Source organism: Schistocerca americana, chromosome 1 (genome assembly GCF_021461395.2).
Source record: "Schistocerca americana isolate TAMUIC-IGC-003095 chromosome 1, iqSchAmer2.1, whole genome shotgun sequence".
NCBI lineage: Eukaryota > Metazoa > Arthropoda > Insecta > Orthoptera > Acrididae > Schistocerca > Schistocerca americana.
Window position 1 is genome coordinate 559586066 of NC_060119.1, and position 141812 is coordinate 559727877.

Below are 141812 nucleotides of genomic sequence, written 5' to 3' on the forward strand. Positions count from 1 at the left end.
ATGTGTTTCCAACAATCGCAACAGGTGTCGTTATTTCTGGTCAAACACACACACACACATTTTTACTGTTCATGAGTAAGCAACTGATACTTAAGCTATATTCGTGGATGCACGGTAGGTGTGCAGTTCGATTGTCGCTTAGGCACAAAAGTATGTATCCTTATTTTAGATTCAGACACCTAGCGGCTCGTAAGAAAAACCGATACGTAACATTTGATTTTTCTTAGTTAACAATCGGATTACGTGTTGGGTTCGTATCTCCATCACAGAACTTCACATCATGCACTTCATCTTTAAATGCATGCACACTTTGTTACTTCAGAATGGAGGTATATCATCTTTCGTGGTTAGATAACAGGGACGAAAGGGTCTTGATAGGAGTCACGGTTTATTACAAAAATTGTCGTCTTTTATTTTCAAGTTTAGATTTGGTTACTGGTATTGGCCAAAATTTCGGTAATTCATGACTCTTCAGGGCTAATCATCAATATGATGTGATTAGATTAGATTAGATTAACTCTTGTTCCATAGATCATGATTACGACATTTCGTAATGATGTGGAATGTGTCATTTTAATGAAAGATTTCTTTAAACACCATGATTCAATTTCTTTACAACAATTGTTTACACTCTCTCTCATTGCTTTTTATTTACCTCTCTCTCTCTCTCTCTCTCTCTCTCTCTCTCTCTCTCTCTCTCTCTCACACACACACACACACACACACACACACACACACACACACACACACACACACACACACACGCGCGCACACACACACACACGCACGCACGCACGCACGCACACACACACATTCTTTTTTATTTTTATTTGTATGTTGTGCTCGACTATCGGCGAGGCACGAAAACGCCTGTGAATGACTTAGTTTTGAGTACACTTACGAAAGAAATATAAAAACAACAATGAGAGTTACTGATTTATGATGCTCAGTTTGCAGTCAGTTCTGAGTATTATTAGTAACTTCGCTCCAGTCCCTAAACCTAGTTACAGAAAGCGAATCAGACGCATTACGTATTCCAGGCCGTAGCAGCCGCGACTTGGAGACACCAGCTATGGTCACTTCCCAGACCGCTGTAGAATCACATCGGTTCGTCTTCTTCCTGCTGGTACTGTAACTGAGATTTGGCAACAAGGCAACGTATGTTTGGCAACTCTGTGATCGACGAGTTACTTCCTGGTGTGCACGGAATTAAGCCTCAAAGTTCACTTGATTTTACCTGTCATTTCCATTGAATAATCTGAGTTATTATCGCTTGAAGGGTAACAAAAGATTGAAAACTTACGGTTTTCAGCCCAGGAAAGTCGTTGCAGGTGGAAACCGCAACTAATCTCGACCTTCAAATAGCGGTTTACGAGTTCGAGTTACTATTGCCCTCGTAATAGGAAGCTAAGACCCATACCTCCTCGCCAGCTCTGTGGTAATGTGCTGACCTGTGAAAAAGCGTCTGTTACGGTTCGCAGTTCCAGTCTCACTGACTGTAACGTTTTTATCCCTTCTGTGAAAGAGCAACAAGCAGTCAGATCAAACATCAATAAGGAAATCGCAAGAAAATGCTTTCAGCTCATAGTGCAATTTTGAAAAACTTACAATGCTGCACAACAGGTAAGGCCTCTTTCCGCTGCTGCCAAGCGAATTTTGGGTTTCTAGGAATACGTAACTATATTTATGAAATGCCACATCTGCATACCTCTTGAGTATGACACAGCATACCAATTAAACACAGACCCAATCAAAATCTAAGTGAGTAGTATTTTACTAATTCGTGTCGATAGAGGCATGCTTGTGTACAGATACTTTCGTCGTTATGTTATCATGGTTAGTTTTATTTCATTTCTTATAATACAGTGCACAATTTTCGTAAGGTTTCCTTTAGTGTTGTTAAAACAATAGTAAACATGAGAGAGAAATTAATCATCAACGATATATGCGAATTCTCTGATGTTACCTATGACAGTCTGAAAATGCACATTCAGTTTATTGATTACATGCATGTAGAAAACTTGTTCCGAGTTAAAGCTGTCAAACAAAGTTTGAAGAAGAATAAAATATCACTACCACACGACGGCTAATGTAGAAAATACTTTTCTGACATATTATGGCACGATGCGCTCTCCCTGCACATCTTCGAGATGCATCTGCTGTCTATTAAATGTGAATAGAACAAAATGTCACAGTAGTTAGCCCTTTTTCCACATGCAACTACTTTGGGTTGGGAAGTGAAGGGAATTATGTTCAAAGTTCCATTAGATTGATACCTTCAGCAGAGAGCAGAATTGCGTTTTAAAAAATGTAGCACTGAATGTATTCGAACTCGCAACATCTTATCTATGCTACAAGCTGACACGTAGCTACAGCAGCTCCAGAGCTCGGCAACTATTCCTCCAGAACTTTTGGATTCCACAGCACTGTGAGATTATGCATATGGCCAGGTCTTGACTTCTGAGAGACAAACGGTTACAGCTTTTCTTTTGGACTGAACGACGTTTTCTAGTAACAGATAGCGCAATAGAATAGCTCAAGTGGAAAGGAACACTTCCTATTTAAACTTATGCATCCTACACTGTTGGCAGTTGTGTGTAGGTAGCAGTTACGTGATTTTATTTCTGTGATTACAAAATAGTCGAATGTATGCACTGGGTAGCCGAGGCAGCTAGTTCATGGTGATTCGGTCAACCAAGTAAATGAATTTACTGAACATGCTGCAAATTACTACAGGGAGCCTGTGTGTCAGAATTCTCATCCAGTGTGGTGCAACTGCGTTACGATAGAAAAATGACTCGCAGAGAAGAGGATTTCGTGGTTTGTTGGACGGATGGTAGGTTGTTATACCTATGGTCTGGGTTCGATTCCCACTTCCGTCAATGATTTTAGATAGGGAGAGACAGATTCCATTCTCTCCTGGCTACACCAAGTGAAGGAGATATAATGGCTGCGTGGTCTGAAAATTCACATTAAAGATGATATTCCTTCTTTACCAAGTAGACGGTAGGTTGAACCACAATAAAGTCTGGAGTGGCGACATGTAGAAACTCTATCACCAGTAACCTTTCTTATACTAGTTATTTATTTCAAGTGACGATACAAACGCTATGTACGGTCACAGGACACTTATTCCATCTTTTATTTGAGCTTCTGTATGTCGATAAAATTGGTTCTAAACTGGGAATGCAACTCAGACCGCCCTTAACGCGGAATTTGATCCCTTCGTGGCAATACAGCTCGGCTACAATTTGTTGTTTGTTCAAAACTGCAGATTCCTCAACACCTTCGCATATTACGCGTGAATGGGATCGAATCCTGTCCCGGCACTAAAGATTTAATTATGTATTATCAAGCTCTATCATGAGAACACCTATCTGCTGGTGGATAATTTTGATTTTTAATGAATTTTCATTCGTTGTCAACACTAACGATATCTGACGTTTTTAACTCCCAGTGAGACACAGAACTATTTGCGAGATGACTAAGTTCAAGATGCTATTCTGAGCAGCTGGTGGAGAAAAATTCGGTAGCTGACGTCTCTTTGTGTGTAGTCAACAACGATATGTGTGGGGCTCTATTCCCAGTGAGCGCTGAACTCTTCGTCATATTATTTCAGTTCGTCGTGTCATTTAATGTTCATACATATTCTCAACTAGCTGCTCGTGAATAACTTTAATTTTTAATGTCATTTTGTGTTAAATAGTTCAAATGGCTCTGAGCACTATGGGACTTAACTTCTAAGGTCATCAGTCCCCTAGAACTTAGAACTACTTAAACCTAACTAACCTAAGGACATCACTCACATCCATGCCCGAGGCAGGATTCGAACCTGCGACCGTAGCGGTCACGCGGTTCCAGACTGAAGCGCCTAGAACCGCACGGCCACACCGGCCGGCCCCCACCATCTGGTATCAATGCATTACCCTATCATCCATTATATATAATCATTTTCATAGTACACTTGATATTATAGATGAGTAGGACACAAGACAGGACATAGATAATGTCCGTTTGACGTCAACAGCGTGTAACATTTTACTTTTTTTGAATAGGACAATGTTCCTCTCCAATAATTTTTAGATTAGTTACAATAAGCTTACGCTGCAAGAGAATTCGCTTGTATTTTTCAATATGTGGTCTGTTGTCGGTTTGAAGGCCTTCCATAACATCGGCAACGTAGTGCAACTCCACCGAGGGCTGTCTGGAGTAGGGTGGAGATAGCAATGTGAAAGATGCGATTAGGACATCGTATACTCTTGACGACGTTTAGCACCTGTGCAGTCAGTCACCCAATTTCAGAATTCATTTTGAGTAATCCTGCTAAATTCTCAAAACATTGTCTTTTTATATTGATGATTAATATGGATAGTCGTCACGTTCATGTGCCGTCTACAACGCAAATTTAATGTTACTATCCTAGGAACTAACCTGCAACACGTTTCGTATTTCATAATCGGAACTATCTGCATTAACCGTCATCAGAGCAATGTCAGGGAACAGAATGCAGCAGTGGCTTGCTACCTACTTGAGGACCTGCTTGAGTCGTGTTCTAAAGAAAGGGTAGTTGCTGGTTCACATTATATTACACTAGCGAGAAGTACCGACTTTTCCTTTTCTCTGCAAACATCCAGAACTAAATTCAGTAACTAAATGCTAAGAATATATTTGCATTGTGCCAACTCAAAGATCAATAGATATGGATATAGACATAGATACAGATTTTTATATTTAAAGCCATTCTCGTTCTGCGTTGGAATAAACATCATTCATTATTTGCTTGTTCTTGTTACGATTGTTATTGTCATTCTCTCACCCGCAAGAGGTTTCGCATTCCTATTTGGTATCGATGCACATGAAGAGTGGCTATGAAAGAAGGGAATACTGAATGTTACATCATGCAGAATACACTCATTTACTTCGGCTCCTCGTGATCTACACTACAGGAGAAGTGAGATACATAAAGTTGACAGTGTGAGGACAGACCTGGTAGCACAACTGTGCAACTACACAGTGTTACCAGATAAAATGGTGCTGCGGAATCGATAGTGTAGTACGGACTTTGTCACAGTAGCAGACAGCTGGTAATTTAGGACCATGACTGTGGATTACACTTTGGTCAGTGCTGGTTAGAGTGCTGCAACTGTAAATGGAAGGCTTTGTTTGATAGTCTTATGCAGATGCTGTCTGAATAAATTATGCCATTGGATACAAAGCGGTTTAGTTTTGAGACCTAACCCACGAGGGGGGAAGGCGCAGTGGTCTGCTTCAGGAATTCCAAGCAATAAAACACAAAAAACAACCGAGGAAGGGAGACATACATTTGGAATCTGTTCATCGTTACGGGGTCAAACAAGAGGGTAACATTACTGAAACAATGATCGGGCTACTTAGTATATAATAGAGCATACAGATTTCAAGGAGGAAACGTATGAAGACGCAGACTTCCTCGTTATCAATATGTGCGGCATATCTTTCGTGTTAACGAATGTAAATTCCCGCTTTACCTCTTCTTACGTATCAAATGAAATGAATGCCATGAGGAATAGAATATTTGTTGACTGCGTCTCTTCTTGCTTCCATCCTTACCAACATATTTCTTCATTCTCGTGGTAACCGTGACATTCTATGTGTATGCTGCAAAAGATTGCAAGTGGACAAATTCGACATCGAGGTGCAAAGCGTCATATTCAATTCGATTAAGCTTTATGTTGCTTTATGTTGAATGAGAAACATTGAATGATCCGTTTTGCTTTCCCTACGTTGAAATGATATAATGTCGGTGTCAACAGCCTTCTTCCACGCCGGAAGCTGAAACTTGTATGATTCTGGATTAATGATAATTGGATGTCTCATATGTATACATAGCCCACAAGGCGACGTCAGGAACCATCAGGGGAGAACGCCGCATAAAAACCAAACGTGCGCGCGCGTCTCCACTCTGAAGAACCGTATCGGAGAATCACGGCAAGCATTTCGCTGAAGAGCTGCCTCGTCAGAGAGCCTAGAAATGGCAGCGTCGTAGCGAGTATTTGTCAACATCCAAACATTGACCAAAAGTTGCACAAATAATTGAGTTTGAAAGGAAAAGAAACGAGGTATGAAGCATTTATAAATTCATCGAATGTAGTGAGGTGGTTTAATTTCGTCCCAGTCTATAAAATTAATTTCGGGCCATACTCAGCTCTTGCCGATTAATGTAATGTAATACCCGCCTACTAATCAGGGCGTCTGTCTCCGTTGCTTTTGAGCGTGAATGGAAATTGTAGAAATTTTCTGTGGAGCAACATTTAATAATAAAGCGTTTTAAATCATCAAAAGCGATGAGCGGTAGCAGGCGCTTTCGATAAAGAACGGGGGAGTGCAGCGCCGCTGCTGTCGCCACGGCCGCTGCCAGTAGCCAGCAAATGGATCCCGGAGCTTTGCTGCATACGGCGTCCAGAGGAGGATAGTCTGCAGGAAATCTGCTGCAAAATCGTTACTGGATAAAATTTTGATATCGGTGTGTCAAATAGATTGAATCTGTGCTACCATTACATTCACGTCTTCAGCATTCAGACAGAAGAGGCTATAAAAATATTTTATGCCAGCTGCTCTCGATCCACTGACATTATGAACAGAAACAACGCACGCTACCACTAGACCACAGGCGTAATCAGCCTAGAGTTTCTCTATCATGGGACAAGTTTTCCTCCAGGAAGTGCCGCAGTCTACAGTGTTGCCAGATTGTGCAGATAACCGGACTTAGAGAATTAGCGAGTTGGCCAGTTTTTTTGTCCCATGTCGCGATCGGCGCGGACTTAGCCTCTGAAGCGGCCGGCCGCCGGTCAAGTTTTATGTCAAAGAGTGTACCTAATTTATAAAGACTTTTTACAAGTGGCACTGACATGAAAAAGTTGTCCACGAAGATATGATATCCCTTGTTCAAATAATTGCCCAAATGCAGTAACTTCTGGACAACACAGTAACCTAAGCCATGTCTTGCAATCTCAGCCTTATCTTCTTGGCTTATGGCACCTCTGTAAGTATAAAACCCAAGACAGCAGTGTGTTAGTGTCACACAGCATCCAGAATTTGATTCCCCATTGGTGGTGGTGGTTGTATGGAAGTGTGACATATAGTGCCAACTAGACTCTCATCAATACTAAGTTGTTCATGAGGTGTATAATGATGTCTAAATATATTAGTAGCATGATCTACCAATGGCTGGTATTTGATACATGGGTCATAATCAGGATGGCCTGGTGCTGGACATTTCTTGCTATCCACAAGATGAAAGAATTTCATAAGACGCTTAAATCGGTGAGCAGAAAACATTTTACCAAACCATGGAAATGCCTGTGACGGTTTTGTGCTCCAGTATGAGAGCATTGTGGGCCTTTTATTGAGTTCCATATTCAGTAAGCATGCAATAACACCTCTTACCTCGGTACTTGTCACATTCTTCCATTTCTTAGACAGTTTGGACAATGTAGTATGTTTAGTTATAAACTGTTTAGCTGAGCAATTTGTTTCAGTTACAATAAGCTGCAGCATCGTTGTAGTAAAGAATAGATTGAAATATTCTATCAAAGGAGATCCTGCTGGCGGCATATGTTTTGGTCCTGGCAGCTCTTGAAATGGATGTGGTAATGGCTGTAGTGTTTCAGGTGTAATTACTTCAGAGTATTGTACATCTTCCATTTCGTCTTCACTTTCGTTCACAATATCGTCAAGTACATCATTGTCACTTTCTGAACTGTTGCTACTTTTGCTGAAACACTCTGTATCACTAGTATATTCTAAAAGTTCACAAATTTCTTCACCAGTAAGTCCTCTGCTGTGGCCTGGTGTAGGTCGCACTTTTCACAAAAATGGAGAAAATAAACTGTAAACTCTTAACATGAAGAAAAAAACACAGAAACAATGATAAGTAACAGTACTGCGCAACAACAAGAACGTAGAATGCAATAACAGAATATAAACATGTACTGCGAAACACAACGTCAATAAACAAACTATGCAAAAGCGGAATAATCGAACGCTAATATTTCACTGAAACAATTCTCAATTGTCGATAGCTATCAACCTACAAGTAGTTCAAGGCAAAGAGCATCTGTAATCAGCAGGCCAACACCACCTGACACCCAATTCTGTAAGCTAAACAAGACGAATCAGAGTACCGACAAATCGGCACCCTGATAGTACTGGCGTCAGTAGGGGGTGACTATAGATTGTTACCTTGACATTCAAAGGGTTAAGCATGTGTTGACATCGATGAAAGCCTAGAATAGGGCCAGCAGCATATAGCATATTTAAGCGCTTTATGCAGGAATGCTGTCGGCACTTGCTGTGAGGTATGATGGGATGAAATAGGGTGTGTCTACTGTTCGTTCTATGCAGATGAGGTGGCAGCAAGCAAATGTGTTTCAAAGCCATGAAGAAATATCACATATCAGATGAATGTACCACAATGATACATTAGGCAGATTGAAAGATTGCTGTGAATGACAATTATAAATTTAATTGCTCCGTATTTGACTAACAGCTATTCAAACTGTGCTAGTGTGTCCTGACTTAAGAGTAACCTTGTAATCCATATGTTCAAAATGAACATAGAAACATTTTTTTTATAATCAAGAGTTTCAACTTCATTTCTGCTTGTGTTGCTCACACCAATTTAAATGGTGCTTTTAGCTCCAGTCCTAACCACAACCACATAATCAGTATCTCTCAAAAAAAGCAATGACATACTTGTCAAAATGATGATTATTAATGTAATTCCTGCTTGTTTCACATACAATCATTTGCTGTTTGTTGTCTTGGTCTTCAGTCCAAAGACTGGTCTGATACAGCTCTCTATGCTACTTTATCCTGTGTAAGCCTCATCTCCAAATAACTACTGCCAACTTACATCCTTCTGAAACTGGTTACAGTTTTCTTTTCTTGGTCTCCTGCTACAATTTTAACCCCCCCCCCCCCCCCCCCCCCCACACACACACACACACACACTAAATGGGTGATCCCTTGATGTCTAAGAATGTGTGGTCAACCCTTCCTTTCTCCTACTAAGGTTGTGTGTCAAATTTCTTTTCTCAATTCTATTCAGTACCTCCTAATTAGTCACATGGTGTACCCATCTAATCTTTGGCATTCTTTTACAGCACCACATTTTGAAAGCTTCTGTTCTCTTCTTATCTAAACTATTTTGTATTGATGATTCACTTCCACACATGGCAACACTGCATTCAACTACTTTCTGAAAAGGCTTCCCAACACTTAAATCTGTATTTGATGTTAAATTTCTGTTCTTCAGAAATGCTTTTCTAGCCATTATCAGTCTTTATTTTCTATCCCCTCTACTTCAGCCATCAGTTATTTTGCTGGCCAAGTAACAAAATTCACCTGCTACTTTCAGCACCTCATTTCCTAATCCGATTCCCTTCAGCATCATCTGACTTAATTTAACTATATATCCTTGTTTTGCTTTTGTTGAAGTCCATCTTATATCCTACTCACACATTGTCCATTGCTACTGCTCTTCGAAGTCCTTTGCTGTCTGACAATTACAATGTCAGCATCAGACCAAGTTCTCTCTCTCTCTCTCTCTCTCTCTCTCTCTCTCTCTGTCTGTGTGTGTGTGTGTGTGTGTGTGTGTGTGTGTGTGTGTGTGTGTGTGTGTGTGTGTGTGTTTTCTACTCCAAATTTTTCTTTGTTTTTCTTTAATACTTAACGTACACGTTGAATAACATTGGGGATAGGCTACAACTCTGTCTCACACCATTATGAACTGCTGCTTACCTTTCATGTCCCTCAACTAAAAAACACTGTCTGGCTTCTGTACAACTGGTAAATAGCCTTTCGGTCCCTGTATTTTACACTTGCTATGATCAGAATTTCAAACAGAGTATTTCAGTCAACATTGTCAAAAGCTTTCTCTAAGTCTACAAATGCCACAAACAAAGGTTTGAGTTAACTTAACCTAACTTTAAGACAAGTTATACTGTCAGTACTGCCTTGCATGTTGCTACATTTCTCTGGAATCCATACTGATCTTTCCTGAGGTCATCTTCTACCAGTTTTCCCATTATTCTGCTAAAGAATTCTTGCTAGCATTTTGAAAGCATATATTGGTAATATTCGCACCTGTAAGCAACTGCTTTCTTTGGATTTGGAATTATTATGTTCTACTATAAGTCTGAGTGTTTTCGCTTTTAAGGCGCAAAACTGCTATGGTCATTAGCGCCTGGTCCGTGACTTAGGAAACAGTAAAAAACCGAAAATGGAAACCAGCAGCAACGGGAACGAAACTCAAAAAATTGGAGAAACTAAAAGCAGAAGGAAGGCTAAAAATCCACTACAAAAAGGGGTTGGTTGTCCCCAAAAAAAGCTTCAAATGACTGACATCATATCACTGGCACTAATAAACTCTAGAATGCAATCGGCCGAGCGCGTGTCATCTGCTAAAATTGACGATATATCAGGCGACAGCTGTAGACGGGCGCGTAACAGAATAAAATAGGGACACTCAATTAAAAGGTGTCTTACCGCCCACAGCTGAGAGCAGTGGGGACAGAGTGGGGGAGGATCGTTGCTTAAGAGATGTTGATGGCTAAAAAGACAGTGCCCTATCCGGAGTCTAGTTAAAATTACCTTCTCCCGACAACGCGTTCGGGAGGAAGAGGTCCAAGCACAAGGAAGAGCTTTCACGTCCCGCAATTTATTATGGGGAAGTGTCGACCAATGTGCGGGCCATAAAAGAACAACACGACAACATAAAACGCTCCGTAGATCGGCGAAGGGAATCGATTGAATAGCTGGCCGAACAAGAGAGACTGCAGCCTTGGCCGCTATATCAGCCGCCTCATTTCCACAAATACCAACGTGTCCTGGGAGCCAGAGGAACGCCACCGAGACGCCCCCCAGGTGGAGCAAGCACAGACAGTCCTGAATCCGGTGGACCAGAGGGTGGACAGGGTAAAGAGCTTGGAGACTGAGGAGAGAGCTGAGAGAATCTGAACAGATAACATACAGTATCCGCTGATGGCGGCGGATGTAGTGGACAGCCTGGAGAACAGCGTAAAGCTCCGCAGTATAAACCGAACACTGGTCAGGAAGCCAAAATTGATTTGGGGTGTCGCCAACAATATAGGCACTCCCTACACCAAACGATGTTTTTGAGGCATCAGTGTAAATAAATGTGGCTTCCTTCATTCGTGCACACAGGGCAGAAAATGCCCGGCGATGAACAAGTGAAGGGATACCATCCTTGGGAAACTGACAAAGGTCACGGAGCAGACAGATCCGGGGACGGAGCCAAGGCAGTGCTGTACTCCAGGTTTTAGGAAAGCGGAAGGAAAGAGAATGGAGCAGTTGACGGAAGCGGACTCCCGGGGGTTGTAGGGAGGAGGAGCGGCCTGCATACCCTACATCAAAGGAGGCATCGAAAAAAATGTCATGGGCTGGATTAGCAGGCATGGAAGACAGATGGGTAGAGTAACGACTCAGAAGGACTGCTCGCCGATTGGACAGCGGAGGTTCAGCACTCTCGGCATAAAGGCTTTCCACAGAGCTGGTGTAAAAAGCTCCAGACACTAAACGTAATCCACGGTGGTGGATAGAGTCGAGACTCCGAAGAATAGACAGCCGAGCAGAGGATAGGCTATGCTTTCATAGCCAATTTCGAGCGCACTAAGCCGCGATAGAGGCGGAGAAGGACCACTCGGTCCGCTCCCCAGGAGGTACCATTCAGGACACGGAGGGTGTTAAGGGATCGCAGACAGCGAGCCGAAAGATAGGAAACGTGGGAGGACCAGCACAGTTTTCTGTCAAACGTAAGACCCAAGAATTTAGCGACGTCCGAAAACGGAAGGTTGACAGGTCCTAGATGTACGGAGGGTGGAAGAAACTCCTTACATCGCCAAAAATTAACACAAACGGTCTTACTGGGAGAAAAACGGAAGCTGGTTTCGATGCTCCAAGAGTGGAGGCGATTGAGACATCCTTGAAGACGTCGTTCAAGAAGGCTGGTCCGTTGAGAGCTGTAGTAGATCTCAAAATCATCCACAAAGAGGGAGCCCGAGACATCAGGAAGGAGACAATCCATAATTGGATTTATGGCAATGGCAAACAGTACAACACTCAGCATGGAGCCCTGGGGTACCCCGTTTTCTTGGGAGAAAGTACGGGAGAGAGTAGCGTTCACCCGCACTCTAAATGTGCTCTCTGCCATAAATTCGCGAAGAAAAAGGGGCAGCCGACCTCGAACGCCCCAAGAGAACAGTGTGCGGAGGATGCCTGTCCTCCAACAAGTATCGTATGCTCTCTCCAGATCAAAAAATATTGCTACTGTTTGGCGTTTCCGGAGAAAATTGTTCATGATATAAGTGGAGAGAGCAACAAGATGGTCAACTGCAGAATGATGCTTTCGGAATCCGCATTGGGCAGGTGTTAAAAGACTGAAGTGAAGTACGCATCAATTTTTGTGCCTGGAGGGCACTGACTGTTTCTAACAACAAGGTGCCACTCCGTAATCTGGAACAAGACTTTACAGGACCTGCAATTGCGTCGACACCTTTCTGAATAATGAAAGAGTTGACCGTGGAGAAGTCGTGACCTTCGTCAGACCGAGAAACAACAAGGAACTGTGGCAACGATGGAAGAACTGTCCGTGGCTGAGACTCAGTGAACTTGTGCTTCATCTACATCTACATTTATACTCCGCAAGCCAACCAACGGTGTGTGGCGGAGGGCACTTTACGTGCCACTGTCATTACCTCCCTTTCCTGTTCCAGTCGCGTATGGTTCACGGGAAGAACGACTGTCTGAAAGCCTCCGTGCGTGCTCTAATCTCTCCAATTTTACACTCGTGATCTCCTCGGGAGGTATAAGTAGGGGGAAGCAATATATTCGATACCTCATCCAGAAACGCACCCTCTCGAAACCTGGCAAGCAAGCTACACCGCGATGCAGAGCGCCTCTCTTGGAGAGTCGCGCCACTTGAGTTTGTTAAACATCTGCGTAACGCTATCACGGTTACCAAATAACCCTGTGACGAAACGCGCCGCTCTTCTTTGGATCTTCTCTATCTCCTCCGTCAACACGATCTGGTACGGATCCCACACTGATGAGCACTACTCAAGTATAGGTCGAACGAGTGTTTTGTAAGCCACCTCCTTTGTTGATGGACTACATTTTCTAAGGACTCTCCCAATGAATCTCAACCTGGTACCCGCCTTACCAACAATTAATTTTATATGATCATTCCACTTCAAATCGTTCCGCACGCATACTCCCAGATATTTTACAGAAGTAACTGCTACCAGTGTTTGTTCCGCTATCATATAATCATACAATAAAGGATCCTTCTTTCTATGTATTCGCAATACATTACATTTGTCTATGTTACAGGTCAGTTGCCACTCCCTGCACCAGGTGCCTATCCACTGCAGATCTTCCTGCATTTCGCTACAATTTTCTAATGCTGCAACTTCTATGTATACTACAGCATCATCCGCGAAAAGCCGCATGGGACTTCCAACACTATCTACTAGGTCATTTATATATATTGTGAAAAGCAATGGTCCCATAACACTCCCCTGTGGCACGCCAGAGGTTACTTTGACGTCTGTAGACGTCTCTCCATTGATAACAACATGCTGTGTTCTGTTTGCTAAAAACTCTTTAATCCAGCCACACAGCTGGTCTGATATTCCATAGGCTCTTACTTTGTTTATCAGGCGACAGTGCGGAACTGTATCGAATGCCTTCCGGAAGTCAAGAAAAATACCATCTACCTGGGAGCCTGTATCTAATATTTTCTGGTTCTCATGAACAAATAAAGCGAGTTGGGTCTCACACAATCGCTGTTTCCGGAATCCATGTTGATTCCTACATAGTAGATTCTGGGTTTCCAAGAACGACATGATACTCTAGCTAAAAACATGTTCTAAAATTCTACAACAGATCAACGTCAGAGATATAGGTCTATAGTTTTGCGAATCTGCTCGACGACCCTTCCTGAAGACTGGGGCTACCTATGCTCTTTTCCAATCATTTGGAACCTTCCGTTCCTCTAGAGACTTGCGGTACACGGCTGTTAGAAGGGGGGCAAGTTCTTTTGCGTACTCTGTGTAGAATCGAATTGGTATCCCGTCAGGTCCTGTGGACTTTCCTCTGTTGAGTGATTCCAGTTGCTTTTCTATTCTGCTTGTGAGCAGACATAGTGGAAGGTGAGGAAACCATTGCGGAAGAATCCCCCATGATTACCGGCATCTCCGATGGCACGCTCCTCCCTTGTGGGGGCCCTCTCTGAGGGCACTCCCGCCTTAGGTGATTGTTCACACCTCAGGTCACACCTCCCGAAAAACGGATGGAGGGACCAATCGGCACTTTTGGAAGGTATCAGCTCGGGTAATCACCCCTCCCTGGGCCTGGCCGTTAACAGGGGGTACGTACGTGTCCTACCTGTCCACCTGGGGCGGGGAATTAAGCATTACCCCGTCACCGGCTACGCACAAAAATGCGTGGGTCGGCCTTCAGACACGCACAGGGAGGAAGAAAGAGAAAAGGAAAAACAAAGAAAGGGAAAGGAAAGAAGAGAGGTCTCAAACGCCACAGCAGAGAAAAGGATAAACAGAAGAGGTAAGGAAAAGAGAAGGACAAAGGAAGGGTGAAGACATACAAGCAGAGAAGGCGAAGAATGCGTTACATTTACGAGCGTCCGTCTCTGGACGTAGGCACAAACCATACTCCCAGAGGGGGAGAAAGGGAAGGAAAGAGCCAGAGGTGAGGGGAGGAGGGGCGAAGATGGCGGATAGGGAAGGATGCGGAAAGGGAAGGTATGCAGCCCGGAAAGGAAGGAAGGCCACATTAGCTCGGGGTCCCGTGCTCGCTACGCACGTATCCACAAAAGAGTTGTGGACCCCCTGGGGGGGGGGGGGGGGAGGGGGGGGTCGCTTCTGTTGTGCATCTTGCACATCAGATTGGAAGAATTTTGTCATGGCTGGCTTTCCCAAAGTTATCAGTAGTTCTGACTAAATGGAGTCTAATCCCGCAGCCTTGGTTCAACTTAGGCCTTTCATTGCTCTGTCAAATTGTTTTCATAGTATCATACTTCCATCTCACCTCCATCTACATCCTCCTCCATTTCTAGTATTGCCTTCAAGTTCATCTCCCTTGCATAGAGCCTCTATATACTACTACACCTTTCAGCTTTTTGTTTTTTGGTTAGGACTGGTTTTCCACCTAAGCGCTAAATATTCATATAGCTCATGATTCTTCAATTTCTCCCAGTGTACTTCATGACAAGAGCTCATGGGTGAACAGCCGGGTGTTAGTGTCCAACGGACACAATATTTTGGCAAGTGACCACGTTGCCATTGTCAGGTACATTGGCGAACTGACCACAGAGGCACCGGCACTGGGCTTTTATCTCCTGCCGGTTTTCAGGTGTTCTGCATGCAGTCTGCACCAAGGCACAGAGCATCCAGCATCTGTTCCATTCACAGTCCATGGCCAGAATACGGTTGTGAAAGAATACGTTTTACTCACTGGTGCCTAGACTCGACTAACAGAGAACTTCTCAAACTACGTCTACAGCTGGCCAACCAGGTCAACTCCTGGACGTGGGAATGGATTGATGGTGTCACATGGGCCACAATTGACTCTGCACAAAGAAAGGCCACTGGATGCCAGACATCAAAATTCGAGTGTGCATCAGAATAACAACCTTCTAAGGCTCACTGCAAGACTATCATCAATCTCACAGCCAGGCAACTGGATGAGGCTGCACTCTCAGTTCTAAAGAGGACTCAACTTTGCACCAACTCCTAAACCCATACCTATCACAAATATCATCAGTGCAGTTGAACAGGCAGTTGCACAACTTCCATCTGATCTCTAGCAGGGAGAGGGTGGCCGTACAGAAGCTACGAGAAGATCAACATAGCCTGGTCTTATCAGGAGACAAAGGCAAAGCAACTGATCTTATCTCATCAGGGGTACACTGAAAAATGTGGGACTTACTAGAAGACAGCACATATCCAGGGCTGCCACAAGTCTCAGGTGAAATTCTCTGATATTTTCCCTAATTTCCAGACAAGTTTTAGCATTTTTCCACGACAAATTTTGAGATCTCTAGAGTGAGTAAAGGTATAAGTTGACAAAAAGTAAAAACTTCTGTATTTCTAAACATGTGAGCAAAAATCTTAAGTACTTACTTCAACATCTTTTGTAATGAACTGTGTTTAGACAGAGAAAACAAGCCAAATGGTATGCACGTTTCATTAAGACTACTGATATTTTATTTCAATAAAACAAAACATTCTGTGACAAAAACACACATTTCCTAGGAGTCGCAAGACAGATTTAACATACCTTCACTGATTCCAGGAATAACCTCAGAGAAAAATAGGCCTCTTGAAAGAAGTGTATAAGGCAGAGAAGAGTTGTGTAAACCAACACTATAGGTGACTGCCAATAAAATGTTGGTTCTACTATGTTCAATATTATCAGTTATGCCTGTGTTGATTTGTGGTATAAAGGGACCAAACTACAGGGTCATCAGTCCCTTTTTCCTGACAAACAAGGCTCAATGTACAAAAACACCCAAAACCACACCTAAAAAGAAAAATGGAACAAAAAATGGGGAAAACATACACTACAAGGAAAAGTAGAAGATGAAGGAAAAGATGACCACCAAGACAAACAAATGCAAAGAAAGTGTGACAGAATTAAAATCGAGGAAGGGTAGCACCCTCAGAAGGCTACATGCCCCACCGTTAGATGGTACAATAACCCCCCCCCCCCCACACACACACAAAACGTAAAACTAAATCTGCTGTTGAGGCATTGTTGCCCAACACCGAAGGTACAGTGCTGGGAAGGTTAAAGTCTTCCGCAGAGTGGCTAAAAGTGGGCAGTCCAGCAAGATGTAGACAACAGCCATGTGAGTCACAGTGACACCTAGATGGGTCCTCGCAATGGAGGAGGTAGCCACATGTTAGCCACGTATGGCCAATGCAGAGCCGGCAGAGAACCATGGAGTCCCTGAGAGAGGCCCTCATCTAGAACTTCCACACATTCGTCATCTCCTTAAATGGGCTGCAGTTTGTTTTGTGTATTGAGATTTTGCCATTCCATCTCCCAAAGCCGAAAAACCTTGCGGCATAATAACGAACGCAGGTCAGTTGCGGGGATGCCGATCTCCAGAAGTGGTTTCCATGTAGCCTGTTTGGCAAGTTCATTTCCTGGGATTCTGACATGACAAGGGGTCCAGATGAACAACACTGAACAACTGGACCATTCCAGGGCATAGCCTGGATGGACGTTACCAAAAGATGACGAGGGTAGCACTGGTCGATAGCTTTCAGGCTATTCAAGGAGTCAGTATATAAAAGAAAAGACTCCCAGGACATGAATGGATGTACTGAAGTGCATGAGATATGGCCACCAGCTCTGCAGTGAATACATTGCAGCCACAGGTAAGGAATGCTGATCAATATTGCTGCCAAGAACATAGGCGAAGCCAATGCGACCATCAGCCATCGAGCCACTTCAGAGCCCCAGAACATGTCGAAAATCGAGTGGAAGTGATAGAGGAGAGCCGCAGGGTTAATGGAGTCCTTAGGGCCACGTGAAAGGTCCAGGCCAAGCTTCAGCCTAGGGCTACACGATGGAGGTATATGTGAATTGATCTCAAGGAGAGGTGGTAAAGGCAAGGACTCCAGTTCAGACAGAAGCGATCGCACACAAACCGCAATCTTTAGCCCTGACCTGGGCCTCCGATGCAGGAGATGAACTGCCATGGATGGAAAAAGGAGACGGTAATTTGGATGCTCAGGAGATCTATAAATGGGTGCAACGTAACTGGTGAGCAGCTGTGCACACCTAACCTTCAATGGTGGGACTCCTGCCTCCACCAGGACACTGGTCACCGGTCTCTTCCTAAAAGCTCCTGTTGCCAGTCTAACGCCACAGTGGTGCACTATGACGAGTAAATGCAATGCTGAGGGCGCTGCCAAACCATAAACCAGACTCCCATAGTCAAGGCGGGATTGAACATGGGTTCTGTACAGCTGTAGCAGCAAAGAGAGATCTGCACCCCAGTTGGTGTTGCTCAGGCAGCGGAGGGCATTGAGGTGCTGCATGTACTTCCACTGACAAAGATGAGGAAGCCACATCAATAGGACGTCGAAAAGCAGTCCTAAGAACCAATATATCTCCATTACAGTGAGTGGGTTGTCATTAAGATGAAGTTCTGGTTCCGGATGAACGGTACAACGCTGACAGAAGTGCATGACATGACTTTTGTGGCTGAAAACTGGAAGCCGTGGGCTAGAGCCCATGACTGCGCCTTGTGGATGGCTCCCTGTATGTAGGCGCCGCTCGGCAACACCAGTACTGGAGGAGCAGTACAAAATGCAGAAGTCGTCTGCGTACAGAGAAGGTGAGACCAACGGCCTGACAGCTGCTGCTAGACTGTTAATTGCCACTAAAAATAAAGATACACTCAATACAGAGCCCTGTGGGACCCCATTCTTCTGGATATGAGGGGTACTATGGGAGGCACCAACTTGAACACAGAAAGTATGGAGCAACAGGAAATTTTGGAGAAATCTGGAGTGGGGCCCGGAGACCCCACTCTCATAATGTGTCAAGGATATGATATCGCCAGGTCACATCTTAAGGTTTTTGTACATAAAAAAGAAACAGGAACCAGGTGTTGGTGTCTGGAAAAGGCTGATTGGATGGCAGACTCAAGGGAAACTATATTATCAATGGTAGAATGACCCTAGCGGAAACCACCCTGGCATGGAAGAGTACAGCTTCGAGGTGGTTTACGAACAGATTAAAGTTTCCCCCTAGGTATTTGATATACACTTAATATTATGAAGGATTTTTGTGAAATTCTACTTCTGTTGGACATGCTTCCATATGCTGTTGTTCTAGGCAAAATTTATGAATGTCTACGTTCTTAAATTTACGACAGTTCCTAATGAATGTGGCAACTCCTCCTTTCTCCATTTCTGATCTACAAAAGTGAGATGCTAAGCTAAACCCTGTAACACTTAAAAGTTCTATACCAGTTGTCACATGATGTTCAGAGAGGCAGATTATGTCAGCTGGGTTTGAAGACTAATTCATCTATGCAGATAGTTAATTCATTAATTTAATTTCTCAGTCCTTGAACATTTTGATGCAATAAAGATAGCTGACATTTCACATTGAGTTCAAATTAAAATATCTACTGACTGTTGAAAATTCTTAACCAATAGTTGTTTATGCTGATGTAATAAGCTAGAATTATGTTTTTTGGTTTCTTTCTCAAACTGAAGATTTGTCTCAGGTCTAACTTCTCTTAAAATTTGGTTTCTTTCTGTCCTCCCTACCCTAAAAAAGGGTCTTTTCTGAACCCTATAACCGCTGGTATTTTACCACTCATGACAGTGCCTCCCCTTTAACTTTCCTGCTATTTTCCCAGCCAATTTACCCTTCTCCCTTCCTGTTGAGGTGAAGGCCATGCCTAGTATAATCCCACCTACTGAGAGAATCAACAGGAACCACACCAATGTGTGACCCTGCACACGACATAAGCAGCTGTTCCAGCTCCAAATTAACTCTCTTGACAGAAGAGTTCAAATGAGGTTGGTCATGGTGCCTAAGAACAGATACAAACTCAACACTAGTATGCTTCAATGCTGATGCAATCTTTGCCAAGTCACACTCTATACTGTACCCAGGATCTCTCAATACTGTTATCTGCCCCACCCACTATCACCACAGTGTCTTCCTTAGTGAAATCTTTGCAAAGTGATTCTAAATCCTCTGTCACCTGCTCCAGACGAGCACTAGGTTTAAAAAAATTGGTGACCTGGTATTCTGATCCTAGTTCATCCTGCAAAAGTTGGCCAACACCTCTTCCACGGGAACTACCTGACAACAACACTTTCTCTTTACTGATTTCCCTACATTCTTACTTTTCAATTTGCTGCTGAAAGTTTGTTGTGCCCTGTCTACACCTGCAACTGCTTGAGGCACACCAGCTTCTAACTGAAGCAACAGGCCAAATCTATTTTCCACATTCACCACGAAGCTGTGACAGTTCTAGACCTGTTCCTCCTGTTGCCACTTGCCACCTCTCTTTACTCTTCTCCCTCCTTAACCTGTCAAGATCTCCCCTGGCCTTGTCTAACTCAGCCTGAAGGTCTCATTTACTTGCCCTATTCCCACACCACTACAGTCGCCCACATGGAAACAAACTACAGCACCCATCACACCAAAGCTCCGACCTAACAATCCTACAGCAAGTCAAGCACTTTTCACTCATGATAAACAAGTCAGTTAAATTACAGATAAACATGAAAATACGGTTCCACAAATTTGGCCTACACTCAATTGTGTGTAAACAAAAAACAACAGTACAAAGTTTCTGAAACAACAACTTAAACTTTACACTACTTTCCAGAAAATGCTAGTTAAATACGTTCTCAGCTGCACCCAGCCAGCAACGACGCACGAAATCTGAGTAAACAAACCATTTTATCTATTAAAGACAAAAACTAGGTATCGCAGTGGTTTTTTTTTTTCCTTTTCTTCTTCTTTCCAAATTTCCCTGACCTTTGCAATTCTCCGATTTCCAGAATTTGTGGCAACCCTGATATCAGAAGATTAACACTAATTCCACCTGGAGAGTGGAGAGAAATACGATGTCTTCTCAAAGAATCCAGCTTACTAGACAATGGTGTGAAAAAGCTATGACAGAGCACGTGTTCCGCCGAGACTTTACGGTCTCCCGAAGGTACACAAAGGAGTGTCTTTACACCCAATTCTCAGCAGCCAGACATACTCACACGCAAAATTCCTGAAGGATATGCTTGCCCCTTACGTCAGAAAATGTGCACACCAGTAACTCAGTGGATTTTGTTAGGCATCTTGACAAGTTCAGACTTTGTGATTCAGACAGCCTTGCGAGTTTCGATGTCTCTCTGTTCACAATGGTGCCTTTGCAGGAATCCTTTGAAGTTATTGGCCAGAAATTTGACAGAGACCAACCTTTTTGGCATAGCCTGATGTCGACATACTTTCTCTTCTACAGTGGATACTACAATCAGACGGAAGGAGTAGCCATGGGGAGACCATATTCACCAGTTGTTGGCAACTTGTACACAGAACATTTCGAGGAAGCAGCCCTGGATTCAGCACAGTGGAAACCTACCTGTTTCTTCCACTATGTTGACGACACCTTTGTCTTATGGCCACATGGTAGAGAGAAGCTGAACGGTATCCTCATACATCTCGATTCCATACACCAGAACATCAAGTTTACCATGGAAGTCAAAGTGGATGGAGTACTCCAGTTTCTAGATGCCCTGGCTAAAAGAGCAGACGGTACATTGGGCCACAGCATGTACCCTAAGAAGGCACTGATCTTTACTTACTTACAAACAGTTGCCACCACCTAGCACAGAGGAACGGCGTCCTCAAAACATTCGTTGATAGAGTCCGTACCCTGTCACACAATGTGAACCTTAACCGAGAACTTTAACATCTGAGGTCGGTTTTCTGGAAAAACAGCTACACAAAGAAGCAAATTTGGAAAGCTCTACATACCACACCGACTGTACAACTGGAGGAAGCAGAAGAGGAACCTAATCAGGATGGGGCATAGCATTTATTCCATTCTGTACCATTTTATCATTAAAGACAGACCGAATTCTTCAAAAACTTCATGTGAAGACTGTCTTTCCCCATCAATTAATATACAGGCACTGATTTGTAATGTCACAGTTGATCTAGGACTACAGAAATCTGGAGTCTACTAGATCCCCTGCAAATGTGACATGACAATGTAGGTCAAACATTGCACACTATCAAAGATAGTTGCCAAGAACATCAACGCACACTGGACTGCAGCAGCCTAATAAGTAAGCAATTGCTGAACTCTGCCTCTCAGAATTACACAGAATGAATGACAACCAGACCAGGGTTCTGACACAGATGTCCAAACAACGGGACTCTGTCATTAAAGAATCTATCAAGATTAGAGTATGGGAACTGCTGATCAATCAAGATAGCAGTTACATCCTTAGTAAGGCCCGGGAACCTGCTTTGAATCTGATTAAAGGGAGAAAGAAGACTTCCCACCATGAACTGACTGAGAACAGGCAGAGAGATTAAGACGATGCCAGCAAGCGCCCGTAACGTGGAACACAAATGGAACAGATGCTGAACGTTCCGCAACTGGGTACAGACCGCATTCAGAACACCTGGAGGGGGGAGGAGATAAAAGCCTGGCACCAGTGCCTTGGCAGTCAGTTCATCAGCCCACCTGATGGCGACGTAGTCACTTGCCGAAATATTGTGCCCATTTGACAATAACACCCGCCTGTTCATCCATGAACACTTTCTTCCTTGATATAGCTGCTTATCCTATCCCCAAAGGCCTCTAATTTTCTTGTTGGTGGTATCTACCTTTCCCCTAATGAAATAAGCTTTTAAATCCTTACATTTGCCCTCTAGCCATTTCTGCTTAGCCATTTTCCCTGTCAAATTATTGTTTAGATGTTTGTATTCCCTTTCTCCTGCTTCATTTGCTGCATTTTTATATTTTCTCCTTTCATCAAATTCAGTGTCTCCTGAGTTATCCTAGGTGGTGTCTTTTTACCCATTTCATACTCTGCTGCCTTCACTATTACATCTTTATCTCCAAAGCCGAGTGGTCAGTACAGATGAATGCCATGTGAGGGGCCGAGGTTTGATTCCAGGCCAGGTCAGAGATTTTCTCTGCTTGGGGACTGGGTGTTAAGTTGTCTAGATCATAATTTCATCCCCACTGATACCCAAGTCACCAATGTGGTGTCAACTCTAAAGACAGCTGGACTTATCACAGGTCGTGCTCCTAGCCTAGCTACTGAATCATTTCTCTTCTCAAAGCTATCTGTTCATCTTCTACTGTATTCCCTTTCCCTGTTCTAATCAATTGCTGCCTAATGCTTCCTCTGAAACTCTCAAAAACCTATGGTTCTTTTAACTTAGCCAGATCCCATCTGCTAAATTTCACATCTTTTAGCAATTTCTTAAGTTTTAATCTGCAGTTCATAAACAAATTGTGGTCAGAGTCCACTTCTGCCTCTGGAAATGTCTTGCAATTCAAAACCTGGTTCCAAAATATCTATTTTACCATTACATAATTAATCTGAAACCTTACAGTGCCTCCATGCCGAATTACATATACTACCTTCTTCCATTATTCTTAAACCAATTGTTAGAAATGATTAAATTATGGTCCGTGCAAAATTCTACCATGCAGCTTCCTCTTTCAATCCTTCCCCAAACACACATTCACCTATTTTTCCTTCTTTTACTTTTCCTAATACCTAACTCCAGCCACCCTTACAAATTATCCTCTCCCGTAACTGGTGTAAATTCTTACATCTCATCAAATTTCTACAACCTCTTCTGTGAATTTATTTCGCACCAACTTTTACTACTGTGGTGGTAGTGGGATTTGTCTATCTTTGCTACTATAATGTAGTCACTACGCTGTTTATAGTAGCTTACCCACACTCCTATTTTCTTATTATTAAACCTACTCCTGCATTATCCCTATCTGATTTTGTATTTATAACCCTGTACTCACCTGATCAAAAGACCTGTTAGTTCTACCACTAAACTTCAGTGAGTCCTATCTACTTCAACATGCATATTTCCCTCTTTAAATTTTCTAAGCTGCCCGCTTGATTAAGGGATCGAACATTCCACACTGATCCACAGAACACCCATTTTGCTTCTCCAGATGACATCCTTAGTAGCCCCACCTGGCGATCCGAATGAGGGACTATTTTACCTCCAGAATATTTTACTCAAGAGGATGCAATCATTTAACTGTACAGTAGAGCTACAGCTGTAAGTTTTCCTGGTTATGTGGACTGTCATACTATTGGCTACATAAAACTGACGTATTGCCAACCTATGAGAAGCACAGAAACGACAAGACTGCCGCTGGTCCTGATTTACACTTCAACTTATAGTTTCTAACATTATGCCACACCACGCAGTGCACTTCAGAGGATGCAGTTCACACCCATTCGCTGCATGCATGTTTTTACTGCCCCAAAACTGACAATTTTGTCTGTTAAGTCATTAAGTGTAAAATGCACTTTGTCGTTCAACAACTTGCAGACAAAATTTATTTCTGTAGCCAACTCTTGTGTTCAGAATTCATATGCATGTCTGACGGTAAACTGTGCTAATAGTTGCCCCAGTTGAATTTTGTAAAAGTACAGGTGCAGAGTTTCAGTCTTCACCAGAGCCACGTCCTTCGTAACTAGTTTCCAAGAACATCTTTGTACTGAAGTTTCCACACACTCATAAACAATCTTGCACTCTTTGGATGTCATCCTCTGCACAGGTTGCCCTTTACCTCCCACACCAAGGTAAAGGTAAACCTCACAATTAACCCTCTTGCTGGGTTGGGTTGATCTGGGGGAGAAGACCAAACAGCGAGGTCATCTGTCTCATCGTATTAGGGAGGAATGGGGTACGAAGTCTGCCATGCCCTGTCAAAGGAACCATCTGGCATTTGCCTGAAGTGATTTAGGGAAACCACAAAAACCTAAATCAGGATGGCTGTAACCCTCTTGTCTGCAGCACTTAAGAATCAAGCATCAGATCATGGTTCCAATGGTTCAGCCCTGATGTTGAAATAGTGGCAATATCCTTTTTGTGTGTGCGCGCGTGTGGGCAGGGGGGGGGGGGGGTGCACTTGTGTGTATGTGCGCACACACACACACACACACACACACACACACACACACACACACACACACACACACACACACACACACACAACTGATCTCTGGTTTCTACAGTAAAGCTTCATAATTTTGATTTGTTAGGCAGTGCTGAATTTTTTCCATATTCGATCTCCTGCACTTCCGTTGTCAGAATCTGAAACAAAAGAAAAGTGAAAAAGAATAAAGTTATTCACAGCTTTAACAGCATTGTGACTTTTGCGCCCCCCCCCCCCCCCCCCCATATGTTGCACACATTCACCATGAACAGAAGTTAACATCTTTTTTTGGTCCAATTCAAAAGTCATTCAAGCCTGCCAACATCAGAGTGGCAAAATATAATGGCATCAAAAGAATGCTTACATTCAAAAATATCCTGAGGCATGTCTTACAAGTAACGCATTTGGATATTCAAAATATGCTTTCACTTCTGTCTGACAAAGCAATAAATTTGTCACTATGTGAGTAAACTGTTGCAATTTTGGTGCTACCAGTATCATGCAGAGCTGCTGCAGCCACTTCTGTTTCACTGCAATATAGAGTACATAATATGTGCCACACGGCTACTGAAAAAATAAACAGTTGGTCCATACTTCTGTAATAGTAGCTGACAAAAAAATACTTAAAATATAGTTCATGTGAATCCTAACTTCAATACATTTTAAGTCTGCCCAACTGGACACAAAATGACTATTTTTTAGTGGAATTTGGGGCAATATCACCAGTAACTCTGTATCATCACTTAAAAGAAAGAAGTCAATCAACTATATAAATAAAGTAATAATTAATTCTAAAGTTCTACTGCAGGATTAAATGAGGTTCTGATTGTCAGCAAGAATATACATGTGTAGTTATCACTACTAACTACACACACCTGTTTTGCTGTCTTACTATTGGCCAGATACAAAACTGCATTATAACTAAACAGAATGAACTTCTGCCCAGTTACAATTCTGGCCACACTTAAGAATTTTGTAAACAGTACCAAATTAAAAACACAAACTATAGCTAAAATCTATACTTTAAATATCAGTGAGTTATTTTGGGTTTAGAAGACTAATTTGACAATCTCTCTTTTACATACACCTGTTAAATACACGTTAAGAAGCTTTAAGTAATTAGTTCTTATCTTAATTATTATTCAAACACTTTTTCTGCAAAAAACTGTATTACTGAGCTGCATAAGGATACCACTAAAAAAATTTGAAGCGGAATTACGGAGAAAAAACTGCTACAGCTACATCTACATTTTTACACACATGAACACCAGTATCTCAAGTGAATGGCAACCTACTGAAAATAACGGGAAACGCCCTAATTGCACACTAAAAGATAGCGAGTGCAAAACTGAAACCATCTTGCAGATATAACCATTCTTGATGGTGCCATTTGGCAATCACGAAGTCATTAATCTTTAGTCTAATGTGGGAATACTGAATGTTGCGATTTTGTAGTGCAGCTCTTCCTCATCCCTAAAACAAACGGCCCCGATAACCTTAGGTATTCACTGCAACCCCCTGCTGAATAATCATTAAACTATACACACTGATTTATCCTTAAATACTGAAAACCCCAACTACACAAATCTCTATCTGAAGAAAAACAACTAGGTAGCACAACCTGCACAACATACGCCTCTATTAAGCCAACCAAAAACTGCTCAGTATGTCTTCCCCGTGCTAAAATTATCCTAGTACCCACACCCATAAACAGTAGCCCACTCCCTTGAGCCATGTTCCCACAGGAAGTAACTCCTCCCATTCTTAGCCTGATTCATCAATTTCCACAACCACACCCATCTCCCAAAAAGCCATTATACAGGAACCACTCCTAATGGACCTCCCAACCTTGTTAAGACATCACCAAATGTACAGGTCTGTGATTTGAGAAGTACGAACAATTAGATCCACACCAAGAAACAAATGGCAAGCAAAATTAAATTCAACAAACAAACATTTTATTCAAATTGGTAGACCGTGTCCCACATAAAAGTAACTCACTGGCAAGCCAACAACTTACAAAAAACAAGTACTGTACAGCTAAAACTCCATTTCAAGATACCATCACTCACGATCTAATGAGAAAAATGTCCCACACCAGAGTGAGTCATTGCCATCCTCTATCAGGCCCTCTGCATATAAAACCCATTGGGACTAAATGTCTTCACCAAAGTTATGTCACAGGCACAACGGTAACAATAAGGAGAGCCCTCATGACATCAAAAACTAAACAGACATCCATCATCTTAGTTGCCCCAAAACACTTTCATTTATTTTGCTTGTTTCAAGTTTAAAAAGTTGTTAGATCAAAAATACCAGCTTTTGTCACAAGTTTACTATTTGTTCTGATCATAGTCCTTTGTTGGAACATATTTGGTCATATGTATAAAACTAATTTCCATTCAGCCAGACTGCTTTCTTAATCAGATTTTTTGGACTTCAAACATTCAAAACATTTCATTTGATGAAACTTGTCTGCTTTTCTCTTACGTAGTTCATTTTAAGTCATATGTTGTTTATGCTTATCCAGTTTATGTTAGAGTCGCATCTATCTTGTTTATCTGTAAATCAAGTTTAGAACAGTCGGCTCTATATTGTCACATACAGAACATGTCATTCATAAGGTACTCAAAATTTGTGTTTTAGTCAATCACTAAAATCAGTTGTTACTTGTATAACACAGGATTTACAAGATTTTTCCTCTGAATATAACTTTCAAATCTTAAGTTCTTCTGTTAATTATAACCCTTTGCTATCGTGAATGCTCTAATGTGATTTGGGGCCTCTCATGACTACATGTTGAGGCACTCCTGACAGTTCCTTCTTTATGTGTGTTTGGTATAGTTTTAGGTTTTCCTCTGGTCTCCACATGTGCTTTCACTGTAGTAGCTAAGAGTAATAAAACATTTGTTGGTGATGCTATGCAATGCCAAGAATGCTGGTTGACATGTTCAGAAGAACATCATGAATGTCATGCAGCTCCATCTAGACTTCTTTGGGCTTTTTCGCATCACAGGATTTACATTGATAAGTAGTCAGGTACTTACAATCATCACCTGTAACATGATATGCCCTATAATCTTTTAGAAGAATCAGAAATACATGAACACTTTTCATTGAATTCTGCACAGGACTGGAATATTCACATCATCTGACATTTCTGGTGTCTTAATTCCACTTATGAAATAGCTTTGCATAATACCGGTAAACTTAAGGTGTTGTCCTGCTCAACTTACCAAGAAAAATGCCTTTTCCAGCCTACTATGGATGCACAATGTGGCACGTTACTATATTAGTTTTTGATTTATTACTGAATATTGTAATAGCTCGAATTTCGTTTATAATGTGGGAGTGACTGGCAAGCATTGCTGGTAAGCCAGTAACACAAAGATACAGCATCATAAATTGAAACAAAAGGAGACAAACTAAGTAGAAAATTAATCCTGGCCATTCTTCCTCAACATCACGTGGACCTTCATCGTCTGTTTCAAGCACAACAAATCTTTAGCACAGATTTTCTACCACCTCGGCCATTTTTACGGAAAACAGACCCTGCCACATTAGCCTGTTGGACGCCAGTTCCTCTATAAGATGACACTGTGAACTAAATTTTGATGGACCTTTGTTACATGTACCCTTCATTTATACATAATGTTTCTTATTATACACACTTATGTTCCTGACTATCTCTCAATACATTGTGCCAAATTTGATATCCTGCATGATGAACAAATGAACAAACAAACCGTTTGATATTATTGGTTTATCATAAAGCTTGGTGTAACCTGATGTACTGTGAAACCTCAAACTGAAAGTCAAAATGGCTAGAAATATTCTGGGAGATAAAGCAGATACACTTTTGTTAAAAAGATACACTAATTTAGTGTGAAAATGAAATACTTGCTATTAAGTCATCATTAAAACTTGTTTACAAAGCATTTGTGTGTTACAGAGGTTGGGCTGTCGAAAAATATCATGTACAGTGTTTAGGCTATTAAACCATTCCTTTTTTCACTATGCGGTCTTTTGCACTAACATAGGAGGTATCATTTTTAATGTTTATTATCACCAGAACTGCCATCTGGTGACATTTATTGGCTTGCCAATTCCTGGAACACAGTTTCAAAAACTTATCTTTCTTTGTTATTGTACAGACATTGAATGACCCTCCATTAGTATGAGTTCAAAGGGAGAGGATGTGAAAACCACAATGATACTGATGCACTGACCTAATACAACTCAGTTCAGCATGGAGGTGTTCCTTCGACATTTCCACAATCTTTCACTTGTTGACTTCCACAAGTTAAGCATGTCCTGCTTACTCCTTTCACCATTTCACACATTTATGGGCTAAAGGATTGCCATGGATTACGGAAGCATCCTTTCTACACCATACTTTTCTTGGTCATTTTACATGTAGGCACCAAAACAACGTTACATTTACTAGGGTAAATGCGCAGTATTACTGGATCAAATAAGCATTTGACACCAGAAATACTCTGAAAATGCCTTCCTGACACTTATTGGCGTAAGCACTGTAATAATTACAATTTAAAATATCTTATGTGTGAACACGGCAGAGATTAGGAAAAAAATACAATCTGAAAGTCTGCTAATGTTTTGGGGTATCTAGCTTGATGGCACTTGCTCCAAAACAACAAACAGCCTGTAAGTCTGTAGCGCCCTCCCCGTTTATTCTTACGTTCATGGTCATGAGTCACAGCCGACCGTGGAATAGCAGCCATCAGCTGACCTGACAGCCCTGCAAACAAAGCCACTGTGACCATACAATATCTACTGACTCTACAAAATCTATGTAGCGGTAACCAATGAACTTTAACACGAACACGTGCAGTTCTACTATTTCACATTTAATAATAAAATATATTTCCAAAAACAACACCTTGCAAATGGGCTAATCACAGGTACGAGTTCGATTTTACACATAGCACTGTTCACACAATATCCTGTCCGGCAATGCGGTAAAAGGCGCTTTTTTCACTTCCATGATATAGCACCTAACTCACCCACCTTTACTCAGTGGAGAAAAACGCAAAGATAACGGCAGAAGATAATCCTAAAAATGGGATATATATTTCTTATTTAGTAGTAAAAATGTCAAACTATAATTCAATAAACTAAAAACATAAAAAGTTATCTAATAAAACGGAAACTGTATGAATCAGCGTTGTGCATATAGTCTCGTTGCATCGCAGGAGACTTCCATCATGTCAACAAGAACGCGCCGCCCTCTTTCTATTATAGAAGAGGTAAAGAATTACGTGTTGAATTATGGAATAATGAAATTGGTTCCTCTTGCAAATTATGATCCTTGGGGATTATAATATTCAACTTACCTTCTACATAACACGCTAACAAACGTTCAACGGACAAGACACATTAATGCACCCCATACTTAGCATTCTACGCAGTACGAACGACGGCGCACAGACCAATAAGACAGACCCTGCGGAATACGTATCTCAGGACAAAAAGAACAGCTAAGGACTACTAAGTAGTGAGCACATACCTGGCTTCTAGTCTTCGACCATAAATATTGAAATTGAAAATATCATACACTCATTACAGTGTAGCACACAAAGATCTTGCTATGCCAAAGATATGTACATATCATGCACAGTGAATTCAATAGATAGAGAAGCCTGTGGTATTGACGTTGCACACTGGTTACTGTGAAGTCTACTGTACATTTATAACAAATCGATTGCATGATTGCTTCTGTCATCCATATTATTACAGTGTTCAAAATTCGTTACGACTTTTACATCAAGTTTCAATTTTACAGCATATTTTTTATCACTTTCCACGTTCGAACACTAAGTCATTTTAACTTCAACCATGATCTTTGAGACTTAGTTGTTCAATGCATGGTGCATGTTGTATGATGAGATGTGTTTGGTAATGTAAAAGTTGTGTAAAATGAAGTTTAAAAAGCTGCAGTTAATAATTTTGGTTCAAAAACGAAAGGTGATTTGATAACCGTTGCAATGGAGGTTCCCATTGTGCATGACACTCAAGTAAATGAAAATGACATAAATGATGTCTTCGAATCGCTGCTGCTAAGCGAAGAAAAATTAAGTGCAGAAGGTTTTCAGGAGGGGTTGAAGAAAGGTTCTGTAGATGGGTTATGCGAAGGTTTCCATTTGGGATATCACAGAGGTGCAGAAATAGGCGCAGAGATTGGTTTCTATAAAGGAGTTATTCAGGCGTGGCTTATCATCAGCAGAACGCCAGGAAATAATTTCAAAGGAGAGAAGGACTTAGAAAAGTTTATGGAGTTGTGCCGATCTTTCCCAACTAGCAATTCAGAAAACGAGGACATCCTGGATCTCTTGAGTTCCATAAGAGCAAAGTATAGGAAACTGTGTGCTTTGTACAAATTTAATACTATTATTACAACTTCGGCGAAACTATCATTCTGATAAACCTACATTTTTAAAATGACGCTTCGAGCGAAATTAGGTGAAGTTATAGAGTTTTTTAATAGGTTCTCGCAATTAGCAAACTGTCATTTGGTAAATTTCATCACTGAAGATCTTTGGGATACATGTGTACCAGAGGAATTAAAGAGTGAGATCGAGTATGTGGGTATGGACAGTGCATTGAGTTTCTTTTGGGACTCGAAAAGAGACTCTGCATCAAGCATGTTCCATCTCAGTAAATACTTGATGGAAGCCAACAAAATGTCAGCTGGTATTTTGAACGATATTTGCTTATCACCTTCTGATCTTAGGAGCAAGATTATATCTTGGGGATCTAGTTCTCAGAGTATTCCACAGCTTAATCAGTTTATGTCCCCCAAAAAGGCACATGAAGTTGAAATAATGAGTGAACTGGTTGCTGCACTTTCAAAAGTGGCTGGTACAAGCCACATTGTTGATGTTGGTAGTGGGAAAGGCTACTTGACCTCTCTGCTTGCATTACACCACAGTCTGAAAGTGTTAGGAGTTGATTCTTCTTCAGTCAATACACATGGGGCAACTAAACGGACCCAGAAATTACAGGTATATCAATAACTGCCATTTGTGTGACAAAAAATTAAATGTGCATATCCAAATAATTGTGTTTGTATAAAAACTTTTATTTTAGGATGTTGTACACAGATCTTTGATGTAGATATTGAGTGAAGTGAGACAGTAGTTAACCTGTTATAAATAAATTTTGAAACTGCACTTCTCAAGTAATGTATTTGTCTAATCACCCTGTTTTACTGGAAAAAATATTTTATATTAATTTAAATCAGTTCAGGCAAATGCCCAATACCAGTAACACCGAAAATGATTCCTTACCAATGTTCTTGTCCATCTTGGTATCAAAGACAGTGTTATGATTTGACATGAACTTGCTAATTGCTTTTCTCATCGAGTATTGGAGAATTTTGTAGGAGGATATTATATACTGTTAAGTTGGTCTCCAGATCCATTTAAACACAGAGCACATCCTTGAAGATAAGTGTCTCGATCAACAGTATTTGCAATGTAAATGCTAGTGCCCAAGCTCTAAAATAAATTTCCCATATAGCCTATTTCTCTAACTGAAACAGATTAAGCTGCTTTTGAATTGGCTGTTATGACATTTAATGCTATCATATTATTTCCTTTTAGTTCTAGATCACACCTTTGGTAATGGATATTCTTATTTGTCTTGGTAAAATAGGGACGTCAAAGATTATCATAGATGAAGAGAATATGAAGCTATATAGTCTGCAATGATTTGCATTATACTGTGCTGAAAAATAACAATTTTCTCAACATAGTGGGAACTACTCAGGTCTTTATTTATGTAATTACAGAACTGCCCTCTGCCTCCCATTTTTCTTCTTGTGAAAAGTTTTATTTGTAAAGTTTGTTGTGGCACCCTATGAACATCTGCTAAGTGGAATTGGAAGATACTTGTATTTGAAATGAAGAAGAGAGAGGGGCGAGGCATCACTTATAGCCATCCTAAGAACAACTTAAAAAGGCAGATTTATGATGTTGTAAGGCTGCATTGCAAACAAACAACTGGGAAAAAAGTGATATCATGGCTTTTTCCAATTTTTGTCATGAAAACTCACGCTTGCAACTCCAAAAAGCAGAATCAGAAATTTCTCTAGACCTACTGGCAAACCACAAGTAAAAAACTACAGGCTTCACACACCTACATAATTCTATTAAAAGTGACCAAAACCCCAACAACTCAAACACAAAAGTAATAAAAAAAAGGGAACAAACTAAACCAAAATCAATCATGCCTTTAAAAAAACTGTTGATCCTCTCCAACAACCTCTAAATACTTCCTCAGACCCAAAACCTGCCCCATCAATCCTACAAGTATCCACAACCTCCCCCCCTCCCAACACACTCAACTCACCACCCTCATCCTACACATCCTCTCTACAGACCTCCCAAAAACATAACCATACCACCCTCCTCAGGATATTCCTCAACAAGTCTGCAGATTCCCTCTTACTATAACTCTGAAAAATCGCTATCGGAATACCCACCGCTCTGAAATAACAACCTCCACACCAGAGGACAGCCTCTCCCATACTTGCTGTAACTAAAATGCAACTCTTCAGTTTCAGCGATGACCCCTGGCCCACCCAATTTCCTCCTATAGTTAACATACTGTGAACACACCTCGTAACAAAAAGAAAATCAGTGTAAAACAGTTCCAGCACTCACATCAGAATCATGCACAAAAACTTAAAGATGACCTGTAACAAAAGTAATATGTTAGCAAAACATTCTCCCTAATGACCAACCTAGATTTCTCGAAAAAGGTACTATGGCGTATCAAATGCTAGATGTTGTCGTGCTGACAGTCATCATGTTTAGGTCCCAGGTCCGAGACACTGGAACTATCGTAAACTTCACGCACTGTCCACAGGTATAGCACCTAACATATTCTGCTATTACTCCAAAACACTGCAGAAACATTATCGATAATGAATGATCACCCAAAGGAGCAAGTAATGAAAAGCTGGTAAACTTATCAGTCATATCCACACCTAACAAAAAAATTAAAAAGGTATTAAATTTCATTCCACATGAGAAACACAAAAACGCCCAAAGTGTAAACCACAAGGGAAAAAAGAAATAAAAGAAATCATAACTCACTGAAACAAAGCAAACACTTCCTAATCCATGTTACAGCACTGACTACCCAGGCTCTAATAAACTCGTGTTATCACACTGATAACCAAGACTCAAATGAACCCAATACCACCCATTACACAGACAGCTCAACACGTCAACATCCACAACCAGAACATGACACCAAATACATCATCACGACATCTACAAACACAAACCAACTCAAAAACACCATGCCACAGTGGCGTTGTACTCCACAACACCATTATGTCAAGGGTCAAAGCTGACAAGTGAAATTGAGCACTTCCAGTGACCCCCTAATGATTTCTTTTACCAGCTGTGACTAGTCATTTCTCCACTTTTGGCCACAGCATTTTATAATAATTCTGGCGAGTTAAGTAATTGTAGAAGCAGTTTACTAGAAAGTAATTTGTTCATTATACAAGCACGTAAGGAAACAAATATCCATGAAGTAGAGGAAAGTTATAGCAATTGAGTGGAGCAGAAAAAAATAACAAAAACTGTTGTAATGACAGGCCTAGAAACAATCTACAATTAATTTCTCTTTGGGAGCTGGAAAAAAAAGAGGTTTTATCCATGTTAACAACTCTATTAGGGTTACTAAACATATCATTTCCATACAAAATTTCAGCTACTTTCTGGGATCAATTAATGTTTGCCCCATGTAAAAGAACCTCTTACCCCTATTAACGTTCAATATCTTTTTGTGACAAAAATTGGAAAAAACTGTGATATCACTTTTTCCAGGTTGATTGTTTGCAATGCAGCCTCAGAACTTTACAAATCTGCCTTTTCGATAAATTTTTGCGTAGACGCACAAAGATTTTCTTTATTAACTGAAAAGCCGATGATGGAACACCCCAGAACTAAGTCCATTCAACATCCCCCCCCTTTCCCGCATCCCCCCCTCCCCCTCCACTGCTGTCCCCAAGACGTAATGTGGACTACAGTGCCCAATAGATTCTTGAGGGTTTAGACCAGAAATTTTATTTCCTAATGTTCTTGGAGCATTGTACAACTTCCTTGCAGTACCAACCTTCATTTCATCAACAGTAGCCTCCATTGCCTTTTCAAATTTACTGGGAGAATACTTAAATATACTTAAATTTATTATTTTTTGGTTGACTCAAAAACCTTGAGTTAAAAGATGTTATGTTTTCTTAATTTCTATTGCATATTTTACTATGTTACAAGGGTTGATTAATTAATATGAGATCCTTGGGCCAGACTACTAATTACATCTATTTGATATAAAAATACCAGAAACATTTTAAAGGAGCTTACTTAAATAAAATTAGCATAGCTAGAATGCAAATCAAGCCTGTATAAAAGACATTGTGACCACCCACCTAATAGTCGGTATATTCACCTGTGGCACAGATAATAGTGGTGGTGCATGGGGGCATAGAGGTTTTGGCAGCTTGCTGGAGAGAGTTGGTACCACATCTGATACAAATCACCTAATTCTCATAAATTCTGGGGAGGGGGCCGATGAGCTCTGATACCACGTTCAATCACATTCCAGATGTGTTCAATCGGGTTCAGATCTGACAAGTTGGGGGGGCCAGAATGTGAATTGGAACTTTCCACTGTGTTCCTTGAACCACTCCATAACACTCCTGACCACATGACATGGCACATTATATTGTTGGAAAATGCCATTGCCGTCAGGAAACACGATCATCGTGCACAATATTCCTTGGCCGTCATGGTGCTTTGTATGGATCCATGGATGCCCACATGAATGTTCCTCAGAGCATAATGTTGCCACTGCCAGCTATCTGCATCCCGCAGTACAGATGTCAAGGAGATGGTTCCCTGGAAGTCAATGGATTTATGCCCTCCCATTGGCATGCTGAAGAAGGTATCAGGATTCATTAGACCACGCAAAGCTCTGCCAGTGTCAAGTGCTGGTGGTCACGTGCCAATTTCAGTTGTAGTTGCCAATATCATGGTCTTAACATTGACACATGCGTGGGTCATCAACTGCAGGGCCCCATTGTTAGGAGTGTTCAGTGCAGTGTGTGTTCAGACACACTTGTACTCTGCCCAGCATTAAAGTCTGATGTTCATTCTGCCACAGTTCACCGCCTTTCCTGTTTTACCAGTCTGCCCAGCCTACAACGTCTTTAATGAGGAGTGATCACCCAACCCAACAATGTCCAAACGTGGTTTCAGCATCTGTTGAAGACATTCACCACAGTACTCCTCGAACAGCCGACATGTCACACAGTTTTCGAAATGCTTGTGCCAAGACTCCGGGCTATCACAATCTACCCTCAGTCAAACTCAGATACATTGCGTGCCTTCCACCATTCTACACACGGACTGCATGCTCATTGATTCTACATGCACCATGCTGTGTCTGGCTAGCAGCCATTCCTCGCCAGGTGATGCTGCTTTCACTTGGACAGGTTTATACCGATAGTAGGTCAGTGGTCATAATGTTCTGGCTGATGAGTATATGTCCCTGCATATACCTGCAAGCATGGTGATAATAGGGAACAAACACTAAATATGGGTCTGTTAATGGTCACAGAAGTTTGATGGTATGTTTTTGGGTTGTACCATATTTAGCTTTTAAGAAATGAAACTGTAATGCTTAACCTTACCTCTTAGCAAATTAACTTTCTTCTGGTGTTTTATTAAAATGTGGAGAATATGAAAAAGCAATTGTGTGATGCTTAAAGAATAACTCTACGAAACTCAACTTTTTCAGCACTGGCCTTTTGTACAAAATTATAACCCCTAACAAGAAGTAGTAAAAAATGCATCTGTATCTATTTGTTGTTCATAGTAAGCTATTATAAGATTTGTTGGTATTCGAAAGAAGCTTAAAAATTCACTACTTACATGAAAGTGGCCATAAGTGGAGTAGTGGCTAAAAGAGGAGCTGTGAGTGTAATACACCATAATTGACCCTTATATTTTATACATCTAAAACTTATGATTTTAATACGCCAGTGCTCACTGCTTTGACTAATCTGGTGTGGTGTTATACCTACACCTACTTGTCCAACAAATGTAAATAACTGGGAGATTTTCAAAAGTTAATACAAAAGATTTCTTACACATTTAAGAGGAGACAAATAATCATTTGCAGTGATGAAGAAAATAGGTCAAATACTACTTGGCACCTATAATTTGGTATGTTATAACTTTCTCAGTAGAATAAGTTAGTAACACGTTGCCTCGGCAGTGCTGTATGGTCACTCAGTGCAGAGCTAGAGATGTCACTGTTGACTGCTGGCTGAGTACGCACTGCACTGATGCAGGGGGAACTATCAAGAGGTGGACCACACTAGGCATGGTCTGCATCTCAAGAGAACTATGAAAGGGAGGTTGGTGGAGTTGATTAGTGAGAGTAAAGTAGGTGGATGGCAGAGCCACACATGGTCAAATACTTGTTGTAATGGGTAGGAAGACTAACTTTTTTTATGATAAATAACAGGCTCCCCTTTATTAAGGCCCACCACACACTTTGCGCAGCAGAGACAGAGCTGAGGGAGCCCAGTGTTTGTAAAGCATGCACTCTAATGAGGCACCACATAAGGATCCACGAGAGGCATACGCAGGGTGATTGTTACTTTCATCGACTATAGAAATTTGCCCAGAATTATATATTCATCAAAATTTGCAGTCTATTAAAAATAATGTTCACCAGCTTGAAGTTGAATTACAGTATTTGAATAGCATGGTGATGTGCATTACAGAGCACTAGTGTGGAGACAATGAAATACAGCATATACTGCTGCTGTCATCTGAAAATGCAAGTTGCTACTGTAGAAGTAGCTTAAAGGGTTGGAATCCATACATTTATATGAGAAGTGGCACACATTTAAAAATTAGAGAAGATATGATCACAACTCATGTAGATAACCATTTTGATTTGGCAGCCATTGAACTAATAAAGCTCGACACCCATAAGAAGTTAATATTATTATGTGCATCTGCTGCTCACCTGGTAGTAATGTAAACATTTTCTTCAACAGATTAGTGAAGTCCTGGAAAGAATCTCAGTCCCCAAAACTAACATAATAATATGTGGACATGTGAATATTAATGCATGTTCACAGTGAAATTAATAGCAACTTCCCAGCCATTTTGAACACTGATGGTGTGGCACAATTAGTAAACACTGTTACTAGGGCATCAAAAAGTACAGATCAGTCTTAAACACTGTACTTCCAGATATCAACAGGAAAAAGTGGAAAGTATTTATAAAAAATATTCATCTCTCTAATGATTACTGTCAGATAATGAAGCTAAAGACAAGCTTGGTAAAACCAACAACATTGCAGGTATGCAGAAAGATCTATTTGAAATGTAAAATACATACTTTTTCTAAGGTATTGTCAAATCCAACTTGGGATGAGTTGTACATGGAAAACAATGTAGATGCCAAGATCTTTACATTCTGCAGTATGTGCAAATAAACTCAAAAGTAGCCACTTCAGCAGAAACTAAGAAAAATAGATGAATTCCTATGGGTATTAGAAAGTCTTTCATTTATTTACACTAATCTATGGTTCCTGCATCACTGTCAAAGGTACCAAAAGATAAACAGGAAGGTAGTGCTTGCTGCAAAAAAAGTCATTCAATAATGAAAAAATATATAATGCAGAAAATAAAGCATTGTATAGGGCATCATGAAACTGAAAAAGGCAGACAAATATAAATTGGAGGGGGGGGGGGGGGTAGAATAACAGAAAAATCCTCAGGAACTGGCAAAGTTTGGAAACGACTATTTGTCTGGTACTGTGGAGAAGTTGCAACAAAATATGATAAATATGTAGCATCCACAGTGGCTTACACTGCAAACATATTTCTCACAACAGAGCTTTTAGTCAGGAAGACAATACAGAGATTTAAAAAAAGTAGGAAATCAGCGGGCATAGATGAGGTTCCTGTCTCTGGTCTGAAAGTTGCAAAGAGAATGTACAAGGTTCATTTACAAATATAATGAATGAGTCCTTTGGTTTTCCAGAGTACCTTAGGCACACACTTAGTGGAGATTACTGAAAACTATAAGCCGGCCGGAGTGGCCGTGCGGTTCTAGGCGCTACAGGCTGGAACCGAGCGACCACTCCGGTCGCAGGTTCGAATCCTGCCTCGGGCATGGATGAGTGTGATGTCCTTAGGTTAGTTAGGTTTAATTAGTTCTAAGTTCTAGGCGACTGATGACCTCAGAAGTTAAGTCACATAGTGCTCAGAGCCATTTTTTTGAAAACTATAGGCCAGCTTCACCGCTGTGTGCCTTCTCAAAAATAAATGAATCAATAAATATAACCTTTTTAACAGAGCTCAGTTTAGTCTCCTATGTGGTGTGTGGTGAGGTTCAATATTGGCTATTACACAGTTCACAAAAGTGTTACTTGAAGCTCTGACAATGATGACTGTGTTACAGACATTTTCTTAGACTAATTCAAGGCTTCTGACCATCTTGATCATAAAATACTGCAAAACAACCTACAAGCACTAGTTGTAAGACCCTTTGGTTAGCAGTTAACTATGCAGTTACCAAGATGGACATAGACATAGTTCAGATGTCTACCGGCAATAAATTTTTAGTTAAACAATTGTTAGGCAAGAAACATGTAAACAAAGATTTGCCTCAGTGTAGTGTATTGGGTCCAGCTCTGCTCTTAATATGGGGTAGGCAAAATGGAACGGGCCCTGAAAATATTTTGTGGACCTTATCATAGGCAACCCAACTTACGACCTCTGGGCTTAGTGGAGATGTTGTAATTTGGGTTGCATATGTTAAGGCGCATGAAATATTTTCCAGGCCAATTTTATGTTGCCCATGCCGTTTATATCAACCAGGTTTCAGTCAGTATCGTATTCCTCTTTGTTGATAACAGCAACAATGTAGTCACTGATGAAATACCAGAACTCCTATTAGAGAAAGCAAAGGAAACTGTCAGGGATGTTTACAATTGGGCAGTTCATAATAAATCAACACAGAATATAAAGAAAACAAACAGTATGCACATCAACATAAACTGCATATCTCTTCTCGATGACAGATGATAAATCAATAGAGTGCCTAAAAAACACAAAGTTTTAGGGATGAATATTGATTGTCACTTGGTAAGGAATGAACAAACAAAGATACTGGCAAAAAGAATGTCATAATTATGTTATACTCTCAAGAGTTCTGTCATCAGTTTGTAACCACCAATGACTTGTGTCATACTATTCCTATAAGCACCCAGTCCTTAGCTATAGGACTCTTTTGGGATCAGAAGCATAAAACATGGTCACAATTTTAAACTGCAGAAAACTGCTCAAAGAATTACTACTGCTGCTGCTGCTACTACTACTACTACTACTACTACTACTACTAATAGTAGTAGTCGTAGTCAGGCTTAGTGTAGAGAATTATTTAAAAGCTGGGTATCCGTGCTGCACCATGTGAGTACCAATCTGTTGTGCAAATCAGGGGAAACATTACTATTTCACTAGTAGTTCCATGTATAATCATGGAAAAAGAGCCAATTGAGATATTCACTAAGGAAAAACAAAGACAAATATAAAAACAGAATTTTCTGTCAGGGAATAAAATTGTATAATAAACTGCCAAAGGAGATGAAAAAGAACAGAAAACTGCATCTGTGTAAAAAAAGTAGCTAAAAATTCCTCCCAAGTAATGTATATTATATAATTAAATGTGATAACAATGTAATTAATGATTTTACAAGAAAACCACGTATCAACATCTGCAATGTGAAAAGTAATCTCGTCATTCTCTTCAGCACATCATCTCCCCGATTATGGAGGGATACTGACTTTGTTTTTCAGGCAGACAAATTGGAGGCTATGAACATGTGTAGGGCTCATGCATATCAGGCCTGGAGTAAGTTTTCCAAACAGACTGGGGAGCGTGCAAGGGGCCTAGCAGCATGTTCATCGTCCAGGAATAATCAGCGTGTGTCCTTAGTGTGTGCAGTAGTGCAGTGCAGAATGGTGTTTTATATTCTAAATTATATAGTGCATATTGTGTATCACACAAAGAGCATTGTACAATAGGAACTGATGGAATGAAGCAGTGCAGTTGTCAAGACACTTATCTCATACTCAGGAGGATGGAGTTTGCTCTCTCCAATCATCCTGTTTTTGGTTTTCCGTGGTTTTCTTAAATCATGTCATGCAAATACCAGGATGGTTTCTTCAGTAAGACCAGGACTGACTACCCATTCTATCATCATAAAAACGTATTTTATATGTGTGTATATATTTTGAGCTACTTATTTTAATTGTATTATGCCAAGTCCTGTACCATAGTGAGACAATCCCTGGATGGATAAATAAATCAACACCTTAATAGACAGCATCTTCGTATACTGGGTATCTGTCCTAAGAGTCATCAGGCATATTTTCTCTGGTTTTTTGGCAGATGTTCGCAATTTTGTTTCCGCATTGAGTAGCTGGAGTCATCCCAATCAGTTACTGCTTGGTGCATCCTTTATGTGACACCCTGTGTCAACAGAAAGCATCAGCTTGTTTCCCATTATAAATAAAATTATTTTTGAATCGGAATCTTATGTGCCCATTCGATAAAGCGCCCTCAAATTAATCTAGTCCAATATTTGTTCTATCGGTATGTATTAACAGGACAGTAAAACACGAACAATAAAAGGAGTCTGCCAGCAACTCAGTAGCACTGCATGCTTTGCAGCAGCAATCAGCATAGGCCTGGTCAGTGCTGTCACTGCTGGAGTTCTGATTATTCTTCCAGTTTTGCCCGTGTTAATACATATTGATAAAACAAATATTGCACTAGACTAATCTGGGACTGCAGTATCAGATGGGCACATAAAATTTTGCTTTCCATTGACAATGGATGTTTCATGAAAGATATGACTGAACACTATGTCTAATGGCTGATCCCAGCTACACAATGCAAAAACAAAATTGCAAATATCTGCTGAAACAGCGGAGAAAATGTGCTTGAGGACTCTTAATGGAGACATCTTGTATAAAGACATTATCAATCGGATTAATGTTAATACAGTAATGTGTAGTATCTCAGTCCATGATGTCAATTTGTAAGCCTGTGTTGTTGTTGTTGTTGTTGTGGTCTTTAGTCCTGAGACTGGTTTGATGCAGCTCTCCATGCTACTCTATCCTGTGCAAGCTTCATCATCTCCCAGTACCTACTGCAACCTACATCCTTCTGAATCTACTTAGTGTATTCATCTCTTGGTCTCCCTCTACGATTTTTACCCTCCACGCTGCCCTCCAATACTAAATTGGTGATCCCTTGATGCCTCAGAACATCTCCTACCAACCGATCCCTTCTTCTAGTCAAGTTGTGCCACAAACTTCTGTTCTCCCCAATCCTATTCAATACTTCCTCATTAGTTATGTGATCTACCCATCTAATCTTCAGCATTCTTCTGTAGCACCACATTTCAAAAGCTTCTATTCTCTTCTTGTCCAAACTATTTATCGTCCATGTTTCACTTAATTCGGCTACACTCCATACAAATACTTTCAGAAATGACTTCCTGACACTTAAATCAATACTCGATGTTAACAAATTTCTCTTCTTCAGAAACGCTTTCCTTGCCATGGCCAGTCTACATTTTATATCCTCTCTACTTCGACCATCATCAGTTATTCTGCTCCCAAAATAGCAAAACTCCTTTACTACTTTCAGTGTCTCATTCCCTAATCTAATTCCCTCAGCATCACCCGTCTTAATTCGGCTACATTCCATTATCCTCGTTTTGCTTTTGTTGATGTTCATCTTATATCCTCCTTTCAAGACACTATCCATTCCGTTCAACTGCTCTTCCAAGTCCTTTGCTGTCTCTGACAGAATTACAATGTCATCGGTGACCCTCAAAATTTTTATTTCTTCTCCATGGATTTTAACACCTACTCCGAACTTTTCTTTTGTTTCCTTTATTGCTTGCTCAATATACAGATTGAATAACATCGGGGATAGGCTACAACCCTGTCTCACTCACTTCCCAACCACTGCTTCCCTTTCGTGTCCCTCGACTCTTATAACTCCCATCTGCTTTCTGTACAAATTGTAAGTAGCCTTTAGCTCTCTGTATTTTACCCCTGCCACCTTCAGAATTTGAAAGAGAGTATTCCAATCAACATTGTCAAAAGCTTTCTCTAAGTCTACAAATGCTAGAAACGTAGGTTTGCCTTTCCTTAATCTTTCTTCTAAGATAAGTATTAGGGTCAGTATTACCTCACGTGTTCCAACATTTCTACGGAATCCAAACCAATCTTCCCCGGTGTTGGCTTCTACCAGTTTTTCCATTTGTCTCTACAGGGAGAGGGCAATGCATATTTCGCCTGTTTCATACATCTTGCTCACCAGATGGTAGAGTTTCGTCAGGACTTGCTCTCCCAAGGCCGTCAGTCGAGTTCTAATGGAATGTTGTCTACTCCGGGGGCCTTGTTTCGAATCAGGTCTTTCAGTGCTCAGTCAAACTCTTCACACAATATCATATCTCCCATTTCATCTTCATCTACATCCTCTTCCATTTCCATAATATTGTCCTCAAGTACATTGCCATTGTATAGACCCTCTATATACTCCTTCCACCTTTCTGCTTTCCCTTCTTTGCTTAGAACTGGGTTTCCATCTGAGCTCTTGATATTCATACAAGTCGTTGTCTTATCTCCAAAGGTCTCTTTAATTTTCCTGTAGGCAGTATCTATCTTACCCCTAGTGAGATAAGCCTCTACATCCTTACATTTGCCCTCTAGCCATCCCTGCTTAGCCATTTTGCACTTCCTGTCGATCTCATTTTTCAGACGTTTGTATTCCTTTTTGCCTGCTTCATTTACTGCATTTTTATATTTTCTCCTTTCATCAATTAAATTCAATATTTCTTCTGTTACCCAAGGGTTTCTACTAGCCCTCGTCTTCTTACCTATTTGATCCTCTGCTGCCTTCACTATTTCATCCCTCAAAGCTACCCATTCATCTTCTACTGTACTTCTTTCCCCCATTCCCGTCAGTTGTTCCCTTATGCTCTCCCTGAAACTCTGTACAACCTCTGGTTCTTTCAATTTATCCAGGTCCCATCTCCTTAAATTTCCACTTTTTTGCAGTTTCTTCAGTTTTAATCTACAGATCATAACCAATAAATTGTGGTCAGAGTCCACATCTGCCCCTGGAAATGTCTTACAATTTAAAACCTGGTTCCTAAATCTCTGTCTTACCATTATATAATCTATCTGAAACCTGTCAGTATCTCCAGGCTTCTTCCATGTATACAGCCTTCTTTTATGATTCTTGAACCAAGTGTTAGCTATGATTAAGTTGTGCTCTGTGCAAAATTCTACCATGACTATTAAATTTTCGTCACCCTTCACTATCTGAATAATTTCTTTTATTTCACCATACATTTCTTCAATCTCTTCGTCATCTGCGGAGCTAATTGGCATATAAACTTGTACTACTGTAGTAGACGTGGGCTTCGTATCTATCTTTGCCACAATAATGCGTTCACTATGCTGTTTGTAGTAGCTTACCCGCATTCCTATTTTCCTATTCATTATTAAACCTACTCCTGCATTACCCCTATTTGATTTTGTATTTATAACCCTGTAGTCACCTGACCAGAAGTCTTGTTCCTCCTGCCACCGAACTTCACTAATTCTGTGAGCCTATAAATAAAATGAAATGTGAATGTTTAAGGGGCTTTCAAATGAAACCTGGTCAGTAGTTAAAGTAGCGATAATGATTTTACTACCTCAAAAATGTAGTTATACACAGTACACATACTCAAAAATAGTCGCCAAAACTGTTGGCACATTTATCCCATTGCGACACTAGCCAGCCGATTCCATCCTTGAAGAAGTTAGTAGGCTGCAGTCAGATCCAGGCCTGGACTCGGTCACACACTTTGTTGTCCTTTGCAAATCGATGTCCAAAAATAGCTTGTTTTAGAGGTCCAGGGTGATTCTGCAGTTGTCTAAGACTAAAGCATTCACTTCCACAACCATTTCCAGTATGATGACATGGTGAGCCTGTCCAGGACGAGCATCATCTTCCAATGATTCACACCCCTCAAGGAATCGTTTACACCATTCCACAACACTTGCACGACTCAGACTGCACTCACCGTACACATCCTTCATCCGTCGATACATTCCATGGCCTCCAACTCCCTCCTCCACCAAAAATCAAATCACTCATCATTGTTCCTGCTTACCCATCTGCATTTTCAGTAGTGGATGATAACTTGTGTGACCACCTTCTCTTTGGCGTGAAACTGCACTGGCGCCATGCAACATCAAACGGTGTGCACGTGTCAGTCTCTCTACCAATAGGTGGTGCCACCATACCCACAGTTATGTGGTGCCACCTTATGTGTAAGGCAAAGGTAGACACACTGACCAGGTTTCATTTTAATGAACCTCATACTTTGCAGAATGACTTGATTGGCTGGAGCAGTTTCAACTCATCTTGGTACAAGCTTTTACAAACCTTTCATATCTAGGTGGACCATCCCAGATCAGATTCAGTTGTCACATCATCTGCTTTTAGTTAATATTGTCATAGTCATCAGCTTTGTGACAACCAATGCTAGATATAGCACCCCTTTCAATTTTTCTTTGCATTAAAGTCTTCAATGTAACGAGAAACAGTAGTCAGATTGTAAATTGTGTTTCTTTTTATGATTTGGTAACCATACGTGGATAATCTTCAGACCAGCAACATCTCAGTTGGTGACAAGTGGAGTTAACGCACAAAGCAATTGTCAAATGAAGGAATTAAATAAGGAAATGAGACACTAAAAGCAGTAGGAGAGTTTTGCTATTTAGGCAGTGAAATAACTGATGATGGCAGAAGTAGAGAGAATATAAAATTTAAACTGACAGTGACAAGAAAAATATTGCAGAAAAACATAAATTTGTTAATGTCGAATAAAAATTTAAATATTTGTGTGGAGTGTAGCCTTTAATGAAGTGAAACATGGACAAGAAATGTTTCAGACAAGAAGAGATGGAAGCTTTCAAAATGTGGTGCTACAGAAAAATGCTGTAGATAAGGTTGGTAGATCAAATAGCTAATTAGATGGTACTAACTTGAACTGGGGAGAAAAGAAGCTAGTGGCACAACTTATCTAAATGAAGGGTAAAGAGAGACCGAGAGATGAATACAGTAAGAGGGTTCAAATGGATGCAGGTTGCAGTAGTTATTCAGAGGCTTGCACAGGATAGTTAGTGTGGAGTGCTGCATCGGATATGTCTTTGGACTGAAGACTACAATGACAACACATCTATTCTGTTCAACTGATGTTCCAAGTCCTCTGCTATCTTTGACAGAATTGCTTTGTCAGCAGCAAATTTAATTGTTTTTATTTCTTCTCCCTAAACTTTAATTCCTTTTCCAAATTTTTCCATCGTTTGCTTTGGTCTTTGCTCAGTTTATAGATTGAATAACACAAGGGATATGTTATAACCCTACCTCATTCCCTTTCAGTTATTGTCTTTCATTCATGTCCTTTGATTCTTGTATCTTCTGATCTTTCAGTAGTCACTATTTCTGGTGCTAAGAGTGTCAGAAGTTGGTTTATTTCTAATATTTCTGTCCCTTAGTGTTGTATGGAACAATATTGTGGTGCTATTATAAGTTTAGAAGTGAGGCATTCATTACACAATCACAAGTAATAAGTATCATTTATGCATCTTTAAACCTGCTGTAGATAACTGCTTAAGTAACAAGCATACTAACAGTATATTGTCGATAAATTTATTTTATAAGAGACTTTTCATTAAGTAGCATGTGGAATTTGAAAAGAACATCATTGTTCATAAATACAGGTTGCCTGAAAACTCCCTAACCATTTCTGGAAGGGAGTACTTTAATTGAAATGAAATATTTACAACATGAATGTACTTTAATGTGGAGGGAGACACCATATTTCAATGAAATCACTGCCTTTCAAAATAATTGCCTTCTGTATCCAAGAAGAGTTGCCACCTGTCCTCAGTGCACCTGAACACATGCTGCAACATTGTTGGGGTCATAGTATGCGCCACTGCTGAAATGTGTTCAGGCAGGTGCTGCAGTCCCTAATCTTCACATTGTACATGTGATTCTTGATGTGACTGCATGCAAAGAAGTCGAAGATTGTTAGATCAGGTGAGCGTACTGCCCAGAACCATTGTGAGCCATGTCCAATCCAGAGTTCTTGGAATGTCTCATTGAGATAATTATGCACAACGTACGCAAAGTGCCATGGGGCACTGTCTTGTTGAAACGCCACTGAATCCAGAATGTTCTCAGGAGACAATTGGGGCTGCAGGAATTCTTCAAGCATGTCCAGGTATTATGTTAATATGACTGTTGTTCCAGCAAAAAAGAATTGACCATATTTGTGCTGTTGGATGAGGCACAGCCATGTATTTGCCTTTGTAGTGTTACATTATAATTCCATGGCATTGTGTGGTCACTCATTAGCCCATATCCTGCTGTTATGGTGATCAATGAAGCCACAGGTATGAAAGGTGGCCTCATCCTGGAACAGGATATGCGCCAACAAATGTTCGTCATTTACTACCCCAGTGTAGGGCACATGACCATGCCTGCCGCATTGTACTATGTTCTAAGATCATGAGGCAGCTGGATGTGAAAGCCTCTTTTTTTCCAGTATGAAGCAGAAGGTTTGCCACACAGTGGACTTCATATGGTGTCCACAGTTTCCTGTGATGTTGGCAACTCCCCAGAACATTTCTCATCAGGAACATTCCTAGTTTGCTAACCAAACCTCTAATGGTTGTCCACATTGGCACTTCTGTACAGTAACACTAAAAAACCATTCTTGAACCTCAGCAAAGGGCAGTCCATTAAGTTTCCAACTTACGACACTGATTCATTGTTTCGTGGTCAACATCTTTCTGATTACCTGCAATAAAGAGACCAAAAAACAGTGTTGTCCTAGAAATGGTTGGGAGATCTGGAGCAGTCTGTATAATGGTAACAATAAAAAAACCACCTATACTCATCAAGACTTAATCCTTAAATGGTATTATACAATTTTGTAATGTAACTGGTATTTGGTGTCTGTCAGGCTCCAGAAATTTACTATTGAATTATACCATATTGTTTTAACTTTTTTGTTGTTTATTGAGATGCAGCTAGATACAACATATGTTTACAGCCATATGACAGCAAGAAAAAGGGAAACTGAAATGTTAGATGATGATAAAAAAAAGTGTATTTTTTGTATGTTTCCTGACTCTGAGTCAAAATCATGAAGATACCATCAGTGAAGCCAGACCAGACCAGGGATTTGGGGTTTTGAAAGGCTAGATAGCTTTCCCTAGACAACCCATAAACAGGTTAGCATAAAAATCTGCTACCCAGCCAAGGGCTCTTGCGTAGCGCTCTCCTGTGCCAACCTGTTTACGGACTACCTAGGAAATCTTCCTAGCATCCAAAAACCATGAACTCTTGGTCCATTGGATTCAGGGCCAGGATACCCTATCCCCATTCCTTCACGGTTTCAACACCTGCCTTCCCATCCACTTCACTTGATCCTCCTCAATACAGTGTGTCACCTTCCTGGACATTGACCTCTTCCTCTCTGAAGGCTCCATCCACACCTGTGCCCACATTAAACCACCAGCCACCAACAGTACTTGCATTTTGGCAGCTGTCACCCCTTATGCACCAGAAAATCCCTCCCAAATATGCTGGCCACCTGGGGATGGTATATCTGCAGTGACAGGAGCTCCCTTGCCCAGTATGGTGGAGATCTCACAAAGTCCTTCATAGACAGGCCATATCCCCCTGATCTAGTCTGCAAACAAATTTCCGATGCCATATTCCCACACCCTCCCAATCCTCCCACAACCCCCAGGAACCAGAACCAGAATTATCACCAGATATCACACCAGACTGGAACAACCGAACCACATACTTCACCAGGGCTTTGATTATCTGTCATCATGCCTTGAAATGAGAGACATCTACCCAAGATCCTTCACACCCCTCCTGTTGTCCGCCCAGCCCAGTCCATCCCTATACTACTCCCAGTCTGAACCCCTTGCCAGAGGGATTGTATCCCTCTGGAAGATCCATGTGCAAGATCTGCCCAATCCCCCCGCCCCCAACACTTCCTATTCCAGTTCTGTCACAGGCTTATCCTACCCCATCAGAGGCCGCGTCACCCGTGAAAGCAGCCACACCATATAACAGCTCAGCATTTTGTATAGGTAGGACTACCAACTAGCTTGCCACCAGGATAATGGCCACTGCCAAACAGTGGCAAAGGACAAAGTGGACCACCCTATGTTACAACATGCAGGTGTACGTAACATGATTGATTTCAGTGGCTGCTTCACAACCTGGGTCATCTGGATTCCCACCCCTCCACCACCAGTTTTTCTTAACCCTTCAGATGGGAGTTATCCTTACAACACATTCTCTACCTCCAAAATCATCCCAACGTCAACCTATGGTAGTCTACTGTTCCCAAACCTTCCACTCAACTGTTTTACCAAGCAAGGTGGTGCAGTGGTTAGACACTGGACTCGCATTCGGGAGGACGACGGTTCAATCCCACGTCCGGCCATCCTGATTTAGGTTTTCCGTGATTTTCCTAAATCACTCCAGGCAAATGCCGGGATGGTTCCTTTCAAATGGCACGGCCGACTTCCTTCCCCGTCCTTCCCTAATCTGATGAGACCGATGACCTCGCTGTCTGCTCTCCTTCCCCAAACAACCCAACCCCAACCCCAGCTGTTTCCACCTCCTCTGCCTTGTCACCACCTCACAGACCACCTCCCCTCATTGTGTGTTGTTTTTCACTGGTGCACCCACCGATCTTTTCCCCTTCTCTGCTTCTTTCTTTCCCACTCCCCATTTTACCCCCTCTCCCTCTTCCACAGTCTCCCAACATTGAGTCTGGTAATTCTATCCTACCACATCCAGTCCCTCCACGCTCTGCCAGGCAACACTGATTCCACATCCTCCACATGTATCCTGCTCCTCCCTCCCCCCACCCTCCCCTTCCATGCCCTGCTCTGTATTGTTGCTCCTGCTGTTCGACGCATGTCTGTTACATTCTGGTTGCAGCAGCTGGAGATAGCATTCGTGTGGTGAGGTGTGCTTGCTTGTGCAAATTGTGGTACTTTTTTCTTTTCTGAAGAGGGCTTTGACCAAAAGCTTATACGTAAAATTCTTTTCGTCATGTCTGTCTGCAGTTCAGCGGGTCATCTTTACGGTGTGTGTGTGTGTGTGTGTGTGTGTGTGTGTGTGTGTGTGTAGAGCACATTTTATAAATCCTCAAGCAGAAAACTGAGTCTGGAGCTATTCTGAACATTAGAGTAGGATGGATGAAGAGTGAAAGCACTGACACCACACCCCACGTCAATGTTGGTAAAAAATATTGCCATTAGACACTTATGAGTTGTTCTACTCAATGTATAGTTTTCACTCTTCATATAAAGTCTGTCAGTACCATCTTTATTGAAATTAGAAAAAGAAATTATCTCTGGCTTACCAGTGTCTGAATTGAGTTGTGGAGTGCTACATGTAAGATGCCAAAATCACTCCTTTTGACTTCGGCCTTATATAAGATAGATAAGTTATGTTCTCTGTGCCATCATAAACAGAAGACTTTCTGTGTGTGTCTTACTTGGTTGAAACTGTAGTGGGATCATATTTCTATTTTTCTTCATAATTCCTATATTTACTTCAGTTGTTTTTAGAAAGTCATTGACAGTTTCAGTTGAGACGATCCATTTGTCTGCTGTGATATTTCAGTATGTCTTGTGGACTGGTTTGGTAAGTATCAGTACAGCCTGTGTGAGAATACTCAGTTTCTGTTCTGTGGAGAGATTTTTGACTCTGTTTTTCCCTGAATAAATATGGGCATTATATTAAGTTCTGTTTATTGGCATTGACATACATATAATCACTAATTTTCTTGGCATGTTCACCTGAAACATAAATCTCAACACACACAGTAAGGCCTTGAGAGTCAAACTGCTGATAGATCTTAATAAATCTGTTAAAATAGTCTTTCCTTCTCATCCCGTATGGTAAGTCTCCCCTAGTTCTGGGTGACTTTCCCAAAATCTACTCCTTATCCTAGACCTATCTAGCCCATTTCCTTCACCATTCTTCCTTCCCCATCAACCCTTCTGCTGGAAAAAGGAGCCACTGGCTCCAAAAGCTTGCCAGTCACAACAGTCTTTTATGTGTGTTTCTTCTACCGCTGCATGGTAAGTAAATTTTATCAATGTAAAAAATGTTAGCATCTTCATTGTTACTTTCTTCCCTGTGATTTAGATTGTCAAATCAAAGAGCTGTCAGTGTAAACATAAAACCTTTTCTTAGTGATAGTGTTGTGAAAAATATTGCTTCCAATGCTATCCATTGAGAAATGGTAATCTATGGATTCATTGCTGAATTTATGTATTTCTATGCATACAAGTTAACCTATGAAACCTTTCAGTTCAAGAACATCTGTGTCATTTACAAAAGATATGTTCTTCCAAGAGTACTAAAGTCTTGTTTTACTCATTTTATTGTTTATCCACTGTAGAATCTCATCAAAAATTTCTGAAGTTAACAGTCTGTCATCCATTGTGTCATAATCATCATCATCATCATCATCATCCATTTCCTGTTCTGTTCATATCATCATCACTTTCTGTCCCATGATTTGGATCAATAACACCATCATCAAAAATTAAATCAATAATTCTTCCAAATGTATTTCAAAGTTTCATTAATTTACTTCAGAAGTCAAGAATAACCTTTCTGTTCAGGTTGGTTTTGAATGGTAAGATGGATGTCGTAGTGGCTCGATGTTGTGCGAATTAATTATGAGACACTGTCAGTGATAGCTGTAATATACAATAATTATCACAATAAACACAACATGTTGCTAATCACATCTGATGAATGATAGTCACTTTGTTAGTATTATACATCTGTGAGATATTATTGTGACTTTACTATACAGTTACTGAAGATGAATTAGTGTGAATAGCACTCCACCTTCACTGCAGGAAGCCAGCACTCCAAAGAAATGATACATAGAGGGAAAAGACAAAATGATTCCAGAAGGAAAGGGGAGGAGATTGCTGCCAGGAAGTTCAAGTGCCATCTCACAGACATATGATACCCATTAAAGTTTAATATAATTGAGGCACAGAAAAGGAGACATTTTGTAGCCCTATCATTGTTTGATTGTGTTTGCAATGAATTTAAAGATGATGACAGAGGAAAAAGCTTTGAGACTGGCTTAATTTGCCACAAAGCAGTGATGCAAAGTAGTAGTGGTAGTAGTAGTTGTGTTATGGTGTTCAATCCAGATATTGTTTTGATGCAGCTCCCCATGCTACCCTATCTTGTGCAAGGTTCTTCATCTCTGAGTAACTACTGCAACCTACATCCTTCTGAATCTACTTAGTTTATTCATCCCTTGGTTTCCCTCTGCGCTTTTTATCTGCCACACTTCCCTACAATACTAAATTGGTGATCCCTTCATGCCTCAGAATGTATCCTACCAACCAGTCCCTTCTTCTAGTCAAGATGTGCCACAAATTCATCTTTTGCCCACTTCTGTTCAGTACCTCCTCATTAGTTACATGATCTACCCATCTAATCTTCTGCATTCTTCTGTAGCACCACATTTCGAAAGCTTCTATTCTCTTCTTGTCTAAACTGTTTATCATCCATGTTTCACTTCCATACATGGCTACACTCCATACAAATATTTTCAGAAAGCACTTCCTGAAACTCAAATCTATACTCAAAGTTAACAAATTTCTCTTCTTCAGAAACACTTTCCTTCCTGTTGCCAGACTACATTTAATGTTCTTTCTACTTCGACAATCATGAGTTATTTTGCTCCCCAAATAACAAAACTCATCTACTACTTTAAGTGTCTCATTTCCTAATCTAATTCCCTCAACATCACCTGATTTAATGTGAATACATTCCATTATCCTCGTTTTGTTTTTGTTGATGTTCATCTTCTATCCTCCTTTCAAGACACTATCCATTCCGTTCAACTGCTCTTCCAAGTCCTTTGCTGTCTCTGACAGAATTACAATGTCATCGGCGAACCTCAAAGTTTTTATTTCTTCTCCGTGGATTTTAACACCTACTCCGAACTTTTCTTTTGTTTCCTTTATTGCTTGCTCAATATACAGATTGAATAACATCGGGGATAGGCTACAACCCTGTCTCATTCCCTTCCCAACACTGCTTCCCTTTCGTGTCCCTCGACTCTTATAACTCCCATCTGCTTTCTGTACAAATTGTAAATAGCCTTTCGCTCTCTGTATTTTACCCCTGCCACCTTCAGAATTTGAAAGAGAGTATTCCAATCAACATTGTCAAAAGCTTTCTCTAAGTCTACAAATGCTAGAAAAGTAGGTTTGCCTTTCCTTAATCTATCTTCTAAGATAAGTCGTAGGGTCAGTATTGCCTTGCGTGTTCCAACATTTCGACGGAATCCAAACCAATCTTCCCCGATGTTGGCTTCTACCAGTTTTTCCATTTGTCTCTACAGGGGGAGGACAATGCATATTTGAATGCAGTTCATGCATGTAGTCAGTATTACAGGCTATGAAGGTAAAAAACGGATAAAAGTTGTGCATTAGAATTCCATCAATTATCTCTTCATGCCCTTTTTCTGTTAGAGTGTGGAAAACAATCAAGATACAAATATTGATGTCACATTTAGCCACACAAAGAATGTGGAAGAAATGGAGCACACAGACTCTGTTTATGTAAGAAATTATGTGAATGACAGTATTGACGTATTCTGCAATCATCTTGAGTTGCACACCAGTGGCGTCCAATCTAATCTGTTATAATTTTCAACAGTGTAGTGAAAGAGAAGAAATTGATGAAATGTATGATGAGATAAAAGAAATTATTCAGGTAGTGAAGGGAGATGAAAATTTAATAGTGATGGGTGACTGGAATTCGAGAGTAGGAAAAGGGGAGAGAAGGAAACATAGTAGGTGAATATGGCTTGGGGCTAAGAATTGAAAGAAGAAGCGACCTGGTAGAATTCTGCGCAGAGCATAACTTAATCATAGCTAACACTTGGTTTAAGATTCATGAAAGAAGGTTGTATACATGGAAGAACCCTGGAGATACTAGTAGGTATCAGATAGATTATATAATGGTAAGACAGAGATTTAGGAACCAGGTTTTAAGTTGTAAGACGTTTCCAGGGACAGATGTGGACTCTGACCACAATTTATTGGTTATGATCTGTAGATTAAAACTGAAGAAACTGCAAAAAGGTGGAAATTTAAGGAGATGGGACCTGGATAAATTGAAAGAACCAGAGGTTGTACAGAGTTTCAGGGAGAGCATAAGGGAACAACTGACGGGAATGGGGGAAAGAAGTACAGTAGAAGATGAATGGGTAGCTTTGAGGGATGAAATAGTGAAGGCAGCAGAGGATCAAATAGGTAAAAAGAAGAGGGCTAGTAGGAACCCTTGGGTAACAGAAGAAATACTGAATTTAATTGATGAAAGGAGAAAATATAAAAATGCAGTAAATGAAGCAGGCAAAAAGGAATACAAACGTCTGAAAAATGAGATCGACAGGAAGTGCAAAATGGCTAAGCAGGGATGGCTAGAGGGCAAATATAAGGATGTAGAGGCTTATCTCACTAGGGGTAAGATAGATACTGCCTACAGGAAAATTAAAGAGACCTTTGGAGATAAGACAACGACTTGTATGAATATCAAGAGCTCAGATGGAAACCCAGTTCTAAGCAAAGAAGGGAAAGCAGAAAGGTGGAAGGAGTATATAGAGGGTCTATACAAGGGCAATGTACTTGAGGACAATATTATGGAAATGGAAGAGGATGTAGATGAAGATGAAATGGGAGATATGATATTGTGTGAAGAGTTTGACTGAGCACTGAAAGACCTGATTCGAAACAAGGCCCCCGGAGTAGACAACATTCCATTAGAACTCGACTGACGGCCTTGGGAGAGCAAGTCCTGACGAAACTCTACCATCTGGTGAGCAAGATGTATGAAACAGGCGAAATATGCATTGTCCTCTCCCTGTAGAGACAAATGGAAAAACTGGTAGAAGCCAACACCGGGGAAGATTGGTTTGGATTCCGTAGAAATGTTGGAACACGTGAGGTAATACTGACCCTAATACTTATCTTAGAAGAAAGATTAAGGAAAGGCAAACCTACGTTTCTAGCATTTGTAGACTTAGAGAAAGCTTTTGACAATGTTGATTGGAATACTCTCTTTCAAATTCTGAAGGTGGCAGGGGTAAAATACAGAGAGCTAAAGGCTACTTACAATTTGTACAGAAAGCAGATGGGAGTTATAAGAGTCGAGGGACACGAAAGGGAAGCAGTGGTTGGGAAGTGAGTGAGACAGGGTTGTAGCCTATCCCCGATGTTATTCAATCTGTATATTGAGCAAGCAATAAAGGAAACAAAAGAAAAGTTCGGAGTAGGTGTTAAAATCCATGGAGAAGAAATAAAAATTTTGAGGGTCACCGATGACATTGTAATTCTGTCAGAGACAGCAAAGGACTTGGAAGAGCAGTTGAACGGAATGGATAGTGTCTTGAAAGGAGGATATAAGATGAACATCAACAAAAGCAAAACGAGGATAATGGAATGTAGTCGAATTAAGTCGGGTGATGCTGAGGGAATTAGATTAGGAAATGAGACACTGAAAGTAGTAAAGGAGTTTTGCTATTTTGGGAGCAGAATAACTGATGATGGTCGAAGTAGAGAGGATATAAAATGTAGACTGGCCATGGCAAGGAAAGCGTTTCTGAAGAAGAGAAATTTGTTAACATCAAGTATTGATTTAAGTGTCAGGAAGTCATTTCTGAAAGTATTTGTATGGAGTGTAGCCATGTATGGAAGTGAAACATGGATGATAAATAGTTTGGACAAGAAGAGAGTAGAAGCTTTCGAAATGTGGTGCTACAGAAGAATGCTGAAGATTAGATGGGTAGATCACATAACTAATGAGGAGGTATTTAATAGAATTGGCGAGAAGAGGAGCTTGTGGCACAATTTAACTAGAAGAAGGGATCGGTTGGTAGGACATGTTCTGTGACATGGAGAGATCACCAATTTAGTATTAGAGGGCAGCGTGGAGGGTAAAAATCGTAGAGGGAGACCAAGAGATGAATACACTAAGTAGATTCAGAAGGATGTAGGTTGCAGTAGGTACTGGGAGATGAAGAAGCTTGCACAGGATAGAGTAGCATGGAGAGCTGCATCAAACCAGTCTCAGGACTGAAGACCACAACAACAACAACAACCGAAAGAGCTTCAATTTTATAGTTTCACATACCATTCGGTGGTTATCTCCATGAAGTTTTGATTATTTTCCAGAATGATTATATATATTGATCAGTGTCTTTGGCTATTAGATTTGCTGTGTGACAGTTTCTATCCTTGTAACCAGAGTGCTATACTGGTCTAACAATTCCACCAAGCTGTACACAAATTTGATGGTGCAGCATTGCTCGTACTTGTGTCTGTCCATATTTATAATACCCTTGAAAACACTACTTCACTTCAGCCACACTCGACTTTCATTTAGCACTGCAGCAAGTTGAAATTGGAACCGAGTCGGGGGTAGAATTCAACCTAACTGCCATATGGATGAGGAAGCAGTAGAGTTAATTATCAGTTAATGCAGTGTTGCATCTGTGTTGAAGAACATATATTGTTCAAAAGTCATAAATTTATCATTACCTTTCATGTGCATTTACAGTGTGTCCCAGAAGCGACTGTCAATTTCAGGAATATGATAGGAACCATCATTTGAACCAAATAGCCTAGTAAACATGGACCGTAAAATGCATACCTTACGAGTTATAAGCACTTGTTCGATAGAAGAGATATATTTTCACAGTAGCAAAGATAGACAAGTGCTCATATCTTTTAAGGTATGCAGTTTAGGGCCTAAGTTTTTTGGACCTTTTTCCTTGTTTTAGCACATACTACATCTCCAAAAATATGGAAAGCAAAGAGCTTGTAGTAGAAGAGGTTTGTTTCACAGTATCAAAGACGAAGAAGTGCTCATAGCTCTTAAAGGATGCATTTTAGACCATTTACTTGACATTTTTGCTTCTAATGGTCATTCCTGTCATATCCCTGAACACTGACCATTCCTGCAGGGGCAACCCTGTATGTAGTGAAACATACCATCTCAAAAATAAGTGGTTATGTTCCATCATTATTATTTATCAAGTCAGTCTGCATATTTGCCTTTCAGATTTTAAATTTAAATTCTTCCTCATCTGTGACATGTTGTCTTTATTCTGTGCTATCCATTTCATTATTATTTTTTCCACTGTTCTTGTTCGGTGAAGAAATAACATGCTCATGTTTGTTTTGTAGCTTCACAGCTGATTTTCAACATTAATACTATGTTAGTTTTATTGTTGACCATCATATTTTGAATTTATTCTCGATATAAAAGTAATTACTCTGAACTGATCTTTACAGAAAGCTTGGAGACCAGCGTTAATAAAACTGGAGAAGCCTCAAACAGAGAAGACTCAGATTCGTCATGGAAAGCATTGGAAAGCTAAGATGCAAGCTGATGCTTCAACTTCTCAAAATCAGCAACTGAGTGAGACTGAAAATCTTGAGTCCAGTGAGGGTGTATTTGCTTTGTACAAGCGAGCAACAGCATATATCTCTGAAGAAACTGATTTAGCTGCCCTTGTGACAGAACATTTTGGTAGCTATGATTCTTGCAGTAATATTCTTTTAACAGGGCTGCACACTTGTGGTAATTTGGCACCTGCTTGCCTACAGTTGTTTGTAAGGGAGAATAATGTAAGTGCAGTGTGCAATGTTGGTTGCTGTTATCATCTTCTTGAGGAACACTTTTGTGAAAATCCATTTCCAAAAAGACTTTTGTGTGATAGCGAACACAAACTGTACCATGGGTTTCCATTGAGCCAGTATTTGATAAGAAAAAAATTTGTTCTGGGGCGCAATGCCAGGATGCTGTCAGCGCAGTGTGTGCAAAGGATCTCAGTAAAAAGAGAGGTATATTTGTATGTTCTGATTAATGATGGAATGCTATAATTTTAAACTTACAAAAGGGTGTAGAGGAAAGAAGATCAGTATACACACCATTTCATTGCCTAGTAGGAAATACACAATTAAGCCTCAGTTTTCAAGAGTCAGTTTTTCACATGGACTAAGTGTCTCCAGTATATTTCAGAAGACATTATAAACAGAAGGCATGATATTGTAAGAATAAATTTTCTCCAGAAAACTATCTGTGCAGTAGTTGCCCATCAACACTTGTGGTTCTGAGGAGTTTTTCTGGTGCTAATAGATTTCTTTTTCCTTTGATCTTAATATCACATTTATGTGTTTTACTTTTCCTCTGTACTTTTGTCTCTCTCTCTTTTTTTCAAAAAAGGCCCAGTCCTGCAGTACCAGTAAGGATTTTAGTGAAAGCACTTTGCCAGTCTGTTAGTCTGTTACTAAAAGCAGAAATTATGGTGGAAAGAACATTTTTGATTAGTAACTGAAATGCTGGAACCTTTTCAGTACGGAACTGCAAGTGACATTTTGGCAGTCAAAGTACAATAAGAACTTATAATTTCAGTGAGATATTCACAAAAATTACATAGGAGGGATGGTATGCCAACCAATGTATAATGTAATGTCTAACCAAAAGAATTCAGAAAGTTGTACTTAGTAATTCAACTAAGATAGTCCAGGGACATAGTTCTGATGGGACAGAAATCGCGTATGGGGTTCTCCAAGGCTCAGTCTTAGACCCACTACTGTTCCTTATGCATGTAAATGATCTCCCGTCTAATACACAACATGCAAAGTTAGTTCTTTTTGCATATGACACCAGTATTGTAATCAATCTAATCATACATACAATAACAGAAGAAATGGTAACAAAGTTCTTAAAACTGTCATTGTCTATTTTTCTGTGAATGGGCTCACTCTCAATTTTAAAAAGACTCCACATATTCAATTCTGCATACCTAGGAGTACTACACAATGATAAGTGTAACACATCATATGATGAGGAAATAATAAATTGGATGGAACTTATAAAACAGCTTAGTTCGGCAACATTTGCACTTAGAATCATCGCAGATCTTGGGGAGAGGCAAATCAGTAAGTTGACATATTTTGTATATTTTCATTCAGTAATATCATATGGAATATGTCCAGGCGTAACTCACTTTAAAAAAAGAAAGTCTTCATTGGTAAAAACCTTGCTGTAGGAATAATGTGTGGTTCTCAAATGTTCAAATGTGTGTGAAATCTTATGGGACTTAACTGCTATGGTCATCAGTCCCTAAGCTTACACACTACTTAACCTAAATTATCCTAAGGACCAACACACACACCCATGCCCGAGGGAGGACTCGAACATCTGCCGGGACCAGCTGCACAGTCCATGACTGCAGCGCCTTAGACCGCTCGGCTAATCCCGCGTGGCATGTGGTTCTCACCCACTATCATCTTGTAGACATCTGTTTGCGGAGATGGACATTCTTACTACTGTATCACAGTATATTTATTCCATTGTTACACTTTTTGTAAATAATCCCCTACAGTTCAAAAGAAACAACAGTGTACATAGTTACAATACCAGAAGGAAAAAGATATTCATTATTCCACATTAAGGTTGCCTTTACCACAGAAATGACTGCACAGTGTTGCAGTGAAAGTTTTTAATTACTGTCACTCTAGTATAAAATATCCACTAACTAACTGTCATTATAGTATCCATGTAATGATAAAGCATATAATGACAAATAATTCAAATCTGGATAATGTACAACATTCCAAGGTAAATAACAAAGCTCACTGTGAACCAAATGAAAAAAAAATAAATTAGAAAAGACTGTTGGTGAATTGTATCCATGCTCCATGCTAGAGACAAATAGATAGTGAAGCACAGGATAGTGGAAGCGATCCAAGAAGCTGCATAAATATCATCAGATCTTGATAAGATTTCAAAGTGGTGCAAAGATTGGCAAATTGCTTAAAATGTCCTAAAATGTAAAATTGTGAACTTCACAAAATGAAAAAATGTAGTATCCTATGGCTACAATATCAATGCGTCACTGTTGGAATTGGCCAACTCATACAAATACCTAGGTGTAACACTTTGTAGGGATATGAAATGGAATGATCACAAGGGCTCAGTAAGACTTTGGTTTATTGGTAGAATACTGGGGAAGTGCAATCAGTCTACAAAGGAGACCACTTACAAATCACTCATGAAACCTGTTCTAGAATATTGTTCTAGTGTGTGAGATCCATATCAAATAGGACTGTAAGAAGGCTGTCTTATGACTTTAAAAAAGGTTTTCATGAAAGAAGTTTGAATTTGTATTTCATTGCTATTTTAGGCAGTGTTATTGAACTGGGGAGAAAAGAAATTTATTGCACTGTTTGACTAAAAGGAGAGATAAGCTGAAATGTCATATTCTAGGGCACCAAGAAACTCATTTGATAATAGAAATGGAGGAGGAGAGAGGTGCAGTCAGTCAAGGAGGTAGGGATAAAAATTGTAGAGTGGGGGAGCAGGCAAAGATTGCAAACAGGTCTATATCTATATTCTGCAAATCACTGTGAATTTCATGGGAGAGGCTACTTCACATTGTACCACATCTTAGGGCGTCTTCCTGTTCCATTTGTATATGTACCTGTAGCAGTTCCACCTTCTCTGTTTATCTCTTCATTGATTGCCCTCGGTGTCGATGTCCTGCGTTGCTACACTGGCTGAAAAATGGGATTTGTAATTCCGACACTGACTAATGAAAATAATGTAGCCGACAGGTGCACAGTTGCATTACACTCTCTTTTACTTTCACTGTTCACAACCCCCCAATAATACACAGTTATTTGGCCAATACACAGTTGTTTAACTTTCGATAAGCCTCATTAATAGTTCGCAGGTAAACCTCCACACACTGCTACAATAGTTTGCTATTGAACATCTACAAGCAGTAAAACCTATCCACAAAGTTCACAGTTCTTGAAGAATAGAAAAGTTGGATTGACTGTTTCGTGACCAAAAATCAGGCCCTTAGGCATCCTCACAATAATAGGTACTGAAACTTCACATTGTTTGATGTTTAATTTACAGAAATAATAATTAAAACTTAACTCATTAAATTAACTGAATACATTGAAACATTGATTCTTTTCAACAGTTTCTTCTACTGCAAGAGTTAGGCCAAATTATTTGTTTAAATCATGAAATAAACAAATATGAGTATGCAAACAGTACTTTGGACAAAACTGTTAATTACTTTGGAATTAATTAAGGGCTGACTTTGCTAACATGTTTTGAAATAGAGCCAAATAAATTGTTTAGTAATACTATTAGTTGTTCCTTCAAATGTTTGTAATTAGTACAGAATTTATATTTGTTTATACATCAACAATAGAATTTAAGTTACGAAAAAATTACTGATTTCACCCTATACTGAAAGATACCAACTAGGAATAGTCAAAATAAATTAGAAAATCAATTACATACCTAAAACTAAGCACAAAATTAGATCTGGTTTTATATTCTTTAAAACTAAGGGCCAGTCTTTCTCTTTTGTGAAAATGTAGATTATATTCACATATGTTAACGGTAAATAATTAAAAGTAACAAAATGAATTTAAGGAGGCAGATGGAAAAACAAGAAGGGGATTAAAATTATCACAGCTTGCTTCATCACATAACACAGGAATAATGACTATTTAAATGCATCTGTGTGCACAGTAATTATTCTAATCTCATCTTTGCAGTCCCTATGCAAGTGAAAGGTTGCAGGCTGTAGTGTATTCCTAGATTCCTCACTTAGTACTGTTCTTGTAACATTGTAAATAGGCTTTTGCATTGTAGTTGGCATCTATCTTCAAGTATCTTCAGGTTTTCCAGCATTTCCGTGGTGCGCTCTCTTGAGTCAAACAAACCAATGACCATTTATACTGCCCTTCTTTGCATAAGTTCTGTATATCTGTTAGTCCCATGGGCGTCAGTCCCACACATTGGGCAAAAATTCTAGGATGGGTTGCACTAGTATTTTGTAGATATCTCCTTTGTAGATTGACAGCATCTTCCCAGTATCCTACCAATGGATTTTTTTATTTCTTTTACTTTTTGACCTAAGTGGGAGGTGTGCAGCCTGGACATTGGCGTATTATTGGGAGAGGGGTGAGTCGACTGCAAGAGGTGTATTGTAGGCTGTTTCCTTCCGCATGGCTTCCCACTGCCCAGCCATTGCATGGAAGAAATATAAACAACTCTCAGGTAGCCATCACAGTGGCATGACAACAATAGTGTTGTGCTAACATTTCCACTCTTTTTCTCTACTAGCTGTCAGAACCTACTCTGTAGCAATGGCCCACTATTGAAAGAAGCCTGAATAATTTCACGCAATAACTCCACTTCTTCAGCAAAATTTTCAAATAACATCTTTTATAAGTAAATGCAACACTGGTTTTTGATTGTGATCAGTCACCCAAGAAGACCAAAAGACTCCCTAGAAAGAGTCCAACAGAAGGGTTGGAATGTTGGGTTTTGGAAAATTCTAAAAAGGAGTAATATGTCTTAGCCACCCAGAAGATTTTAACCAAAATAGTTCATATTCTGGGCTGATCAACCTAATTTATGTTTTCCATGAGTTCCCTACATAAGTTGATTGCCAGGTGGATCACATTGATTAGGCCACATCATTATTCCTTCCTCATCCTTATTCAACTGTGGTGGAACTCTCAAATTTAATGTCCCCTCTATCAATGAAATGTAAAACTCGGAACTTTATTTCCTTGCAAATCACCAAGATGAAACTTATTTCCTAATGTTAAATCCATAGTTTGTACTATAATGGAACGGTCTCACCTGTATCATCCTAAGCATATACCTGTACAGGTGAATGACATAAATGCACTTCAGTACTTCAAAAGACATAAAAGGGCACAATTTTTTTCACAATATGTGCTATTTGGTGAACAATGCTGTCCACAACTGAGAAGCAGAAATATAGACACAAGTTGCAAGCTACAGCAGAATAGTATGTGCTGTTCTAAAAATGTCATTAATATAATTGTATCAACATTGTGTGAGTGACATTGTTTACATACAAGCAATGTAAACATATTAAATCAACACATATTTTCAGAATACTGATACTTCTGGAATAATAATGGTCAAATTCATTATTTGTGTGGCCTGGTGCTTGCTAGCCGCTGTGTAAGTAATTGTCTTCTTAATGTGCTGACATATCACAGAAATTTGATTCTTTTCTTGTTTGCTGGACCACCAGGGCCTAAACTCATCCTCCTCAGTTTCTGGTTTGCACCTGAACAGATGGTGGGTCCTTTCCCCCTACTAAACTAATGTTTTTTATGGAGAACGTTGAAAACATATTTGGATCACTGGATCATTCCAACCCAAGTGACCACATTTTTCAGAAGTTTCCCACTCTTCCATTTCTGATTTTGTTAACTTGCCATGAGTTCAGATGTACCATGGAAATGAACTCATGCAAAATTTTAGCTCGTAATACCCAATACGTTGGAAACTGTGGCCCAATATCTGAGAAGCTCTTCGACAAGGATGTGGTGAAAATGAGCAAACCCCAGTGTTTGAACATTTCTTAATACAAGGGAACAACAACCAGTATCTCTTGTTTTCAGATCCTACACAACTTTTGACCCTGAATCAGAAGAAGACAGTGTATCAGTGTGTAAAACGCTTTGTGAGCCAGTATAATGCATCTAAATACCCCAAAAAAACCTGCAGACAAAAATAATTTGATTTTTTTAGCCTTCTTTGAAGTCATATATCTCTGGAAGAAAAAATGCGAAAGAACTACAGCTTGGCATATATATTAACAGAACATGGGGAGGACTCTGTCAATACACTTACTGACTAAGCAATTTTTGTGGATCATAGTAACTGTTGTGGCGTAACAAGACAGCTACGCCACACTGAAGTAGCCGAAAGGCACGCGTAATCTCACGTAGGCTAGATAGAGGTCTAAAACAGGATACGTAATGAATGGTAGCAAGAAAAGTACGTAGCTGCTTTAATACTTAACTTTTAATCCTTCATGTGAATACAGCATTCCTAGATGATACAAGTGAGACTCTATCTTAAAATGGTTAATGGCGCCTTGCTAGGTCGTAGTCATTGACTTAGCTGAAGGCTATTCTAACTGTCTCTTGGCAAATGAGAGAAAGGCTTCGTCAGTGTAGTCGCTAGCAAAGTCGTCGTATAACTGGGGCGAGTGCTATTCCGTATCTCGAGACCTGCCTTGTGGTGGCGCTCGGTCTGCGATCACACAGTGGCGACACGCGGGTCCGACATGTACTAGTGGACCGCGGCCGATTTAAAGCTACCACCTAGCAAGTGTGGTGTCTGGCGGTGACACCACAGTAACATTGTGCCAAATATAAAACTGCAGAAAGTGAGCTAAGTTCAAGAACAAATACTGCAAAGAGGTCACTACAGAAGTTCTTTCCAGCATCACTGGAAAGAGCACACTTTTATCTACTGGAAACATCTTTTTGTACCTTAGCATTGATTCAGCAAAGGGATGAAAAGCAAGATTGAACTTCAACAAAAATCGTGCACAGTATGCTACCATCACAAGATGGTACAGCTTGCTATTCGCACAGTGCCAGGTCAGGCAACAGTGGTGATTGGCAAACTGATGTCAAGAAATATATCACGATAGAAAGTTACAGGAAGAATAATTTGAAAATCGCCATAATTTAGCCGGATCTTGCAAAAATTGCCAATTTTTACCAATGGATTTGAACCAATGTTCATATTAATCAGATTTCAAGTGATACAAATTCTTTTTTGACCTTTATTTATCAATCAGCTGACACCAGTGTGGCTTTTGTGTCAGTTTTAAGCCTTATTCCAGGCCAATACAATGCCTGCATCTACGACAATCACTGGTGGATTGGTAATGTGAAGGTGGTATTGAAGACACGATGCTGTGGTCACTTTTGGTCCACCTTGGTCATTCTATTGGCCTGAAAGAGAAGATAAATGTTGGATTCCTGAACACTCCGTTATCATGAAAATTGCAGCACCTTCAGCAACTGGAGCAGGAGATCAGTATAATTTTCCAGAAGCCATATTGAACAGTATTGAAGAAAAATTTAATTCCATGAAGCAGTAATTTTAAATAGCACAGGGTTGGGAACAAACATGAAGGTACCCATAGATTGGCTTGGGAACTGTGACAAAAAAACCAACTGAAGCTTTGCAATCTTCATGAAGAAACCAACAAACACATCTAGGGAACCAAGATGAGAAACCCAAATGAGGCTTTGGAACCTCGATGAAGAAACCAACAAACACGGCTTGAGAATGAAGGCTAGAAACGCAACTGAGGCTTTGGAACCTCAGTGAAGAAACCAGCAAACATGGCCATCTATATGTAACAGGATAAGCAAAGATTGATAACTTGCCATTGCAACCATACATGCTCACTACTAGCATAGGAACAGAAATGGTTTTGAACTGGTTGAGTCATCAAATTTCTATGGTTTTTATGGTTAGCTGGAACACCAACATTAACCTACCAGTTGTCATTCTGGCTTGTCTTGAAGTTAGGGGTTCAGCAACAGGTACCGTGTTGCACTCATAACATATTGAACATGACATTTGCTGGAGTCCCAGCTCATATTTGGTCCATTTGGTGAAATAACTCTGAGATCCAACAGGATGTTGTTAGTGCAGGATGTTGTGTTCTTTGCACTGGTGCTGGAAAGAAAAATTTCTGAAATGATACTTGTGTGCCATATTTATATCTAAATTTTGCTCATTTATTGTAATTATAAATTTGATGTCTTGTTTGTGATCAAGTATAATTGAAAATGATTGGCTAAGCACATAAATATGCTAACAGAATCATGTCCCAGGCATTGTCAACAAATATGCCAAGCTATAGTTCCTTTGCATTTTTTCTTCCTTAGATATCTGACCCCAAAGAGGGTCAAAAATCTGTGAATTTTTCTCTGCAGGTTTTTTGAGTCACTTTAATGCATCATGCTGGTTCACAAAATGCTTTATATTCTGTCACACAGTACTTTTCTGATTCATAGGCAAAAGTTACCCAGGACCTGAAAGTAAGAGTTTCCTACTTGTTTTTGTCTTGTAATAAAAGAGCTTCACTGGACACTGGGGAGTAGCTACAAATGAAACAGTCTACAAGGAAATAGAACTGGTAATGAGTACAATCAAGGAGAAACGCATTTCATTTTTTGGACATCTAATCAGAACACCAGAGAACAGGATTATCAGGAGAGTAATAGGAAAATTCTGGAATAGTAAGTGGAACATTACATGGATTACAGAAATGAAGGAAGATATGGATGAGCTACAGATTACATTGGAAGCCCTAAGACAAAACTGTCAAAGTCAGAAAACTCACAGACAAACAAATGAGACTGCAAATGAGAATCAACAAAAGACAATAGGAAGGGTCATTTCCGATGAAGAAAGAAGGATGAGATCCGAGAGAATAAAGAAGTACTGGGCTGACAGGAAACTGAAAAATTCTTTGTCTAAAGTTGGCTAGAGTGGTCCAATGAAGGCCATAAAATGTAAGAAAATAAAAATAGCTTCAAACATCAGTTTTGTTCATTTTCAGGCGCATTTATCAATAAGCCATGCAAATAGAAGGCCATTATTCCTCATACACTGAAGCTCAAGATTTAAAATTTTGCATAGATTCATTTTTAGGATTAGTCTACACACACACACACACAGCAAATTACAGGAAAATTGAAGCTCAAGGAAGAGGAGGCCCATGATCTCTTGAGATGGAATGACCGACTCTTTTCTGCAAATCCTATCCAGTTCTGGCATTACTCTCTTGCAAGCAATGTGGTGGTGTACATGTTACCATCACGACCCTTAAGAACCTTGATAACATGCAGGGATTAATTTTTCACCAGGGCCTAACCCAGCAGACAGACGAAGAAGTACGCATACCCTTGGAAAGGTGAGGGGTCCTCTTGGTATGTCATATACATCGAGGCCTGCCAGACAACAAGAAGACACAGGTACATTCATCCTCATTTTAGAGTGATATTTACTCCCAGAAGAGGTCAAAATCATTTGTTACTACTGTGATGTGAAGTTGTTTTCCTATCACCAATGCAGTGTTTTAAATGCCATATTTTTGGGATATGTCTTCCCAGCGTACTTACAGCTCAATTTGGAGAGACTTTAGCCAGACACATCCTGAAAATCCACCATGTGTGTTACCACTTGTTTATGTCAATTGCTGGAATGACCACCATCTCCAGTCCCACAATTGTGCTAACCAACTCTATTGGATGATTAAGTGAATGAAGATGCAGAACAATTAAACAATTAGAAGCAATAGTGACCCAGATGGAAACCTCCCTTGCTCCTCCTATAATATGAAAATTAAAAAAGGTAAAACATTGATCGTAGTGGTAAGCAGAAAAAACTCCATTGCCCAATGCTCACTTGACAATGAATGACTGGAGACGGTTGAATGCTTTGCCTGCCAAGCAAGTAAAATTACATCAGATAGCAGGTCAAGGAAGAATGTTGCAAGCTGATCCACCAGTAGAAAGCTACTTTGAATAGGAGAAGAAACCTTTTCACAGCTAGCAGCATAGACAAACACCTCAGGAAAAACCTCGTAAAGATGTTTGGAGTGAGCTGCTGCACAAAAGTGAACATGAAGACTCAGACAAGCAGAAAAATATAAAAGAACAGCCTTTGGGATTCGATACTACCCCAGAATGCTCAAGATGTACTGGGAAGACAAGCTATCAAACAAAGAGGTGCTTCCCAGAGTGGAGGAAGGATAGCCTTGTCTCCTGAAGGTAACTGAGCACAGGAGGGACACATGGGTCAGCCCTCTCTGCTTACTCACAATGTTGTTATAAAAATATTATTAAAGGGATGGTAGAATGAAAAATACAAGAGGCAGATCAAGATTAGAATACATCAACCAGATACTGGAAGCTGCACCATCTATAACACTCAAGGGGAAGGCTGAAGAGAGCAATGCATAGTGAACTGCTGCTAACCAACCTTATGGTTGAAAACCTAAGAAGAAGAGGGCTGTTGGAACTGCACTGACCCCTACAGAGCACCTGAAGGGGACTGTACATTGGTTCACACAGATGCTGTCAGTGAGCGAGTTTCCCTCTTACCATGTTGGAAGGAGTAGCAGTGTGATGTTCATTTGTTACCATTTATTTGCCTTGAGGCGGGGCATTGACTCATCTTGAGATGACCCCTCTTAAGCCAACAACTCTCACCCTTTTCTCCTTCTTGGGGATTTCAGTGTGCACCACACCTGTGAAGAAGAACCGCTTCGTCTAGTAGAGGCCTTCTAATTGACTAGCTTCTTTCTGTTCTTAATACATGCCTCCTTTATGATGGTAGCCCTACCCACTTAACTGCTGTCCATGGCACCTTTTCGCCTATCAACCTGATGATCTCTTCCCCCCAATCTCATGGCTTCACTACATAGTGATCTTTGTGACGGTGACAACTTTCCGGTGATCCTGTCACTTCCTCGTCACTGCCCGATGGCGCAAATATCACGCTCGACTCTTTGATGAGTTAACTGTTAGTTGTATATTTCTGCTGTCAACCTCATCCGCTGTCAGATCTCATCACCGACGTGGGAGGCATCTCTGACACAATCACCAGCAGTGTAATCCTCTTTTTACATACCCCATCCACTGACAGACACTGCAATGATGGACCAAAGTCATTGAGAACATATTCAGGTTGTCTAAATACTCTGCAGCATTTCAAGTGAAGACCATCCTTCTTACTTTCAAGCAGCTTCCTGCTAATTCTTGCTGCCTAATTAAACACGGTGAGAAGGGCTGCTGGTAGTACAATGTGTTCTTCTTGGAAACGTATGCTTCTTCATCCCAGATATGGGTCAAGCTCTATAGTCTTCTGGGCTACAAAGATCAAAACTGTTCTTGGTCTCTTCATTGTGGTGGTATTTTCACCGATGCATCAGTTCTTGTAGAACACCTTATGACCCACTTTTGCAAACACATCAGCATCCTCTTCTTACCCAGTAACCCTTCATATTCATAAACGAGAATTGTAGACTTCTGTCTATCCTTCACCCCCCTTCCTTGATGCCAAATTATATGTGGGAGTAATGCTCTTCATGTCCGTGATATTTTCAATAAATCATCCTCTGTAACAGGGAATGAGGATCTTGGCTTAACTGTCCATATTGTAAGGATGGTATAAACCTAAAAAAAAAAAAAAAGTAAAGTCTTGAGATGTGCTGCATGCCAATGAGACACATGACTGTTCAGGTGAAATGGACCCTTATTCTTCCCTAGCAGCTTGTGGGACCGAGATGGAATCCTTGAACTTACACAAGCCATCTCCAACCTGAATGGGTGTACTTCTGGTGGATATCAGTGCCCAGCCCAACAAGAGGGCTTGTGTTGCCAGTCGTCCTGATACAAGGATTATTCCCAGCAGTTCAGTTATAGTACAAGAACACTTGCTGTTAGACAGTGTGTGTTTTTAGTAATTAAAAGGAAAGAAGGCAGCTTTGAGAATGTTTACTTTGTCACATAAAAAAGGGTTTACAAGGCACTGCTGCTGGCACTTTACAATCTGTAAAGTGATTGAGGAATGAGACGCTTTTGGGAGAAATATCTGGTTTCCAATAATCAACAAACCTCCAGACAGCTAATGCCTGAGGCCTTGAACTATAGCAATGATGAGTTGTGCAGAGATATTATCAATATTCTCGAAGAAGAGTTTGAATGTGAGTGGGCTCAGAAAGGTGCGACTAATGTGCAAAATGGGATACAAAGGGTGGATGGAAATCTGGTTAAATCAGACTCCTTTATTCTTGGGTTCAGTAGCACAACATGCCCAGACCATATCAAGGCAAATTTCCTTCACTTAACTGTGAGGCATTGTATGCCCAATCCAATGTGCTGTTTTAAATGCCAATGCCTTGGAAGCTTTGCTCTAGCATGTATGGGAGAAGCCACTTGCAGCCAGTGTGGTTGGTAAGGTCATTCATGAAGGAGTTGTTTGCTCTTCCCCTCCCAAATGTTGATTTCTCTGGGGATTGCCCTCTCTGTCTTCCTTGCAAAAAAAAAAAAAAAAATAATAATAATCTGTGCAGGAACACAAAAAGCTATTCAGAAAGGTGATTCCTCTAAACAAATGGAGGTTAATAGTGTTAGCACTAATATCTGCATTTGTAAGTGTAATGGCAAAAGTGGTGTTAGTATGCAGTGCTCCCCTCTCACCAAACATCGGAAAAGGCGACGGTTGCTGACATTGTAGAGCTTCCGGCACCATGATAGGCGGACTCCAGTAATCAGGTCAGCATTCTCACTGCCACTGCCACTGCCATGATCAGTTCTTCAAGGTCTCCTCTACCAGCCAAGCCTAAAAGGAAGCATCAGTACCAGAAAAAGACAGCTCGTAAACCATCAGACCATGTAGATCTTATTCTATCTGATGGTTCTGCTAATTCTGATTTGGAGGCAATGGACTATGAAGTCTAGCCCCCAGACTGAGCCTCTGTGCAGGGCCGGCTGCATTGGGAGGGAGGTAGGAAGTGAGCATCCTGTGTGCCACATTTGGAGTTTATTGGTCCTAGCCCTATTACTAAGGGATACAACAAAAGAAATGCGAAACGTCATTGGAAGGCTGCCACAGGCAGACTAAGGACACTCAGGACACATGTTGAAAAACTGAAACTCCCAGCACAAGAGTGTCCCCTGTGTGTGTGCTTACAAGAAACAAATTTTAGAGTTACTAGCTCTTGGACTATACCCTCCACTGCAAGGATGACCTGACTGGGGACAGGGACAAAGGAGGGGCAGCTGTGTTCATCAGTAACACACACCGTTCATCTGCTCTATTTTTGCTTACTGATCACAAGCAATTGAAGTCCATATGGGTCAGAAAATCACTGTATTTACTTCAACAAGATGCGACAGATTCTGAGCCTCTCACAGATCTTACTGACCAACTCCCCTGACCATTTCTCGTATTGAGAGACTTCAGAACCCATAATGTATTATGGGGCTCCCACTCTACTTGTCCCAGGTGTTGAATTGTAGAGCACCTCATAATGTCTCAAGAGCTGTGCATCTTCAGTATGGGCACACCCACTCATTTCAGTGTTGCTCCTCAGCCATAAACTCTCATTCTGTTCCACAGCCCATGCAGATTTTGTTCAGTGGAATGTTACTGATGATGACCTTCATTCCAGTGACCACTTCTCACTCTGGATCCACCTACCAGATGGAACAACACTTGAAAGAAGGCCACCTAGTTGGATAAACAGCAGAGCTAACTGGACACAGTTCAGCCAGATGGCTGTGTTTGAACACTGTGGAAGTGTTCAGGAATTGATGGACATCATCATGTGAGTGATACCACCATGTCACCGACTTATTTGTTCCAAAGTCCTTAGGTCATCTTAGAAGACAACCTGTACCTTTGTGAAATGAGAAATGTCACTCAACAATCTGGGTCAGGCGTGCAGCTCTGTGATGGTTTAAGTGCCACCCAACCTCACAGCCTCTCAAGTGGTGATAACCAAGGCTTGACACATAATCAAGGAAAGCGAGAAAAGGTCATGGCACACGTTCCTGGACTCTATCAATTGCTCCATTTATTCTATGTAAGTATGGGAAGCTGTCAGGAGGATTTCTGCTAAATTCAGTTGTTTACCACTTGCAACAGTGCTGTCTCCAAATAGTGTTACTGATGCCTGGAGACATCACCAGACAACAGCAGAGCATTTTGTGATGACTACTACCACTGCCAGCTAGGATCTGGCATTCTTCCACTGTTGTGCCAATGTGGAGATAGTTGAGATAGACTTCCTTGTCATTTCTCCATGTGGGAGGTGGATCTGGCACTGTCGATTGGGCACTGTTTGGTACTATGGCTGGGTATGACCAAAGCTGATGCATCATGCTGCAAAACTTGCAAATAATCTCAGAAGGAAATCCTCTTGTAGTATTTATAATGTAAATGGATATAATAGAGGGAAACATTCCACGTGGGAAAAATATATCTAAAAACAAAGATGGTGTGACTTACCAAACGAAAGTGCTGGCAGGTCGATAGACATACAAACAAACACAAACATACACACAAAATTCAAGCTTTCGCAACCAATGGTTGCTTCATCAGGAAAGAGGGAAGGAGAGGGAAAGACGAAAGGATGTGGGTTTTAAGGGAGAGGGTAAGGAGTCATTCCAATCCCGGGAGCAGAAAGACTTACCTTAGGGGGAAAAAAGGACAGGTATACACTCGCACACACACCCATATCCAACCGCACATACACAGGCACAAGCAGACATTTGTAAAGGCAAAGAGTTTCGGCAGAGATGTCAGTCGAGGCAGAAGTAGAGAGGCAAAGATGTTGTTGAAAGACAGGTGAGGTACGAGCGGCGGCAACTTGAAATTAGCGGAGGTTGAGGCCTGGCGGATAACGAGAAGAGAGGATATACTGAGGGGCAAGTTCCCATCTCCGGAGTTCTGACAGGTTGGTGTTAGTGGGAAGTATCCAGATAACCCGGACGGTGTAACACTGTGCCAAGATGTGCTGGCCGTGCACCAAGGCATGTTTAGCCACAGGGTGATCCTCATTACCAACAAACACTGTCTGCCTGTGTCCATTCATGTGAATGGACAGTTTGTTTAATGTAAATGGATAGATAAAAAAATCTACTCACCAAGCAGTGGCAGGAGAACACACTACTGTTTGGGTAATAATATCCAGTGAAGCTGGTGACTCCATCATTACCCTCCCACCAGACAAAGGATCTAGCACTGTGGTACTTGACCGACAGGAGTATGTTAGTAAAAGTGTACGCCAGCTGTTTGACACCTCTACTTTCATCATCTACCATCAAAATCCCATCCCTGTGATTCTAACTGACCTGTAGTACTTCCTAAAAACCTCAATCCCCACACAAGGCTTACACCTCAATCCACAGAATTTCTTACCCCACCCCACCCAAACCACACACCCCCACCTTTTACCATCTTGCTAAGATCTACAAACGCAATCGTCCTGGTCGTCCTGTAGCTGCTGGCTTAAAAGCAACCACCGAACATATACCTGCCTTAGTTGATCAGCACTACAACCCTTACTACAAAGACTTCCCTCCTACATTAAAGAGACCAACCATTGTCCTAGATCATCTGAAATCTGTGCCCATCCTGTTCCCACCACACACCTTGTTTGTCATCATTGATGCCATCTCCCTCTATACCAACATCCCCCACGTCATGGTCTGTCTGCTGCGGGACATTTCCTCAGTCAATGTCCACCTGATTCCAAACCTATGACATCCTTCTTGCTCACCTTAATTAATTTTATTCGTTCCAACAATTACTTCACCTTTGAGGGGCAGACACATAAGGGGCATCCAAAAAGAAATGAGCTGGAGGCATAATCACAGAAACCAGTACCTATAAGTTAGAATTATTGACCTAGGCTGTTGGGACACTTGTCCCACTGTGACACAAGGCAGTGAATGGCTGTCTCATAAAATTAGGCGGGCTGTGATATTAACCAGTTCCACACATCCAACTGGACGTCGTCGTGTGAGGTGAATCGTTTGCCCCTCAGAGCCTTTTTAATGGGACCAAAAGTGGCATAATCACAGGGAGAGAGGTCCAGACTCTATGTAGGCTGGCCGAGAACCTCCCATTTGAATTTCTGCAGGGGTGCTGCCACTGTGTTGGTCGTACAAGGCTTTGCATTGTCATGGAGCAGAATGACCCCAAGGGTGAGATTGCTTGGTTGTTTTGATTTGATTGCTTGGTGAAGGTTGGTCAAGGTTTGTGATAACACTGGGTATCCACTGTTGTCCCCTGCTGCAGGAAGTGAATCAGAAGGGGGCCATCTTGGGCAAAGAAGAACATCAGCATAACCTTTCCTGCACTCAAGTGGATGGTCTTGGCATTTTTTGGTGGTGGTGACCCTGGATGCTTCCAATGGAGACTGTCGTTTTTATTGTGGTTTGAAGTGATGACAAACGCATTCCCTTCCCGAGTATAGTGCTGCAGAGGAGCAAGACAGTGGGCCATTTGACATGCTTCCTGGTGTTGTTGAAGACTGTGGGGCACACACTTTGCGCATGTGTAGTCTTTCCTTCACGATGGTGTGAACACTTCCAACACTCAATCCAACCATGGGGCTAAGGCTTTCACTGTTACTCGGCAGTCCTGGGTAATGAGTGCATCCACCAGCTGGACAATGTTATCAGTAATGCAGTGTGGTGCTCCAGACCGTGCATCGTTGGCTGACGGCACCCGTCCTTCCCTGAAGCACTTGTGCCATGCCTTGACCCTTGCAAGGGACATGCAATGTTTGCTGTACACTTGTGACATTTGTTGATTAATGTTCATTCCTCCTACTCCTTCTGCTGTCAGAAAACAAACAGCACCTCTTTGCTCTTCTGTTGACGCCTCCATGTCACTGTTTGCATTGCGACTGGCAGTGTTGGACGATTGATGCATGCTGCTGCTAGCTCTGTGCAGTCACGTGACATGCATGCGTGCCCTCTAGCGATGAGCTGTGAACTTCCACACTCTGTTTGGAACCACACCTTGTCACACACGCCATGATATTACCCTCCTGTCACCGGTTTGCACATTCCAAACTCCAGCTCGTTTCTTTTTGAATGCCCGTTACACAAGCAGATCATGGATATGGCTGTGGGAACCAAGATGGCTCCTCCCTAAGCTAACCTTTTCATGGGTAGTTTGGAGGGAGCTTTCCTGGGATCCATAAGTGTTCAGGCTGACATTTTAAAATTCTTGGAATCTCTAAATAACTTATTCCAATTAAATTTCACATGGTCCTATTCTGAATCCCATTTCACTTTCCTCCATGTTGATCTCATCCTCACCGAAGGCCAGCTACACACTTCCGTTCACATTAACCCTACTAACAAACAATAGCACTTACAGTTGCCATCCTTTCCACATCAAATATTCTCTCCGTACAGCCTTGGCATTCGAGGCAAATGTATTTGTTCAGAAGCAGACTCTTTACAACGATACACCACCACTCTCACCTCAGCCTTCAATGGATGTAATTACCCACCAGCCTAGTTCAAAACCAGATTTCCTAGGCCATCACATCCAATCCTGGTACTGTTGAACCCTCCAAAAAACAACTTTGAAGATCACCAATTGTCACCCAGTATTATCCAGATCTTGAATGTGTTAGTCAACTACTTCAACAAGACCTTGACTTCCTAAAATCATGCCCTGAAATGAGATTCATTCTGTTTGAGATTTTGCCCACCACACCTAGAATAGTGTTTCATCGCCCTCCAAATCTCCACAATATCCTTGTCAGACCCTGTGCTCCTTCTGCACCCATCTTCCTATCCTATGGCTCTCACCCCTGTGACTGTCCCCACTTCAAGACTGGTCCTATGCACTCCTCTACCACCATCTATTCCAACCCTGTAACTGGCAGAACATATACTGTCAAAGGGAGTGCCACCAATGAAATAGCACATCATAACCAACTGTTATATAAGCACTGTTCAGCTTTTTACATTGGCATGTCTACCACCAAGTTACCAATCAAAATGAATGGGCATAGGCAGAGGGTGTATACTGGCAACACACAATATCCTGCTGCAAAGCATGCTCTACGACTTAGTGCCTGTTTCAGCACATACGCCATCTGGATTCTTTCTCCAGACATCAGTTTCTCAGAACTCCACAGGTATGAACTAGTGCTACAAAATGTCCTTGGTTCTTCCCACTCACTTGACCTTAATTTACATTAATCCCTTCAATCTTGGCATCTCTTCACAGTAACTACTCCTTTCCTCACTCCATTTCAATTTTCTACATCTTTCATTTTCTGACCTGTCTATTTTTCGCCATCTGCCCTCCCACCTTTCTTACATAGAATGCACTTAGCTTTTCACTATTATTAACTCATACACTATGTTTTAGTAGTAATCTCTGTCTTGTGTATTACCATCTTCCACCTTTAAGCTCTCAGGTGCAGACCCCAACAATCAGTCTTTCCTTCTCATCCTGTCCGGTAAATCTCCCCTGACCTGGGATTCTGGGTGACTTTTCTGAACTGTTCCCCTTTCCTTTAACGTCTCTAGTCCTTTTCCTTCAGCCCTCTTCCTCCCTGTCAACTCCTTTGCCAGAAGAAGGGGCCACCGGCTCTGAAAGCTTGTAAAAGTTAAACCTTTTTGTGTGCTGTTCTCCTGCCACCACTTGGTGAGTAGATTTTTTATCTATCTGTTTACATTGTATTGTCAGTAATTGGTTATTTTCATTCTTATAGTTTTTAATTAGATATGATGGACATGGCAATTTCCCAACTCGTAGTGGATGCAGTTTTGATACCTAACCTCAAAGTAGGAAAGGACCAAATGTGCCCTAATAGTTACCAGTGCATTGCCATTGTGTGGGAAAGATCTGTGAGTGAGTGGTCAATCATCATCTGGTCTGAATGTTAGAGACCAGACAGCTTCGTAGCTGCTCTCCATGTGGATTCTGAAGATATCGATCCACTTTCGAAAACCTGACGCCACCAGAGGTGGCTATCAAGCAGACCTTTCTACATAAACAGCTATGTTTTGGGATATTCTTGATGTCAACCAGGCATTGATATCGTCAGACAGCTCCATCAATGGAGCTTTCATGACCACCTCCCCATATTCATTGGCTCCTTCTTATCAAAATGCCTTTCCAGGTTTCGAGTTGGCGATGTGCTGTCAGATAGTGTTCAGTAGGAGAATGGTGCTCCTCAGAAAAGTGTTGTACTCTTTCTTCAGAGCCATTAACAATATAATGTGTATGGTAAGGAGTCCTGTGCAGTGCTGCTTATTTGTAGTCAATTTTTATTTATCTGTTCCTCCTCCAATACTACAACAGTGATACATCATCAAAACTTGCAGTTAAAATGTTAGATGAGTCGACAGTAAAGACGGGTTTTAGATTTTCTGCAGATATTTTTACGTGTGTTAATTGTAAGCATTCTTGTCATGTTTTTATTTTACCTGACTTGCATATCATATTCTACATTTTAAGGACTCATTTTTTATTCCTGTCTGTCATAGTTAACACATGTAAAGGACCTGCAGGCAAGGTCCCAGAAGGGACTTAATATTTTAAAATGCCTAAGCCACAAATCTTTGGGAGCAAACAGGGCAAATATTCTCCAGTTTTATAGGGCTTGTGTGAGATTGCACATTGTATATATAGACCAATAGATGTCTGTACATGAAGATTATTGATGCTATCCATCATGAGAGGATTAGGCTATACCCAATCACTGCTGTGCTGAGACTCGGGAACGATGGCTCACCATTCAACGACAACTCCTCACAGTACGTCAAGCATGGAAGTTCCTCACTGCTCCAACAAATTCACAAGCATGCCATACAGTTGCTCGCCCAACTTTGGAATTCCTTTTCTCCCATCATCCTTGAGCAATTGGGCCATTTGGGACCAGTGTGAAGCATGTGCTGATGTTACTTGGTGTGGTCAAGTACAAACCAAATCCAGGGATTTAACCGACTGCCATCCTGGTTATTGCAGGCGCCCAGAGTAATTTTAGGTTTATTGCGATATGGGAGAGACTGCCTCTTGCATCTGTTTAAATACAATATTTTATGACATTTTAAATGAGCATCACACTTGTATAGCTGTAGTCACAAATGAATCTAAACAGGAGGACTCCAATGGTTGCCCCATTGTTTTCCCTGATCGTGTTATCAAGATCCGATTGCCTCAAGACTTCACTGACTTAGACGCAGTGTCATACATGATCTTTTGGGTGCTGAAGAAGATGAGATGAGATGGGTTGCAAATGTTAAATTCCTTATCTGTTGCACACTGGACTTGCATTCAGGAGGATGACAGTTCAAACCCACAACGGACCATCCTCATTTAAGTTTCCCATGATGTCCCTAAATCGCTTCAGGTAAATGCCAGGATGGTTCCTGTGAAAGAGCACGGCCAGTTTCCTTCCCCATCCTTCCCTAATCCGATGGGATCGATGACATTGCTGTTTCGTCCCCCCCCCCCCCCCCAAATCAACCAACCAGCCAACCAACCTCATCTATTACAACTCGCCGAGTGTCCTTTACTCACTACAATACTTACACGCACTAGATAAAGCAGTCAAGGTTTCTCGTTCCAGCATGTGGCACTTGTGGTGCGCAGAACATGGTGCATCACATTTTAGTAGACTGTATTTTATATTAAAACAAGAATGCAGCAGCTTATTTGCTGACAGATTTGCTCTCTAATTTAACTGACAATGAGATGAATGTGGTATGTGTTTTAAGGTTTTGTGAAATGTCCAATTTGTTCCCTAAAATTTTAGGGAGAAGCACTTAATGTGTTGTCAGGGTGACTGGCTCATCCTATTTTTTGTAAATAATTTGTCAACTGCATGGTCCAGTCTATCTGTTTTAGTTCTGCTCATTTCTTACATTGGTTTTAATTGACGGAACATCCGACCTTTTAAACAGGATGTAAGTTAGCATGAGTCTGGTTGAGTTTAGGAGAGAATGCGTACAATTTTATATCAGATTGCTTCCTACACATTTTAACACATTTTTGATGGTCTTCCCACAACTGTTCTACACTAATATTCATAAGGGCACTAATAAACATGCTGTTGAGTCTCCCCCCCCCCCCCCCCCCCCCCCCCCACACACACACACACTGAATTCTATAATGAACCTCCTCTGACTGGGAGCTACATCAGGCTTCTGACTTGTCTCACAATACAGCCACAGACCCTGATTAGATTCATAATTAGGTGTCCATCATCTGAATGTTATTCAGACTCCATCTACTCAGGGCCTTCAATTGTATTTGGCTAGAACATGTTTTCCGTATGCAATATCAAGATAGTATCACTGTCCCAGTCCTTAAACCAGGCAAAACCCAATGTCCATCAAAAGCTACCAACATATTAGTTTCACAAATGTGCTGTGCAAACTGCTTGGAAGGATGATTATCCAGTTGTTATGCTTGATTCTCAAAATATGAGTCCTTTTGTCCCCTATTAGTGTGGTTTGCACGAGGGATAATCCATGACCAACGACCTAATTACGTTCTAAACAGCAATCTGACAGACTTTTCTAAATGCCAATACCTCATTGCAGTAATTTTTTTACCTACATAAGGCATGAGACACACTTGGCACTATCACATTTTACTTACCCTACACGATTCGGGCTTTTGAGGCTCCGTACTTATTTTGTCAGTTTTTATCCTATCAGATGTTTTTGGGTAGAGTTGTAACATTACTCAGCTCCCTGTGAATCCAAGAGAATGGCATTGTGTAGGGCTCCATCCTGAGTGTTACAATAGCTTCAGTGTTAACAATTCAGTGCACCTATAACCCACACAGTCACAGACTCTGATTCATTTACTTTATGACGATTCCTTGTCCTAAGAACCAATGGCATTGTGGACATATAGTAAGATGAACCACGATCTCTGTTATACACTCCACATATCTGAAATGTACGATAAGCAATAACTTCAAAGCTGTTAAAAGTCTTCAGCCCTGACACAGTCTCCACTTTACCACCGCGAACTAGAGCCACAGTTACTCAACCATTACCATGTGCACTAGTATTAGCATTAGTAAGTGTAAAATTCAGTATGCACCCACAAAACACTGAAGGACCATGAAGAATAACTTGCGCACCTACTCCGCTCTTCATAGTAATCGATACATTATCAACAGCTTTACACACTGTAAGGCGTGAACGGCTTCTCCTCCTAAAATAACGCGGCATAACTAGTCTGTGTCGATGCTGTTGCACGTGCGGCTGTTCGACGACTGATGCCGTCTTACCAGAAACATCACTTATATAGCTGCCAGTTATCAGACCGCAACTTTGGCCGCCAGCAGCGAGCCAAGCCTCTTATCAACTACCGATCTTGGTATTTTAGCCTGGCCGTGGCCTAGTAAAACTAGAGGCCCCACCCCCGAGATGGCCCAGCACGCGCATAGTACACTAGCATATCGAAGATATATATCGTAGCAGCAAATGAATATATATATATATATCTGTGTGTGTGTGTGTGTGTGTGTGTGTGTGTGTGTGTGTGTGTGTGTGTGTATACATATAAAAACCATTGCCATGGTTCCCTCCTCTGAGATGTCAGTGTCTGTTGGTCTCATAGCAAGCAGTCCTGTAGACTCAGTTGTACTCAAAGTGTTCCAAGCCAAGATGTTTGCATCAGGGAAAGCTTCAAGGCCACCATAATCAGAATGCTTGCCCCATACGACAGCCAATGTCAGCCACGTACTGCCCACCAAACACAGCAGAAACATCACACGTTAACTGCATTTGGAGTCCACGAAAAACATTTGGACCACCCATGAGCTGCTGCTTATTGAATTGACCAGCCAAGTCAATCTCTATTGCTCTCAGTGACATACACAGGAGCACTGCGCACCATCAGCGACAAGAAACACGTCGCACGGGCATTGCAGAGGCATGTTAACACACGGTCATGCGCTCCTGGGTGGGAGTTAAAGCATGGCCGGGGCCTAGTAAAACTAGAGACCCCAGCCCCCCAGGTGGCAAAGAATGCACACCAGAGACTAAGTCCCGCTCAAGGTCACACTGAGAAAGTGCGCCAGACACTAAGTCCCGCTGAAGGTTACGCTACGCCTAGTGCATAACCATGCACTAAAAGCATAAATAAGTGAATTTTAAAAAAATAAAAAATATGCATGGAGGAGATAAGGAAAGGAGATAATGCATTTTAGTGTCTGTAATAGAACATACAGTCACCAGTAATCTTTATTTTACAATTATTGTAGACAAACGAATGTTTATATACATATATAATCAAAGATGAGAGCACAGCTCCCCCCATTGCCATGGTTCCCCCTCTCTGAGATGTCTGCGTGTGTTGGTGGATCAGTATCTGGATGACTTGGGATGGGTCGTTTGCACACAGACTAGTTAAGCCGCATTATTTTAGGAGGAGAAAGCGTTCGTGCCTTACAGTTTATAAAGCTATTGCGGATGTATTTATTACTACGAAGAGCGGAGTAGGTGCGCAAGTTTTTCTTCATGGTTCTTCAGTGGTTTGTGGATGCATACTGAATTTTACACTTACTAATGCTGATACTAGTGCACATGGTAATGGTTGGGTAACTGTCTCTCTGGTTCATGGTGGTAAAGTGGAGACTGTATCGGGGCTGGAGACTTTTAACAGCCATGAAGTAATTGCTTATTGTAGATTTCAGATATGTGAAGTGTATAACAGAGATCGTGGTTCATCTTACTGTTTGTCTTAGTGTCTGGTGCGCTCTCTCAGTGTGACCTTGAGTGAGACTTAGTCTCTGGCGTGCGTTCTTGGCCACCTGGGGGGCCGGGGCCTCTAGTTTTACTAGGCCCCAGCCGCGCTATAACTCCCATCCAGGAGCGCGTGATGTCAGCATAAGGCGTTGTGAGTGCCTGTGGCTCGGTGGAGGGGGAGCGATAAGCTTGTCACTTCTGGTCTGCCAGGAGCACTCTACACTGCAGCATGGAGCATCATTCGCTCTGCGAACATCGAGGAATGTGGAAGCTATGCTCTGGGCATTCACTGGGTGTCGGCTTGCTACGTTGACTGTGTGTTAATGTGCCTCTGCAATGCCCTTGCGACGTGTTTCTCGTCGCCGATGGTGGCGCAGTGCTCCTGTGTATAAATCACTGAGAGCAATAGAGATTGACTTGGCTGGTCAATTCAATAAGCAGCAGCTCATGGGTGGTGCAAATGTTTTTCATGGACTCCGAATGATACTAGTGCGCATGGTAATGAATGGGTAACTGTGGCTCTAGTTAGTGGGGTAAAGTGGAGATTGTATCAGGTCTGGAGACTTTTAACAGCTGTGAAGTTATTGCTTATTGTACGTTTCAGATATGTGAAGTGTATAACAGAGATCATGGTTCATCTTACTATATGTGTATGATGCCATTGGTTCTTAGGGCAAGGAGTCGTGGTAAAGTAAATGAATCAGAGTCTCTGTCCCTATGGGTTAAAGGTACACTGAATTGTGCCCAGATTAAAGTCTTAGGTGATGTAACACATTACTATAGAAACTGAAATAAAGTACCTGTCCTTTCTTTGAGAAAATAAAAAAAAAATAATAAATATTACACAACAGCAAAAAAGAAACCTATTGGGTCATGGTAAATGACCCATCCCAAGTCATCCAGATACTGATCTACCAACAGACACTGACATCGCAGAGGGGGGAACCATGGCAATGAGGGGAGATGTACTCCCATCTTTTATTATATATAGGGATTGAGACGTGGCTGCACGATCCGTTACAGCCATGCAGATAAGAAGCCTGTCATCTCGACTGCTAGTGATACGAGGCCGTTAGGATCCAGTGCGACGTTCCGTATTACCCTCTTGAGCCCACTGATTCCATATTTTGCTAACAGTCATTGGATCTCAACCAACACGAGCAGCAATGTTGTGATATGATAAACCACAATCGTGATAGGCTACAATCTGGCCTTTATGAAAGTCGGAAACGTGATGGTACGCATTCCTCCTCCTTACACGAGGCATCACAAGAACATTTCACCAGACAAAGCCAGTCAGCTGCTGTTTGTGTATGAGAAATCGGTTGGAAACGTTCCTCATGTCAGCACGTAATAGGTGTCGCCACCAGCGCCAGCCTTGTGTGAATGCTCTGAAAAGCTAATCATTTGCAAATCACAGCATCTTCTTCCTGTCAGTTAAATTTTGCATCTGTAGCATGTCATCTTCGTGGTGTAGCAATTTTAATGGCCAGTAGTGTATATATACATATATATACATTCATTTGCTGCCAGTTGCTACAATATATATCTTCGATATTCTAGCTTACTACGCGCGTGCTTGTTCATCTCGGAGTGTTGATAGCTATCAATGTACCAGTAGCGTCTGTTGGACCACTTGTCACCCCTGTGCTCTATGTTGATGACATTTGCATTTGGTATGCTCTCAGTCTCTAGCCTTAGCTAAATGCCAGCTCTAAAGTGCCATCCAAAGAGCTACTACTTGAATCCTTACTCACAGCTGCCAATTCTCTCCCACAAAAGCACGAGTCATGCATTTCTGTCACTGTGCCATGGTCCATCCTGATCCAGAACTCTCCTTGGATTGGACTTCAGAGCATTGTCCCAAAATTTGGGATTCCTCATTGATAAAAAGCTGATGTCTGCCAAGTATTCATCAACTAAAGGCTCGCTGCATGTGAAAGCTTAATGCTGTCTGCTTCCTTGCCCATGCCTCTTGGAGTGTAGATCGCACACCTCTCCTCCATTTTTACTGGGCCCTTGTCCCGTCCCAGCTGGATTATGATTCCTAAGTTTAGGGTTCAGCTATACTATCAACTTTGAAGCTATTAGACCCAGTTCATTATCATGGAGTAAGACTGGCCACTTGCACCTTCTGGACTAGTCACACAGACAATCTCCTTGCCAAAGTAGAGATCTTCTCTTCATTTCTGATGGTACCAACTCTTATTCACTGGTGCAATCACCATTTGACAAAATACTAATCATCCAACTTAATAAATGCTTTTTGTATACAAGGGGCATCAACATCCTGACACCCATCCTTGGTTAGGATCACCAATTATAATGTGCCTGAGGCCCTCTAATGGGTCTACATAATCTCCCTAGAATGTGTTCCCCATGTTTTTCGCATCCCCACCTTCCCCCATTTCAGGGACCTAAAGTAAATTTCAGTTACTCCCATGACCTTTCGCTGTCTGTATTTACATTGATGGCTCTAAAACCATGGGCAGAACAGGATCTGCTTTTACACCACCTGAGAGTCAGGAATAACATTTGTTGCTGGAACATTTAGTGTTTTTATGACAGAGCTGATAGACATTAACAGAGTCCCGTATTTAATCCAACAGACCTCCCTCACTGCATTTTAATTTGTTGGAATTCAGTGAGCAGTCTCAAGGCTATTGAGACTCTTATCACCCTGTGATATCTGCTATTCATGGGCCCCTCTCTAATGTTAGTTGTCCTGCCTGCTCAGTTGTCTTTCTCTGGGTCTCAGGCTATGTGAATATCATAGGGAATGAACTGCCAAAAGCAGTATAACAATTACTCACCCAGCATTTGCTTTGATGACCACGGATGAAGATTTGCAGATGCTAAAAAAACCTCTCCTCACTCAGAGATGGAACAACATCTGGGGACTACGTGCCTCTTTTAATAAACTCCGCACTATCAAGGAGAGGGTCAACCTAAACATACGGTTCCAGGCCTCTGCTTTGATGCATGATGCAGTGATGTTGTATTATGTGGCATCATGGATGGGTACTGTATTTGAAGATGGCATTTAGCAGTGTGTGGTTGCATTCCATAATTTTGAATTTCAATGTTTCGAAACTTGTTCATTATGTTGTTATTAGCGAGTAATTGCAATTGCAGGTAGGTAGTGGTAAGTACAGTGTTTAGTGGTTTGGAATTGATAATAATGGTTGTGAATATGCCAAAGAAATTCAAGAGTTGATCATCAAATATCACAATGAGTTATGATATGATGAGCGCCATTAAGTTTATGCAACTGAATAGCTTACTGACTGAATTTATACAGTGCCACATGTGTGGCAAGTACATGAAGTTCACTAAAGTTGGTGCCTGATTTTGTTTTATTCTTCTTTATTTAAGAGGAGTTTATAATTTAATTTGTGTTAATTCTATTTTATTGTTCTAGTTACATAGATCAGTTTAAGTTTTTGATGCATGAATCTGCAATGAGTAGTGACTTTTTCCACATCATGTTTTATAGATATACTCATTCATTGATATCATAAAGTTCCATTTCTGTAAAAAAGTTAATTGAAGGTGACAATATTGAATTGTGTGGTTTTTTGGGGGTTTTATGTAATTGGAAGGCCTCGGGAAAGTACGGTGTGGGATGCAATCTGAAAGGGTGCATGGCAAATACAGGACGTGCTTGGATCAAGGAACAGTCGGAATTGTGGTTGTAAATTGTTATAGTTGTACTGGGAAAGTCCCTGAGCTTTAAGTGCTAATAGAAAGCACAGAAGCTGAAATCGTTATAGGTACAGAAAGCTGGCTAAAGCCTGAAATAAGTTCTGCAGAAATTTTTACGAAGTCTCAGACGGTGTTCAGGAAAGACAGATTAGGCAGAATTGGTTGTGGAGTGTTTGTGTCTGTCAGTAGTGGTTTATCTTGTAGTGAAGTCGAAGTAGATACTCTGTGCGAAATGGTATGGGTGGAGGTTATACTTAACAGCCGAATTAAGTTAATAATTGGCTCCTTCTACCGACCCCCAGATTCCAATGATATAGTTGCTGAACAGTTCAGAGAAAATTTGAGTCTCGTAACAAATAAATACCCCACTCATACGGTTATAGTTGGTGGGAACTTCAACCTTCCCTCGATATGTTGGCAAAAATACTTGTTCAAAACTGGTGGTAGGCAGAAAACATCTTCCGAGATTGTCCTAAATGCTTTCTCCGAAAATTATTTCGAGCAGTTAGTCCACGAACCCACGCGAATTGTAAATGGTTGTGAAAACACACTTGACCTCTTAGCCACAAACAATCCAGCTGATACAGGGATTAGTGATCACAAGGTCATTGTAGCTAGGCTCAGTACCGTTTCTTCCAAATCCACCAGAAACAAACGCAAAATAGTTTTATTTAAAAAAGTGGATAAAGTGTCACTAGAAGCCTTCCTAAGAGAAAATCTCCATTCCTTCCGAACTGACTATGCAAATGTAGACGAGATGTGGCTCAAATTCAAAGATAAAGTAGCAACAGCAATTGAGAGATTCATACCTCATAAATTGGTAAGAGATGGAACTGATCCCCCATGGTACACAAAACAGGTCCGAACGCTGTTGCAGAGGCAACGGAAAAAGCATGCGAAGTTCAGAAGAACACGAAATCCCAAAGATTGGCTAAAATTTACAGACGCGCGAAATTTGGCACGGACTTCAATGCAAGATGTCTTTAATAGGTTCCACAACGAAACATTGTCTCGAAATTTGGTAGAAAATCCGAAGAAATTCTGGTCGTATGTAAAGTACACAAGCGGCAAGACACTGTCAATACCTTCGCTGCGCAGTGCCGATGGTACTGTTACCGACGACTGTGCCGCTAAAGCGGAGTTATTGAACGCAGTTTTCCGAAATTCCTTCACCACGGAAGACAAATGGAATATTCCAGAATTTGAAACACGAACAGCTGCTAGCATGTGTTTCTTGGAAGTAGATACCTTAGCGGTTGCGAAGCAACTCAAATCGCTTGATACGGGCAAGTCTTCAGGTCCAGATTGTATACCGATTAGGTTCCTTTCAGATTACACTGATACAATAGCTCCCTACTTAGCAATCATATACAACTGCTCGCTCACCGATAGATCTGTACCTACAGATTGGAAAATTGCGAAGGTCGCACCAGTGTTTAAGAAGAGTAGTAGGAGTAATCCATCGAACTACAGACCTATATCACTGACATCGGTTTGCAGTAGGATTTTTGAGCATATACTGTATTCAAACATTATGAATCACCTCGAAGGGAATGATCTATTGATACGTAATCAGCATGGTTTCAGAAAACATCATTCTTGTGCAACGCAGCTAGCTCTTTATTCGCACGAAGTAATGGCCGCTATCGACAGGGGCTCTCAAGTTGATTCCGTATTTCTAGATTTCCAGAAAGCTTTTGACACCGTTCCTCACAAGCAGCTTCTAATCAAGCTGTGGGCCTACGGGGTATTGTCTCAGTTGTGCGACTGGATTCGTGATTTCCTGTCAGGAAGGTCGCAGTTCATAATAATAGACAGCAAGTCATTGAGTAAAACTGAAGTGATATCAGGTGTTACCCAGGGAAGCATCCTGTTACCTCTGCTGTTCCTGATCTATATAAATGACCTGGGTGACAATCTGAGCAGTTCTCTTAGGTTGTTCGCAGATGGTGCTGTAATTTACTGTCTAGTAAGGTCATCCGAAGACCAGTATCAGTTGCAAAGCGATTTAGAAAAGATTGTTGTATGGTGTGGCAGGTGGCAGTTGACGCTAAATAACGAAAAGTGTGAGGTGATCCACATGAGTTCCAAAAGAAATCCGTTGGAATTCGATTACTCGATAAATAGTACAATTCTCAAGGCTGTCAATTCAACTAAGTACCTGGGTGTTAAAATTATGAACAACTTCAGTTGGAAAGGCCACATAGATAATATTCTGGGGAAGGTGAGCCAAAGGTTGCGTTTTATTGGCAGGACACTTAGAAGATGCAACAAGTCCACTAAAGAGACAGCTTTCACTACACTCGTTGGTCCTCTGTTAGAATATTGCTGCGCGATGTGGGATCCTTACCAGGTGGGATTGACAAAGGACATCGAAAGGGTGCAAAAAAGGGCAGCTCGTTTTGTATTATCACGTAATAGGGGAGAGAGTGTGGCAGATATGATACGCGAGTTGGGATGGAAGTCATTAAAGCAAAGACGTTTTTCGTCGCGGCGAGATCTATTTACGAAATTTCAGTCACCAACTTTCTCTTCCGAATACGAAAATATTTTGTTGAGCCCAGCCTACATAGGTAGGACTGATCATCAAAATAAAATAAGAGAAATCATAGCTTGAACAGAAAGGTTTAGGTGTTCGTTTCTCCCGCGCGCTGTTCGGGAGTGGAATGGTAGAGAGATAGTATGATTGTGGTTCGATGAACTCGCTGCCAAGCACTTAAATGTGAATTGCAGAGTAGTCATGTAGATGTAGAATGTTGGCATGATTGATTTTTATATATTTTTTTGTTTTTCTGCACATGTTAGGTTAGAATATCATTAGTTTTGTTTCTCCTCACACAAAAGTCTGTAAGGCTTTGATGTTACGGTTGCCATATTTGATAGAAGTGATCTGACTTGTGTGCCATCTTGATGACGTCACTGGTTGAAGCTGAGAGCCAGTATCAGATGTTTCTGTATTTCCCAAGGCGAAGGAATCCAGGAAAAACGGTATCGGTCATACCAGAATAACTCATTGTTTTATGTAATGAGCTACACCCATGTTGTGATTCCCCAGCTTTGCAGACAGTTGCTCGCATCAGGATAGGATGAACCCTCCTTCTGACTCTCCAGGCTAAGCTTGGTCTTCTAGATTATTTGCCTCAGTGCTGGTGGACGACTCATGGACAGTTGAACTGATTTTCTATTTTCTCTGTGAAAGTCATTGTTATTTCAGATATAACCTTTTAAATTGCTTTTGAGGCAGAGTAGGGTGGTTGGTGTTGGGGCATTTCCTGCCCTTGACCCTACCTCCTTTGCCAGCTGCCTCAGTCATCCCTCTTCCACTCTGTTTTAATTGCTTTTAGGTAGCAGTTAGCCTCACCCTATTTTTTGTTTTATGGATAGCACTCCAATGAACCAGTGAATAAGGGGTGTTGTTCCCCTCTTTTAACACTTTGACAATAATGAATCAGGGGTGGGACAAATGTAGACAGGATAGTCCTTGGTGCATGCAGCACTGTGCAGGGCCTAATTATTTCTCTCATCTTGTTTCATTGTTGCTGGCCCAAAAGATTCCATTATGTTTTTAGCCTTCTTACTTTTACTGATACCAATCTCCCTGCTAGATGGCTTCTTTACTCAATAACTGTCTTTGCCCATAATCGGACTGGGGGGTCAGATGCAGGTGGAGGTTCTCTTCCCACAGATGAGCCCTGGTATATCCCTTGTCTGCTCTGACCTCTGTACCAGCCTGACTCACATACTTTGACTTGTCCAGTTATCACTCAGCTCTGGCATCAATATTGCTTTCAGTGTCTTAGTTTTACCCGTCCTTCATACTTCCATAATCCAATCAAATTTTTGACAGTTGTCATGAGCTCCAGGTGAGTTACCTCTTGGCTGAGGGCCCATGATTTACACTCTCTTAACCCTACCCAACCAACCTGTTTGCTTTGGTGCAGTAGGACTCTCTTGTCCAGTAAGTAGAAATGTCTTATAGTGTCTAATATAACAGCCCCCGTTGAATAATATCGAGGCAGACTACTAAATCAGCAGTGACTCAATCGAGCAGTTTTCTTTGCAAATGAGGGATAGTTATGTAACAAAACAGCATAGCAACACAGAAATAAATAACTACAAAATATAATGAAAGAAAATTGGAGAACTTACATGTCAAACAATGAAACATGTCCCAGCAGGGCAAGCATTGAAGTCTACTGGTAGGACAGTACCCCTTTTTTCCCAGACACACATTACTGCTGACCATGGGCAGCTGCACTCTTTACAGGCTGCATTCTTTACTTTTTTTGTATATATTTTATCCCATTGTGTACATTTCAGATAATAGGTATTTCAACTATTATTTACCAAATCTTTACTGGGGATAACAAAATTTAATTATTTATAATATGAACAGTACATTTAAAGAGTAATGCCTACGTTGCTTTCAGGTACCAGTTGAGCCTTTGTGGTATCGCTCTCTCTTACAAGTACTGTTGGTGGAAAAATGCAGACACAATCTGCCAGAAGGGCAAGTGGGCCGTTTAGCAGCGAAATGTAATAGCTTTCCAGAGTATGTGTCCAAAGCATTGACAAAACTAGGAGTAGCGTCTGAGGTTAGTATGTATTTTCATGTTTACACTATGCCTACTGTACTATGTAGACAAATGTTAAGTGAAATATAAATAATTTAAGGAGTAAAGGTAACAACATACCAAATAATTGAGGTGGCAAGTCATCAGTAGACACTTAGAAAAGTGTGAGAACATTAGTAGCTTTTGTATGAATTTTTCTTCAGAAGCATACAGTAAACACTGCAACAAAAAACCTCTGCATGGCTGTATTGTCCCATCTGTCTAAAATCTGTTGGAACTGCAGCTAGACTAGAGTGAAGGATGGAATGGGCTAGGAGAGAAAGGAAGTAGGGAGGGAGCAGGAGGGAGGGTTGAAGTCTGGTTGTTGACTGGGCACGTGGGATAGGAATGTGTAGAGCACATAATAGTGTGAAAGAGTGGATTGGGAAGCTGAGATAGAACTGAGGAAAGAGGAGACTGCAGAATGGATTATGGTAGTGCGTGATGAGAGAAGCTGGGACCATGGTGTAGGGGCTAGTGGAGATTGAGACCAGGAGGAGTATGGGATAAAAGTATCAATTGCAGTGACAGTTCCAGCCTACATAATTAATAGAATTTGATGTTTGGAGAAAGAATCTTTATAGCACATATTTTGAAACAACCAATGAAATCGAGCATGGTTCCTCATTTCAAAAGTGTGTTATGTCACTTGTTGGTCAACTTTGCAATAAGCCAAGTTCGATGGTGGGGTTGATAGTTATGCCCACATAAAACTGCTGTGCGGAAACTACAGCAGAGTTGGTATTTTTTATGGAGTAGGAATGTGCTGGGTGAGTGTACCAGACAGAATTTGCACCTGGGTCTTCCACAGGGTAAAGACACATGTGGCAAGGTTGCTTACCAGAATAAAACAAACCATAGTGTACTGTATATGACAACTACTGCATACCACATTGTAGAGCAGGGCTGTCACTGAGAATGAACACTTAATACTGAAAGTGTCTTTTATCACACAAAAATAACCCATAATGTGAATGGAGCTTAACTGCATCATAAGTGGGGAGCACTTATAATCGTAAACATAAAATGATCTTGAATAATACAAAATTTTACTAATGAGAAGGTTGTGGAATTTTTCAATACTATTAATACTAAATTACTATCACTGGCTGGAGGCTATAATTCAACTGGAACTTGGACATCACCATGCATTACCCCTAACACCACACCTTGTGGACAACCCATTTGCTGTAGCAATGTCAAATCTTGAGCTTTGAAGACCTGCAAGCTATTTTTTCATTTGGTGGAAACATTCTGATTTTATTTATCTACGAGTTATGACTATTTTTGATAGAGTGAGTGAAGCAGTGTTTAAAATATTTGGATTGTAAGTGATCAGATTAGGATTTAAATGCCTATAAAGATTTAGATTTTTAGTTGTGCTCTTAAAACATATCAAAAGATGCTTTAACAGCACTAGGGTCAGTACTTTCCATAGTCCTTGATCATTTATCCCAGAACTCAATTTTTAATCATATTGATCCAATTTACTAACTCTGATCCTCTCCTCATCTGGTTCTGTTTTTATTTTTTATTTTTTTTTTCAGAAAATTAGTACTGCAGAGAGGGTAACTACTTTATATTTAATCAAGCCATACATCTGGTGTGAATTTCTATCATAAAATAGTTTCACTAGGAATTAAAAACAAAGAAATGCATTTTCTCACGTACCATATACAACAAGGATATTGTTCTGCAGGCCAGTACTTTTTATTGGTTCTTCAAGAACATACTGTGGGATGCAAAACTCGTGAAGCAGTGTTGAAGCTTTCAGAAAGTAATTGTATATGTTACTTAAGTTCTACCAGTGAGTTAACACAGCCCATTCTTATGGCTGATTTTCACAGTGAAACCTAATGACTTGTTAAAGTAAAGACATAAAGGAAAGTGAATGAGATAGTATACGTACTAACAACAAACAATAATATGGGATGGATAGATAGCTACTCTCCATATAGAGGAGACATTTAGTCGCCGACAGGCGCAATGAAGAAGATTGCTAAAATATAAAGCTTTTGGACAAAGTCTTTCTGAAATAGACAACACACACACACACATTCATAACTCATACACAAATGGCCACTGACTGGTTGCTGGAGCCTGACTGCAACTGAGTCTGACATGAGCAGCAAAAGGACGGTGGGAAGGATATCAGGCCGGGGCTGAAGGAAGATGCTGTGCTGGATGTGTTTGTAGAGGGAGTTCCCACCTGTGCAGTTCAGAAAAGCTAATGTTGGTAGGAAGAATATAGATGGTGCAGGCTGTGAAGCAGTCATTATAAGGAAGCATATTGCACTGAGCAGCATGTTCTGCCACTGAGTGGTCCAGCTGTTTCTTGGCCACACACTGGCAGCAGCCATTTACATGGAGAGACAGTTTGTTAGCTGTCATGGCCTTGTAGAAGGTGGCGCATTGATTGCAGCTGAGTTTGTAGATCACTTGGGTGCTTTCACAGCTATCCCTGCTTTGATGAGGTATGGGGTGCCTGTGACAGGACTGACATAGGTGGTAGTGGGAGAATGTATGGGATAGGTTTTGCATCTAGTCTGTTGCAGGGATATGAGCCTTGAGGAGAAGCAGGGGCAGAGTACAGATGGATGAAGATATGTAGGTTTGGTGGGTGGCAAAATACCACTGTGAGAGGGGTGTAGGGTGTAGAAGGGAGGATATTCCTCATTTTAGGGTATGATGAGATGTAGTTGAAACCCCGATGGAAAACGTGATTCTATTGTTCCAGTTTTGGGTACACTGAGCCATGAAAAGAGTGCTGCTTTCTGGTCGGACAGTAGGTATGTGGGAGGTGGTAGGTGACTGGAGACAAAAGGCATGGGATATCTATTTCTGGACAAGGTTGGGAGAGTATTTTGACCTTGGAGGTGTCAGTGACACCCTTGGCATATTTGGAGAGGGACTGCTCACTGCTACAGAGGTACTGATATAGCCATCCTTGAGGTGGAGGTTGACATCAGAGAAGGTGGCTTGTTGGTTTGAAGAGGACCAATTGAAATAGAAGGAGGAAGATGATGTTAAGGTTCTGCAGTAAAGTGGATACGGTGTCTGCACCCTTGGTCCATATCACAATGATGTTATCAATAAATCTGACTCAGGTGAAGGGTTTGGAATTCTGGGTGGATAGGAAGTATTCCTCCAAATGACAGATGAATGGGTTGCCATGCAGGTGCCCATTGCTATACCACGTATAAGTGATGCCTTCAAAGGAGAAGTAATTGTAGATGGGGATATAGTTGGTCATAGCAACTGGGAAAGAGTTTATAGGTTTGTAGTCAGTCAGGCTTTGGAACAGGTAGTGTTCAGTAGTGTCAAGCCCATGGGCAGTGGGGATGTTAGTGTAGATGTAAGTGGCAGTGCCAGTAATGAGCAGAGTGCTGGATAATAAAGGAACAGGAACTACGGAGAGTTGGTGGAGGAAATGGTTGATGTCTTCCCATAGTATGATTTTGCCTAACAGCTCTCCCTTCATCCCAACCCATTGCTGTTTTTCCTTGTTACTGTTCTCTAACACATTACTTTACTCAATGTCTGATCTTCCTGTCTCTTCTTTCCTGTGTTTTGTTGTTGACTTCTGAGCCACCCTGTATCAACGGCCTCACCTGCATACAACACACAGTTACGTTACTTCATGGACTGTAGCTACAGCTTATCCCACATTCTTACCACCGATGTAATTATTCTATGGATTTCAAATTGATCACACATTCTCCCTCACCCTCACATGCTTTTCTATACCTTCCTGTGCAACATATACTTCATATGAACCCTGTACCTAACAACCTGCTCACCTCTCTCTATCCTCTCTCTTCCATTATTCCAGCACACACATACTGACTTCACATCATGAAGTTACACCTGTTGCCTCCTCCCTTCACACATATCCACCCGCCAATCTACGTTCCACTGTATCATCTTTTTATTTATTTTCCTTATTGATCTCATTATGTTTTCACATTGATTTTAGTTTGTTTTCACCTTTTACTAAAGGTCATTTTCTCTTAAATGTCACCTTTTTTCCTATTCTTCATCCATTTTTATCCTTTTTGTGATTTTTGTATTTCTATGTAATTTTTTTATCTTTCACTGTGGATCCTTGCTCTTTTCATCTGTGCCAGTACATAGAAGTTGTCCTATCCGTAGTGAGAATTTCCTAGCTTCAAACTTTCCCTCACCATCATCCCCCCCCCCCCCCAAATCCGACAACATGGACGCCAACCTAACATCTACAGAAAGAGCAGCAATCCACCTGTTAAAAACTGATACCAATCTAATCTAGCAGGATCTCCAGTCTGTCCTCACATCCTTAAGTCAATTCCAGAATTTCTCCCCTGATCTCTCTCTCTCTCTCTCTCTCTCTCTCTCTCTCTCTCTCTCTCTCTCTCTCTCTCTCTCTCTCCCCCCCCTCTCCCTCTCCCTCTTTCTCTCCCTCTCCCTCTACCTCTCCCCCCTCCCCCTCCCTTCCTCCCCCCTCTCCCTCCCTCCCTCCCCCTCCCCCCTCCCCTCCCCCCCTCTCACTGCCTCCCTCTCTCTCTCACTCACTCCCCTCCCTCCCTCCCTCCCTCCCTCCCTCCCTCTCATCACCCCTTATGCCCACCACTCCCCACACTTCTACCCTCTAAATGCTTCCTAAAGTCTGTAAACCCAAACACCCAGGGCACCCCTTTGCAGCCAGTTACTTGCTGCCACACAGAGAGTATATGGTCTCATGGACCAACACCTTCAGTCTATTACCCATATCCTACTCTCCTGACAGAAGACACCATTTCCTCCATTGACTGCCCGCAGTTCCTGTTCCTTTACCAACCTTTCCCAGTGCCTGACTAACTACAAACCTACAACCTTCTTCCTGCCACCTTGACCAGATATATTCTCACCCATAACAATGTCACCTACAATGGGCATTCACATGACACCATAATTTGCCAACCTACACATGGGCCATCTAGAGGAATACTTCCTAACGATGCAGAATCCCAAGCCCCTCACCTGGTTTACGTTAATTGACGACATCTTCATGATCTGGATCAAGGTTGAGGACACTGTTCTCATTACTCCATAACCTCAACACCTTCTCTCTTATTCACTTCACCTGGTTTCCTCAACCCAAAAAGCCACCTACCTTGATGTTGACCTACACCTCAAGGATAGCTGCATCTGTCCACAACAAACCAACCAACCGACACCACCACCTCTACTTCAACAGCTGCCACACATTCCACACCAAGATGTTCTTTCCATACAGCCTAGCCACCCCAGGTTGTCACACCTGCAGCAATGAGTAGTCCCTTTCCAAATATGTCAAGGGTCTCATTGAGGCCTCACAGACCAAAATTACCCTCCCAACCTTGTCCAGAAGCGCATCTCCCATGCCTTGCCCCTTCAGTCACCTACCACCTCCCACATACCCACTGTCTGGCTGCAAAGGAGCACTCCTCTCATGACTCATCATCACCCTTGACTGGAGCAACAGAATTGCGTTCTCTACCAGGCTTTCAACTATGTCTTGTTGTTCCCTAAAATGAGGCATGTCCTCCCTTTGATCCTCCTCACCCCTCTCACAGTGGTATTTTGCCACCTACCAAACCTACACAATATCCTTGTCCATCCCAACACCACCCTTGCTCCCAACCTCTCACCTCAAGGCTCATATCCCTGCAATAGACCTAAATGGAAAATCTGTCCCATATATCCTCCCACTACCACATATTCCAGTCCTGTAATAGGCATCTCCTAACCCATCAGAAGTGTGAAAGCAGCCACATGATCTACAGACTAAGCTCTAACCAGGGCACCACTTTCTATGTAGGCTTGACAGTTAACAATCTATCTGTGCGCATGAATGGGCATCAAACTGTGGACCACACAGCTGCATAACATGCTGCCCAACATGATGTGCTTCATAGCCTGTGCCATCTAGAGTGTTCCTACCAACACCAGCTTTTCTGAATTGCACAGGTGGAAACTCTCCTTACAACATATTCTTCATTCTTGTGACTCCTAGCCTCCACCTTCACTAGTTCCTGTCCTCCACACAACTACTCTGTTCCCTGCTCCCACTCCAGCAACACACTCCTTTTATCCCCCAACACTCCTACTAGTCTTTACCCGATTCTCTACTTCTCCTTTTCCCCCCACCCCCACCCCCACCCTGCACTGGCTCCCGACATTGCAGCCAGCGGCCCTGTCCTATCCTACAGCCAGCATGGCATCATCCCTAAACCCCTGCCTGCTATCCCTCCCATTCTCTGTCCCATGCTCCTTTTTACCCCCACCACCCACTTCAGTAGATTGTTGCTCACATCAGATGCCGTTGCAAATGGGCTGCAGTGTGCAGACAGTGGCCATGTCTGTGTGAGTTGTGAATTTATGTGTGTGTTTTCTATTTCGGGAGAAGGACTTTATCCGAAAGCTTAAATTTTAGTAGTCATTTTCATTGTGCCTGTCTGGGATTCAAAGCCTCTTCTATGTGGTGAGTAGCAGTCTATCATGTCCATATCGTTGTTATTGTATCCAGAAATTTTCAGGCTAAACACTTGTAGAATAATATTCAGGAACCTGATTATGATGTAAGATTTCATTCCAATCAGAACAGATCCACATTGGTAAAATATCTTGCTATACATTTCAGTGATTATCATTAAAAGAAACTAAATATATATGAGGGATCTTCAAAAATTATGTTACACATTATTAAACAGGGCAAGTAACTGTTATTGAATACCACATCACACTTCAAAGTGACACAGATACACAACTCTATTTTTCAGAAGAGTCACCAAGTCTCTATTAACAATGGTCTGAACATTCTGCCATGCTGTATCCTACTTGTAGTGTGTGCGTGAATGAATGCGCTGAGTGCGGTGTCTCCTCACATATGTGTTTGAGTCAGTTGCCAACTGTAATAGCAGGGGCCGATCTCCAAAGACTACCTGTGGGAAGGATGCATATGGTATCCACTGTGCCATCCACCAGTGACTCAAGCATATGTACGTGTGGTGCAGTACTGACTTTGCATCTCTATGGTCATTGACTTGTACCATTCACACCAGTTGTTTTGTGTCTTATAATGGTGGATTCACAAGTGGCTTATTTCTGTTATTGTTCAGAGGTTTATGAACAAAGCCATATTTTGTTACTTGGATCAGTTTTGTGTATTACTTGTTTACTACATACCAACTGTTCAGTTCGTCAACATTACAAATCTGCTCCTTCATCAGGAGCCATTCTAGAATTGCTGAGTGAATGTCCTCCTCGTTAGATGCTCCTTCATTGTGCCAAAAAGATTGCCTAGACATTGTCATCTGTGGTCGGTGTTGATGACCTTCCTTCCCAATCACTATCACCTAACTTTGTGGCAGCCTCGGTCAAATTGTTGGCACCATACCACTAAGGTTCATTGCCACGTTTCATATGGTCCACATACCACCAGAATTTGGTGGTGAATCTGTGTGCATTGTAGACATTTTGCCCACAAGAATCCTATTATGCCGCACAGTTCATCTTTGGAGTATGTTTCCATTCACTGCGCAGTTTCACTTGCACACTTTGATGTACTTGTTATCCATACCATAAAAGAACTGTCTGTGCTGGACATCCAGAACATGTACTATGATCCACATTTGCACAATGGTCTCAATGTGGAATGATGAGTGTAACTTACTTTCAAGTCCCTACTCTTGAAAAAGCAAATTTGAAATATTCATCATATCTTCCCTCAAGTGCTTTATAATTTTAGGTATGAAAACTTTAAATTTCTGGGCAGAGAGACTGTTGACACTTCAAACTATCCACTAACATTTTGTCCACATTTGTGAGGGACATCTCCAGAGCTGAGACTTTAGCGACTGTGTGGGAAGCTCAAGAGCCCCGAATTCACATCGTAATTATGAGCTGTATATAGAGCATCACAAATCATAATGAGATGCTGAGTGTGTCTCTGTGTGTGTGTGTGTGTGTGTGTGTGTGTGTTTGTGTGTGTGAGAGAGAGAGAGAGAGAGAGAGAGAGAGAGAGAGAGAGAGAGGGGGGGGGGGGGGGTTTACATCATTCTCGATTGCAAATAATGAATCATTACAACTCTCGTTTGCCCAAAATCAGTATCAGTATTTTATTTTGCTGAACTTGTCCTTCCTTTCTAATAAAATTATTATTTTTACTGCCTCTTTATACAAGCCTATATAATAATGTGTTATCTTGCCTAAAACATTAGTCTCTTCAAATTTTATTTCACTGTCTCTTCTCTGTAAAACACATTCCAGTAAAGCTGACACAGCATTTTGTATAAAGCAACAGTTCCTTTTGCGTCCAACTTGAATGGGTATTAATACTTCCTTTTGGGTTATTAATATATGCTTGGTCACGACTGTGTTGACTTATATACACATCAGCTATCATTAATGTGATATACAACTTTTACATATATAAGGATTCAGCTGTTTTCTGAGCTTTAAAATGTTTTAATCCCTTGTTTTTCTGAAATTTTTCCAATGCAAACAATTAACTTGTTCTTCATTAGTCATGTGTGATTGTAAATGGCTCTCTCCTGACCCTCCCTCCCCCCCCCCCCCCCCCCCCCCTTCCACAGCCCTTCCAATACCTTTTACACTGATGCACTGATCAAGGGTATGTTTTCTCTTCACGTTAATTATTTTTAATCATTACAAAATGGTTTGAATATAATGACTGTAGGCACAATATTAGATTTCACAAAGTAAAATCACAATGTAATATTACTCAGTATAAATTGTTTGTTTTGTACACAGACAATTGCATTGTTTTTATCAAACATCTGATGTCTCCACAATATTCATGTAGTTACCCATTTACGCATCGAACAGTACTAAAGGGCTAAAGAATTCATATGTCAAATATTACGTCAGTACTCATAACTGGTGGCTTTTTAATGAATTGGAATGAACACTTTTTAAAATGAAGATACAATTTACTACCAACATTTAATGTAATAATACAAACAGAAAAGCATGTTTATAATTGTCACTGTTTCATATTTTTCCAATGCATTTTAGGTAACTTTTTAATGATTTACAGTTGCTAGGATAGTTTTGACTCACTTTGCACCCATTTACTTAATAACATATTGTATACAAAAATGTACTTATTACAGTTTTCTTTTTAGGTTTCATTGAATGAAATAGAAAGTCTTTATAAGAGTCATCAGTCCCACCAACAGAAGCTCTCAGTATTCTTCATGCTCCGTGCAGTATTAGCTCCTGTGATTGAAACAATAATTTTGCTGGATCGTCTCCTTTACCTCCATGAACAGGTAACTTAAAAGAATAATATGATGATGGAAAACCTTGGGTGGAATACAAACAATAGTTTGCATAAACACTGAAACTCACCAAACAGGGAAAGTGTTTGGCAGTTAGCTGATGCACAATCTGAAAGTCAAACAGCTTTCAAACTTATGTTTATATATGAGAGAGTTCGTGATATACAAACATTCTTTCAACACGGAGAATCAGATCACTGTGTTTGTGTGTCTGCCAAGCAAGGTGGCACTGTAAATAAGACACTAGACTTAAGTTCCCTGCTCATCCATAGAGAATTAGGTTTCCCATGATTTCCCTAAATAAAGTAAGGAAAATGATGACATATTTCCATTGTAAAAAATGGCTAATTTCCTTCCTCATCTTTCTTCAGTCTGAACCTGTGTCCTAGACTATGAGTTTGTTTGCTTGGCTACTATACAATTCTTGTTTTTGTATCTGTTAGGTTCGCATTGAGTGCTGTACAGAATGAGTGAATGTGTTTCCCACACTATTGTGAAGAGACTGTAGTTACCATAAAAAATGTGTCAAACATGCCTGTTTTGACAAGTGTGTGTGTATTCATTCCTTATGTTCTTTTGTTCTGTTTTGTATGTATTAGTTTAGTGTACAAGAGTAAAAGCATGTGGAACAATCATGATAACGAAGTGTCAAAATATGGAAACTATTTCCTTAAATGTCAAACAGTCCATTAACTTTTGTGTAGAGAATATGAAGATTTGGCATCAGCAGGATGAAACAACAAAATATTAAGATAAGCCTTCAGAATTAAGAGTTCTCTTGTACATGCCAAAAGAAAGACAGGAGAAATCAAATGTAGAAATCTGACGTGTGAGATAGGAAAAAAAGAAGACTCATAAATGCTGGAGAAATGTTGCCATCCACCTGTTAAATGATTGTATTCACTTTGTCCTTGGTTCCCCCCTTCTTTCCACCCATTTTCCTTCTGCTTATTGTATAATCATTCTCTTTGTGACTCCTCCTTTACTTTAAAAAAAAAAAAAAAAAAAAAAGTTTTTGTGTACCTTCCTCCCACAGCCTATCTTCTCCCCACAGATTTTTGCATTTACTTAGTTGTCATTTCCATTTGCAGCCTGGTGTTTATTTTGAGTTTAGCTCTCATCTTTAGCTATCACTTAGAAGCAACCAAGTGTTGGCCCTGAGCTTTTACTCCATTATAACTTTCTAGTTATTTCTAGTAACTTGTGCATCTCACTCCAAGGTAGGATTGATTTTTTTTTTTCTTTGCACCACTTGTCTCCCATACTATTTTTTTTTAATTTTTTTATTGTGTTTTGAGCTGTGAGGCAATCACTATATACAAAATTTAATCTTGTGTGTTTCTTTTCTTAACTTAGGTAAGAAGCTGGCATATTGTTTTCAGTGTACTATTTTGACCTCCTACATTCTCTCTCTCTCTCTCTCTCTCTCTCTCTCCCTCTCTCTCTCTCTCTCTCTCTCTCTCTCTCTCTCTCTCCCTCTCACTCTCTGATGCCTCAGTTTTCTTTGCCTCCCATTGATGTCATGACAAGCAGGATCCCTTTCATCCTGAGGTCTCAGTGACCTGCCCTTTCTTTCAACCTTTTCCAATGTATCCCCCTGTTCTCCATGAGGAAGGAACTAATAATTCTGAAAGCTGGGGTAGTATGTGTCTCTTTATGTGTGCCTATCAGTAGCACTATATGCTTGTATATAATTCACCTTCAAAAGATAGGTACTGGTCAGCAACTATGTCTCCTCCTATATAATGACCCATTTGATGCAGATAGCTTTGATATCAGTGATGATATTCCAGCTGTTCTGCTGAGTTATTGTTCCCATTTCATGCGCTATATTTCAATGACTGACCCAGCTGTCTTCTACAGATGCTGTGAGTTTTGCCGTTATGTGTACTCACTGTCTGGACTCTAATAAGCAGGCAGCCTGGTGAAGCCCAAGCAGTGAGTACATGTTGTTGTTGTGGTCTTCAGTCCTGAGACTGGTTTGATGCAGCTCTCCATGCTACTCTATCCTGTGCAAGCTTTTTCATCTCCCAGTACCTACTGCAACCTACATCCTTCTGAATCTGCTTAGTGTATTCATCTCTTGGTCTCCCTCTACGATTTTTACCCTCCATGCTGCCCTCCAATACTAAATTGGTGATCCCGTGATGCCTCAGAACATGTCCTACCAACCGATCCCTTCTTCTGGTCAAGTTGTGCCACAAACTTCTCTTCTCCCCAATCCTATTCAATACTTCCTCATTAGTTACGTGATCTACCCATCTAATCTTCAGCATTCTTCTGTAGCACCACATTTCAAAAGCTTCTATTCTCTTCTTGTCCAAACTATTTATCGTCCATGTTTCACTTCCATACATGGCTACACTCCATACGAATACTTTCAGAAATGACTTCCTGACACTTAAATCTATACTGGATGTTAACAAATTTCTCTTCTTCAGAAACGCTTTCCTTGCCATTGCCAGCCTACATTTTATATCCTCTCTACTTCGACCATCATCAGTTATTTTGCTCCCCAAATAGCAAAACTCCTTTACTACTTTAAGTGCCTCATTTCCTAATCTAATTCCCTCAGCATCACCCGACTTAATTAGACTACACTCCATTATCCTTGTTTTGCTTTTGCTGATGTTCATCTTATATCCTCGTTTCAAGACACTGTCCATTCCATTCAACTGCCCTTCCAAGTCCTTTGCTGTCTCTGACAGAACTACAATGTCATCGGCGAACCTCAAAGTTTTTATTTCTTCTCCATGAATTTTAATACCTACTCCAAATTTTTCTTTTGTTTCCTTTACTGCTTGCTCAATATACAGATTGAACAACATCGGGGAGAGGCTACAACCCTGTCTTACTCCCTTCCCAACCACTGCTTCCCTTTCATGTCCCTCGACTCTTATAACTGCCATCTGGTTTCTGTACAAATTGTAAATAGCCTTTCGCTCCCTGTATTTTACCCCTGACACCTTTAGAATTTGAAAGAGAGTATTCCAGTCAACATTGTCAAAAGCTTTCTCTAAGTCTACAAATGCTAGAAACGTAGGTTTGCCTTTCCTTAATCTTTCTTCTAAGATAAGTCGTAAGGTCAGTATTGCCTCACGTGTTCCAGTGTTTCTACGGAATCCAAACTGATCTTCCCCGAGGTTGGCTTCTACTAGTTTTTCCATTCGTCTGTAAAGAATTCGTGTTAGTATTTTGCAGCTGTGACTTATTAAGCTGATAGTTCGGTAATTTTCACATCTGTCAACACCTGCTTTCTTTGGGATTGGAATTATTATATTCTTCTTGAAGTCTGAGGGTATTTCGCCTGTTTCATACATCTTGCTCACCAGATGGTAGAGTTTTGTCAGGACTGGCTCTCCCACGGCCGTCAGTAGTTCCAATGGAATATTGTCTACTCCGGGGGCCTTGTTTCGACTCAGGTCTTTCAGTGCTCTGTCAAACTCTTCACGCAGTATCATATCTCCCATTTCATCTTCATCTACATCCTCTTCCATTTCCATAATATTGTCCTCAAGTACATCGGCCTTGTATAGACCCTCTATATACTCCTTCCACCTTTCTGCTTTCCCTTCTTTGCTTAGAACTGGGTTTCCATCTGAGGTCTTGATATTCATACAAGTGGTTCTCTTATCTCCAAAGGTCTCTTTAATTTTCCTGTAGGCGGTATCTATCTTACCCCTAGTGAGATAGGCGTCTACATCCTTACATTTGTCCTCTAGCCATCCCTGCTTAGCCATTTTGCACTTCCTGTCGATCTCATTTTTGAGACGTTTGTATTCCTTTTTGCCTGTTTCACTTACTGCATTTTTATATTTTCTCCTTTCATCAATTAAATTCAATATTTCTTCTGTTACCCAAGGATTTCTACTAGCCCTCGTCTTTTTACCTACTTGATCCTCTGCTGCCTTCACTACTTCATCCCTCAAAGCTACCCATTCTTCCTCTACTGTATTTATTTCCCCCATTCCTGTCAATTGCTCCCTTATGCTCTCCCTGAATCTCTGTACAACCTCTGGTTCTTTTAGTTTATCCAGGTCCCATCTCCTTAAATTCCCACCTTTTTGCAGTTTCTTCAGTTTTAATCTACAGGTCATAACCAATAGATTGTGGTCAGAGTCCACATCTGCCCCTGGAAATGTCTTACAATTTAAAACCTGGTTCCTAAATCTCTGTCTTACCATTATATAATCTATCTGATACCTTTTAGTATCGCCAGGGTTCTTCCATGTATACAACCTTCTTTCATGATTCTTAAACCAAGTGTTAGTTATGATTATGTTGTGCTCTATGCAAAATTCGACCAGGCGGCTTCCTCTTTCATTTCTGTCCCCCAATCCATATTCACCTACTATGTTTCCTTCTCTCCCTTTTCCTACACTCGAATTCCAGTCACTCATGACTATTAAATTTTCGTCTCCCTTCACAATCTGAATAATTTCTTTTATTTCATCATACATTTCTTCAATTTCTTCGTCATCTGCAGAGCTAGTTGGCATATAAACTTGTACTACTGTAGTAGGCGTGGGCTTCGTATCTATCTTGGCCACAATAATGCGTTCACTATGCTGTTTGTAGTAGCTTACCCGCATTCCTATTTTACTATTCATTATTAAACCTACTCCTGCATTACCCCTATTTGATTTTGTGTTTATAACCCTGTAGTCACCTGACCAGAAGTCTTGTTCCTCCTGCCACCGAACTTCACTAATTCCCACTATATCTAACTTCAACCTATCCATTTCCCTTTTTAAATTTTCTAACCTACCTGCCCGATTAAGGGATCTGACATTCCACGCTCCGATCCGTAGAACGCCAGTTTTCTTTCTCCTGATAACGGCATCCTCTTGAGTAGTCCCCGCCCGGAGATCCGAATGGGGGACTATTTTACCTCCGGAATATTTTACCCAAGAGGACGCCATCATCATGTAATCATACAGTAAAGCTGCATGCCCTCGGGAAAAATTACGGCTGTAGTTTCCCCTTGCTTTCAGCCGTTCGCAGTACCAGCACAGCAAGGCCGTTTTGGTTATTGTTACAAGGCCAGATCAGTCAATCATCCAGACTGTTGCCCTTGCAACTACTGAAAAGGCTGCTGCCCCTCTTCAGGAACCACACGTTTGTCTGGCCTCTCAACAGATACCCCTCCGTTGTGGTTGCACCTACGGTACGGCTATCTGTATCGCTGAGGCACGCAAGCCTCCCCACCAACGGCAAGGTCCATGGTTCATGGGGGGGCAGTGAGTACATATAACAGCAAAACTCGCAGGACCTGAGGAAGATAGCTGGGTCAGTCATCCAAATATTGTGCATCAAATGGATACTCTAATGTGGTAGAACACCTGGATAGTATGGCAGACAAGTGGTGAAAAGAAAAAAAAAATCAATCCTACCTTGGAGTGAGATGCACAAGTTACTAGAAAAAAACCTTAGAGATCACAGCTTTGATATCATAAAACAATCTTTGTCAAATGCCTTACATAAAACTCTGCCACTCTGAGATAGTCAGCTTTTCTGTGGAAATTGTCAATCTTTTTCCTCCCTCCAGTTGATGAAGTGTGAGACGTTTCTGTAATTACAGGAAGATACTGTCAGTATTCTGATGTGTATTTCAGTATGGGTATGACTGACAGGTTGCTTAAGCAACTATGTAGATATCAAATTGATCAATATTGATTGAAGCTAGTTATTTTAAAAAATAAATGTACAGTTGAGACAGCGAAATAAAAGATAAATGGTAAATACAACACAGTTGCACGTCTATTGTGACAAGTAAGAGTATTTCAGCAGCAGTACAGGAAGAGTTAATACAAATGAGATATTATTTTAAAAAAAGTCTCCTAAAGTTTCACTTCTATTATGAGGAGAGCAGTGTGCAGACTTGCATTGCTGTCAAGAAGCTTTAGAAATTATTTTCATCAAATATATATTGCAGCTTCAAAAGTGTTAGCCAGTTGACTTGCAGTTTAATATTTGTTCCAAGTTCCAGTAAAACCCCCAAAAGCACACACTTTTGAGTCAGAAAGCAAATGTTATGATTTTCCTTTGAGGGTGAATGAGCTTAAGTATTTTTGGTTTGGATGAACTGCTTTGACTTGACAGCATAGATTCCAGCATTGCTGTGTGGGTCCATGATTTTTCATCAGTGACAACATGTTCCAAAAAATTCAGCCATTGTCTATGATAGAAAGTGATAAGTTTATATTGATATCAATCATTGATAATGTTAAATTATTGATGAATTTTGTGCTTTCAGGGTGTTCTGCCAAGTTAGTGCTTCAATTTTATGCACAATATTTCAATGACTGACCCATCCATCTTCTTCAGATGCTTTAGTCTTTGTTCTCCCATCTGTCAGGCTGTTTGTGTCCAACATTTTCTCTCTGTCTCCTCAAAACATCACAGTAGAATTTTCCTTTGACCACACAGAAGAAATTCTTTATTAATAGTAGAAAAATTAATTACCATTTACTTTATGTTGTTGCAGATGTGATGCACCTATTTTGAGGCATGGAAAGGATGGTGTAGGGTCATTCCATATCAAATCACCCAATAAAAAATAAATTTTACACCCACCTCTTTAGATTTTCATGAAATTTGGCTCAAATGGTTCTAATACCATCATGACAACACCTGCAATTTTTTTTGCTGTATCTCTTACAGTTTTTTTTAATAAATTTTTAAAGTTTTTATGTTTTGCGTTTTCTGAACCTTCGGAAATGGTCAGTTTAATTTGTATTCAAAACTTTAAATTTGCTTATCTTAAAAACTCTTTTAGATAACATCATGAATTTTTGCAGCAAGTTTATTTATTATACATATTTGAAGATAAAAATGATGCTATTAAAATATATTAATATTTTCTATGAAAAAAAATATATATATGTATTTTTTTCTTTTTTTTTTAACAGATGTTTTGTTTTATAAGAATTGCAATATCTCGAGTCTCAGACCTGATAGAATGCTCAAATTTGTTTTAATTTACTCTTAAACATATAGGATACTTGATAAAACAAAAATAATGATGGCTTTTTAACATGTTTATTAATTATAGTAGATTACATTAGAATTATGTACAAAGATAGTTTACTTACGGCACTTATGTATAACCCAACTGATTGCTTGAAACATTGAATTTTTTGAGTAATTTTGTCTTTTTAATAAACATTAATGCTGATTCAAACTGTTTTTCCACTTCATCCAAGAGCTTTCAGTTCTTTTGATACAGTCTTTTTTGAAGTAATACATTCTCCCAGTGCCGCTTGATTGAGGTGCGTCTACTACACAGACTATGTGCTCCAAAGGCACTATGCAGGAATCTTCTCTTTCAGGCCAATAAAATGATGCAGCGGGTCCTGAAGGATGTAGAAATAGAATTTCTGCATCTTTTTCATCATTGAATATTGTTTTTACCAGTCCAAAGTACCAGTTACCATCATAATTTGCAGCCACATAGCAATTTATGGATGGTTCAACACGAACGCAATCAGAAGAAGAATGGAAAGAAAAGACTAAGGAGGGTTTTACACTATCTGTAGTCCTTCTAATTTCAAGGTTGTTTGTTGGAAGTGGTTTGAAGTTATGAAAACTTCTAGTTCCAGGAATGGTTCGGGTTGCTGAAAAACGTTTTTCTAGTTTTAACCGTAGCAAATCAGCTTCTTTTTTGTCAATAAAGTGAAAATGAATGTTTTCAATATTTTTTTCACAAAACTTATACACATCGATTGCTGTCATTATTTGTTCTTTGTCTGAAAGCTGTAGACTGGCTTTCCTTAAAATTCTTTTAATAGTTCCTCCTAGGCCATCACAAATTGACTTCCCATGACTTGTTGCAAAAAAAGAGTGTTGGGCCTTCAAATTAAAGTCTCTCAAGTGTTCAGTCAAATTTTTAAAACTGTTTCTATATTTGTACTGCACAGCACAACCATCTGTAAAGTAGTGAACTGAGTCAATGTCAGTATGATGTAATGACAACCACTTTGTAATTTCTTTTTGTACAAAGTTAACAAAACCAGTGTCATGTTCTTGGTCATCACTAATAAAACAGTGGTTGGAAACAAAAACATTGTTTTCCTCATTTCTTAGAAAAACTCCATCTGGGTGTAGAGTACAACCACCTCTATTCCAGTGGTAACTTTGGATCTCATTTTGTATAACAAAGGAATAATTTTCACTGAAATCCATCACAATAATTGCTGTTTTGGGTGGTGGGTCTTCTTTCAATCTTTTAAAGGCTGCTGATTGGGATTTTGCTATAAACAAGTGTGGGGTGAGCTTTTCCAATGACCTAACCAATAAAGAAATGTAGTCTTCAACACTGATAGACTGTTTGATCATTTCTGCCCTGTCTGTGTTAACCCACTGACTGATTACAATTTCTTCTTCTAAATCATAATCTTCACTTAGTTTTTCAGTTAAGCACTCTGTTAGTGCAGTATTTGCAGGACAGCTGTTGCAATGATGTAGCATGCAGTTTTGGTTTTCTGTGTTGCACGCAAGCATCTTAATTAGGTCTTTATAAGATTCTTCAATTTTCACAGCATCCAGTAATAGTTTAACATTCTGGTGGATACTGCATACACATACAGTGTGTGTGCCTGCAGCACCAGCAAGGATACACCATTTAGGTCTCAAGAAACAAAATTTTGAAAATCCTACTTCTACCTCGGGATTCTCCCATTTGAAAGAATAATAGAGTTCTCTCAAGTTACACAAAATGAGTCTTTTTCGCATGTACACATTTTTTTGAACACTTACTTTGTCTTTTGTTCCAGGTAGCACTCTGGAACTTTCATCCTTTTCATAAAAATCTGTTACAAGTCTTACTGTATTTTCAGAAAGAGTTTTACCTTTTTTTGGACCAGGAGTTTCCAAAATACCCTTTTCAGATTTTAGCTTTCTAGCTTGTCGCACCATGTACTCATTTACATTAAATTCTTTCATCACTTTATTTCGAGTCCAAGAATCTGGAGCCAAGGTCAGAATCTGGATTTTTCTAGACCTCCCAACAGATGAAATCTTCTCTTTCATAAGAGAAATCATTACATCAAAATCCTTTGCTTTCTCAACCACACTTTTATCTTCTTCGTCATCATCAGAACTTGGTGCATCATATTTTAATGCTTTTGAAACCGCCTTTTTTGCAGTCTTTTCAATACTGCTAACCTTCCTTTTAAAATAAGACCCTTTACTTTGTTCTGACAAGCCATGAAGCTTTATCGGTGTTAAACCTAAATAATCAAGAGCAATGTTTGTTTGTACGAGGGATTCATTTCTGGATTCCAATGATTCTAATTCAACCATGATTTCATCATCTGTTTCACTTTCATTGACTTCAACTCTTAATTTTTCCTCACAAAAGTTACGGCATGTTGAGCAAAGCTTTTGTCCAGGTTTTATGCTAATATTTTTTGTCAGTAATTGTTTAGAAAGATCCAAGCCTACACTTCTCAACGATTTTTTGACGGGCTTTTTGTGTTTTTTTAGTGGGTCTACACATGTTGTTTGATACTTTTCAAAAACATTTAAAAAGTAGTAGCTGTGGTGTGAACATATATTCTTAAATTCACACAGATTAATTCCAGATCGTAAGTGGATCAAATCTTTTTCTTCCTCACTCAATTCTGATACCGGTTGTAACTTTTTGGAAGGTGTGTAGGTTGTTTGGAAACGGTCAGATTTTTTAAATAACCCTACACTACAGGTTTGAATATCTGACATACTGATTTCATTTTTGGTCTGATTACTGTTCTGGTTACTTTTGTAGGATATTGGAAAAGAATCTCTGTAAACTAAGCAACAGTACTTACTGAGAGTTCGAATAAACTTAATAAAATACTATCCAAGCACTATTTAACACTGTAATAATTTTTTTACTTCAAAACACAGGAGTAACAATACAAAATCCAAGTGTACATTGTTACTCCAAGAAGACAAAAACTTATTTTCGGTGTCTAAGTCACTTGGCATTTTTTATTTTTAAAATATAATTAATATTATTTTAAAAATTAGATAACTATTAAACAGGTTAAAAAGCCAACATAATTTTTCTTTTATCTAATAGCCTATACAATTAAGAGTATTTTAAAACAAATTTGAGCTTTCTATCAGGTCTGAGACTCTAGATATTGCAGTTTTTGTAAAACTAAACATCCGTTAGCTAAAAAAAAAAAAAAAAAAAAAAAAAACACCAACCCCCTTATAAATTTTTTTTCATTTGGAAGAATTTGATATATCTTTATGGTAATTTTTTTTAACATTTAGATATAATACACAAACTTATTCCAAAATTTCATACTGATATCTTGAGTATTCTTTAATATACAAATTTTTTTAGTTGTGAGGACACGTTTAAGTTACAATTTCTGACTGCTGAAACAAAGCCAAATCTAAAAACTTTAAAAATTTATAAAAAAAAACTATAAGAGATAGAGCAAAAAAATTTTACAAGTGCTTTCAGGATGATAAAAGAAGTAATTGTACCAAGTTTCATCAAAATCTGACATGGTTGGTGTCAAGGCCTGGGTGACTTGACATGGAATGACCCTGTATTGCACTGCAGATTGCTATTTTATTTCAGGGTCACAAGTGCACACCCATGATATATCAGCAGTTATAACCCTGGACAGGAAATCTGGATCATCTCTTAACTGTTTCACCGATTGTTTGCCTTCTGCCATTGTGGATCAAGTAACACACTTTCTTGATAGTTTTGGAGTTGTGTGTGACTGCAGTTGACCTTAGTGTTTATCATCTGCCACAGACTTCCAGCCATCTTTAGATCATATAAACCACTCAATTATTCTGTCTTGGCTCAAAGCTTGATCACCAAAAGGCTCCCATACCATGTGGTACATTTCAGCTGCAGTTTTTCAGGACTGAAAACAAACATTAATGCAAATCCTTGCTATTTCAGGATTTGCAGACACAGTAGAACACAGTATAAAGAAATCAGCATACTGCACTTACAATGATAGCACATGTCAGACTGACACATGAAAGACACAACTAGAGGCATCATGTGGCAGAACTTTGTACTGCTGATTACTGGGACACAATATTCATATTCTTGGAAATTCTGGGTAGCACCTCAAAATTTGTTTTCAACTCCTGCTCAGGTTTCCTTGTGCACATGACTCCACCAGCAGTCTATAGCTGCACTCATCAATTGCATTCATATGTTCTGGGCCAGTTCCAGGCTCAAGTGACACAAGTGGCCCCTTGGGGTGCCAAGCTGAGAGGAGTGTCAGATGTGCCCAGAGGTGACATTTGTACATAGGGTGAAAAATAATTAGCAGTGAAAGCTGACATGGGTGAAAGTATAATATAATAATCTTAAAAACAAAATATTCCAGTAAGCTTGGGGCCACAAATGAACCATTTACAAGATAATTTTGAATTTATGGCTTCGAACTGCAACTAATTTGAGTGTGAAATATTGTCCTAGTGAGTACTGGGTAGTTATAATTACAGTGCAGCTGCACGCTGAAGTCCAGTGAGGGAGCAAAACTTGCTAGATATGATAATTCATTAATTCCGACCTGATTTACACTCACTTACACAATTCATTCAGTATGGGCACTGGAGACTTTGACAAGATGCTGCATCCATAAAATGACATGATCAACAGTTACTCACAGTAGTTCCGGTGGAATGCAAGCAACGTTTCTTGTATACTGGCCTTCAGATTAGGTAGATACCAAAGTGTCCCTGATAAGTGCATTTTTTTTAGATATCCCCCGAGCCAAAAGTCACATGGATTCAGATTGGGTGATCTTGCAGACCACGCATCTGGAAAACCTCTGGAGATAACAAATTCATAGAAGGTTGCATTAAACAGGTTTTTCACTGGCAAGCAACGTTAGGTGTTGCTCCACCTTGCATGAAAATAGGGTTTTCCACACAGTTGTGCTCTTCCAAATGAGTAATCATATACTGTACAGTGAGGTCACGATACACCTGATAGGCCCTCTGGGTGTATTCTCTTCAAAGAAGACTGGACCAAGAATACAGGTGCTTGTGAATCAACACCACGCAGTCACATACATCGAGTGCAGTGGCTCTTCATCCACAACATGTGGTCTAACAATACCCCAACTCCTGTACTTCTGCGTATTCGCTGCACCCTGTAGTGTAAAATGTGCCCCCACAGAATATTGCCTGGCCACATGTCATCAGCTTCAATGCATGCCAGAAACCAATGGGCAAATTCAGAACATTGCTGATCATGAGGTTTCAGCTGCTGCACCGTCTATCTTGTATGGCTGATCTATTATGGCTAACAATGTAAAATAAATTGCAAAACTTTCCGTACTGTTGAACATAGGATGGATAATTCTCGTGACACTGCATGAGCACTAGCACTACCCAGGCATGTGCTGCATGGTCAGTTACAGCAACAGCAACCAGGTGTCACACTAGGCTCCTGCCACGTTTCCGAACTTCAGTATCATCTTCTGTAAACCATTTAATAACATTGAGCCTCTCCTTGGTCAGTAACACTCTCTCAGTGTAGCACCGTAATTGCTGCTGTTTACATAAATAGTTTCACTAACCGCACACAGTCCCTCTTGTCGATAGCCGTACTGTTCATTGACATTATGCTTTGTCAAATGACAGCTTGGATGTCATACTATTGTACAAACAGTGTATAGTGCCAGATTTGCTCCTCACTGCCAAAATTGGAACTATTTTTTCCAGTGTTAATTGGTTCTGCATTAATGCATTAGCCTATCTAACAAGTTTCACTACCATACGATAATTACTACTCACACTGGATCTCAGTGAATAGCTGCACTTTAATTATGACCTCTTGCTACAAATTAATCCCCCTCTAACTGTGCTCAGATTTTGCCGAAGGCCTACCATAAAAAGAAATACAATACTTCTTCAGCACATTACACGTTACAAATTACTGTCACTTGAACTCGTTAAAGAAGTTTTTACATGTCTTCCTCACATTTTGAAACATTTTTCTCTACAATGTGTTACGAATCATTTCAGACATCCCTGTATCATCTTGTATACATTGATAAGAGCCTACAATTTGCTGCTCCAATTCTTCAGCCATATCAGTAGGAGTGCTGCACATGTCACCTAAGAGATGGCCCCAGACATAAAAATCCAAAGGATTGAGTTCAGGTGACCATAGTACAGGCTGTGTTTGGCCTGTCAATCTTGGAACATATTGACTTGTTAGATGTTACATCAGCAGCAAAATGTGCCGTATCATGCAGGTACAACATTCCCGTTGTTGCACAAGATAAGATAGGCCAGGGATTTGACCTCAATTAGATGGCGACTTAATCAGAAAGTGCTAACTAGAACAATATTTCATAGAAAGCAACCAAAAACTGTTACAGGGGTTGTTGAAAAGTAAAAGATCTGACAGAGAAGGTATAAAAGTGAAACAAGTGATGGTAATATTATCAGGGATGTGGAACACATCAGGAAAGTGATGAAGAATTATTTTGAAGTCTCAATGAATGGGGAAAATGAACAAGAAAGTGACTCTGAAGTAACTGAAGTAAAGGAAAAACAGCATCCAATTTCTGTGGCAGAAAATGAAAATGCTGTGAAACAGATGAAATTTTGGGAGGTGGTCAGAGTAGGTGAGCTGATAGCAGGTATGATTAAGGCAGCTTGAATCCAAAGAATACAGTGGATATGGAAAGAGAACAGTCCCGAATGATGGGAAAAAGAGAATTATAATACCATCATTTAAGAAACAAAGTACAAAGAAGTGCACTGACTACTGAGGAATCACATTGCTATTACATTGCCTGAAGATTATGGAAAACATAATAGAACAGAGACTGAAAAAAATCTTAGAACATCAATTTGAGGAACAACAACATGGATTCAGAAGTAATAGGGGAATGATAGACCTCATTTTTCCCCTCCATCAGCTAAAGGGGAAGTATTGGGGAAAAGGAAAACATCTGATAATAGTGTTCCTGGATTTGGAAAAAGCATATGACTCCATACCAAGTGGTAAAATATGGGAATGCTCAAGAAAACATAATGTCCCTAATTCACTAATTAAAAAAGTTCAGATGCTATACGGAGGTTGTGAAAGCAGTGTACAAGTAGGAGGTGAAAGATAAAAATGGTTTAAGACTAGGAGAGGTGTTCAGCAAGGCAGTTCACTTTCTCTATTACTCTGCATTACACTTAACGGATACAGCCATGAAAGAAACGAAGAAAGTAGAAAATGAAAATATCAGTGCTTATGCTTTTGCTGATGACATCACCATTTGGGGAGAGATGGAAATAGAGATTCAGAGGAGGCTGGATTACTGGACTAAAAAAATTAAAGAGTTCAAGTTAAGACACCCACACCTTGTAAGATCATACTGGAAGGAGAGAGGGTTGACTCTGTGAAAAGTTTAAATTACGTCACTAGTGTCATTTCAAGTGATAGAAGTGCCAAACGAGAAATTTTGGAGTAGCAAAAGATCCAGCTTCTTCCACCAAGTACAAAATCTAATCTAGAACAAAATAGTACATTTCAGAGCTACACAGACCATGTATAAAACATATCTCCTGCCAATCATGTCATATAATCTGGAGGTCTGTGTCATAAATATGGGAGAAGAGAGTCAGATACAGGCATGTGAAATGAAGTTCCTTAGATCAGCCCTACAAAAAGCCAGGAGAGACAGAATCAGGAACGAATATGTAAGGAGGGACCTGCAGGTGAACCACGGAGGAAAGAATGAGTGCTGCAAGATTGAGATGGTTAGGTCATATGAAGTGAATGCACATGACTCGAACTCTACGTCAGTGTTTGTAGATGGAGGTGCCAGGAAAAAGACCAACTGAGCAGTCTAGGAAGAGATGGACAGATAAAGATCTTGAGAGGAGTAACATGGGATTCAGTGGAGAGAAAAAAGCTGTACAAGGACAGAAATCAATGGAGACATATTGTTCGCAAAGGTCCTACCTAGTTTGCTGTAAGGAAACGATGATGATGATGATGATGATGATGATGATGATGATGACAATACTTAACACAGATTCAATGGCAGGTTGTAACCACACATTTGCAATTGTCTTTCAAATGGCTCATTTGTAAATCCATGTTTAGTAGATGTTTTTGCGTCTATTGTCATATACTTTTACAGGTCAGTTTTCACTATTAATTGTGAAACACACTATGTATATGAATAAAAAAAATTCCTGAAAGCTTTTAAAGATATCAGAAATTTTCTAAAATGGAAATGAATTGTTTCTTCTCTTAATATTAAGCACTGAAATAAGATTTAGAAATTTATTTATGTTTCTGAAGAAATTCTGTGTATTATTTATTTTAAAATAAAAAACAACCCACTTCTATGATTGCTAGATTTTTTAATTATTTTTAAAGTTTTTATTAAGAGCACAAGGAAAGGCAACTGATGTGGGGGCTAATAATATGTTACTTGTCCGGTAAACTTTTCTTGAACCAGACCAACTTACATTCCACTCTTGACAATGAATTTAGCAGTTTACTTAACGAACTGCAGGATTGTTTATTTTCATACTTAATTCAGTCATAGAAAAGAAAATTATAGACTGAAAACAATAGAAGTTGTATGCACAATATACCAGGTGATATTACTAAGGATGGACTAATCAGCATTACCAATTGTTCCTTAGTCATCAGGCCCTTGCTTGTAGAAGGCAGGTCATATATATTTGTTTAGCATATTATCTTGATGAATCACTGAACAACATTTCTTTCTAATATTGCTTGCATTCTTTGAATATCATTGTTGCTCCATGTCTAATGAGAAAAACATTGTACAATTGCAGGGAACTGCAGATGCTCATCTAGTGCAACTGTTTGATCCGGTCACATCACCAAGGTGTTATGCAGTTCTAGCCATAAAACAGAGCAAACTGGAAGTTAATACTTCATAAACAATGGGTTCAATGTTAAACCTTATTTATGCAAAACATGTCTTCTTGTGTTCTGATTGTGCATTGTGGACTCAATTTTCTGGATGGATTCAGAAAAATTCTTTTTGTTACCATAATTCCAAATGATGTAGTTATATAACTGTTCAAGATCAATTTTGTCTTTTAAGTAAAATGATTTCAGTGAGAAAGAGTGGGCCATGAGAGAGTTAACAGCTGTGGTATTCTTGAAGGGTCACATTTTATCACTTAGTGAAAAAAGAGAGAAAGGGGAAGCAGAATGTGATTCATAATAAAATGCTCATTCCACGTGACGAATGGATATGGACAGAAATTTGTTTGTCTTTGCAGCGGTCCTCTTGATACTGACTAAATTTCAGTTTAATCACACTGAAGAGAACCATTCTAAAATATCTCAGATTTATAGTTATTCTGATGTTTCATAATGATGAGGCAAACAACCAAAAGGGTTTTGTTCAAACTGACACTGGCTGTGGAAGCCTGTGTTGTCACTTTAAACATATTTTTGATAATGCAGGATGATCTAGCCTGGAACCCTTTTATTTTCTGTACTGTATTAAGACTTTATTTTAATCTTCGTTGAGTTCCATGGAGAAATATTGTATTAATTGTATCTGTAGGAACTGAAACACCAGAAGTGTATTAATGTGGTAGTCTATTCTGTGTTCATCTGTTATTGGAGTAAGAATATAGCAAAGTGTTTTCAACCTTTCTTTTTTCACTTTAGTTATATGTTACTTTTAAATAGTATATATTGACACTCCACAAACTGAAATGCACAATGTGATCTGCAACTATAAGTTTTAAATCTATTTGCTGGATGTATTATTTCAGGTCATTACCATATTCCTCTTCAAACAGCAAATTCTAATAAAGGTGCTGAAGAGAGCTGCCATGTACACATTACACAGTAACACAAGGTCTTAAGTAATATTAATTTATGCCCTGTGACTTTATTTATTGGACTATTTGTAAGACATTGTAATACATTTTGGAAACATTATCTTGCAGTTGCTTGAAGTGACACTGTGAATCTTATGTGTCAGTTCATTGCAAAATTAATAAGGACACTTATGTGGGCTACACCATCTGATCAAAAGTATGTGGACACTTACTAGTGGACATTTATGTAGGTTGTGTCCTTCACCCTTATAATGGCTTGAACGCTGATGGGGTCACTTTCAACGAAGTGTCTGAATGTCTGTGGAGGAATGATAGTCCATTCTTCCACCAGAACCAAAACCAGAGAAGGTAGTGAGTGTATTTATTTATTATTCTTTACAATTACAGCCTATTATCTGAGAAGCTAATTTAGGCCATAAAACTCCCAATTTCATGGATAATAATAATAATTTATCAAATTAATTTTTAAATTAATTACTTATTCCTGGTACTTAATGAAAAAGATAATACTAAAACTACATGTACCATTACACAATTGCAATAAAATCCTTAACCAGTTACCCAATTGCTAATACTGGTCTTAATAATACAAAAGCTGTTCTGTTTTTGTTCTTTTGTTTCGGTGCATTTAAACTGTAGATGGATTTTTTTGTGCTACTGGATCCACCTTCATACTACCCTGGTCAACAGCCATTGTCTGTTCGATTCCTTGGGCATAGGATAGCACATCAGCAGCATTTCCACTATAACAAGCAATTTTACGATTCACTGTTATATCCTAGAATTAATACTTCTGTGATCACTTGCACCAATGCAATGTAAACAGTTGAGAAAGCATTTCATTCAGTGGTCACCAACCACAGTAATCTTCTTTCCATCTGCAGTGTGTGTTTTCTAATGAGGATGGCAGTGTGATGATGTGTGGTTGACTGCCTCATGAAGTTTTCCTTGACCTGCATGGACACTGTGGTTGCAGTATTGTCCAAGATGCGACAGGTTGTTACCTGCTTTTCAGTGTTAGTATGGGATCCAACATCCTTAATGCCAGACTGCCATTACCCACGACATCGTTGTAGAGCACACAGTCCCACAGTATGTGTTCCAGAGTGCCCACACTGCCACAGGTGTAACTATCATTCATCTGTCGTATGATTTTGTATAGATATGTAGCATACAGGCCGTGACCAATCAGGTAATATATCAGTCAACTCATTAGGCTGAGGTATCTCATATGTTCTCTTGCCTGTGCCTGAATTGTTCCATTCATTTTCTCACAGTTGTAATATGCAATCTTTTATTAATTTTTCCACATTGGCCTCAGTTACTTCATGCTTTCATTTGATTGCTTTCTTTAACCAATGAAGAACTCGCTTTTTCCTAATTTCCAAGCCCAGCAGGCATATCTGTATAATTTCTAACAAAGCGTCATTCTGGGTAGCGCAGTAGGCAGCCATTAATCTCAGTAGCACTCCTCATTGAACTCTTCTCATTAATAAGGCTGGCTTCATGAGCTGCAATCTGTGAGCCCAAATGCCTGCACCATATCCTACAACTGATGCTAATATAGACTGGTGGTATGCTCTGTTTTCAAGGGAAACTGAAACTGCCATTTGCAATGGCTATAATTTTGTTCAGCATGTTTGTAACTTATTGCCTGCCTGCTCTATTAGATATTTTAATGTGTTTCTTCTAATAATTACATCATTTGATTTTATTTTAGGATTTCTTACTAAGTTCCCTTTCAGCAGGAGGTACATAGTTTTGTGCAATGCTAGTGACAGTTTGACACTTCAACACCATCCTTCAAGTTCAGAGAGCACTGCATCACATTTGTCTCCTATAATTCTTCTGGAGTCACCACTTGCAATGAGCAGCATGTCATTTGTAAATGCTACCAGTCCACTTACATTACTGCAGTCATGTAACTTCTGTAATGTGGGCTCCAATACCAAATCCCAAAACTCTGGACCACACACTGATCCCTGTGGACAGCCTTTTGTTATTGCCTTCATTATTTCCTTTCTTGAGTATATTAAAGAAGCATTTCTCCCATGTCAGTAGTCACTTAGGTAAATGTATAACACCTCTTGACCCTCCAATTCCCTAAGGCAATCAAAGAAAGACGGTCACCATAGGTTGCAGGAAGAAGCAGAATTATCGATCATCATTGCTAGAGCATACGTAGAAAAAATATCAGTCACTGCTGGGCTTGCACTATTAATTGTCATTAGTTGACTTGCCTCTTCTAAACACATACGAACATGTAGCAGTCTGTGACCTTTTTATCTCTTGCATAATAATTTTTCAAATATCTTGCCAAGAATTTTCAAAAGACGAAGTGGTCTGTAGGATTTTGGTATCATCAGATACTTTTCTTTTTCTTTACTAATTATCACCACCTCAGCATTCTTCCACTATGCATGGACCCTTTCTTGAAAGAGACACTCAATGCAGTACTGGTAGTGATGTTGGACACTGAGGTCTCGAGCAACTGTTTTAACTCATTCCTAAGGTGTGTGAGTGGGTTCAGATTGGGACTGTGGTCAAGCCAATTCATTTCAGGAGTGTTATTGTCCACGAACCACTGCCTCACAGATGCTGCCATATGAAAGGGTGCATTGTCATGCTGATACATACAATCAGTAATAGTCTCCAAACTGTTCCTCTACTGTAACACAGTACACAGTTCTCTAAAATGTCCTCATATCCTTCTGCGTTTAGCATTTTCTCAAGCATAATAAGGGGGCAACAAAAACATCCCCATTCCTAAAACCATTCCTTCCATATTTCATTCATGACACTACATGGAATTGCAGATAATGTTCTCCAGGAATTTGCCGAACCCAAACCCTTCCATCGGGTTGCCACAGCACATACCACAATTCATCATTCCAAATTACTTGTTTCCAGTCATCCACTGCCTAGTAACATCTGATAGTGTCCACAGCAGTGTGTAGCCCCTTGTGTGATCAGAAGGATTGTATCACACCAAGCTCAGCCAGTAGAGAGCTATTGTACAAAGTGAAAATGCGAAAGCAAGTACCAGTATGTCCTATCGGTGTCAAAGAGCAAGATTTCGGCAAGTTATTAAGGTCAGTTTGGGGTAGAACAGCCAGTCTCTGAAAAAGATTTTTTTATTATTATTAAGTACTGTAACATTTTGGGTTTTACAAGATGTGTTGCTACAATGTGTGCACATGTGTGATCGTGTGTGTGCGTGTGCGTGTGTGTGTGTGTGTGTGTGTGTGTGTGTGTATGAGTCATACACAACAGTGGATTGAAGCTGAGCTATGGAATGCTAAACAACTCAGGATGACCACCATCTTGTCTGGACGCCAGTAATGGAATATACAGCCTTATCCACAGTGTTAGCTTAACACTGCATTGGATGTGGACCTTCTTGTCTCAGTGGTTTAGCACTGTCTACTGTGAACAGTATTTGATGATACACATGCTATCACATCCGATTCCATTGTCCAGAAAACACAAACAGCTCAGACAGCAATGATCTTACACATGCTATCATTGGCCTGCTGGTGGGAAAGTGTAATCATTCTAATAGTACCCATTTCAGTGTGTGCTGTGGTGATTGTCACAGCCATGGAGTAGTCTTGAAGTTTTCACTATCATCTTAAAAAAATAAAGTTATGTATGTAAATTTTGGTATGTTTGCAGCTGCATGTCTGCAATTCTAGTAAACATTGAAATTCCAGCACCACAGAACAGTAGCAGGATAAAATGAGGCAACCCATTGATAAAGTGGAATTATGTAACTTTATTTTTTATGAGTTGATACTTAAAACTCTTATTACCCCTTGTATGTGTTAATGACACTCTGTGGACAGCAATCATGTAACCTGCATTGTTGGGTGGCAAAAACATATGTGAAAGGTGTGATGGTGAAGGCCATTCTTCAATTGAAGATGTGTAGGATATGATTGGTCAATAAATTTTCTAAATAAAATCATACAGAATGATGCCAGTCCTTATTGAGCTGGCGTAAATATACAGAGGGAAATTCCCCAACAACATAAAAGTTTGATTGGTCATACGTACTGTCTTGGTGTTTCACAAGTGCCAGTATTTGTAACAGTGTGGGCCTAATGGCAATTAATAATTAGAAAATTAACACTCTTTGTGTATACAGTTTTCAGCAAAACTTTTATTTAGATTACTTCCACAATTTTAATTTTGTATGTGCATAGTGAGAGTAGAGTTACTAACAAGGGAACCTCCCCATCGCACCCCCCTCAGATTTAGTTATAAGTTGGCACAGTGGATAGGGCTTGAAAAACTGAACATAGATCAATCGAGAAAACAGGAAGAAGTTGTGTGGAACTATGAAAAATATAAGCAAAATATACAAACTGAGTAGTCCATGTGCAAGATAGGCAACATCAATGACAGAGTGAGCTCAGGAGCGCCGTGATCACATGGTTAGATTGAGCAGCTGCGGAGCGAGAGGTCCTCGGGTGAAGTCTTCCCTGTAGCGAGAAGTTTACTTTCTTTATTTTCGCAAAGTTACGATCTGTCCGTTCGTTCATTGACGTCTCTGTTCACTGTAATAAGTTTAGTGTCTGTGTTTTGCGACCGCACCGCAAAACCGTGCGATCAGTAGATGAAAGGACGTCCCTCTGCAATGGGAACCGAAAACATTTGATCGCAAGGTCATAGCTCAACCGATTCCTCCACAGGAGAACATGTCCGATATATTCTGTACAATACTGGTGACGTCATGTGCATCACATGACAGGAATATGTTGTCGACCCACCTAACTTGTACACTTGGCGAATGGGTAAAAAGATTCTTCTACCTTGCCCAATTTAGGTTTTCTTGTGGATGTGATAATCACTCCCAACAAAGTGATGAAAACATAAAAGTTTGTCACATAAACTGCAACAAATGAATGCAATAGTTTCACAGTCGCAGTTTTCCCTTTTAACGTTTTCAAAATTTTCCGTGTGTAGACCGTCAAATCCTGCATATCTCCAAGCAAATCTGAGCATCTCTTGGAATTTTGGAGAGCGAAGTTGATTATGTGTGAGTGCCCGAACTTTGATAATTGGCTGAAGATAAAAAATTAAACTTATCACTCGAGGGAAGATTTGAACCAAGGACCTCTCGTTCCACAGCTGCTCACGCTAACCATGGGACCACAGTGCTCCTGAGTTCACAAGATCCTTTATGTTGCCTATCTTGCACATGGACTACTCAGTTTGTATATTTTGGTTATTTTTTTTTTTTTTTTTTTTTTTTTTTTTTTAGTTCCACACAACTTCTTCCTGTTTTCTCGATTGATCTGTCTTCAGTTTTTCAAGGCCTATCCACTGTGCCAACTTATAACTAAATCTGAGGGGGTGCGATGGGGAGGTTCCCTTGTAAGTTTAAACTGTGCTCTACCCTTATTTATGCTCTGTGACAGATGGAGAATTCAAAACAGAGGCCTTTCCAGAAAATTCAGAACAATGAATTATATGCTTGTCAAACATCCAGTTGTAGGGTCTAGAGCTATCTGATCCACAACAGCCAACTACAAAGCTCCTACAGTGCCATCAGCACACCAAGAATCATTAAAATGAACTCTCCTCCACTGCATAACAATTACCTCAGCAGCCAGGGTGATTGCTGTCCCGCTGCTGGTTGTGAATGGTTGTACAGTTAGAAGTTTCAAAAATCCATGATGTATTGTCTACTTATGACTACTCTGTCTTATATTTTGAATTAATGAATGGCTGTTAACACTGAATTTGTCAATCACTTTCCTAGAGATTTACATTAGGTATCCAGGGTGTCACTCTATGAAATGTGTCCAATAATTGATGTCTCTTGAAACTTTGGAATGTTAATGACAAGTGTTTCTATCTCCAGATTTGGGTCTCAAATAATGCATGAGGGCAATACAGAGAGTACAAAATTTACAATGACATCATTTCAGACTTCGCCTGAAGATGATGGAGACGCATTCCATCGAAACATTGCTACGAGACGACGACGCTACTCGGCTGACAACCCGTGAAGACTTCATATATCATTTCTCAAAATGGCCAGTCTGTTTCTTTGGTCCCATGTTGCACAAGCCAAGTCTGCACTATTACCATTACCTCCTCATCAGAAATGAATCAGTAGCCTCTTAAACTATCTTTAGGTGCACAATAAAAATGTAAATCCAACAGGGCAAGGCAGGACTGTATGCAGGATTCTCCAACACCTCAAAATACATATTCTGAAGAGTTTGAACAACAATATGTAGATGTGCATCATCATGCAAAAAAAAGAAAAAATAAATAAATACATATATATTGTAAGTGTGTGTGTGTGTTTGTTTTCCACCATTTCCTCTTAAACCACTGGACTGATTTCAACCAAACTTCATACGCATATAACTTACTGTCTAGTGACCATTACTGTGTGAGTGAGAACCAACGACCTATCAAAGGGGTGGGGTGGAGGTTGAAAAAGAAGCATAGCCTGTGACATCTTAATTGTGACTTCATTTGTCCAATATTTGAGAATGAGAGGACTTTGCAACTTGCAAGAATGTTTACACATAATTTAAAACCTGTAGAAAAAATTTTCTTGCTGACAAACCATACAAAATGATGAAAAGGAACTTTTCTGCTGTTAATGTGGTAAAAGTACCGCATGAGGCATGACATTATAATTTATTACTTTTTTAGTACTAACTGTATTTGTGACACATTTTATGAACAACATGCACATACACAACTGAATGTAGGTGCAAAATTATATCATTGTATGTCACATAGTTCAGGAGATACGACATCAGTAACAGTGAGATGGGCAAAAAACTGTCACATTGTGCAAGATGTTTACATTGTTTACTTCTTTACTGCTGACTCTATTCGCAATAAATTCTGCAGTGAATATCCGTATAAACCACTGAATGTACCTACAATTTATATTATTGTGCAACACATAGTTCAGGAATTATAACCTCATAAACGTTAAGCACAAGGCCAGACACTGCATGGTATGGGCAGGGACACAAATATAAATAGTTGGACAGTGCCAGGTTGCTGTGACAGTAAATAAGTAAAAAAAGACCACTGCTTTTCAATAGGACTTTTCACAATTTACTTCAAATAGGCCTCAACTTGTTGCAAAGCAAATCACTCTTAACAGTGGTTAATATGGGATTGTGGATTTGCCTTGATGCAAACTAGTGTCAGAGAAATCCCATAATATTCAGGGGGTTTCTTTAGTTTGAAACATGAAAAAACAGTGGCAATTAAATTATAAAATAAATGTTACTGGATGTGCACTGTTTGGTTCCAGACATATGTGTGAATAAGTAAACTTATTCCATTAAAGTCGCTGCATAATTTCTGTGTTTGTTTCCATTTTTCACAGATGTGAAAATGTGAACTTAAAAACATATTTTTTATTACAAAAGGAATTTGCAGCTGTATTTTGATACAGTTTTTGTGGGCACTAAGTTGTAATGAATTCTGTCGTGTACTCTTGTCCCGTATTGTTTTGTACAGACATGGACGAAGAAAAGAAGAGTTAACGTTTCAGTGATTGTAACATTTGTTTGGCTATGAAGTATTTTTTTTTTTTTTATATGTTACACACACACAATACACCTAACCTGACTTACTGTAAAATGTTAGCATATCAGTGAACAATGAGTAAATACTATAAAATGTTGAACTCAGATATTTAACAAAGGAAACTTGGGGCTGGAATATCGGTATTAATTAGGATAGATTACTACACATAGAGGAGGTATGGAGTAGTGGAAAGGTACATTTAAAAGTAGACTGATGGATGTTTTTAGCTATGTGCGCAGCTGCTGCTCAAGGCCTCCTCCATGCGGTGAGTAGCAATCTGTCCTAATTGAAACATGTGTATTTATCATTTATACACATCACTTCTGTACATATTGGAAAAATGTATTGTTACATCCTGTTGAGCTGCATTTCATGAACAGCCAGAGATGTTAATCTGAGGTATTTCCATTAATAATCCTGTGTAGCTCAGTATAACAGTAATGATCATATTTCCTATTTTAACTGAGTCTTATGGACGTAGATGAGCAAAAGTGATTTTACTATATGTATTATGGAGAAAAGGGGTGATGTAACTCATGTTTGGGAACATTGTAGCACAAAAATGTAAATATATGTTACTGTTAAACATATGACCTACACACTTGTACCTACGCATTGTTTGGTCAGCGTATCTTATATTGCAAAGACACTCAGAAATATTTGTATTCAAGGTGTTCAGATAGGAAGAAATTTGCTTTCATGTCACACAGGATATGTGGGACACTGGTACATAGTGTTATTTTATTTGAAAACAATCATGTAAATTATCTATAGTTTATCTCTGTGACCCCAGATGTAAAGCATATTGGATTATAGTAGAGAAATTCTGTGTTTATGGGACAAGGAATATTGTCTTTGTACTCAATGTTCAACCAGAGTATGTAAAATGTAGAGTGCCAGCACAGATAATTGAGCAGGGAGTAGCGGTACTAATAGGTGTTCTATCTGTAGTGGCTACAACACAATTGGGGGGGGGGGGGGGGTGTTATCGCCAACAACTGAAGCGTTTCACAAATATTCCTGTGAAATGAATTTAACCATATTGCACATAATCTCACGTGCTTAAATAAAGAACTCTCCCTGCTCATTCAGTTCGGAGTTCGGGTACTGCAGTGTGGCACTATGAACACTTGAACAGCACTGGTCAGTGGCTGACAGGCAGCTGAGGTGGCCTTGCGCAATACAACATTGACTTTTGTACAAACTGTATCAAAAGCATGGTCTGCAATTCCCTTACCATTCATTGATACTACATAATATAAGGGATTTGGTTGACTGGAAATGTGTGAACTGAGTGCTGTAAGGTGAACACTTTTGCACCCTACTTCCATGGCCCTTAAACCACCACTTACCACAGTGGCTCATTTAAAGTCAGTTGTCAACCATACTTATTCTAAAATTGTGGCAAAAGTGTGGTGCACTCGTACACCCGACTTGTTACATGTCATTTGTAATAGGTGACAAATCAAACACAATTTCACTGTCAGTAACGGTTTGAAGTTCGGTACCCATTGAGAGCTTTGACAAATTTAACTTTAACTCAAAGAAACCAAAAGTGATCGAACATAACAATATAATTAAGAAATTTGTTGATAACACAATTGAAAGCTTAAAAGTAATAGTACTCGGAATAACTTGCTGATTTTGGTCAGTACTGTTAAAACCATGACCTAAATTCAAAACTTTACCACTAATGCTTATCACTTGTACTATCTGGTTGTGCAGGTTGTGTGTTCCATTTTAACTGAAATACAGCAGAAATGGAGTGAGAGATCATCTGTGTACCGCATATAAGATGGAGCGTCATATTTGAGGTATGTGGAAAAAGTCACTTGACAATTCATGGTTTTCTGCATCAACAGAAGTCCACTACCTTGTATTTCTTTGGTAAAGAGGGAATTACATTGACTGTTCATTAAAATTAGGCCAGATTTTTCTTTGAAAGAGTAGATTATGCAATCTGCGGTCCATTGCAGGGAGTGTTTTCTGTTTTTTGGGATATTAGTTCAAGGTTGGTCATTCATGAAAAGATCTCTCTCACAGCTGTATATTCAGCTGTCAAATACTATATTCAAAGGACACACAAGTTTCTTTTGTATTCTCACATTCACTTAAAGCCATATGTGACAAAGCTAAGAAGTACCTTCCATCCTGAGTAAGAGTGCTCCTGTAGATGTTACTAACTAAAGGCGTGGAATGGCACTCAAAATACTGGATAAGCATACACACGGAAAATTTGAAAGTGATATTGGCAGTCAGCTATGAGGTTGGTGACAACTGAAGTTAATTCATTGTTCATCATGATATCATCACCACTCAATTTGCAAGATGCCTACAGATTTTGCATATTGATAGGTAAGTCCATAGTTATAGGAATAGTTACTTTCCTTTCTATAGCCAACTGAATGTCGAAAAGTCTTTAGGCTGTAACAAAACACTACTCATATGATTACTTACATTAGTTTCAGTATCATACTTCAAATTACAAGCATCCCTTCACACATTGGACAGACTATTGGTAATTTTAAATAGAGTTTTTAATTCTACATGTGCATTCAGAATATTGATTTCATTTTGAAATTTATTGGTTCATTGTGGTCCAGTTGCAGATATTACTGAAATGAACATGAACTATGGAACAACCTTACCAATCAAGATTGTGTTATTGGAAACTGTCTCTTGAATATTGTGTAATATTACTAAACATTCCCAAGATTTTATAGCATTATTGTGTACTTCTTTTCATAGCTGCTCCCACTAGTTACCTACATCAACCAATTTCTTGTTAGTTAAGGTTCCAAAGACAACTTTTAAGCATATTGCCACAAAAATCAAATCATACCCATTTACATCTAATAAGACTGTTTTGGGGTAAAGGATCTACAGGGTCTTTCATATATTACAGTTTTGAAATTGAGTGATAAAATTTTGTTTTCAGTGTTACAGCACTGTATTTAATAATAATTGTCATTCTGATTACGGCCTAAATCTTGTTTATTTTAGAATCTCAGTTGCCATAGAGCAGTTAACAAGTGAGAAACATGTTATCATTGCAAACACCCATTACAGAACAAGCGAGTGCTATGGAGAGACTGCTCATAGACTTTTTGGGATCTTCAGATGTAATAATGCTTCTACAGCATCAACAGTTCTGCAGTTGATAAAGAAATTTGAGGAAACTGGGTGTGTTGCAACTATAAAATCACCCAGACAAAACATTGCATTAGCGCAGGATAGTATGGCTGAGATTCCTCACAAGTCGCTTCAGACTCATTCTCAACAATTGGGAATTTCAACAGCCTCTTTGCAAAGAATTTTGAAAAATGATCTTATGGACCCATACAGGATTCAGTTGATTCAATATCTTAAACTCACAGATCATTTGAAACAGAGAAATTTTGCCGAGTGGATTCTCACAAAACAAGAAGAGAGCAGCAACAATTTTGCAAAAAGAATAATCTTCAGTGACGAGGCACATTTTCATCTGTGTGGGTTCATTACCCAACAGAAATGCTGTATTTGGGGTCAAGATAACCCAAGAGTGATCCAAGAGTGCCACATGCATCCACTGCGAACCACAGTTTGGTGTGGCTTATGGGCAGGTGGTGTGTGATTGGCCCCTTATTTTTTGAAGATTTTGACAGTAATGCTGTAACTGTTAACAGTGAGCATTATCATGAAATGCTCAGAAACAACTGCTGGCCTGCTCCGAATGAGGCGGATACAGTCAGTATGTGGTTTCAACAGGTTGGGGCTACATGTCATTTATCCCACAAGTCAGTAAGCCCACTCCACGAAAAACTCCCTTAGCCTGTGATCTCACTTTGTGGTGACACAGCATAGCTTCCCAGATCTTATGACCTTACCCCATGTGACTTCTTTTTATGGGGTTAGGTGATCCCAAGCTCTATGAGAGCAAACCATAAGCAGTTCTCCAACTTCAGGAAGAAATTCACTGTGTCAACAGAGATGTATGTGAAAGGGTCATCACGAACTTCATAGATTAAGTAACTCCCTGGCTGAGACAATGAAGGCGGACATATGTCTGATATAATTTTGTGCACTTAAATGGGAGTGTGTGTAGAAGGAAATAAAAAGGACTTTTTTTATTTTTGTGCCTTTTGACTTGATTACTGCATTTTCAAAAATTGCATAATGTATGAAAAACACTATAAAAACCAGTTGACTGCCTTTTTATAGGCCGTAAACGCTATTTCCACTTGCATTTTAGCTGTAATCCAACTGTGGTACCATGAGGCTTTGGGATCCCATAATTTATGATTGATGACAACTGATTCATTATCCTTATCCTTAATGTAATGGCATTGAGAAAGGTGAATCAGTTCTCTGAAGGCAAAAAAAAAAATTAGAGAGAGAAAGAGAGGGATGTGCCTAACTCAGTTTATCAGCTTGTTGCTGATGAGAGAGAAACTGCCTAATTCACTTTTGCATGTGCGCACTTAGACGTTCATGCACAATCTGCAGGTGATGTATACACACTTAGAGCTGCCTCGTGCATAGCAGCTACCATGTCATAGTGCTGCTCACGCCCACCCCTTGGCTCATCTTGCGGAATCCTGGCTCATTAGCATTGAACAGCAGATCTCAGCATTGGTTGGTCACTATCTGAAACATTCTCCAGTTGTCCCCGCTGCTTCGTGGGTCTGTCTCGGGTTCATTTGCTGGCCTCCTCAAATACGACTTTACGCTGTTCACAAACGCTTTGATAGAGCAAAATGGCAATTGGACTTTTAATGTAATGAGGGAGCTGATTTCAAGGACTTTATGTGGTTCTTTCCAATGCAATTTAAACTTCCTGATGTGGTTCGTTGGTTGGTTTGGGGAAGACCAGACAGCATGGTCATCGGTCTCATCGGATTAGGGAAGGATGGGGAACGAAGTCGGCCATGCCCTTTCAGAGGAACCATCCTGGCATTTGCCTGGAGTGATTTAGGGAAATCACGGAAAACCTAAATCAGGATGGCCGGACGTGGGATTGAACCATCGTCCTTCCGAATGCGAGTCCAGTGTCTAACCACTGCGCCACCTCGCTCGGTTTCCTGATGTGACTGACCCCTCTTCATTGCTGGATTACTCAAGTCTTCAACACTGTATTTAGACTGAACATATCCACAGTCATATTGAGTGTCCCACTGGAGAAATTGCTGATGATTTTGAGCCTTTATATGCTTCTATATTTCATGTAGTTTGCTGCCTAAACCCCTGACATGTTCATAGCTGCTGTCTCTTGCTGATGTGAAGTCATTCACCTGCCGTAGATGATTTCGCAAGGGCTGAGTTGCACATTGGTGTGGTTCTTCATGTTGTAAGTGCTAAGCATGTATGGTACATGTGTGTCCCATGAATCACACTTTCTGCCAACGTGATGACATAATTTTCAAGATGTTTTGATGAATTCCTTCCACTTGTCCATTCCCCGCAGATGAGCTGATGTCGTTCTTAGTCAGTCAATTTTCAGCAGTTGCCATACTTTCTGTAGCAATTTGGAAAAAAAATTGGAACCTTGATGAGCCATATTTCAAAATCCAGTTTTTAACAAACACACACACCATGTCTCAGCACTTTGATGTGAAATTGTTGTCATTAAGAGATATCTGGAGAAGTTTTCCAGAATAGTCAAGATACAATGATTTCCATATTTTTTTTTTTAGTAATAGATCTACAGTATAAAAGCTCCTGTTCAAAAGTTCTGCTCTTTCCTGGGAGTTCTTGCAGAGATGCTTTTCATTGCCCACATCAATCTGCTTATTGCATGAATCACAACATGAAACATAACTGTAAACATATGATTTCTGGTTTAGTCAGCAACAGATGTATGCTACTCATACATTAGTTGCTCTTTTGCTACTGTGTTCTGCCAATAGACTATTGTGGCACTCTTTTTAATACTTGTTATCGTAGACTTTCAGGTACAGTGATATGGTTCCCTTTGGCAGTGCTCTTGTACAATATTCCATCAACAACTTTGAATTTAGGATCTTATTTCCAGGATTGACACTGTGTTTCAGTCTCTTGTGCATTCATTAATTCTTCTTCCCTGCCAACTGTGAAACATACTCTGACCTCCGCAGTTAATCAATTTGCATAGCTTTTTGTAGTTTCCTGGATTGATGAACTACCTTTGAACTGCCATTCAGATGATGTGTCGATCTTTTGAGGGGGTGGTCTGGGTGGTGCGATCTGACCCATCTTGGCTTGTTCTATGGCCTTCTGGTTGCACTGTCAAAACACTACATCCCACAGGAGCAGCAGTTTCCCAGATGGATGCACCACATTCTCTCATGCCAATAATGCACCCTCTTTCAGACTCACTGATTTGACAGTATGGTTCGTGCACACATCTGCGAGGCATCCTGCACATCTGCTCAAGTCACACTGGTCTATTACCTTCAGTTTATAATGACAACAAGAGCCACACATTTTACCAGTAGGTGGTGTTGCACCGTGATATTGAAGTTGACCGTGAACTCATAGACAGACGTGGTTCAAATGATAATCATTTCTGCAGAACATACTAATGTACATGTCCTGTGAATATTAATGTTCTATCTCTTGTCATTCAAGGTGTTCCGTTTTTCCTGAACACGAGTGTACATTTGTATATGACACACTGACTTTTGTGAAAAGTCCAATCACTACTACATCCCGTGGAAGACTGTGTGTTTTCTTCTTCCCTCATGAACAATGATGGGTACAGGAACACTGAGGATCCCACATCTAGTAGCCTTTTGTAAGGGATCTCATTCAGGATGAGCAGTGATGGAGTGGAGTGTGGTGGTATGAAGGGTGAGCAGGTGATTGAAACTAATAGCTGTAGTCCAGTTAATAGCACCTGAGTTTATTCTTACCACAAAATATACATACAAGCATCCAGTCAATGGCCTGCTGACCTACCAACTTAAACCAGGTGCAGACATCCTGGCTGTGACAAAATCGTATCAGACAGTGTAGATTCTGCATGGGCAGCTTTTATTCCCTGTCAGTGGCCTCACACAGAGTCAGTGACCGCTGTTACGTGTGTATGAATTCCACGAGGTGAAAGGTCGCACACCCTACGCTCTTATGGTGGGTGCCTGAACACCTCTGTCTGATATGTTTGATTCCAGTAGGTTTATATTCATCTTCACACCTAGTGAAGTAAGTGACCCAATTAAACCTAAAGATCAAGTGGAAGTAATTTGACTGGAGCTTCTTTAATGACACTTGTCTAAGAAAGGGAAGGTAGCAAGAAATGTGAGCTACTGGACATACCATCACAATCTATAACACTTCAACACGTTCTATTTTTATGTCATTTTCTCCCCAGCTATTATTTATTTTGGATGGGAAATGGATTAATGGATTACTTATAATCTGACAGTTGAAAATAGGAAAAAGAAAATTATGAGTTTACTCAATTTTATTATCTGTATTGGTTTACATACTATAAGAACTGATTTTGTTCAGTTTTTTATATGAAGGTCATTTTTAAAGTAAGAACTGATAGTGCATTGTGTCTGCGCACCCTGTCATGTGACATCCATTCATGGTCGGCCACTCTTGGCCACTCTCTCATTATGCTGCCATTACGTTTCACATCTTTGCCAATGTTGGTTGTATGGTCATACTGCTTCATTTGTTGCCATGACAATCAGTAACCCTGCCAGTTGTGAAGTGCACTTGGTTGTTCAGTTCTTAAATGCCAAAAAGGTTCACCCTGCTGAAATTCACCAGCAACTTGTTGAAGTAAATGATGCGGGAGTAATGAATGATGGAAATGTGCATAAATGATGTAGACTGTTTGATGAAGGAAGGTCAAATGTTCGTGATGAAGAATGATCTGGACAGCCTACTGTCATACATGAAGACTTGACACAAAAATTTGATCCCAATACATGCTGAGAGGTACTGAGAAACATCATTAAAGCTTAGGCACAGTATTCAAAATCAGCTGTGGGGACTGCTCTCTTCTGCTACATAACAATGTTTGTCCTCACATTGCAGCAAGAACAAAGAGGCAGTTGGACAAGTTTCATTGGGAATTAGTGGATAATCCACCATACAGCCCTGACTTAGCACCATAAGGCTTTCGTCAGTTTCCAAAACTGAAGAAACTTCTTGGTGGGAAGCACTTGGAAAATGGTGACCACTATTACTAACTGGTTTAATGGTCAGGTGGCAGAGTTTTTTGATACTGGGATCCAAAAGCTGGTGCCACGACTTGACAAATATTTAAATGTTCATGGTGACTGTGTTGCAAAGTGAAAAATATGGATATTGCAGTTTGTGATACAATTTACATTCATAAACAAAGTTTCTCTTACTCTATTACAAATCAGTTCTTACTTTAAAAATTCCCCTCATAATTATTTTGTGTGAGTTACTTATTAAAGCAGTTTCTAGGATGACGTTCAAGCTTAATCTTATACATATCTCTGAGGAAGAAAAAAGTGAAAGAAGAGAAACCATCATTTCTTCTTGATGATTTTTGTTTTATGGGAATTAGGCCATTTTCCAAGGCATGTTATTGTGCCTAACATTTTGTCTCTTAATGACCCTGTCTCTGGCATTAGCAGACAAAATGTTTGGTGCAGAAACATGGCTTGGACAACAGCCAAACTCCTATAAAATAAAAATTGTGAAGGATGCAAATATTTCTTTTTCTTTAGGCATCATAAAATGCATCCTCCCATTCAGCATCTCCTCAGTGTCAAAATATCTTGCTACTTCTCAGTCAAGTAGCTGATCAACTGGACTCATGAGGACTGAGTGTGCCATGCTTTCCTACATAGCTCAGCAGACCTGAGTAGTCACCCATACAAATGCTAGCCAAGCCTGACAGTGCATAACATTGGTGATCTAATGGAAACCAGCGTTACCACTGTGGCAAGGCCATAGAAAAACTTCTATAAGACAGAACAATATTTTTTTTGTCAGTTGTATGAGAACGTCTTGTTTGTCCATAAGATCCAAATACTGATCAGTTCTCTTCAGTCCTCCCACAAACCCCTGTTAATTCTAGAATAACTGTTGGTTTTTCAAACTGAACTGGCATTTCTTTCTGTAACTAGGTATCAGTCATGTCTGAGGACCAGAGAATGTACTCAGCATTTTTACCATCCTTTAATCAATGACAGACAGAAACACCATTTGCATGTTAGACTGTCGGATGCATAGTCCATATTGCTGAAGTTTCTTTTTCATATCAGATGACAAATCTTCCTTCTTAACATAACTGTGCCTTTTTTTTTAATACATTTTCATTTTATCCTGTTCCTGAGCAAGCTGATGGCTGGAAAAAATGTCAGTGTAGATATGTAAGCCTAATACACTAGTGCACACTTGGAGAGCTAGTTTCAGGTGACACAGTATTAAAGATATGAAACCAATGCTGTCATCTGTAGTCACATTTTTTCCTTGCAAGCAAAATTCTTTGCATTTGTTATCAATATACTCACTTTGCTGCTTCTAACACCACCATACTTACTTGAAGATTCTGGGCATGACTGCACTTTTTTTCATTTTCCTGCAGCGTGGCGTAATCTGACATGTTTGGGTGCATTTTTCTCAAATCAAGTGATTTTTGTGATTGTAAGCTGTCCACAATATGAAGTTTTTGGCAGTAGGAATGTGTACTATGAAAATAATGACATTACAGTTGATTTTTTTGACAGTCTTTCCTTGAGTAATATATTTCAAAATTGGGTTTCTGAACTATGTCTTGTAGGAATAACATTGTAGATGAAAAAAAGAAATCTCAGTCGTTGGTTGGTACGCATCTGTGCACATGCAGCTGGTGTTTCAGTGTACCCACATGTGAACTTACAAACTGTTCATCGTATTTGTTCATCCAAACGAATATTAAAATATGGAATTGAGCCTTGCCAGTGGTGTAAAGCTATAAATACACTTTATAGACTTTGCAACTGTTGTCAGCTGTGGGCCTAAGCTCAGCTTGACAAGCATGCAGCTCACTGCCATCAGGCAGCCAGAACTCAGTTCATTGAGCATGGTCTAGGGATTAAACTCCCGTAACTGTTTTGATTTGTGTTGGTCTTAGTGACAATGTATTGTATAACATTGGTATGACATCTACCTTGTGGTTTTCTGATTGTCCTTTATAGCAACTCCATCCGTGTATATAAGACAATACTTAAACTCTTGACTTCTTCAAAAATAACAGTATAGCTTCTCTCTGTAAAACTGAGCTATTCCAAAAATGAATTTTTAAGATCGTATTTGTAATAACTACACAGAAGAGCCAAAAAAACTGGTACACCTGTCTAATATCATGAAGGCCCCCGTGAGAGCACAGAAGTGCTGCAACACAAAGTGGCATGGACTCGACTAATGTCTGAAGTAGAGCTGGAGGGAGCTGACACCAAGAATCCTGCAGGGCCGGAGTATGAGGGGGTTCTAAACAGCATGTTGCAAGGCATCCCAGATATACTCAATAATGTTCATATCTTGGCCTTTGGTGGCCAGCAGAAGTGTTCCTGTAGCAATTCTGGACGAGCAGGGTGTCACATTGTCATGCTGGAATTTCCCAAATCTGTCACAATGGACATGAATGGAGGCAGGTGATCAGGCAGTATGCTTATGTGCAAGTCAGCTGCCAGAGTCGTATCTAGATGTATCAGGGGTCCCCATTCACTCCAACAGCACATACCCCACACCATTACAGAGCCTCCACCAGCTTGAAGAGTCTGTTGCTGACATGCTTGGTCCATGGATTTACAAGATTGTTTCCATATCCATACATGTCTATCTGCTCAATACAATTTGAAACTTGTCTGACCAGGCAACATGTTTCGAGTCATCAACAGTCAAATGTCGTGTTGACGGGCCCAGGTGAGGCATAAAGCTTTGCGTCATGCAGTCATCAAAGGTACACGAGTGGGCCTTCAGCTCTGAAAGCCCCATGTTGATGATGTTTCGTTGAATAGTTTGCATGCGACACTTGTTGATCACCCAGCATTGAAATCTGCAGCAATTTGCAGAAGGGTTGCACTTATGTCACATTGAATTATTCTCTTCAGTTGTCATTGGTCCCATTCTTGCAGGATCTTTTTCAGGCCACAGCAAAGTCAGAGATTTGATGTTTTACAGGATTCCTGATATTCACGGCACACTCATGAAATGGTCATATGGGAAAATCTGCACTTCATCGCTACCTCGGAGATGTGTCCTATTGCTCATGCACCGACTATAACACCACATTCAAAGTCACTTAAATCTTGATAACCTGCAATTGTGGCAGTAGTAACTGGTCTAATAACTGTGCCAGACACTTCTTGTCTTATATAGGCGTTGCCGTCCACAGTGCCTTATTGTCTGTCTGTTTACGTACACCTGTATTAGAATACGCATGCCTATACCAGTTTCTTTGGCACTTCAGTGTATTTGAAATGTACTGTTTTTATAATAGATATGGCTTTATGGAAATAAAATAAAATAAACCCTCTAGTACGTTAAAAACATTTCCAAGCAATGAAGATTATTTCATTTCTTAGTTCCCAGCAAAAATAATGTCATCTCTCACTTTTTTAACATTTCAGTGGTCATCAACAGTTTTCCTCTTTGCTGTTGTCAGTTGGTTTCAAAGTGCTGAAATAAGTTAATATCTGTTATGTACCACAAAATAATACAAATTCTTTTAATGAATATTAATATTTTAGCAGGAATTTAACACACGTTAAAGAATTGCACAAAGCAGTAAGTGAAGTTAAATGTTTCCTGTTAATACACATCATACCAATCAGTTGAAACAAAACACTATTGTTTTTCTACAGCTACTTGCAGTCGTTTTAGTAGCACTAAATAATGTACTTCAAAGAGAATTCTGCAATGTACCTCCTCCTTCTACGTGTACAGAAGAAAGTGTGCGATTCACCCCACTTCTTGGTGAACAGTGAAAGGTCAGTGCTACTACAAATTTAAAGATCCTTTGCTTTTACAAAAGAATATTGTTTGGCTGTAATATGGCTGAACCACAAAAATATTCATTGGCAACTATATTTGGCCCATAGGTTTGACACCACAGTGCACAGGAACTGGTTAAGATAATCATAAAGCTTCTAGTTACGTGCAACAGACCGCATATTGTCACTTTCTGCTTTAACACGAATAAATACTTCAGGATTAAAGGAGACCCCTTACCAAAAAGCTACAAAAACCCTTCAGATTCATTGGGATATAAATAACTGCATAGAGGAACAAATTCTTCTGGCTCACTCTCTTCAGTAGACTCACCATCATCAGCATCACCCAAACTCTACTTCATATCATTGTAGCGACTGTATGCCGTTACATTGTGTTGTCACACACATGCTGTATGCATGTGTTTACAAACACTGTGTTGTCAAACATTTCATGCCAAGCACCAGAGGCACTATTTTATGTGGGTGTTTTGATTTTGTTTATGCGTTTTATTTTTGGTATCTTCCATGCCTAGTTATTTGTGCATAGTTATAGGATAACTTGTACAAGATCTGTTTGAGAAATTTCGGAACATTCAGAATTTCACACCAGTGGTGTGTTAGATCAAAATGCAGTTGGTGTCCCTGCACACGGCTGTGTTAATGTGTAATTGCTGGAAGTTTCATTGTTGTATGTCTGTTAGTTATTGTTCAGTGCTGTATTGAATAGGAAGTTGTTTCGCACAATTTGGAAATTTCGAGATGGCAGAGCTAGCAAAGCAACGCATCTGCATTAAATTTTGCTTGAAACTCAAGAAAAATTTTAGATATACGCAAAATGATGCACGAAGCCTCCAGTGTTGAGAGCTTAAGCTCAGTGTTACAAATGGTTCATGTTGTTTAAAATGACTGGATGGGAGTTGTTTAAAGATGACCCTCGTTCAGGATGCCCTTCAGTGTCTACCGACAATACTCATCTCAGGAACATCAATGAAACCGTGCGTGTCAATCAAAGACTGACTGTCCGAGAGATTGCAGAAGAATGTAACATTTCAGCTGGATCATGTCATGAAATCCCGACACAGCAACTTGGAATGCATTGGTTGCCACAGTTCATGAGTCAAGACCAGAAAGACATTCGCCTCACAATTTATGAAGAGCTTTTGGATTGTGCAAATGAGAACGAGATGTTCCTTATGAGAATCATAACTGCTGATAAGACATGGGTCTACTGTTATGATGCTGGGACCATGGTTCAATCTTCACAATGGGTCGGGATAGGTTCCCCAAGACCAAAAAAAGCTCGTCAGGTCAGGTCAAATGTCAAAGCCATGCTGACAGTTTTCTTTGGCTTTGAAGGATTAATTCATCAAGAATTCATGTCACAAGGAGAAACTTAATCAATAGTACTATCGGGACATAATGCAACACCTGCAAGAAAATGTGAGAAGGAAACGGCCCAGAATGTGGCCAGGCACTCCATGGCTCAGTCAGGCAGCAGTAGCCGACCGTGACAGACACAGCAACAGATAAGTAAACTGCTTTTGTTACATTTACGAGTTCCTAACCAGGAGCGAATTTTATTATATCTGTGCACTTCAATAGTTTGTTTCTTGAGTTTCTGTGTGTGAATTTAAAATCGAATAGCCACAGTTCTCGTGTTTTCGTTTGCATCAGAAAGTAAACCGATTTTGTGACATATTACAAGTTCCTTATCAGGGGCAAATTATTTAGTTTCACCTCAGTGCTTCAGTAGTTAGGTTTTTGAATATCTGCGTATTACTAGACACAGTTCGTGCATTTTCATCAGGGTCTACAGTGGATTTGCGCAGGACGTGCTGATAGTCCGTTTATCTACATAGTTTAGTTTTTCATGGTCTTTAGTATGGACAGGGACTGTGAATGTGTGCAGATGCGAGCCGAGATGGTGACACTTCGCTCTTAGCTTCAGGCTGTGATGGCTTTGGTTACACAACTTGAGGCTGCAGTGGATGGGCACCACTGTTGTGAGCCGGCCGTGGGGATCCAACGGATGTCCACCACGTCCGAGTCCTCCGATCGGTCCTCACCGATGGCCAGTCCAGTTACTGCTCATACTAAGGTTGACCCCTCACCTGTGGTCGCCCCGGGGAGAATCAGGTGGTGAAAGACTTCCCAGGCGGCCGCACGTAAGGCCTCCCTGGTTTGTCTGACAAACAGGTTCCAGGTGCTCTCTGTGGCTGACACTGTCGCTGAGCCAGATGCTCAGTGACGATAACAAATAATGTCTCTATCGTAATAGGACTCCAAGCCTAATTGCGGCTTATCACTGCCCCTTACAATAGCAATAGTTAACCAACTATTACCAATTACAACCTCTGTAGTTGTACAAGAAAAGTGAATCTTAGCTCCTACAAAAGTAATAGGGCCGTTTAGTAGCTCTTCTTGCGCTACATTATTTGGAGTTAAACTAAATGTATCCACAGTCTTGTAGACAGGGAGTCTTGATCTTCTTGTATATCTTCTCCTCCTGTACGGCATGGCTGTGTGCTCAGTGCAGCTGCCTCGAGTCAAATGAGCGTGCAGCTGCCTGTGCTGCGGAAGTTCCCACTGATAAGAACTGGGCGCGGCAGGAAGTAGTGCGCTGATAATGCAATATGGCGGACCAGAAGCTGAGTTTTCCAGCGGATTGCGCTCTGTTAAAACTAGAGCGCGATCCGCCGCGGCGCTGCGGCTGCCGAGCGAAGCTCGTTCAAGGTCACCCACCAATATGGCGGCGCACACAGCCATATGAAACGTATCGTCTGTTTCAGAGGAAACCACTCAGCCTGCAAGATCTGGGCAATCGCAGAGGGTGGGATTATTGGTAGTCAGGAGCTCCAGCGTTTGGTGCGTTATGGGGACCCTTAGGGACTTGGCTGAAAGAAGGGTAAGAAAACCAATTTGCACTCCATGTGCATACCGGATGGAGTCATTCCAGATGGGGAAAGGGTCCTCCCGGATGCCATGAAGAGCACAGAGTGCAGCCAACTGCAGGTGGTTGCTCACGTCGGTACCAATGATGTGTGTCATTTTGGATCAGAAGAGATTATCTCTGCTTTCGAGCGGCTAACAGAAGTGGTAAAGGCTGCCAGTCTTGTTTGCAAGATGAAAGCAGAGCTAACCATTTGCAGGATAGTCGACAGGACCGATTGCGGACCTCTGGTGCAGAGCCAAGTGGAGGGTCTGAATCAGAGGCTCAGAAGGTTCTGCGACCGTGAAGGCTGCAGATTCCTCAACTTGCATCAAAGGGTTTCAGGTTCTGCTGAATAGATCAGGTGTCCACTATATGCAGGAGACGGATACACAGGTAGTAGGGCCTGGGCAGCATCGACTGGGCGGTTTTTTAGGTTAGAGGGTCTTGGGAAAACACAAGAAGGGCTTCAGTCACAAAGGGAGCAGGCTGAACACTGGAGGAACGTAGATAAAGGAACCATTGGTATAACAGTTGTAAATTGTCGTAGCTGTGTTGGGAAAGTACCAGAGCTCCAAGCGCTAATAGAAAGCACTGATGCTCAAATTGTTATAGGCACTGAAAGCTGGCTAAAGCTGGACATAAGCTCAGCCGAAATTTTTGCGAAGAACCTAACGGTGTTCCGAAAAGATAGGCTAAGCACGGTTGGTGGTGGTGTGTTTGTTGCTGTCAGAAGTAGTCTAACTTGTCGCGAAATTGAAGTAGGTACTTCCTGGGAGTTAGTATGGACAGAGGTCATTGTTGGCAACCAGAATAAAATAATAATTGGATAATTTTACCGACCCCCCAATTCAGATAATACAGCTGCAGAAAGGTTCAAAGAAAACTTGAGTTTAATTTCAAACGCATACCCGACTCATACGATAATAGTTGGTGGTGACTTTAATTTACCCTCAATATATTGACGGAAATACATGTTTAATTCTGGAGGTGCGCATAAAATATTATCCGAAATTTTGCTAAATGCATTTTCTGAAAATTATTTCGAGCATTTAGTTCATGAGCCAATGCGAATAGTAAATGGTTGTGAAAAAACATTTGATGTCTTAGCAACAACTAATCCTGAGTTAATAACGAGCATCAAAACCCATTCAGGGATTAGTGAACACAGGTTTGTCATAGCGAGATTGAATATTGTAATCCCCAAATCCCTTAAAAATAAGAGAAAAATATACCTTTTCAAACAAGCAGATAAAATTCACTTGACGCCTTCCTGAGAGACAATCTCCACTCAATCCAAATTAATTATGTAAGTGTAGGCCAGATGTGGCTTAAATTCAAAGAAATAGTATCAGCAGCAATTGAAAGATTTATACCAAATAAATTAACAAACGACGGAGCTGATCCTTCCTGGTACACAAAACAGGTTAGAACACTGTTGCAGAAACAACGATTCAATGAAACAAACATGCCAAATTTAAACAGGCGCAAAATCCCCAAGGTTGGCAATCTTTTACAGAAGCTCGAAATTTAGTGCGGACATCAATGCGAGATGCCTATAACAGTTTCCACAACGAAACGTTGTCCGAAAACCTGGCAGAAAATCCAAAGAGATTCTGGTCATATGTGAAGTATGTTAGCAGCAAGGAACAATCAATGCCTTCTCTGCTAGATAGCAATGGATATACTATCCAAGACAGTGCTGCCAAAGCAGGTGTAAGCGGTTGTCATTTGTACTAAGACAGGGGTAGGATCGCGTTGTAATATCTGTATAGTGGCGTAGTTGTGGTCATTTGATTGCATAGTTCGTAAGTAATTGTTCACATATCGCAGCTCAATCTGGCGCTGGTGATGCAACTGTGAAGTCGCATATTGCTATTTTATTTGTCGCAACTCTATACGTCCAGATATTAGCAGTAGGGGTGGATAGGGTGTGTGCATGCTGTGTGTGGGCGCAGGAGGAACTGGCCGCGGTTCGCGAGCAGCTGTTGGCCACGGTCAGCCGTCTTCAGGCTGCCTGAAGGTGCAGCGACGGCGGAGGGTCTGACGCGTCGCTTGAGACACCCCAGGTGTCGCTTGCTGCGTCCGCTGACTCAGCCACTGAGGCACCTTCTAGTGTACCCAGCGCATTGGGGCCGCCCTCACCTCAGGGTGAGTGGTGGACTGCAACGCGTTTGTGTCACTCGAGGCAGAGGATCAATGTGGAGGCTGATCGGCTGGCCTCGCCCGTTCATCCTGTCAGTGGGCAGATGGCCGCTCCTTCAGCAGGGCCCGAGCAGACACACGGGGGCAAAGGCTTGCTGGTTATTGGGAGCTCCAACGTTAGGCGGGTGATGGAGCCTCTTAGGGAAATAGCGTACAGAGCTGGAAAGACTTCCAATGTGCACTCGGTTTGTCTGCCGGGGGGCCTCCTCCAAGATGTGGAGGCGGCCTTGCCTGCAGCTATCGAGCGAACGGGGTGCAGTCGTCTGCAAGTAGTTGCTCACGTCGGCACCAATGACGCCTGTCGCTTAGGTTCCGAGGCGATCCTCAGTTCGTACCGGTGGCTGGCGGATTTGGTGAAGACCGCTGGCCTCACACGCAGGATGCAAGCAGAGCTCTCTATTTGCAGCACCGTTCCCAGAGTGGATCGGGATCCTTTGGTTTGGAGCCGAGTGGAGGGTCTCAATCAGAGGCTTTGTCGGCTCTGTGACGGTCTTGGCTGCAGATTTCTAGACTTGCACTATTGGGTGGGGAATTGTAGGACGCATCGAGATAGGTCAGGCAGGGGTGCACTACACAAAGGAAGCGGCTACTCGGGTAGCAGAGTATTTGTGGCGTGCACATAGGGGTTTTTTAGGCTAGGCAGTAGTGCGAGGTGTCCTGATGAACACTCATCAGTCAATATGCGGGCAGTGAAATCAGGACATGCTCAGTGTAAAGACACTTCAGTTATCAAGATATTAGCAGTAAATTTTCAGAGTGTTCAGAATAAAGTTCCTGAATTTACTGCCCTCCAGGAAGCGTGTGGCGCACAAATTATTCTCGGGACTGAGACCTGGCTGAACCCTGAGATAGGAAGTTCTGAAATATTTAGTGAGGGTTGGAACGTGTATCAGAAAGACAGATTAGACACCGTAGGAGGTAGTGTCTTCATTGCAGTTGACAAAAATATTGTGTCTACTGAGGTCGAAGTAGAGTGTGATTGTGAAGTTATCTGGACATGTTTAACAGGGCTAGGAGAAATAAAGTTAATTGTTGGGTGTTACTACCGGCGACCAGGTTCCACCGTGACAGTTCTAGAATCATTCAAAGGGAGTCTATATTCTGTATCGCAGAAGTACCTGGATCATGCTATATTAGTCTGAGGTGATTTCAACCTACCTAGTATAGACTGGGATGTCTACGGATTCATTACAGGTGGTACAGACAAGCCGTCGTGTGAATTACTTTTGAACACATTATCCGAAAACTGTCTTGAGCAGCTAAATCGACAGTCAACGCCTAATGGAAATATTTTAGATCTGGTAGCCACGAACAGACCAGACCTCATCGACGGTGTCAGTGTTGAGACAGGGATTAGTGATCATGATGATGTCATTACGACTATGGTTACGAAAGTTAAAAAGTCGGCCAAGAAGGCTAGGAGAGTATTCTTATTAGAAAGAGCAGATAAGTAGTTGTTAGCATCCCACTTAGTAAATGAATCGACTCCATTTACTTCCGGTACAAT

At 40.5% G+C, this 141812-nt stretch overlaps 2 protein-coding genes across 2 annotated transcripts; both read left to right on the forward strand.

Moving 5' to 3' along the window:
• The first annotated feature begins 30653 nt into the window (after positions 1-30653).
• Positions 30654-31215, forward strand: LOC124606325 (protein LTO1 homolog). Its single transcript, XM_047138310.1, has one exon. It carries the CDS (start codon positions 30781-30783, stop codon positions 31213-31215), a length of 435 nt encoding a protein of 144 aa, XP_046994266.1. The 5' UTR covers positions 30654-30780.
• An 18-nt stretch (positions 31216-31233) lies between these two features.
• On the forward strand, positions 31234-115324 carry LOC124606318 (probable methyltransferase-like protein 25). The gene is made up of 5 exons (XM_047138303.1): positions 31234-31797; positions 57367-57918; positions 89367-89531; positions 98696-98842; positions 114647-115324. Exons 1-5 carry the CDS (start codon positions 31234-31236, stop codon positions 114752-114754), a joined length of 1536 nt encoding a protein of 511 aa, XP_046994259.1. The 3' UTR covers positions 114755-115324.
• The last annotated feature ends 26488 nt before the right edge of the window (positions 115325-141812 follow it).

What these genes read in the sequence shown, in the direction of transcription:
- LOC124606325 (XM_047138310.1), top strand. Translation starts at nt 30,781, where the DNA reads ATGGAGGTTCCCATTGTGCATGACACTCAAGTAAATGAAAATGACATA.
- LOC124606318 (XM_047138303.1), top strand. Translation starts at nt 31,234, where the DNA reads ATGACGCTTCGAGCGAAATTAGGTGAAGTTATAGAGTTTTTTAATAGG. An exon ending in GGATCTCAGTAAAAAGAGAG is followed by an intron (nt 57,919 to 89,366) that starts GTATATTTGTAT and finishes CGTTGCTTTCAG; the next exon opens with GTACCAGTTGAGCCTTTGTG. An exon ending in AACTAGGAGTAGCGTCTGAG is followed by an intron (nt 89,532 to 98,695) that starts GTTAGTATGTAT and finishes TTTTCTTTTTAG; the next exon opens with GTTTCATTGAATGAAATAGA.